Genomic DNA, 134126 nt, shown 5'->3' with positions numbered 1-134126 from the left:
TGAGACAACTTGGGTGAATTGGCTTGGCAAAGCCTGCAAAATATAATGTCATTATCTCAAAGCATTAGCTCTTAGTCACAGCTGCATCTTAGCTCAGGACTCCAGTTGCAGTGGAGAGAAGGGGAGAGAAGAAAATGGAGAGGGGAACAAAGGAAATGTCTATTCTATGAGAAAGAATTCAGTGAAGAGTCCTTTTTCTCTATCTTCAGGTGGTCACCATTATGCCAGGATAGGTAGTGCATTTTCTGCTATACATGAAGGTCACTGCAGTCATTATTATAGTTCTCAACAGAGAGCAGAGTCAATTTCTCAGTGCTGCTGAAGCCCCACACAGCCCCCTTTACAGTGTGGGAACAGTAGGAATAAAGCAGAGGCCAGCACACAAAGCAGTCATATTAGAAGGAGAAAGTGAAAGATGATGCCTGAATGGTAAATGATGAATCTAATAGAAAACCTGCAGGAGGTGGAGGAGAGGCAGAGACTAAATCCAACAAAGTTGTTCAGCAGAGGACATCAACAAAAGGCCACTTAACTGTCACTGGCGATTCTCAGAAGCCCCCCCTCCCCATCCATGCTTTCCCAGAATGGCCAATTAACTGGCCATGTGTACAGAGAGGGGAGCTCTTTTATTGAGAGAATGCCCTGCTCCCACACCCCGCTGGAACTACTCCATTATCTCGTAGTTCAGCTGTTCAGACATGCCAAACTCTCCTAGAACCCTGGCTTTGGGAACTCTCAGACCGAACCATTAGCAAAGGGTTTAAGGACCTAGAAAAGAAAGCAATTAGGCTTTCTACCCAAGTAACATTCAGCTTCAGTTAGAAATAGGAATAAAAGAATGTATTAGTAAACAATAGCTCAGGAATTTAAAAGAAAGGAAAGTGAGATGGTGCTAGTCACCCAAAGTACCCAGCATCTTCTTGTTCAAAAGCACCATTATAAGTCACTAATAATAAGACAATCCCTGCACTTGGTTTAGGGGTGGGGAGAGAGAGAAAGAAAGACTGAGAGCAAGAGCAAAAGAGAGACAGAGGAGCAGTTAAGAATTCTTGAGAATTCTAAGGCAGCACTTCCAGTAGAACTTTCTGTGATAATGGAAATGTTCTATGTCTACAGTATCCAATAGGATAGCCACCAGTGGCTAGTGTGAGTGAGGAATTTTAAATTTTAATTAATTTTAATTAATTTTAATAATTTAAATGGCCACATGTGGCTAATGACTGCCGTATTAGACAGCACAGTTCTATGGGAATTCACCAGTCCTGTCTCCAAGGCTGGATCTGAAGCAGAGACACACAGCTGTGTTTGATCTAATACCTAATATTGGCTTCTCACTCAAAATTAATTACTCATTAATTAATTTTATTTTTAGACATTAAAATATCTAATTAAGACATTATTTACTCAATAAATGTTTACTGAATACCTACTATGGGCCAAGCACTTGCTAAGGTGTGGGAAAAAAACAGAGCGATACAGACCTAGCCCTTAGATTTCTAATGGGGTAAGTAGACAACTAAGTTAAAGAGCATACAAATAAGTGTGAAAATATAGCTGATGTATGTGCTACAAGGGGAAGGTACAACATGCCAGGAGGATGGGTAACATGGACTCCATGTAGACTGAAGAGGCAGGGAGAGTTAACCTAAATAAGTTGTTAGAAGGACTTTCATCTCCTGCAGGTGAGTGGGCAATCCTGCCCAAATGAAATAACTAAAATGCTAGATAAAATATTTTTAATAACAACTTTTCTTAACACCTCACTGGGCTGGCATGAAAGTAAGAATCTACAGATCCCAAAAAGAAGTAAAAGAAGTAAAAGCAAACTTACCTGAGAGGTAAGCAAACATGTCCCCTGAAGAGTAGATAGAGGTCTCTCAACCCTAGAGTTCTTGATCTTCCTCCTAAAAGAATATACCTTGTATCTAGGATCATTTTCCTCCTGCTTGAAGTATATATTTAAATTCTTTCTTTAGTGAAGCTCTCTGTTTTTATTGGTTTGAAAATTCTTTATTTGCTTCTTTTTTTAAAAAAAATTTATTTAGGGCTTCCCTGGTGGCGCAGTGGTTGAGAATCTGCCTGCTAATGCAGGGGACACGGGTTCGAGCCCTGGTCTGGGAAGGTCCCACGTGCCGCGGAGCAGCTAGGCCCGTGAGCCACAACTACTGAGCCTGCGCATCTGGAGCCTGTGCTCCGCAACAAGAGAGGCCGCGATAGTGAGAGGCCCGCGCATCGCGATGAAGAGTGGCCCCCGCTTGCCGCAACTGGAGAAAGCCCTCGTACAGAAACGAAGACCCAACACAGCCAAAAGTAAAATATAAAAATAAATAAATAAATTTAAAGAAATTGCCAAACTATTAAAAAAAAAATTTATTTATTTATTTGGCTGTGCCAGGTCTTAGTTGCAGCACGCAGGATCTTCCTTTTTTTTTTAGTTGCAGCATGCGGGATCTAGTTCCCTGACCAGGGATCGAACCTGGGCCCCCTGCATTGGGAGCACGGAGTCTTAACCACTGGACCACCAGGGAAGTCCCTATTTGCTTTCATTCTTGAAAGAGTCTCACTGGTTATAAATTCTACGTTGATTATTGTTTTTCTCTCAGCACATCGAAAACATCACTTTTGCTGTTAAAAGGTAATCATTTAGACACATGTATAATGTGTCTAAGTATAAATTTCTTTTGGTTTATCCTGCTTGAGATTGGATTACTGTACCTGGGGATAGCTCTCTCTCCACTATTGTCACAAATTTCTCAGTCATTATACTTTTTTTTTGGCTGCGTTGGGTCTTTGTTGCTGTGCGCGGGCTTTCTCTAGTTGTGGCGAGCGGCAGCTACTTTTCATTGCCGTGCACGGGCTTCTCCTTGCGGTGGCTTCTCTTGTTGCAGAGCATGGGCTCTAGGTGCGCAGGCTTCAGTAGTTGTGGCACGTGGGCTCAGTAGTTGTGACTCATGGGCTCTAGAGTGCAGGCTCAGTAGTTGTGGCACAAGGGCTTAGTTGCTCCGTGGCATGTGGGATCTTCCCAGACCAGGGCTTGAACCCATGTCTCCTGCATTGGCAGGTGGATTCTTAACCACTGTGCCACCAGGGAAGCCCCCATTATACTTTTTAACGTTGGCTTTTTTCCAATCTCTTTATTATCTTCTGGAATTTTGATGTGGTGTATGTTAGGTGCTCTCATTCTATCCTCCAAGACTCTTAGTCATTCTGTTATATTTCTATTTCATTGTATCTCTGGGCTACAATCTGGATAACTTACTTGTATTGAATATTGTTTCTTTAGCCCAGTTAACTGATTCTCTCATCAGCTGAGTTTAATCTGTAATTTAATCAATCTCCTAAATTTTAACTTTCAACTTACACAGTTCATCGATTCTAAAACAACTTTTTTCCAGATTTTAACACCTCTGAAATCCAGGAGCATCTTATAATCGGTGGCATCTTGAATGATAATTGTCAGTGTTTTTGACAACACATAAAATTATGGCTCATCTTATGATTAATCTTATTTTATAGTCAACACAGTATGGTATTCCTTTTTCATTTTTTGGAAGTTCTATTTTATTATTTTCGAGCCCAAATGACTTGAATTTCTTACCTATTTTAGAACTTCTTGTTTGTTTTTTTTAAAACGTATAAAACTTGGACTTCCCTGGGGGCACAGCGGATAAGAATCCGCCTGCCAATGCAGGGGACACATGTTTGATCCCTGGTCCAGGAAGATCCCACACGCCGCGGAGCAACTAAGCCTGTGAGCCACAACTACTGAGCCCGTGAGCTACAACTACTAAAAGCCCACGCACCTAGAGCCCGTGCTCCGCAACAAGAGAAGCCACCACAAGGAGAAGCCTGCGCACGTCAATGAAAAGTGGCCCCCGCTCGCCACAACTAGAGAAAGCCCGCGCACAGCAACGAAGACCCAACACAGCCAAAAATAAATAAATTTAAAAAAAATTAAATCTTTAAACTTATAAAACTTAATAATCTTATATTCTGTGTCAGATAACTGCAATATCTGAAGACTTTGCAAGTCTATTTCTACTGCATATTATTTCTGCTGGTTTTCATTCATGGTGCATTTTTTTCCTGTGCTATTTCTCTGTGAGCCAGTCATTTTCTTTGGACCTTTATCTGTGGAATTGCTTTGAGGCCTAGATTGAAGTTGAGTTCCTCCAGAGAGGATTTGCATTTACTTCTATGAGTTGCCTGGGGGGCACGTCCAACCTGAGACCACTCTAAATTAAATTAATTTGCTTGAGTTATTTTGGACTACATAGTTAGCTTAAATTTAGACCACAGACTCATGTAGGGGCTTACTTATTATGGTTATATATTCTCAGGAGATATTTTTCTCTGGATCACTTAACATCAGGATTTTAAATCCTGCACAATAACAGCAGATTATTTGCAAGCGGGTAATCAGAGTTAGTGTTTTAAGGTCCTCTGCTGGAACAAAGGTTAGACAGTGATACTTTTCTAGACTTAGGTTAAGTATGCATGTTCAGATTGCTAAAGTAATAACTTCCAAACAGGTAGAAAGGGTAAAGATGAAATGAAAAACAGGGGGAAAAATAAATCAAAAGAAGATAGAAAGGAAGGTGGGAAAAAAAGGGGGTGTTAAAAGTAAGACAAATGGAAAGAACACAAAAAGAAGAAACTTACCTAAATATATTTCAGTCATACTAAAAGTAGTTTTAACTCTCCAGTACAAGACAAAAATTATCAGAATAGATTCTTTTTTAACCTAGCTATATGTATTCACAAGAGCTATGCTTAAAGCATTAAGAACAAAGAGAAACTAAAAGTCAAAGGTGGAAAAAAGATATGCTAGGTAAATGTTAACCAAAAGAAAATATCTGTAGCTTTATTAATATAAGATAAAATAAACTTCAAGGCAAAAGGCATTATGAGAAATAAGAGGGTCACTACATAATAATACTACTTTCAATTTCCCAAGAATTTTTAACATATAAAAATATTCAAGAATAATTCTAACAAATAATGTGCAAGCCTTCCTGGAGACAATTATAAAACTTTATTGAAAAATGCTAAAATTCTAAATAAACCTGAAGATATACCTTATTCTAGGACAAGAAAATTCAATGTCATAAAATTACCCATTCTCCCCAAATAGATTTAGAGATTCAATATAATGCCAATCAAAAACCCAACAGCACACAACTTCATGTTTATATAAATGCATATGAAAAAATAAAGGTCCTAAGAAGAGTCAAGACAATCTTGAAGAACAAAGTAGGAGAACTTTCCGTATCAGACATTGAAACATATTATAAAACTATAGTAATTGAGATGGTACAGTATTGGCACAGATAAATAGAACATAACACAGAAATAAACCCACGCATATTTGGAAACTTAATTTTTTGCAGACTTGGCACAGCACATCGTTGTGGAACAGAAAGACTATTCAATAAACGTTGCTGAGACAACTGTAGATCTATATGGGGAAAATGGAATTAAATCTCAATCATACCATATACAAAAATCAATTCCAGGTAGACTAAAATACTTAAATGTAAAAGGCAAAACTATAACACCCTCAGAAGACAACATAGAGAATATTTTATGACATTGGGATAGGTAATAATTTTTCTAAATAAGATGTGAAAAGCAAAAAAAAAACTATAAATTTCCCATAAAGGGAAAAATGGATAAAATCAACTACATTATAATTAAGAACTTCTCAGCAGAGAGTAGAAAGTAAGCCTCAACCGGAGAGGACATATTTGTAACACATAAAACTGGAACAAAATATCCATGATATATAAAGAACATCTGTGAATCACTTTTTTAATGGGCAAAGAACACAAAAGTCCATTTCACAAAAGAGGACTCACAAATGATCTATAAACATGTGAAAATTATAATTAGTCAGGGAAAAGAAAATTAAACCACAGTGAAATTACCATATCATACTACCAATGTCAAGAGTTAAATGTCAGTCAATACCAAGAGTTGGCAAGGATGGGGGCAGCAGCACCTCTCATCCACTCCTGGTAGAGCTTTAAATTGGTGAAATCACTTCAGAAAACACTTGTTACCTAATGAAGTTGCACATCCTACACCCTAACAATTGCACTCCCAGCTATATGCCCTGAGGAAACTCATGTACATGTGCAGCAAGATATATGTCCAAGATTGGATTTCTAAAATGGAGATGTAGTTGTAATACAACAGAGCAGAGGAAATGAGCTGACTACAACTACATGCATCCAGCAGACGAACCTCAAAACCATGATGTTGAGTGAAAGAAGCCAAATTGGAACACGCACTGTATGTTTCCATTTATATACATTCACAAACAGGTAAGACTGAGCAATATATTGTCTAGGAATATGTGCACAGCTGATAATTACAAGGAAAAGGAAGGAACTTATTAGCGTGGATTTGTGGTTTCACCTGGGGAAGGGAAGGGAGTGCAATGAGGAGCACCTGCAGGCTTCTAAGGTGTGTTTGTTCTTGTTAAGCTGAATGGTGGGTAAAAGAGAGTTAATTATATTTTTAACAGGCTATGAAAGCTTTACACAGGCTCTTGTAGGTATGATATACTTCACAATAAAATGTATTTTAAAGGAAATATGGGAAAGCTAAATTCTTATTTTTCATAGTGAGAAATCAATAGAAAATGCCTAAAACTGAACAAAGCAAGAGGTAGCAATATAAACACCATATCTAGGTTTATGGATGTGAATGTCAAGACTAAAAGAATTCAGTTTGGTTGTTGCTGGAGAGCAAGACATGGGAAGAAGGAATGGGGAGCAGGACTCGGCTGCTTTTTATAACAAGTCTTGCAGACCTGTTGGACTCATTAAACAATGTGCCGTATAATTAATTTAACTGAAAGTGAAGTTTAAAAAGTGGCGTCTGATACCTAGGATAGTCAAATGCATGGAGACAGAAAGTAGAGTGGTGGTTTCTGGGGGCTGGTGAGGGAACAGGGTCATGGAGGGTTAGTGTTTAATGGGTACAGAGTTTCAGTTGGGGAAGACGAAAAGGTATGGAAATGGATGGTGCTGATGGGTGCACAGCAATGTGAATTTCCTCAATGCTACTAAACTGCACACTTAAAAATTATTAAAGTGGTAAATTTTATGTTATGTATATTTTACCACACACAAATAATTAAAGCTCAAAAAAAAGAGAGTGGAATTTGAGCTAAGTCAGGGAAAGTATGAAGGAGTTAACCATCCGAGGCAGGGTGAAGAGGTTCCAGGAAATCTGATTCTTGCCCTGAATCCTTTCTTCATTAAAGGTATTAATTCCCACTTCTGGTTGGAGACCTCCCTAACGGTCTCCAGAGATCACATGAGGTGCTCCAATATTTGCAAATAAAACTCCCAAACTAAATTATGTTTAATTTCCAGAAGTCCCCTTTGGGTGCTTAATGGAAATAAATATATCAAATGTAATCTTAAAAAACAGAAAAACAGGAGTATCATCATTCACACTGCAAAAGGATTCTTTGACTAACAAGAGGATTTACTACAGTTTCTTAACATTCCTCCCCCAGGACACTCAAAATGTGATTTAATTAACACAAAACAGGCTTATCCCACCTTCCAGAAATATGCCAAACAGGTGCTTTCAAAGGAAATTGAGAACTGAAAATCCAAGAAAACAATGACCCACCAAAAAGTGGGTTAATGCTGCTCTAGACTAGTTTCTAAATCAACTTTATCATTGAAAAGTCCCACACTGGGGTCATTCCAGCAAGGGAAGCTGTAGCTGACCGACCATATCTCCATCACATCTCATGCTTCCCCCTATCATCACACACCATATAAATTCTACTTCTTCACAAGCATCAGTCTAACACAAAACAAGCTCATCGTGGGCTGGGGCTGTGTCACATTCATCTGTGTGACCCAAGAAACCCTGCATACAGCCCAGGCACTGCCCAGGACCTACTTATTGATGATCTGTTGATCCACTCATCCTGCTAACTGCCCAAAGCCTAGGGGAACAAACCTTGCTTTCCAGGCCTTTGCCCTTGCCTGTTCCACCAGCTCTGCATCCACCAGCTCAGAGCTCCTAAATCTCTGCTCTGTCCTGCTTCCCACTTTTAGTTACTGGACCCCTTTCTCACCACCCACAGTCAGAGACCTCACATGGTATCATACTTAAATGCAACCCTCCAATACCAGGGTCTTGCCTTCCCCTCCCCCAGAACTGGCGTCCACCCCCAAACCTAGGCCCAGCAGTTGATGACAGACTCTTGGGCCACCCTCTGCCACATGGATGCCTTCGCTTGGACACCCAGCTGGCCTCCTCTCTATTGCAGCACACCCACCCTCTTCCTCACTGGTCCAGCCACCTACCCAGGAGACCCCAGCTCCAGCCCACCTCCACCCCATCCCTAAAGGGGAGAGGGTTTGCCCAGTGACATTCCCTGGCCCTCAGCCCACAGCTCTCACCCCACTGTGGCTGAGGGGCTGGCCATACCAGGACCACCCAGCCAATGATGATGAGGTGCCCCAGACCACAGGCCAAGAGCCTGCTCCCAGTGAGGCAGAGGGTTGGCAGCCACCACCCAAGAAGCCACTTTCCACTTTTTGGAGGAAGGGCACCTGCAGGCCAAGGGGTGCAGCTGCAGCCAGGGGCCAGCCCCTGGTGCTGGGGAGCCACGCATACAGCCCTATGAGGAGCTGGTGAAGTCTCCACTGTGTGGAGGAAACGCAAAGGTGACCAGACACTTTTCCTGTCTGTGGGCCAGCAAACTCTTTCTGGAAAGGACTAAACAGTAAATATTTTAGGCTTTGGGGGGCCCACGAGGCAATATACAGCAAGTATTCTCACTGTAAAGTCTTTCTTATATTTAAAAATATAAAGAGCTTTTGGGCTGTACAAAAATAAGTGGATCTGGATTTAGCCTGCAGGCTGTAGTTTGCCCACCCCAGTCTAGTTGAAGAGCCAGGCATTCATTTATGAGACTATTGGAAACTATTAGAAAGCTCAAGGGAAATCAGAGACCACAGTTAGAAGCATTCTTCAATCAAAGCCAATGATCTCCAAAGTGAGGCATTTGCTCTTACCGGGGGGAAAGGAAGAAATTAATAAGACTTCTGGTGTATATATTTTTTTAATTAATTAATTAATTAATCTATTTATTTTTGGCTGCGTTGGGTCTTCATTGCTGCGTGCGGGCTTTCTCTAGTTGCGGTGAGCGGGGGCTACTCTTCATTGCGGTGCGCGGGCTTCTCATTGCGGTGGCTTCTCTTGTTGCGGAGCACAGGCTCTAGGCACACGGGCTTCAGTAGTTGTGGTGCATCCGCGGCATGTGGGATCTTACCAGACCAGGGCTCGAACCCGTGTCCCCTGCACTGGCAGGCATATTCTTAACCACTGTGCCACCAGGGAAGTCCCTCTAGTGTATATTTTAATCTCATCCTTTTTTATTTCAATTTTTGTTTGTGTTTTATAAAATACATGATATAATTACAATGGTATTTATACAGAATTTATAAATACGTAATTACATATGTTGGGTGTGACATGCTAAAAACTTTTTAATTGTAGGAGGGCAGGATGAAAAAAATCTGAAGAAAGCTGGCCTAATGATCTGGCACCAATTTTGAAAAGTCTCATACTGTCATGACTTTATTTCTATAAGTACCTCTTCTCTTACATAGCGTTGGGTGGCAAAATCTGATTTTTTTAAATTAAAACTTATTTAAATCAACGTTGACAGATACTGGAGGATTTCCCTATCTTTGAAATCAATGTATTTTGGGGGGGGAACTATTTGAGCACTGCTATGAGCAAGGTTATGCCTTTAGAATCTGATGTCTGGTTGAGGTTTTGAATCTTTGCTGCTCCTTTTTGTCATGTGGCGTCAGAACAGTCTTCCCCCATAACAGGCCTTTGGTATCAAGAATTTTAAGACTACTGCTGGGTCCATGTTTACTTCAGGCTCTCCTTGACTTAATTACATAGTAACACTTCTTGTATGTGCTGAACTCAGCCTCTGTACAACAGCAGACTTTTGTGCAACAGAAGACAGCAATTGGGGGGATGGGGTGCTGCCTGCCAATTTAGCTCCTCACCTTACTTGATTTCACCTAAACAGAGCTGTTTGCACATTTTGCCCAGATTTTTAAAAAATTAATGGAAAATGGAAAACTGAAATTTTTAGTGCCAATTTTTAAACAGTTGAGATAAACTTGACGCAACTGAGATAAAGATGGAAAATAAATATTCTGGAAACAAATAGCCTCACTCGGACATTCATTGGAGTAACCTAGGTAACTAGGTATTGATTTGGACAGGAAAAGATTAAAACTATAAAAGATGTTGTCAAGAACTCTGAAAGGTCAAAATTTTTACCCTGACTTCAAGTTAATAAGTTGGCTTGCCACCATTTCCTGGATGCCAGCAGAAGACACAAAACCCTGGGTCACAGATAAAGAACTTTATTACTCATGGCAATATCAGCATTTGTGCCAGTTCCCTGAGTCCCATTTTCCACAAAGAGGGTCAGGTGACACCTGCCCAGGCAGTAGGTTGAATTATAGGAGAGGAATCTTGAGTGTAGGGAACCTTACATCTTCTATGATTTCTATTCTTTTAAATTTGTTAAGTTTTTTTTGTTTTTTGTTTTTGCCATGCCGCAGCTTGCGGGATCTTAGTTCTCCAACCAGGAATCGAACCCAGGCCCTTGGCAGTGAGAGTGCGGAGTCCTAACCACTGGACTGACAGGGAATTCACAAGATTTTTTTTTTATGGCCCAGAATGTGGTCTATCTTAGTGAAAGTCCGTGAGCGCTTGGGAAGAATGTGTATGCCACTGTTGTTGGATGGAGTGTTCCATAAATGTCAATTAGATCAAGTCAATTGATGGTGCTGTTCAGGTCAACTATATTCTTTCTGATTTTCTGCCTGGTTGACCTAAAAATTACTGAAAAAAGGGTGCTGAAATTTCCAACCAGATAGCAGATTTGTCTATTTCTCCTTGCAGTTCTATCAGTTTTTGCCTCATGAATTTTAACACTCTGTTGTTAAGTGCAAACATGCTAAGAACTCTTATATATTCTTGGAAAATTAAATCCTTTATTGTTATATAATGCCCCTCTTTATCCCTGATAAGTTTCCTTTTTCTGAAGTCTGCTTTGTCTGAAATTAAGACAGCTACTACAACTTTCTTTTGATTAGTGTTAGCATGGAATAGCTTTCTCCATCACTTCACTTTTAACATATCTGAACCTTTATATTTAAAGTGGGTTTCTTGTAGATGACTTAATAGTTGGGTCTTCTTTATCCAGTCTGACAATCTCGGTCTTTTAATTGGTGTATTAGACCATTCACATTTAAATTTATTACTGATATAGTTGGAGTAATATCTACCATGTTTGTAACTGTTTTCTATTTATTATACTTGTTTTTGTTTCTTTTGTTCCCCTCTTTACCTGCCTCCTCTGGTTTTAACTGAACATTTCAAAGAATTCCACTTTGTCTTCTCCCTTGGCATATCAAGTATGCTTCTTTTAAAAATTATTTTAGTAGTTGCCCTAGAATTTGCAGTGTACACTTTTAACTAATCTATGTCTGCCTTCAAACAACACTACTTCACATGTGGTGTGGGTACTTTAGAACAGGTGTCCCCAACCCCCGGGCCATGGACCAGTACTGGTCTGTGGCCTGTTAGGAACTGGGCCGCACATCAGGAGGTGAGCGGCAGGCGAGCGAGCGAAGCTTCATCTGTATTTACAGCCTCTCCCCATCGCTTGCATTACCACCTGAGCTCTGCCTCCTGTCAGCATTATGGTGAGTTGTATAATTATTTCGTTATATATTACAACGTAATAATAATAGAAATAAAGTGCATAATAAATGTAATGCACTTGAATCATCCCCAAACCATCCCCCCACCACCCCGGTCCATGGAAAAATTGTCTTCCATGAAACTGGTCCCTGGTGCCAAAAAGGTTGGGGACCGTTGCTTTAGAACATTCCCAGTTTCTTCCTCTTACCCCTTATAACATTGCTGAAATACAGTATATTTCACTTATCCATAAACTGTAATCTCATTGTTACCATTTTTAAACAGTTATCTTCTAGATCAATTAATAAGAAAAATAAAATATTTTATTTTACCTTCATTTATTCCTTCCCCTTTCCTTTCTTTATGTAGATACAAATTTTTGACCTATGTCATTTTCCTACTCCCTGAAAAACTTTTTTTAATATTTCTTGCAGAATTCAAAATCCGAATTCCCTCAGATTTTGTTTGTCTGGGAAAGTATTTCTTCTTCACTCTTTTTTAATGTTGATATTTATTTATTATTATATTTTATTATATAAGTTTCAGGTGTACAGCATCATAATTCAACATCTGTATACACTACAAAATGATTATCACAAGTCTAGCTACCATTCGTCACCATACAGTTGACCCCCTACCCTCTATTTCACCCACCTCTCAACCCCCTTCCCCTCCGGTAACCACTAATTTGACCTCTGTATCTATGAGTTTGTTTTTGGTTTTTTTTGTTTGTTCATTTGTTTTGTTTTTTTAGATTCAATATGAGTGAAATCATATGGTATTTATCTTTCTCTGACTGAGTTAATTCACTTAGTTCATAATACCTTCATGATCCATCTATGTTGTTGCAAATGGTAGGATTTCATTCTTTTTTATGCCTGAGTGTATTCCATTTGGTATATACACCACATCTTCTTTATCCATTCATCCATCAGTGGACACTTAGGTTGTTTCCATATCTCGGCTCTTGTAAATAATGTTGTAATGAACATAGGGGTGTGTATATCTTTTTGAATTGTTTTCATGTTCTTTGGATAAATACCCAGAAGTGAAATAGCTGGGTCAAATGGTAGTCCTAGCCTTAATTTTTTGAGAACCCTCCATATTGTTTTCCATGGTGGCTGCACCAATTTACAGTCCCACCAACTGTGTATGAGGAATCCCTTTTCTCCACATCTTCTGCAACATTATTTCTTGTCTTTTCAGTAATAGTCATTCTAACAGGTGGGAGGTGATCTCTCATTGTGGTTTTGATTTGCATTTCCCTAATAATTAGTAATGTTGAACATGTATTCATGTGCCTGTTGGCCATCTGTATGTCTTCTTTGGAAAAATGTGTATTCAGGTCCTCTGCCAATTTTTTAATCAAAGTTGTTTGTTTTTTGTCCAATCATATGAGTTCTTTACATATTTTGGATATTAGCCCCTTATCAGATATATGATTTGCAAATATCTTCTCCCATTCAATAGATTGCCTTTTCATTTTGATGACGGTTTCCTTCACTATACAGAAGCTTTTTAGTTTGATATAGTCCCATTTGTTTATTTTTGCTTTTGTTTCCCTTGCCTTTGGAGTCAGATCCACAAAACGTCACTAAGACGTCACTAGATGTCAATGAGGTTACCACCTATGTTTTCTTCTAGAAATTTTGTGGTTTTCGGTCTTACATTCAAGGCTCTAATCCATTTTGAGTCAATTTTTGTGTATGGTGTAAGATAGTGGTCTAGTTTCATTTTGCTGCATGTGGCTATCCAGTTTTCCCAACACTATTTATTGAAGAGACTATCCTTTTTCCATTGTATGTTCTTTGCTCCTTTGTCATAAATTGTCCTTATACATATAGGTTTATTTCTGAACTCTCAATTCTGGTCCATTGATCTGCGTATCTGTTTTTGCCAGTACCATATTGTTTTGATTACTATATCTCTGTAGTACAGTTTGGTATCAGGGAGCATGATACCTCCAGCTATGTTCTTCTCTCTCAAGACTGTTTTGCCTATTTGAGTCTCCCTCAGTCTCAAGGGATAATCTCACTGGGTAGGAATTCTAGGTTTGTGGTTTTTTTCTTCAAAACTTTAAATATTTCATTCCACTCTCTTCTTGCTTTCACAGTTTCTGACAAGAAGTCCACTGTAATTCTTATGCTTGTTTCTCTATAAGTAGTAATTTCTGCCCCCCCTTGCTTTCAAGATTTTCTCTTTGTCTTTATTTTTCTGCAGTTTGAATACAATGATTATTTTATTCTACTGAACAGTAAACAAATCTTTCCTTCACAGGGAACATTATCTCTGTCTTCCAAAGCTATTTATTGTTCTAACAGCCTTGAAAAGATAATCTGGATGTGCAGAAACATAGAGATCCATGGAGAATTTATCCATGTATAAAACACTGTGAAAATGGCACTGGAAATTGGGTTCAAAACAGTGTCCTCAGGGGGAATTCCCTGGCGGTCCAGTGGTTGGGACTCGGTGCTTTCACTGCTGTGGGCCTGGGTTCAACCCCTTGTCAGGGAACTAAGATCCTGCAAGTCGCCTGGCACAGACAAAAAAAAAGTATCCTCAGCCTTGGTTGTCCATTAGTATCACCTGAGCAGATCTTTACAAACCAATGTGCACAGATTCTGTTTTAATTGGTCTGGGATGGAACCTAAGCATCACTAGTTTGCAAAAGCCCCCAGGTGATTCTAACGTATAGCCAGGGTGGAGAACACTTGTCTAAAAGATGATGAGGTGAGGTGTAATTAGTAAATATATTTTTAGCTCAGTGCTTCCCAAAGTTTGCTGGGCATGTGAATTACTTGAGAGTCATGTTCAATGCAGATTCTGATTCAGTAGGTCTGGAGTGGAGCCAGAGATTCTGTTTCGGACAAGCTCCCTGGTATTGCCTGATGCTGTCATTCGACTTTGAGTAGAAAGGTTTTGGCTCACTGGGAATACACTAATTATAATCTGTGTCTACTGCTAAAATTTCATATACATACATGTTCAGGAATTTATCATATATGAAGGGAGAAGGCAGCCTGACTCTGGAAGATGGTTTTGCAATAGAGTGAGGCCTTTCGGTTCCCGGGACCACAGAAATACCTTGGGTGTTGAGATCTTGAGAAATTTGACAGACACTTCAGGGTGTTAAAAAAACAGATTTAGAACACAGGGCCATTAAATCCTAAGCAACAACTTTACTCTGAACCTTACATTGCTCAAATATTGATGATGGTAATAGTTGAGGACGGGTCCACAAATTTGGATCCAAGTGTCAGAGAAATAAAAAGTAAAATCCTGATATTACTAGAGCAAACATTCCATCAAGTTTGGGCAACTCAGGGAAAAATTGATCAATGTGTTATTATTTCTCCTTCTATTGGGAGTAAGGAAAATCATCTCTGGACTGCCTCTTCTCAATCTTTTGGTTTAATTTCTAAAGGTTATGATACCATTGGCCTCTGAGACCACAGAGCTGGCACCTATATCCCTCCACCACCCTGCAGCCCTGGCAAAGAGTAGGAGGGAAACACCCTCTTCCAGGGCCAGTGCTATTCATCATCAGGCCTTCTCCAGCCTAGCAATTTGTCCACTTTCCAGCTTGAACAAATATCTTTCTGGCTACATGAGTCCCTCATTTGTTTTCCTGAGTAAACGGAAGGCTCCTAGACCTGCTGCCAGGCACTAGGGAGCCTGGAGGACATAAAGAAACATGCCTGTAAGATATTTATCCTATTGATGGCCCTGGGGCAGGAGGGAGAGAGGGAGATCTGGGGCCTTCTTCTTTGACATGCCTCCTTAACAAGTTAATACCTGTTCAACCACCAGCTGCCTCTAGAAGCATTTAGAAATACCACTTCACAATGATGAGATAGGTCATCCTTCCTCTCCCACTGGGCCTGACATCTCTGAGTTTTCTAATACAGATTTGCTGAAATGAGAGCAGGTCTTTGCTTTCCCTGACCTCTGTGCTTCTTACATCCATCAGAAAAGAACAATACCATAGCAAGGTACTCAGAGCTGAGGAAGGGAGACTGCCTCAGCCAGTTAGCTAAGTAGATCAGCTGACTCTGCTGCAGGTGTCACCAATTTGTGCTTAGGTACTGCGGACCCAAAATAAATAAAACCTTGGCTCTGCCCTTGAGGGAATTATAAGCCCAAAATCTGGGTTAATGATTTTCTAAGGTTAGGCCAAGTTGTTTAAATACTCAAACAGAATATATCTACCTCCTTGTTGAGAGCAGTGGGCATTTTGTCATCAAGGTTTCAAGAGGCTAAAGTTAAAGATGGGAGTAGGTGGTTCTATAGGTTATCTAATCTCTAAGGGCATGAAGTCCCTAATGGATGGATATAGTGTCTTTGGTCCATTTCAGATGTTTCTTAGTATTAAAATATTGTCCCTTGATGACAATGTTGGGTGCAGGCACAGGGGGCAGACCCATGGGAACCACACAATGTCCCTCAACTGTGGTCATCATCAGCCAGCAATGGCAGCCAGAGAGGGAGACCTGGCTCCTGTTTCTTCCCTAAATTCCCTCTCATCACCGCAAACCTGGAAACTCAAAGGTTTCAGGGGCCAGGCAGATAATACAGGGCTGTGAGACCAAAGGAACTGGAGGAACTCTGCATTTTAAAAGCATTCAAATTGCTTTCTCAGCAACAATCTCTAGAGCTGGCCTTGAGAATCTGCTTCACCATTTCCATCTGTCTATGTTTGGACATGTTACTTCACCTCTTTAATTCTTTGACTCCTCATCAGTAAATAGGGATAATAATACCCATCATGCATATATCCCCAGGTGGTTGTGATAATTTAATTATCCAATATCTATAAAAGCATTTTAAAACTATAAATCACTACAAAAATGCAAGCAACTTAAACAATATCAAGTCTTCCTTATCTCTGAAGGTTTAATTTATGCTCTGTTTCTCTTAGAACTTAGGGACATACATTCCTATCTATTTTCCAGAATTCCACTGATAATATTTGTTGGAAAAAGTACTCTTTTTCTGCTGCCCTAACTTGTTGAGAGTATGGTTTATGCGATTGTTAACTTGCTGCCCTACAGCAAATCAAATCGACAAATATTTACTAGCTGCTGAGCTCAGCTTTGTAGGAAATACAAAAACTATGACATTCTCTTTCTGCATTAAAGGAGCAAATTGCCCAGCTACACCATGGTACCCATATATTCTAAGGAGGAAAAAACTGCCTATGCTCTCTGGATGCCCCCAGTACACCTGGAGCTTTACTTCAAATACAAGAAACAGCTGGTGTTCATGATTTAAGGCTCAATACAAATAGTAGGGAGAATTTATTTTACAAGCTGTCTAGTTTGGCAAAATTCCAGAATTCATCAAATAGAAAGATAAAGATGATTGTAATAATGATAAAAATGATTCTTCAAATAGCCATCATCAAAAAATCTACAAAAAAAAATGCTGGAGGGGGTGTGGAGAAAAGGGAACCCTCCCGCACTGTTGGTGGGCATGTAAATTGATATAGCCACTAGGGAGAACAGTATGCAGGTTCCTTAAAAAACTAAAAATAGAACTACCATATGACCCAGCAATCCCACTACTGGGCACATACCCTGAGAAAACCATAATTCAAAAAGATACATGTACCACAATGTTCATTGCAGCACTCCTTACAATAGCCAGGACATGGAAGCAACCTAAATGTCCATCAACAGATGAATGGATAAAGAAGATGTGGCACATATATACAATGGAATATTACTCAGCCATAAAAAGGAATGAAATTGAGTTATTTGTGATGAGGTAGATGGACTTAGAGTCTGTCATACAGAGTGAAGTAAGTCAGAAAGAGAAAAACAAATACCATATGCTAACACACATACATGGAATCTAAAAATGGTACCAATGAACCTAGTGGCAGGGTAGGAATAAAGATGCAGACGTAGAAAACGGACTTGAGGACTTGGGGTGGGGGGAAGGGGAAGCTGGGACAAAGTGAGAGAGTAGTAGCATTGACATATATACACTACCAAATGTAAAATAGATAGCTAGTGGGAAGCTGCTGCATAGCACAAGGAGATCAGCTTGATGCTTTGTGACAACCTAGAGGGGCGGGATAGGGAGGGTGGGAGGGAGGCTCAAGAGGGAGGGGATATGGCGATATATATATACTTATAGCTGATTCACTTTGTTGTACAGCACAAACTAACACAACATTGTAAAGTGATTACACTCCAATAAAGATATAAAAAAATTTTTTTTCAAGATTCTTCATAGCTGTTCTTAAGATAGTGACATAAAAGAAGTGCAATCTACATAGGACCTTCCAAAACTGGAACATACCCTCAATTTCACCCAAAATAGACTTATAGCAGGCAGGACCTTCCCAGCACCTGTAGAAATCAATGGTGACCCTATACACTTGACACAGTTGTGCTTGGAAGCTGGACCTGTGAAGGTTTCAGGCCAGGTTCCTTTGATTAATCCAGTAAAAGGGCATCAATATTTGTTTAACATAGGAAAGCTCCCAAAGAACCCCAGTATTTCAAAACCCAAATGATACTCAAAATGACAACATCCAACTAGTGCTTTTCTGTGAACTGTTGAGATCTTTAAGTCTCAAGGTAAGTCTAAAGAAAACAAGGCTTCTATGGGACTTCCCTGGTGGGCCAGTGGCTAAGACTCTGTGCTTGCAATGCAGGGGGCGCGGGTTTGATCCCTGGTTAGGGAACTAAGATCCCACATGCTACGCAGCACCGCCAAAATAAAATAAAATAAGGCTTCTAATAAGGGAAAATGCCAATGTCCTGATTCATAAATGAATTTTCACCACTTGGTGAGAATAATAATTCAAGCTAACACATACTGAGTACTTCTACTTCCAGGTAAGGTGCTGAGGACTTTAATACATTAGCTTACTGAATTCTCTTGATAAGCTATTGTAAGTATAGTCACTATTCTCATCTTAAAGATAAGGAAACTAGGGCTCCCAGAGGTTACATTATGGCCCAAGGTCACATGGCTGAGTTGGGCTATTCGGCTGCCCCTCACCACGTGTAACTCAGACAGAAGTGATGTGGTCTGCCTTTCAGTCCCCAGGTGGCTGCAGTTCAATGAGTGGCTCTGGTTTCAAGTAGGCAGCACATGGATGACAGCTAACCCCATCCACAGCCATGGACAGTATCCCTCACCCTACCAGTTACTTCACAGAAGGTCTTCTTTCTGTCCCCAACAGGACTGGAAATGGCTCAGCAAGCCCCCTCCCCAGTACTTCGAAAAAGAGAATCTAAAATACTTTTTTCCATTATCAATGGATTATCCCTTTTCCATCCTATTTAGTGTCCTTAATAGTGGAAAATTCCATGGAGACTGGTTTGATGAGGTACAAGAGCCTTTCGAACTGAAATGTGTTTCAGAAATTTGTGTCCATGAATGTTTATGACTTAGATCTTCTCTTTTTCAGTGGGGTCTTCACTTAGAGGACAGAAGATATTATTTGTCTTGGGCAAGAAACCTATTGCTCTTGAGATTTTCCACCTGTAAAATGTGGATAATAACATTTAGCCCACATTTTCCACATGGTTTTGGGGAGTATAAAAAGAATGCAAAAAAGAGAGGTAAGAAGACTTTTATAATACAAGCCAGATGCCATCTTCTCTAACATTTCCAATCTAGAGGTCCCACCACCACCCATCACTCTCCTGACAGCAGCCAGTTTTCTTTTATTTATAGCAGCTCTCATTACCCAAATTAAAATTTTTATTTAATTGTTTACTTGAGAACTTCCTGTGTCTCCAAATACAATGAAATTCCATGCAAGAAAGGATTTTGTCTCCTTGTTTGTCATTGCATTGCCAGCATCTAAAACTGTCCCTGGCAGATATTAGACTCTCAATAAATGCATGTTGAATAGTAAAACCTTTTTTTAAAAAAATCTATATCTTTGTTAACATTTTTAAAAATTGGATTTCAGGTCCATAGAAATAGATTAAGTATAATCCTTGGTTAATGGCACGACTTCTTTGGTTATTTATTTAGCTGTTGAATTAGGTTTTTTCCCGGAAAAAAAAAAAGAAACATAACCTAAAACAAAAGCTAAGGTCCTTCATTTCACCATAGGGCCTTGACCCTTATCTCATCTCTGAGCCTCTCCCCATCTAAGGTAATCATCATTCAGAATCCCAGGTTCTTCATTTCCCTAGAAGTAGAGCCTGAGATGGGATTCTTGCTTAGGTGATTTATTGAGGGAGTTCTCAGGACAAGGGGAGTTTGGGAAGCAGGGAGGGACAGGGGGAAAAAAAGCTAAGCAAGGATACGGAATCTGCTGGAGGCTGGATTCAGAGCTGTCAAGCATACACTGAACCACAGCATTGAATCTACCTTGAAGTAAAAGACTAGCTGTTTGTACCCCGAGTCAGGCAGTCATTGGCTGACATGTGGGGAGGTGATAAAGAGAAAGCAGGTGCATGGCTTCCTAGGTAAGGCAGGCCCCATTTGGCTAAGGACAATTCTCCAGAGAAGGATGGGGCCTTGAGCTGTGGATAGCCAACACTCCTAGCAGCTGCAGATGAGTGCACTTGACTGGGAAAAGGGGTCTGAGCATGCCTACTATACCTTGCTTCCCTTCCCCCAACCCTTTTTACTGAGTTATAGCTGATTTACAATATTATATGTTTTAGGTGTACAACAAAGTGATTCATAATTTTTAAAGATTATACTCCATTTATATTTATTATAAAATATTGGCTATATTCCCTGTGCTGCACAATATATCCTCGTAGCTCATTTATTTTATACATAGTAGTTTGTACCTCTTAATCCCCTACCCCTGTCTTGTCTCTTCCCTCTTCCCTCTCCCCACTGTTAACCACTGGTTTGTTTTCTATATCTGTGAGTCTGTTCTTTTTTGTTATATTCACTAGTTTGTTTTATTTTTCAGATTCCACATATAAGTGATAACATACAGTATTTGTCTTTCTCTGTCTGACTTATTTCACTATTGCTTCCCTTTTTACACAGTTTTATCAAATTTTATGCCTTCCTTCTAAGTGTATGTGTATATATAAATTATATATATATATATATTTTTTTTTTTTTTCCCAGTTATTTGGAACTTTCTAGAAAGGAAATCACACTAAATTTTGTTTTGACTGTAGCATAATATTTCAGTATGTGAAAATACCATACTTATTCACCCATTCTCCCACTGGTGGACTTTTAAGTTGTTTTTAGGTTTTTGCTATTATGAACAGTGTTGCTGTGAACGTTATCATTTATGTCTCCTGTTGTATACTACAAGAATTTCTTGGGTTTATGCCTGGGGTGGAATAGGTGGATCATAAAGTATGAACTTTAGAAGATAATGCCCAACTATTTTCCAAAGTGATTTTACTAAGTCACACACCGACCAATAATGTATAAAAGATCCTATTATCTACCTCCTCTCCAACTTTTTTTTTTAATAGATCTTTATTGGAGTATAATTACTTCACAATACTGTGTTAGTTTCTGTTGCACAACAAAGTGAATCAGCCATATACATACACATGTCCCCATATCCCCTCCCTCTTGAGCCTCCCTCCCACCCTCCCTATCCCACCCCTCTAGGTCATTGCAAAGCACCTAGCCGATCTCCCCGTGCTTTGCTGCTGCTTCCCACCAGCCAACTATTTTACATTCAGTAGTGTATGTATGTCGATGCTACTCTCACTTCGCCCCAGCTTCACCCTCTCCAACTTTTTGACTTATGTAAATTGAATGAGTATAAAATAGCATTTCATTTTGGTCTTGATTTGTACATCTTCCATCAGTAATCATCTCTTCCTGTTTTTATCAAAATACTTGTTACCTCTTAAGTGAAATGCTTGCTCATATCTTTTGTCCATTTTTCTATCAGATTATTTGTTCTTTTCTTACTGATCTGTAGGAGTTCTTTGCATCTCCTTCGTCTGTTGAGTGTATTATGAATGTTGTGACTATCTTCTCCTAGTTTGCAACTTCTCTCTCTTCATGGTGTCTTTTAATTAACAGCTCTTAATTTTATTATAGTCACAGATATTCTTTTATGGTTTTTTAATGCCTTGCTAATAAATCTTTCTCTTAAGGAATCTAAAGGACAATCTCAATCTTGGGGGTGGGCAGGGGGGTTCCACAAATAGAGCCAGGTTACAGGCGAGTCACAGAGGCAAGCATTGTCAGGTCTACTGAGGCATTGTCTGGTCTGAGGCAGCCCTGACTAGCCAGCACAAGCGACCAGCTGGCTGGCAGGTGTGTTTTGGTTATAGAATTGGATGTATCATGCTATTAGAGCTGGATACCATTAAAAATTCTAATCATAGACTGTAATTAACTTTCCTTGCTCTGATGCCCCGCTCACTAAACAACCTTCTGATTATAATTTGGCTTCCCATGTATCTTTGCCTACAGGGAGAGAATGTACTGTTCAGGCTGACGTGAGGATCCAATCCACTAAACAGTTACATGCCATGATGTAAATTAATAAATTCGTATTCTGATTTTATCATCTGCCTCATCTGAGCTCTGTAGGCGTGAGTCAGCATCCCCAAGTCTAATCAATATGGATACAGAGAATATCAAGCCTCTGAGCTGAAAAACTAAGAACTAGACCCAGGACCAGAGCGAAATCACCAAGGTAACATTGCCCTGGAGGCCCCTCGGCCTGATGGAGAAGGCCTTCCTACATGTCATGTGATGTGGACAGGGATTAAAACTGACTTTTGACATTATAAAGAGCTGCATATTCAAAACCATGGCTTGGTTCCATTCAGGTGAAGGCGAAGAATAGAGGATGATCAGGAGAGTCATATTGAATATTTATTGGCTTATGAGCACACACCAGATGCTGCACAAATCCTAGGCAGAAGGATAAGATTTACAGACATGTTTGAAAAAGGCAAATTAAAAAAAAAAAGAATAAAGAAAAAAGGCAGATGGTACATGCTAAGGAGGAATGTAGCAAGAGAAGCCTGACTGATGAATCCTTGCTCCACCTTGGTACTCATGGTCCAGGATGCAAAATAGAAAAAGGCAACTTTAAAGACCAAAAACAAAAACCAGGAGAAGAAAACACAAGGTACACCAGAGAACAAATTGTAATGTGCCAGGGCAGGGAGATTACCCAGGCCAGAGGAGTGATTTAGGACCAGTAGGGTGAGAGAAAGATCTTTGAAGTAAGTTCAAAAGGCAAAGTAGAGGGGAGCCCATTAGGACAGATAGGGAGAATTTAGCAATCCTGCTATTAGATCACCACTTCATCCAGGGTTTCTGAGTGAGCAATACTTATAAAGACACAGATCCCCTTCTGGGATCCCAGTTACACTGAATAATAAAGAGAAGAATGTGATCAGAACTGTAGTATCTGGGAATTTTTGGCCCAGTGATGAGAAGTGATCCTCTACTTTGTATTCAGACTAAGAATAAATAAACAAAAACAGAAAAGGGGGATGACCTATACTGATGACCCTTCGGGATTTATTTTTCAAAGAAAAATGTGTTCAAGAAAGGTGAGATATATTGAAGGAAATTATGCGTCATCTTCGAGACTAATCTAAAAGACAAACATTATCTCCCACAGCACTTCCCTTGGGGCCCCCACCAGAGCAAGGTCATGGGCGTGGCTAGATTGGATGAGGCTACAGAACCATTTCACATGTCCTTTTATTCTAAAAATGAGGTAGAGGCAGGCCACCCAGGAAGGGTTGGTCCCAAGTGTGGCCTGCCCACCCAGCTATGTGGAAGGAAAGGCATACAAAGGGCTCAGTGAAACAGCAGGACCAAAATACAGCAGGGTGGCAGAAGTGCTTCTCTAAGCACACCACCAGAATGCACAAACTTCAAGGAAGGGGGCTGGAGAGGGGCTGACCTGTGTTCTCTACAAAGCCAGAGGGCTCTGACTCACATGTGAAGGAATAAGCTCCCTTTAATACTGGCCTCAGTGTGTGTGTGTACATGTGGATAAATAAATGTAGACAGAGCGGGCTCTCTTCTAGGAGAGGTTGTCCCGCACATGCTCCATGATGGTCTTCAGCCCCAGCCAGGTCTCCTCTGTAGTGGGGATGATCTGGTTGGCTGGCAGGAAGAAGCCATAGTGCCCAATATCTCTCAACTCAAAAGTGAATGCATACTTGATGCCATTATCATATGCCCAGTCAACACTGCTGCCACTAGCTGGATCTGTTAAGTCAAAAGAGAAAACACCTTTGAAGTCTAGTTCCTTTCAGGATTAGATGGGAAGGGGCCTGGAGCTCTGCCCACCTGTGGTTCCTTAGGGATCTACAGTTATTTCTAAAAGTCATCAGGCCTACAGCACATAAACACTGGCCTGATCCCTATGTCTCAGACTGTCCTGCACCATGAGGGTCTTCACTAGTCTCAATCCAAGAGATTTTAAATCCTCATTTCCATCTTGTCACCAACTCACTGTGTAGACTCCTTCAGGTCACTGGAAGCAAATCTTTACAGAGTGTGGCAGGCAGCCTCCAAGATAGCCATGATGATCCTTGTCTCCTGGTACTCACATCCTTGTGTTGTGCCCTCCTACACTGGACAGGGCCAACTTGACCTGTTTTTCAGGAGACTGCAGAAATGAAAGTGTGTGCCCTTCAAAGCTAGGTGATAAATATCATGGCTTCTGCCTTGCTCTCTCTTGGATCACTGGCTCTGGGGAGCCAGCTGTCATGTTGTAAGAACACTCAAGCAGCCCTATAAAGAGGTCCATGTGGTGAAGAACTCACTGCCAGTAATTAGCCCTCACTTGCCAGGCATCTGAGTGAGCCATCTGAGAAGAAGATCCTCCAGCCCCATCAAGCCTCTAGATGACTGTAGCCCTGGAAGACACCTTAACTGCAACATCCTGAGAGTCCCTGAGCCAGAGCCACCCAGATAAGAAGCTCCTGAGTTCCTGACCCACAGAAACTGTGTAAGAAAATTAATGTTTATTGTTTTAAGCTGTTAAATTTTAGGATAGTTTTTTACATCTCAAGAGATAACTGATACACAGAAAGAAGCACAGCCCTTGGGACTTCCCTTTGCCGAAAGGCAAGAGGCCTGTTTTCCTGCTTCTTCCAGTCAAACTCTACTAGAGAAGAAACTGGTTAAAAGTGCAAAGTGTAGATGATACTGAATAATAAAATAACAATGTAATAGCAGCTATCATTTGTTGAACATCTACCATGAGCCAGTTATCATACTGTAAAGTTTACATTTATGATCTCATTTAATCTTTAAGAAGCCAGTGAGATAGGTAATACTGTCCTTGTTTTTCAGATGAGAAAATCCAGGTTCAGAATGAATAATTTATCTAAGAAAATATAGATGGAAAATGGCAAGGCTGGAATTTAAACCCAATCCATCTGATGACAAAGCCCATGCTTTCTTCAACCGACTTGGGGTCCATTTATTATATAATATATATGTCTGTTAAATGAAAATATGGGTCCCTTTGTTTTTCCACTGTTCCTAAGGGTTGTTTCTCATGATACTATTTGTGATTTTCTAGAGATGCTGCTTCTGCTGCAATTACATGCTCCCAGAGGTTGTGGAACAGGCTCTCCTATACTCTCTGAAATTCTTACGTAATTCCCACAGCCTTTCTCTATACTGAGAAAAATGCTGAATAAAAAAACAGGCAATGGCACCAGAAGTTTCTAGAAGTTATTTACATGGCAAGCTCAAGTATTTCAGAACAGATTTTAAATTCAGGAAGGGGCCAAGAAGACCTCTGCTGAGCAAAGTGATCAGGTTCATGAACTTCACTTTACTTGGGTCCCTGCTAAGTCTACCTACTCTTTTTTTAAAAAAAAACACATATGGGGGACTTCCCTGGTGGCACAGTGGTTAAGAATCCACCTGCCAATGCAGGGGACATGGGTTCGAGCCCTGGTCCGGGAAGATCCTACATGCCATGGAGCAACTAAGTCCCTGCGCCACAACTACTAAGCCCGCGTGCATAGAGCCCGTGCTCTGCAACAAGAGAAGCCACCGCAATGAGAAGCCCATGCACTGCAACAAAGAGTAGCCCCCTCTCGCCGCAACTAGAGAAAGCCCATGCACAGCAACGAAGACCCAAATGCAGCCATAAATAAATAAGTAAATAAATAAATTTATAAAAAAATAAAAAACACATATGGGAACATACTAATAACACTGTTCTGTACACTGTATTTTTCAATTAACATTTGAAGATTATTCCCTATTAGCACATACAGATCCACCTCACTCATTTAAGGGCTGCATAGTGTTTCATTGTAGTAATGCACCAAATGTGTTTTTATCCAGCACTCTACTGATGAACATTTAGTTGCTTACCAGTCTTTTGTGACTATAAACAATGCTGTCATGAACATCCTTAATACTCACAATCTATCCATGAGCTAAACGAGCCCAATGAACTTGTTTCCAAGCCCTTAGTAGATCAGAATCAGTGAAGAGGAGGGGAAAGGGTTGCTAGAGGAAGGTGGCCTGAGGAAGGAGACATGAAAACTCTAAAAAGCAGACACAAGAGTTAAAGAAGCAAAACAGGCTGTGCTGTTTAGCAAAAGGATTGAACAGTCCAGTACAGCACAGAAGGCCTTCAAGATACAACAACTGACATTCAGAAGGCCACTCAGTCATGAAGAAAGGAGCTTAAGTCTCTTCTACATACTCTGTTTAAGAAGGCAGGATGGGCTTCCCTGGTGGTGCAGTGGTTGAGAGTCTGCCTGCTAATGCAGGGGACACGGGTTCGAGCCCTGGTCTGGGAAGATCCCACATGCCGCGGAGCAACTAGGCCCGTGGGCCACAACTACTGAGCCTGCGCGTCTGGAGCCTGTGCTCTGCAACAAGAGAGGCCGCGATAGTGAGAGGCCCACGCACCGCGATGAAGAGTGGCCCCCGCTTGCCACAACTGGAGAAAGCCCTCGCACAAAAACGGAGACCCAACACAGCCAAAAATAAATAAATAAATAAATAAATTTTTAAAAAAAGTTTAAAAAAAAAAATGGCAGGAAAGTGTGAAAACCCATTTTAGAATTATTTTCATCTAAAATGATTAATCTAAGGAAAAGTTCAGCACTTGAAGGGACAAATGTCAACTACTTATATAACACATACCATAACCCAGGGAGCTAGAGTGTTTTTATATAAAAATTGATTTCATTTTGGGGAAGAAAGGAGGGCACACAAAGCCTATAAAAAATACAGAAGATGGGCTCTTGAAAGAGGTAGGAAATATTATGTATCCTGGACAATGCTCAGGAGAGCCTTTCTCCTCTTCTGCTGGAGGAATCTGATGAGTATCTCTTAATTTTGGCACAGCTTATGCTGGGGAGAAGAATGTTTTTGACATGGGAGGAAAAGGCCATTCTTTAAACTGGCATCTGACCCAAAAGCCAGGACCCTGGTGACCCGCAAAGATCTTTTGAGAGGACCTCCTCAGAAGGCTCCTGCCAAGTTCCTTTAGCTCTCTTTGGTGTAGGACTCAGTTCTGACTAATTAGAGGGTGGAGAACCTCTCCTGATGTGTTTGTTCTCTGAGGAGCTCCCATTCAACAACACTAGTAATAATAAATCATGAGTAATTACTGGATTGTTGCTGCAATTAGCAACACAACCACCAGCATCATGCTGAGTGCTTTATGCAGCTTGGTGGCATGTGAAACACAGACAAGAGTGCTGAGATCAGAGTACAGAGGAGGACCCAAGAGGTGGGTTGGAGAATCTTCGCAGAAGAGGAAGACTGAGGGGAACAGCTAGTTGAGGGCTAAGTAGGTAGGACGGGAGAGCAAGTTAACAGTATGGAAAAGGAAAGAATTATCAACAGGTTTGCAGGGGCTTTGAGGGTGGACCAACTGTTGGAAAACTATTTACAGAAGAGGCACAGGAGGGGAAAAGAAGCCCACTTGCTTAAAAGGAGCTTTGCTCCCCACATTTTTTGTTTCTGTTTCCCATTTATAGCTAGGGCCTTGGAGAATAATCATATCCTTCAATATGATCTAAAAATTTAAAGATCAGACTCACAGAATAAGGGAACTGGAAGGATCTCAGCAGGAATAGAGTGAAATGCTCAGATGAAACACTTCAGTGAGAAACCAAAACAAGGGTATTTCCTCAAATTGGAGTTGAGTTGTAGGTGATGGGCCTCAAGACCATCTTCAGGTCTGAAGTCTTGGTAGAGTTTTTGTTTTTGTTTTTGTTTTTTCAGCTCAATGCTAATGATTGTCGGGGGGAACCCCTAACCTAAGCCTGTTATGCTCAACACGTGTTCATTTTGGACAGGAAGGTGAGGGGGTCGCCTCTACCCGCCATACCACCACCTCAGTTTGATGAAGATGGCCGCACGCGACAGCTACCATCACACAGGCTTGACATAAATTCAGCCTATCATTAACAACAAAAAAAGACTACAACGTAGGAAGGCTGACTTGCAGCTCTTCTCCCGCTCCATTTCAAGTGTCCTCTCAAAGCATTTCCTTATAACCAATAAACTCAGTGAGTACTTACAGACAGTGGTGCAGGTAGGACACACTTGGTACTCAGTGCCTGACAGGAAAGCCAGAGCTTTGGCTACACACCTTGCCACCTCATCCTAGGAGTGGGGAAATCAGCAGAGTGAGAAAGAACGGATCCCGAAGTCAGACATTCCTCAGCTGTTCTGTACTGCAGTGGTTTGAAAAATTCCCGACCCCACCCCCAATGTTCCCTCCTGGTCTCCTTCTTTCCCATCCAACCAGAGCAAAGGCCTGACTATGAAGTGAGGGAAATGGTATGGTTCCTCCAACTCCTTCTCTTATCCTCAGTTCTTTACTTCCAGTTTGGGGCAGGGGGTAAGGAGAGAGGTGGAAGAAGACCAGATAAGCATTCTGAAGCATGTATATTATAAACTCAAATTGGAGGAGCTGTATTCAAGCTCTTCACAGATCTGGAAGGCTGCTCACCAGCACATTAAAAATCTAATAAAGGCACCACCATCTTCACCTATCCTGAGGGAAGGGAATGTCATGTTCATGAACATGAGGGAAGGGCAAGTATGTTCAAGAGAAAACCTTCTAAGAGTTGGGTGTTCCCAGAGTGGAGGTGGAGACAGGGACGCCATATATGGATGTGCCCTACACAGAGCACCTCCTTGAGAGCAGAATCTAGTCCACACCTGGCCAGCCCTGGGTGGGGCTGCATCTGCTGGGAGGCGTGTGAGCTAGCTGTGGCCCCGGGCAGAGGGGCACACTCAAGCAGACCAGCGTGGAGAGAGAGGCCTGCAGTCACTCTGCGGGTGCCAGCCCTACTCCAGTCAGTTCACCCTAAGTGCCTGCTCACATCCTGGGGTGAGTCATTGCATGTGACACAGAGCACCCCTAGGCTGTGGCCTACACCTTACTTAAACTCTACCTTACACCAAGTGAGGAGCACCTCCCCCTTGCCCACCACAATGCTACCCACAGTTCTTGGCAAGCAGTGGGTCTGCAATACATTTTGGTCAGAAAAACAAGTGAGAAGGAAAGACAGGGTTGGGTGTGGTTCTTGGAACTCACAGCAAACACAGAAATAAGAGGCATCACCTTCTTCCTATTCCCAGTAGGCCTGATGGCACACTGCAAAGAACAGAGAGAGAACACTGGGGCTTCTTGAAATAAGCCCTGCTCCTGGACTTTGCAGCACCCAGGGGAAAAGCATGCCCAGGGCTGGATGCAGCCCCGCTTACCAGCTCATCAGCATCCGGGGCCTTTTTGACCATGTACCCACATGGATACGTCAGCAGCTGTGAGTAGCTGTGCAGGTCGATGAAGCATTTGAAATTCCCACGTTCTTGAATGAAATCTACCACCAGTTTCACCTCCACTTCTGAACTGGCGTGGGCTCCATGGTATACTTCGGAGCAAGGGTTGTCACTGGCTCCCTCTCCTGTGGGGTGTGGCCCAAGCAGAAACATTAACCCGTAGGCTAAGGAAACAGAAATGCAGGATACTCTACCCAGAGGAGGGGGAGAAGGCATGGGCAGGCCATTGCTAGCTTCTCCCTGAGAATCTGGTCCATAGTGTGTGTAAATTGCGGGGAGGGTGTGGCAGTGGGGTGCTGGCTCTGCCACACCTGAGCAGGAAAACTGGTAGGACTCCTCTAAATGGAGAGAGCTGACCTTGTATTGTATCACCAACAGTTGTCATAAATAATTAATATCATACTTGACAGTAAGTTGTCAATTAATAAGTATTCTAGATAATTAATATGAATACCAATTAATAATGAAAATGACTCCATTTATTCTGGTGTCAACTCATTCTCTTGGTTCAGATCTTAATGGCCAAGTGCTGCCAAAAATAATCTATTGTTGTGGCTAAAATCTCTTGATTATTTGACAGGTATTTAGAATTACTGCCTTCTGTATTACCTCACAATATAGGCCTCTAAGGTATCTGGTGTATGTGTGAAACCATCCCTGTTGTGACTTAACTTTGATGCCCTCAATTCCCACATTTGTATCAGCTCCTTTCCCACAGTCACATTATTTTTCCCCCAATGGTTTTTGTGGTATTTCTATGCAAGTAAGAGAATTAAAACCATTACATTAAAATATTACATTAAAACATTACATTAAAAACAAAACATCAGTACAGCTGAATAGTGAAAGAGAACTCTCGGGCTTTGAAATTCAAAAGTGAGTTTAGATCCTAATTCTTATCAACCATATGCTCTTGAGATGGTCTCTGAGCTTCAATTGTTTCATTTCAGATAAGAAAACTCACTCTCTAGGTCAGAAGAATAAATAAGATAATACATGGGAAGGTACCTGGCACATAGTTGGCACTATTGTGGGGATGATTTTTAAATAACTGGAACTCAGAACCCAGGACTCCTAATTCTCATTCTCTCTCCATGACATCAAAGGGCTGAGGTTCATATTTACACATCTAAGGGTAAACTGCTGTAGTTTAATCCTCACAATGTGATCTTGCCTGTTGGGGTAATGGTGCTAATTGCTCTCTTCTGAGTTGCCACCAACAGCCCTTCCACCCATCCGGTATTGCCCAGAAGCCGGGATGGCCAGGCTACAAAGCAGGCCCATGAATTTATATATCTAAGATAGAATAGTTTTTAAAATATTAGCATTCTCTCAGGAGGACAGGAATTGTTCAGCCATTCCCTTTCAAAATTACAAATAATAATAATAATAATAGTAAAATGATACATAGAGAGAATAAGGGACTTACCCAAGTTTCTCAATGAACCAGCAATGGAGCTAGCCTGGAAACCAGCTCCCTCACTGCCAGCTCAGAGGCCTGTGGACCAGGCTACCCAGGGGTAGCAGGATTTAAAAACTGTCTCCCCCACCTACCTGCAAAACTAACATTCCAATTTCTATTTGGAGCGGTACCAACGCAGGAGCTTCCAGGATTTAGAGACCGTGTCTTCCTCCATAACCGGTTCGGAAAAATTCACCAAGGAAGGAACAACCTTCAGAGATGGGTCAGGGCACAGGAGAGGTGAAGGTTTTCTTTGGGGGCCTATGACGGAGATGGCACCGTAGATGGGACAAGCTGCCTGCAGCTCTGGAGGCAACTCCAGAGATCTGGAGGATCATCGGGGCTTCAGCCCTCACTAACTGCGGAGTCTCCTCTCATGCCCCAGAGAGAGGAGGCTTAGCCCTTCTGGCCCGGAGAAAAGGACCTCGCCAAAATGCCCTAATGGGACCCAGGCTGACACCATCTGAGTCCACTGAATCACTTCGGGCTTCGGTAAAAGTGGGACAAATGGACATTATGGGCCTCAGTGATCACTGATGTGAAAGGAAGTGCACGGCAACTATTTTATCCTTGCCTAAAAAATTAACCTGACTCCAATCAAGCATCTAGATCTGACCACAAGTGAATAGGAAATACAGGAGATGAGGGAATAAATTAAATGGCATAGAACAAAGAAGCCATCAAGCAAATTCAGAATGTGACACATTCTACAGGACAATTTACTTGGTTTCTCCAACAATGAATGACATTTTAAAAGATATGTTGGGGGGCGGGGGTGGGTACCACTGTAGAATAAAAAAGCCTGCAGAGCCGTAACAACCAAATGCAGGTACAGACCTTATTTGGATTCTGATTTCAACAAACTGTCTCAAAAGACAGTTTAAAGATAAGTAGGGATATCAGATGATATTAAAGAACTTCCATTAATTTTTTACAGTTGATGGTGGTATATTGTTTGTTGTTTTAATTATCATCAGCTAGAGATGAATACTAAAGAAGTTTTGAATGAAGTAACCTTATGTCTGGGATTTGCTTTAAAATACATCAGGAAAAATGTGTGGGAGGGAAAGAAATGAAAAGAAGATTGGTAAAGTGTTGATAATTGTTCAAGATCCATAATAGGGAGTTCATTAGACTATCCTCTCTAAGAAAAAAATATTCCCTGGTGACTCTCAGCTCAGAGAATGACTGGAAAATGAGACCCCAAGGAAGCTCCTAATGTGCACATTTTGTGGAAGTTTTCTCTAAGGTCATACAACTATTTAGTTGCAAAGCAAGGAATTCAACAAAAAAGTCTTAACTCCAAACCCAGCCTATTCTGTCAGTATTACTCACTTGAGTTTGTGTGTATACATATCCATCAGGATTGGCCACAGTCAACAAGAAAATATCCAATTTCTCCAAGATGGAGGTGATGGCTGGATCCTTCCCATAGTCAGATACAGTCTAAGCAGAGACAACGAGCTTCTCAGCTGTGCCCTTCAGGCTGGGTTGCTAGGTCTAAGTCCGTGTATCTTCCCCAGATGCCCAACTCCTAGAACAGCATCCACCCTCTGCAGTCTCCCTGCCACCCTCATAGGTGCAGCGCTCTGCAAAGCCCACAGAGCACTTCAAAACCTGGGGAAACATGGTTGCCTGATGACATCAACCTCACTGAGTCCTGGGCTGCCTTGTTTATTCATTCCTTCCAGGGGGCGGGAACAGGGGAGGGGAGAGCCGCCCATCATAATAGTTATTAGGAATCTGAGCAGCCCCCCTCCCCGTGCTAGGGGTAGGGAAGATGGATCCTCCACTTGCACCACCCCTCCTCCACCGGCGCTGGCTTAAAGTAGACTTTCCAGAGGGACATGGAGATAGCATGAGGTCCCTGAGGGTCTGGGGGGCCTGAAAGGGACTAAAGGTAAAGCTTACCTGAGCTTTGCTACTGAGAAGGCCCTGCTCCCTTCCTGCGGGACTGACTATGGGTCAGTGTTTTAGGGCCACCTCTGCAGCTCATTAGCTTGCTTGCTGCTATGAATGCACTTTGTCATTTAGCCACAGTGGCCTGACTATAGGGCTCTGATCTTTTGCTTCTCCAATCAGAAAAGGTACCCCCCAGCCTATCATGTCTGTGCATAGTGCCTTCCTATCTCATCTCCAGGGTCTAGCTGTGTGGGACGCTGCAGGGCAACCCGGGCCCACCAGAATTCTGGGCTAATACAAGGCAACATGTCTTTCTTTATGGTCCAGATCACTGTGGCCTGTGAGATCCACTCCCGGGAATGGATACCTGAATTCAGCCAAATGGTCAGCTGCCGCCTGCCTTCTCCAGTGCTGAACTGTGGAAGGAAAAAGAGGCCAGAAAATGACCCTCCTGCCCGCCTGCGTCTCTGCTCACCTCTCCTCTCCTCTTCCCAGCTCGCCCCTATTCATTTAATCCATTTAAGATCATTCAGAGACCAAATGTCTGAGGGCACCATCCCTTTATCAGGGTTCTTCGTGACCAGGGAGCTTAATTTGTTGGCTGGCAGGGCCCAGTTGCAGCACCGCAGCTCCAGGCAGCTTGAGCCACTCCAAGGTTGGAAGCAAATAGGAAGGGGAAACAATTGCTATTGTGAATTATAATGCCCGTGTGATTAGAGATACTATTATGCCTCTTGAAAGACCTCAAATGATAGCCCAACAGAGAGAGACACAAAAGTGCATGAACCAGCCTGTTCTACTTGAGGCAATAAATGAAATCAGTTTTAAAATGAGGAATGGAGGGTTCACTATAGCTCTTTGTAAACAGCATGAAATGAATTCTGGCTGCTGCTTTTTAGTGTGGGGCCCCCTTGGGTCAGAGCTTGGTGCTAATGAAGCAAGGGTCTCCATCAGTTGGCAAATAATCTAAATTTATGTAGATTATTTTACAGCAACAAGCTCAATGGCAGGTCTTCTCCCACTGGTAATTTCACCATTGCTATAAACCTGGGCTCCTCAGGGCCCGTATGGATTCAAGGGTTTGACAAATTCTAGGCACCATCACTTGTTCCATGGTTTGTATCTCCAAATTCCTTTTTATTCATTTGGCTGGATTATTTATGTAATTTATGTCACTGCCATAAATTCTCTACTTCTTTTGCCAATATAGACCTGAAATCTGTTAGAAATATCTGGAAATTAGGCTTTATGCAGCCAAGGATCATAGACTGGGCTTAAAACTACATCAACCCTAAAATCAGCTTCCTAGATTGTTTTTCCAATAAGGACCCCTAAAAAGCAAAACAGAATTTTTAGGACCATCCCAATTTGTCTTCATATTTACAGAAGATGGGAATGGAGGGAAAAGACTGTGGCCAATCTGAGAGCTTTCTGGAACACTAACCACCTCCCACCTCTTCCTGATTCTGCCTTTCAGCCAAAACTTGGAATGGGATGTGCTCCTACTAACTCCTCCCACATTAGGCAGAAGCAGGGGACCCTCTGTCAGACCAAATTCGAACCCGGGTAGATGTCTCCTCACCTCACTCTCCTCCCTAAAGTCAAGGAGGTCCTAAAAAGCTGCCTCTTTCAGAGGTGTGAGGGCTGAATCCTGGACACAAGGAACCAGGAGCGTGAGTCCAGTCGGGCCCTTCAAAGTGCATGGGGCCTCACCTTCAGTACATACATTGACCGGTTTTCAAATAAATGCCCAATCTTCACCCTGCTCGCCAAGTCAGGAAAATCTCTGGCAATGCTGTCTATCTCATGGTAAATCTGAACTGTGAAAAAGTAAACACAGGGGCATTTTAAAAATTTGTTCAGCTCTGGGTGGGTATATGTGAATGTTATCTTGTTGATCTTAATGATTTTTTACAGTCCCCTAACCTGGGGGTTGTCAATATTATCGGCATGGAATGCTTATTCTTAAGCAACTGCCTAAGAATCCGTTTCTACAGTTTTCTAGAGAAAAACACATTTTATTTGTCCACAAAATTATAGTCCATTAAACTAGAGTAGAGAAACTTGTGCAGGTACTGCTCCAACAGTGTGGCCCTTTGCACTATACTAGGCTCAATAATCAGCAAGGGTCCCATTTAGCCAAGGTTCTTAAAAGCACTGCTCTCCAAACTTTTTTATCATTTTTTTCATCAGTTAAAAAAAAAAATTCAGCATGCACCATGAATATATATAATACCACACAAGTATATTATGTACATTATAAAACAAAAAATAGAAACAAAAATTGTTGCATTGCTCAATATCAAAAAAACAAACAACCCAATCCAAAAATGGGCAGAAGACCTAAATAGACATTTCTCCAAAGAAGATATACAGATTGCCAACAAACACATGAAAGAATGCTCAACATCATTAATCATTAGAGAAATGCAAACCAAAACTACAATGAGATATCATCTCACACCAGTCAGAATCGCCATCATCAAAAAATCTACAAACAATAAATGCTGGAGAGGGTGTGGAGAAAAGGGAACCCTCTTGCACTGTTGGTGGGAATGTAAATTGATACAGCCACTGTGGAGAACAGTATGGAGGTTCCTTAAAAAACTAAAAATAGAACTACCATACGACCCAGCAATCCCACTGCTGGGCATATATCCTGAGAAAACCATAACTCAAAAAGAGTCATGTACCGCAAGTTCATTGCAGCTCTATTTACAATAGCCAGGACATGGAAGCAACCTAAGTGTCCATCAACAGATGAATGGATAAAGAAGATGTGGCACATATATACAATGGAATATTACTCAGCCATAAAAAGAAATGAAATTGAGTTATTTGTAGTGAGGTGGATGGACCTAAAGTCTGTCATACAGAGTGAAGTAAGTCTGAAACAGAAAAACAAATACCGTATGCTAACACATATATATGGAATCTAAAAAAAAAAAAAAAAAAAAGGTCATGAAGAACCTAGGGGCAAGACAGGAATAAAGATGCAGACCTACTAGGGAATGGACTTGAGGATACGGGGAGGGGGAAGGGTAAGCTGGGACAAAGTGAGAGAGTGGCATGGACATATATACACTACCAAATGTAAAATAGATAGCTAGTGGGAAGCAGCCGCATAGCACAGGGAGATCAGCTCGGTGCTTTGTGACCACCTAGACGGGTGGGATAGGGAGGGTGGGAGGGAGGGAGACGCAAGAGGGAAGAGATATGGGGATATATGTATATGTATAACTGACTCACTTTGTTATAAAGCAGAAACTAATACACAATTGTAAAGCAATTATACTCCAATAAAGATGTTAAAAAAAAAATTGTTGCATTAACAATAAATACAGGACTTCCATGGTGGTGCAGTGGTTAAGAATCCGCCTGCCAATGCAGGGGACACGGGTTCGAGCCCTGGTCCGGGAAGATCCCACATGCCACGGAGCAACTAAGCCCGTGTGCCACAACTACTGAGCCTGAGCTCTAGAGCCCACAAGCTACAACTGCTGAGCCCACGTGCTGCAACTACTGAAGCCCACGCGCCTAGAGCCCGTGCTCCACAGCAAGAGAAGCCACTGCAATGAGAAGCCCACGCACCGCAACAAAGAGTAGCCCCCTCTTGCCGCAACTAGAGAAAGCCCACGCGCAGCAACAAAGTCCCAATGCAGCCAAAAATAAAAAAATAAATTTATTTTAAAAATAATAATAAATACAAATATATGTAGAAATATAAATAGAAGTTGCAATAGTTTATTTCTCCATCCCAGTGGGCCATCTTGCTTACACCCTGCCATACAAGCACCCCACTTTGGAAATGATTCTTCAAAGGCTTTGAGAGGGCACGTGAAGAGCTGTATAAATCATGGCTACAAATGCTTCCACTTGCTTTCAGTAAAAAAAAAAAAAAAGTTTGATTTAAATGGAATTCATCCATCTTAGTTGTTCAAACCTTTTGAGGGTTGAAATAAGGAAATAAACAAATTTCTGTTTAGACCTTAAAATTGAAAGAAGGAGCTTTACCAAGAACGAAAATGTGCAATCAATATAGAATAAAATCAAGCTTAAAGGATTTATCAGACTTGCAGCCATTACGGCAGATTGAGCAGAAGCAAGAAACTACCTCCCAAATATAGAGGCAATCCAGATAAAATACAATGAAAATGAGTCACAGCCAAATTTAAAGGCCAAAAAAAGGAAAAATTGTGGGTGCCAGAAATGAAGAGGGAACAAGCTAACACAGTAAAGGGCAGAATATGAAGCCCCAGGACCAGATATCTACCTTAGGCACCGAGAGTTTACAGCAACCAGGAATAGGAGCAGAGGGCAATGGACCCTGCCTGGGGCAAGGAGCTGGAACTTGAGAGCTGGGAATTGGTAATTCTGGCCATTCAAAGGGCCTGGAAACTCTACCCACTGACCCTAGAACGTCAGATGCCTGCCCTGCGTCATGAGAGGAAAGAGAGTCACCCAGGAAAAGTTAAAACACCAAGCTGTGTCCAGATGAGGGGTGCAAATTCACACTGCCAACATCAGGGGAAAACTTACCCACAAAACTAACAACAATAACAGCAACCACAACAATACACACAAAGGATCTGAAACTAGAAACCCTGGCAGAGACAAACATGAAATTCCCTTTAGAGACCTAAGAAGGCCCAAGTGATTGTGGAATATGAGCTCTTAAAAGCTGTTTTTAAAAAGAACTGAATATGAACAAGTCAGAAGGGAGATGGTACACCAACCCACAGCAAAAGGCCTTGCAGGGAATGATAGATGGCTGTAAGCCAGATGACAATGATACCTAAAGCCAGAGAACAAAAGTGAGTGGATGGGAAAGTGAGGCTCCTGCAGCAGGCAGGTGAGGGGATGGAGTTTCCAGAATCTGGGGTGACATTTGCCACTGGTTAGCTCAGCTAGGGAGTGCCCCATGTTAATGAGGCTAATGTCATGGGTTTGATCCCTGTGTGGGCCCTTAGCTCTGCTTTCGTCCATGGCCCTGGACTGAACTCATATAACTTTATCCAGGTGTTTTGCAGCTGTATGTCATTGGTCACAAGAGGGATCAAGGGGCAGTGCGGCTGGAAGTGTACACATTAAACAAAGCTACTGACAATCCTGGGAAAGAAGGAGAAATATTTGGTCAAGCTTTGAAAAAAACCTCATCTAGAAGAAAAATAATTCAAAGTATATGCCTCATGAAAAGCATGCCAAGAACTCTATCTTTGGATATAAAGAACAACATATATTCAGCTATAGGAAGGAGAATACCAATTTAGATTTGGGGTGTGTTCCTGAGTTAGTAGAGAGTTTCCAGACTAAGGAAGAAGACATTGAGGGACCTAAGAAAACCGTATGCTATGTGATCCAGTTCCATTCCAGTCCTTCTTGGTTCCTCAAATTCCAATATCATATTAAATTATTCTGCTCTAAATTTCTCATTTGAAGGGTTGGCTTACCTTGAAAGTCAGTCATCTATATAAGTGATTTCTAACTAAACACAGCACCAAAACGCATTATGGAATAAATATACATTATAAGTAGTCATGATAAATGAGTGGAAATATTTGGTTAACCTTGGAAATAATCACTTGTCTATTTGCCTGGGATAAGAAACACTTTAATCTGAGTGAATAAAATACAGGGATTCTGGTGGGGTATAAGAAGGTTGAATTACAAGGACTGGAAATGATTGCAATTATTTCATGGTTTTCTTTGAGGGGTTGCTTAAGAAAAGAACGATGCACGTGGGAGAAAATGTTCAGTTTGTGTTTCACTATGCTCTTAGGTGTTGGTGGGAGATAAACAAAGAATTAGAAAAGAATTGTAAAATGGATAACTAATAAGAACCTGCTGTATAAAAAGATAAATAAAATTCTAAAATTAAAAAAAAAAAGAAAGAAAAGAATTGAAGTGTACACATTTTAACCCCTCAGTGTAGGGGTATTGTGTTAGGGACTAATACCTCCTGGAAGTAAGGAAAGGGGTTACAAAACCCAAAAGGCCAATGACCTTGATCTTAACCTGCTCTGAAATACTTACAGCTTCCAGGGAATGATAGGCTCCATATTTGAAGTTATTACTGCTCCGTTCTTGACCTTCATTGTATTGCATTTCCTCATCATCATTATCTAAAAGGGCCTAAAACAGACATGGCAACATTACAAAGTGATCCTTTGGGGATGGAGCTTCATGCTGGTTCCACCATATCTTGGGACATGTGCTGGCCAAGATGGCAGCACCCTTGGCACACATATCAAGAAGCACAAATGTCAAAGTGTAAAAGGGGGTCTGATTTCTTCCACATATCTATATAATCTTACTTCTTGGAGCCCAATGTACATCACCTCATTCAAAACCTACTTACTTCCTGGAAGCAACATATGTGCTATTTGGTTATTCTATACCACAAATTCTCTAGACATCAGTCTGCATCTGGTATCCAGTGCCTCTGAAATACCCAGCTTGGGAAACCATTCAGAAACAAAGAAATTCTTACAACCACTCATACTTTGAAGGTTCCTGGCAGATGTCTGTGACATGTGAGGATGATTAATAAGCTCACAGCTGCTCACACCATCAGGAAACTCCTGGGCCAAATCACCAATTAGTCCACAACCCACCTCAGTGAAGGAGAGAACATGAGCCAGACACTGCCCTGCTGTTCAAATACAGCTCATGAGGCTGGTGTCTGGCTTAGGCAGTGATGTTCCCTCTGCTGGGGGCTGCTGGTGACATTCTCCCTTTCTCAAAGGATGCTTTTTTTTGGCCGCACCGCATAGCACACGGGATCTTAGTTCCCTGACCAGGGATCGAACCCATGTCCCCTGCAGTGGAAGTGTGGGGTCCTAACCACTGGACCGCCGGGGAATTCCCAGAGGATGCTTTTTATGACTGGTCTTCAGCACCTCCCCACCGGCACCCCACCTTCTACCCACCATACACTCTGTTCTTCCCTCCTGACTTCAAATAGGAAAAGGGAGAGGGACTTAATACTTGTGGGGCATCTATGACATACCCGGCACTGTTAGACATTTTATGTACATTTAGCCACTTAATCTTCTCAATAAATCGTATGAAGTAGGTATAACTATTACCGTTTTACTGATGAAGAAACAGAGTCTCAAGAGGTTAACAGCTTGTCCAAAGTCACACAGCTAGCAGTTAGCAAAATCAGGATTTGGATCCAGATCTGGCTGGTTTCCTAACCCATGTATGCCCTTTCTAGTACAACATGTTCCTCTAACAAGTCACTGCACTTTACTTCCATATACCTCAATGTCTTCATCTTTTAAATGGAGAAGAATAAGACCAGAACTTGAAAATGTCTCAAGTCCACTCTGGCTGCTTGGTCCTATGCAAGACCAGTGAGGGACGTTGGCCTATCCACTTGCAGGTCTTCAACAGTCACCAAGTACTCTAAGCCCTGGGACTTCAGGAAGGATTTGACTGGCTGCAGACTGACAGAAGGGAACAGGACATCCACAGGACGACCAAAGGTAGAGGGAGATTTCCAGAAGTTGAGCTGAAGAGAAAAGAAGTAAAACCAGGTTAAAGGATAGTTCAGGTAAAAGGCACAACGAGCTCATTCTTCTAGAACAACCGCCAAAAGCCTTGGTGATCCCTGAGGGGTTGGATTCTGCACAAGGGCAAACTTTGCCATTTTGTAATTTTATCTGGTCAGGCCTGCCCAGCAGGCAATACCTCGCAAAGCCCAAGAAGTAATAAGTCAATGCAGATAGAAAGATGGAGCCCACTGCTGAGGCCTCTCACCTCCCTGGACAGCACTGCTGCGATCTACAGCACTTCTCCCCCACCAACCCTCTCAATTGTATAAAGGCGTGTTGACTAATACAGGATTATATACAGAAACTCTTCAGGAATAACAATGCCAGTGCTGCAAGAGTCTTCTCCCACTAAAGTTAATTGATACCCAAGAGAAGGAGAACTAGGTACCTTAAAGTTGTCTGAATTCACTAGCTGACTTAGTTTGCTGATCTCATCTCCATTTCTGACATTAATCCTGAAAACTTGGTCCCTGGAGAAAGGAAAAAAAAAGCAAAAGATAATGGTGAGCTTTCAGCTGGCAAATAAACCCCAGGCCTACTATCCCAGACATAACTGGGCCAAATGAGAGGAAATGGTCTAGTCTTTGGTTATAATGTATAGCCATTAAAAATAAGACTACGTGGCAAATATGAAAAAGTGCTTATGGTATAACTTTAAGGGAAATATTAAGTGAAAGAGCAGGACACAAAATTGTATGTATGCCATGATTGCAAGTATGGAAAAAGCAGATGCATTGGAAGAAAAACAGACAACGGAAATATAGCAAATGCTGACAGTGCTTATGTTCGGGTCATGGGATTATGGATGACTTACTTTTTTCCCCTCGTATCTGTTTTCTGTAATGTGGTCATATTACTTTATAATGAAAAACATATATATTTTGCAGAAAGGAATGTTCCTGAGTTACACGCAAAGCTAACTCAAGACATAAAGAAGCACTTCTTCACTGTCAGGGTCTAGGACTGAAACTCTGGCTGAATGTCCATGCTGGAAAGAGCTAGAAAAGAGAATAGACCTTCCATCCTTGGAGGGTTAGTTATTTTTCCTCTTAGCAAAGAGGGGAGAGGCTGGGTGCTCTCCCAGGCCCTTCCAGCTCCAGAACCCTATAGAAATGCATGGTGCTGGGGCTGAACTCGGGATTCATCCTCCCTATGGGGCCCTGATAGGGACCAGAAGGGAGCCGGCCAGTCCCGAGTCCCCCTTTGTTGTTTGTCCCGCACTTGTTTCCTATACACCATTTAGCTCCCGCAGCAGCAGCAGCAGGGGTAGAGGCCCCTGAAGTCCTGTGTGTGGGTGGGAGAAGGCCGAGCCTGAAAAGCTGCCTTTGTGCTCTGGGCCGGCTCAGAAAGCCAGGGGAGCCATTAGGCCGTTGCTAGGTGACGGCCGGAATGAATCCACACTCAACGCTGTCACATGCGTCATCCCTTTGACACAAATGAATGCGGGAAAAGCTGCTGGAGAGGGCTGTGGGCTGAAGGACCTGTTGACAGAGAAAATGGTTCTGTCACAGGGAGCTAAACGTGCAGCCACATGTGGCAGATCAGCATCTCCTCATCAGAAAACTGGCTCAATCCGGATGGACTCTCAGAGTTTAACTTTGTTCTGGGAGCTTCTGGGGGATCTCCGTGGGGTCTAGGCTAGCATCAAGGAGGCAACGTCCACTGCAGAGTTGCTTCTGTTGCAGGTGGCAGGTCTGGAGGAAACGCCATTGATGAAGCCTCACTTTCTCCCAGCTCATCCGGTCTCCACAGGGTTCTGGGAGGTGGGCAGCCAACTGCATCCCATGGGAGCTGCTGAGGCCATGGTGGAGAAGCCACTGGCTGGCGGGTCTCAGCCTGAACCCAACAGCCTTGCTAGATGTTGGACTGCAGCCCTGCAAAGATGGGGAATCAAACCACCATTTCCCTGACACAGGCAAGCAGCCTTGCAAAAGAAACAGGTTGAAAACAGAAGAGAAATCCTTCCTCCTGGCTGAGTACCAGGACCCATCTGCAGAACTCATGCTCTGTCACAACTCATCCTCAATACCCCAGAAAAAGGGGCGTCTTAAAAATGGGTGTTCTGGAAAAGTGCCTGTGCATTGGCATCTCTGTTAGCAAAATGAGGCATCGGTAAAATACAGCACTGACTTGAGTAATCACAAAGAGAAAGAGGAGAGAGAAGGAACAGGAAGAGGAAAAAAAAGAGAAACATAAGAATAAGGAGCTCTTAAGAGTATGAAAATCATGTTACACATTCATCCACAGCATGTGTTTTAATTCTCCCAAAGTGATAACTTCACAACAGAACTTTCATACTCTTGGGCACTGTTCATGATAAGGGAACACAGTGAATCTAACTGGCCCGGATGATGATTAAAACCACAGTGCATTTCATCATGTCCTAATTAGCCCAGCTCCAAAGGATAAAGACACATCTGCAGCATGCAGAGAGACAGGGCGGAAAGGCTGGTGCAGAATGGAGTCTTTCCCCATCTGTCTCTCCTCCACCTCTCCCTCCTACACATTCTTGGCTCCAGCCTCACTGAAATTCCAAATTCACCATATACTTTGCCCTTCTATGCCTTTGCACATGCTGTTCCCTCTGCCTGGATGTCCAGCCCTTTTCTTTACCTGCCTAGCCAATCTGCCACCCAGGCTTTAGGACCAATTCCCATCACCCACGAGGTTTTCCCCAACCAGAGAAGACAACATTAGCAACAGTCTTCAGATGGTGCTAAAAGCTGGCAGGGCATGGGGAGAATCTTATATTATTCTCATGAACATAAGCCCATCAATATCTAGAAACAGAGAGAACATAAGTGGGTGCCAGGTGAAGGGCAGACTTTCTCTTGCCCTCACTGTCCTTGTCTCTATTTGGAAAATGCCTTCCTGAGAGCATGGGTGGCAGAACACAACCTATCTCCACCATCTGGAAATCTTTTCACAGACCTTAAGCTCTTTCTGAAGATGGAAGATTGGCCTGGGAAGGGGGACATGTTGAGGTTTGCAGGTTGCCATGTTCACCCCTCCTACTCGACACAGGTAGGTGCTCCTACAGCTCTTCTTAACTCTGGTACTCTCCAATACCCAGGGCTGGCCAGCTGCTACCGCGCAATGGCTAGGGATCCACTCTCAGTCACCCTCACATGTGTCCCATGTTCTGGACAGTCAATAGTCACCTTGGTGCTGAGCTTCTATCTCTCCCCCTTTTACCATGTGGGCAGCCAAGTGGCCTGTTCATTGTGCCTTTCTCACCTGCATCCCCAGCCAGGCTTAGAAGCCACCACAAGAGATGATTTCACAGAACTCTTAAATGCCGACCAGTTACTGCTGATGTTACAAGTTCTGCAACTACTTCCTGTTCTATGCTTGCTGTGCACCTTTAGGCATCCTGGTCACCATCCTATCCTTAAGATGAGTGAAGCCCAGGACAGAAGACACCAGCAGAGTGAGAGAGACTGGGGAGGTAGGTGAGTTAGATGGAATGAACAGAGACTGGGGGGTGTGGTGGGGGGAGAAACCATTATCTTCATCTCCATCAGTACTGTTCCCCCTCCAAGCCAACCTGCATCCTGGCTTCCCAACCACTTGAATGCTCAGAGGCCAGCTTCCCCTTGCTCTAAATGTTCACCAAGCTGGCTGCCTAGGCCATGTCTGTGGACCTCAGGAAGAATTCCTCCACCTTTGCTGGGTTCCCTACTATGAGGCAAGAACAGATTTGGGGGTAAGGATGACACTATTGGTTAAAACCATCTGCAATTTGCTCAGGCACACAGCCCTTTCTGTGCAAGCGCCTATGGTGAGCACTCCAGAGCTCAGCCAAGAAGCCTCAACCCAGGTGTCCACTGCATTATAAGAGAAGTCTGAATCCTGAGAAAGAAAGATTTTTCAGCCACGTGAATAGGAGCAACGAGAGCATAAGCGCTCTATGCATCAGCCCACATGGCAGCAAGGGTAGTTATTACACACTTACTGCTGAGCTGCCTGTGGAAAAATCTCCTTCCCTGACCACCTGCTATGCCTAAACCCTCTGAGCTATTTGGCAGTAGAGACCAGGTGTGAACGGAAGTCATCGCCATAAAAATTACTCAATCACATATAAGTAATTACCTCAATAAACAATCCCAAAGTCCCTTTAGCCAGATAGTATAATGGAGAGTAAACTAACAGATATAGACAGATCAGTGAGATACAGGATTCTATCTGGAGATTAACTTGTGTTATAACAAAAGCATATGGGTTTTGCTCCAACTCCCCTGCTTACCAGCCAAGTGGCCTTGGCCAGGATTCTTAACCTTTTTTTTTTTTAATAGATTTTTATTGGAGTATAATTGCTCCACAATACTGTGTTAGTTTCTGTTGTACAACAGAGTGAATCAGCCATATGCATACATATATCTCCATATCCCCTCCCTCTTGCCTCTCCCTCGCACCCTCCCTATCCCACCCCTCTAGGTCGTCGCAAAGCACCGAGCTGATCTCCCTGTGCTATGCAGCAGCTTCCCACTAGCTAGCTATTTTACATTTGGTAGTGTATATATGTCGCTGCTACTCTCACTTTGCCCCAGCTTCGCCCTCCCCCTCTGTGTCCTCAAGTCAATTCTCTACGTCTACATCTTTACTCCTGCCCTGCCCATAGGTTCATCAGTACCATTTTTCTTTTTTTTAGATTCCATATATATATGTGTTAGCATATGGTATTTGTTTTTCTCTTTCTGACTTACTTCACTCTGTATGACAGACTCCAGGTCCATCAACCTCACTACAAATAACTCAATTTCATTTCTGTTTATGGCTGAGTAATATTCCATTGTATATATGTGCCACATCTTCTTTATCCATTCATCTGTCGATGGACATTTAGGTTGCTTCCATGTCCTGGCTATTGTAAATAGTGCTGCAATGAACATTGTGGTACATGTCTCTTTTTGAATTATGGTTTTCTCAGGGTAGATGCCCAGTAGTGGGATTGCTGGATCATATGGTAGTTCTATTTTTAGTTTTTTAAGGAACCTCCATACTGTTCTCCATAGTGGTTGTATCAATTTACATTCCCACCAACAGTGCAGGAGGGTTCCTTTTTCACCACACCCTTTCCAGCATTAATTGTTTCTAGATTTTTTGATAATGGCCATTTTGACTGGTGGGAGGTGATACCTCATTGTAGTTTTGATTTGTATTTCTCTAATAATTAGTGATGTTGAGCATCTTTTCGTGTGCCTCTTGGCCATCTGTATGTCTTCTTTGGTGAAATGTCTACTTAGTTCTTCTGCCCATTTTTTTATTGGATTATTTTTTTTTTGATATTGAGCACCATGAGCTGTTTGTATATTTTGGAGATTAATCCTTTGTCCGTTGTTTCACTTGCAGATATTTTCTCCCATTCTGAGGGATGTCTTTTCATCTTGTTTATGGTTTCCTTTGTTGTGAAAAAGCTTTTAAGTTTCATTAGGTCCCATTTGTTTATTTTTGTTTTTATTTTCATTACTCTAGGAGGAGGGTCAAAAAAGATCTTGCCGTGGTTTATGTCAAAGAGTGTTTTTCCTATGTTTTCCTCTAAGAGTTTTATAGTGTCTGGTCCTACATTTAGGTCTTTAATCCATTTGGAGTTTATTTTCGTGTATGGTGTTAGGTAGTGTTCTGATTTCATTCTTTTACATGTAGCTGTCCAGTTTTGCCAGCACCATTTATTGAAGAGGCTGTCTTTTCTCCATTGCATGTTCTCGTCTCCTTTGTTGTAAATTAGGTGACCATATGTGCGTGAGTCTATCTCTGGGCTTTCTATCCTGTACCATTGATCTATATTTCTGTTTTTGTGCCAGTACCATACTGTCTCGATTACTGTAGCTTTGTAGTATAGTTTGAAGTCGGGGAACCTGATTCCTCCAGCTCCGTTTTTCTTTCTCAAGATTGCTTTGGCTATTTGGGGTCTTTTGTGTTTCCACGAGTTGTAAAATTTTTTCTTTTAATTCTGTGAAGAATGCCATTGGTAGCTTGATAGGGATTGCATTGAATCTGTAGATTGCTTTGGGTAGTAAAATCATTTTCACAATATTGATTCTTCCAATCCAAGAACATGGTATACCCTCCATCTGTTTATGTCATCTTTGATTTCTTTCACCAGTGTTTTATAGTTTTCTGAGTACAAGTCTTTCACCTCCTTAGGTAGGTTTATTCCTAGGTATTTTATTTTTTTTGTTGTGATGGTAAATGGGATTGTTTCCTCAATTTCTCTTTCTGATTTTTTGTTGTAAGTGTATAGGAATGCCAGAGATTTCTGTGTATTAATTTTGTATCCTGCAAGCTTACCAAATTCATTGATTAGTTCTAGTAGTTTTCTGGTGGCATCTTTAGGATTCTCTATGTATAGTATCATGTCATCTGGAAACAGTGACAGTTTTACTTCTTCTTTTCCAATTTGTATTCCTTTTATTTCTTTTTCTTCTCCAATTGCCATGGCTAGGACCTCCAAAACTATGTTGAATAATAGTGGCGAGAGTGGACATCCTTGTCTTGTTCCTGATCTTAGTGGAAATGCTTTCAGTTTTTCACCACTGAGTATGATGTTTGCTGTGGGTTTGTCATATATGGCCTTTATCATGTTGAGGTAAGTTCCCTCTATGCCCATTTTCTGGAGAGTTTTTATCATAAATGGGTGTTGAATTTTGTCAAAAGCTTTTTCTGCATCTATTGAGAGGATCGTATGGTTTTTATTCCTTAATTTGTTAATATGGTGTATCACATTGATTGATTTGCATATACTGAAGAATCCTTGCATCCTTGGGATAAATCCCACTTGATCATAGTGTATGATCCTTTTAATATGTTGTTGGATTCTGTTTGCTAGTATTTTGTTCAGGATTTTTGCATCTATGTTCATCAGTGATATCGATCTATAATTTTCTTTTTTTGTGATATCTTTTTCTGGCTTTGGTATCAGGGTGATGGTGGCTTCATAGAATGAATTTGGGAGTGCTCCTCCCTCTGCAATTTTTTGGAAGAGTTTGAGAAGGATCAGTGTTAGCTCTTCTCTAAATGTTTGGTAGAATTCGCCTGTGAAGCCATCTGGTCCTGGACTTTTGCTTGTTGGAAGATTTTTAATTACAATTTCAATTTCATTACTTGTGATAGGTCTGTTTATATTTTCTAATTCTTCCTGGTTCAGTCTTGGAAAATTGTACCTTTCCAAGAATTTGTCCATTTCTTCGTGGTTGTCCATTTTATTGGCATACAAAAATATATGGCATATAGTTGTTTGTAGTAGTCTCTTATAATCCTTTGTATTTCTGTGGTGTCAGCTGTGATTTCTCCTTTTTCATTTCTAATTTTATTGATTTGCGTCCTCTCCCTTTTTTTCCTGATGAGTCTGGCTAAGGGTTTATCAATTTTGTTTATCTTCTCAAAGAACCAGCTTTTAGTTTTATTGATCTTTGTTATTGTTTTCTTCGTTTCTTTTTCATTTATTTCTGCTCTGATCTTTATTTCCTTCCTTCTACTGACTTTGGGTTTTCTTTGTTCTTCTTTCTCTACTTGCTTTAGGTGTAGGGTTGGATTGTTTATTTGAGATTTTTCTTGTTTCCTGAGGTGAGATTGAATTGCTATAAACTTCCCTCTTAGAACTGCTTTTGCTGTGTCCCATAGGTTTTGGGTCATCGTGTTTTCATTGTCATTTGTTTCTATGTATTTTTTTATTTCTTCTTTGATTTCTTCAGTGATCTCTTGGTTATTTAGTAGTGCACTGTTTAGCCTCCATGTATCTGTGTTTTTTTCAGTTTTCTTCCTGTAATTGATTTCCAATCTCATAGCATTGTTGTCAGAAAAGATGCTTGACACGATTTCAATTTTCTTAAATTTTCCGAGGCTTGATTTGTGACCCAAGATGTGATCTATCCTGGAGAATGTTCCATGTGCACTTGAGAAGAAAGTGTATTCTGCCACTTTCAGGTGGAATGTTCTATAAATATCAATTAAATCTATCTGGTCTATTGTGTCATTTACTTATTTATTTTCTGTTTGGATGATCTGTCCATTGGTGTAAGTGGGGTGTTAAAGTCCCCTACTATTATTGTGTTACTGTCGATTTCCCCTTTCATGGTTGTTAGCATTTGCCTTATGTATTGAGGTACTCCTACGTTGGGTGCATAAACATTTATAATTGTTACATCTTCTTCTTGGATTGATCCCTTGATCATTTTATAGTGTCCTTCCTTACCTCTTGTAAGGTCTTTATTTTAAGGTCTATTTTATCTGATACAAGTATTGCTACTCCAGCTTTCTTTTGATTTCCATTTGTATGGAATATCTTTTTCCATCCCTTCACTTTCAGTCTGTATGTATCCCTAGGTCTGAAGTGGTTCTCTTGTAGACAGCATATATATGGGTCTTGTTTTTGTATCCATTCAGCCAGTCTGTGTCTTTTGGTTGTGGCATTTAATGCATTTACATTCAAGGTTATTATCGATATGTATGTTCCTATTACCGTTTTCTTAATTGTTTTGGGATTGTTTTTGTGGGTCTTTTTCTTCTCTTGTGTTTCCCGCCTAGAGAAGTTTCTTTAGCATTTGTTGTAAAGCTGGTTTGGTCGTGCTGAATTCTCTTAGGTTTTGCTTGTCTGAAAAGCTTTTGATTTATCCATCAAATCTGAATGAGATCCTTGCTGGGTAGAGTAATCTTGGTTGTAGGTTTTTCTCTTTCATCACTTTAAGTATATCTTGTCAATCCATTCTGGCCTGCAGAGTTTCTGCTGAAAAATCAGCTGATAACCTTATGGGGATTCCTTTGTATGTTAGTTTTCATTTTTCCCTTGTTGCTTTTAATATTTTTTCTTTGAATTTAATTTTTGTTAGTTTGATTAATATGTGTCTTGGTGTGTTTCTCCTGTGTGGGACTCTCTTTGTTTCCTGGACTTGGGTGACTATTTCCCTTCCCATGTTAGGGAAGTTTTTCACTATAATCTCTTCAAATATTTTCTCAGACCCTTTTTTCTTCTTCTTCTTCTGGGACCCCTATAATTTGAATGTTGGTGCGTTTAGTGATGTCCCAGAGGTCTCTGAGATTGTCTTCAATTCTTTTCATTCTTTTTTCTTTATTCTGCTCCTCAGCAGTTATTTCCACCATTATGTCTTCAAGCTCACTTATTTGTTCTTCTGCCTCAGTTATTCTGTTATTGATTCCTTCTAGTGTATTTTTCATTTCAGTTATTGTGTTGTTCGTCTCTGTTTGTTTGTTCTTAGTTCTTCCAGGTCTTTGTTAAACATTTCTTGTATTTTCTCAATCCGTGCCTCCATTCTATTTCCGAGATTCTGGATCATCTTTACTATCATTACTCTGAATTCTTTTTCAGGTAGAGTGCCAATTTCCTCTTCATTTATTTGGTCTTGTAGGATTTTACCTTGCTCCTTCATCTGTGACTTATTCTTTTGCTGTCTCTTTTGTTGTTGTTGTTGTTGTTGTTGTTGAGTGGGATTGTGTTCCTGTCTTACTGGCTGTTTGGCCTGAGGCTTCCAACATTGGAATTTGTAGGCTGTTGGGTAGAGCTGGGTCTTGGTGCCAACATGAGGACCTCTGGGAGACCTCACTCCAATGAATATTCCCTGGGAACTGAGGTTCTCTGTCAGTCCAGTGGTTCAGACTCAGAGCTCTCACTGCAGGAGCTTCGGCCTGACCCCCAGCCATTCGCTTGGGGGTTCCTCCCGTCTTCTTGGGCGTCACGGTCCCCCACTGGTGTCTGGCAGGTGCCCTAGTTGTGGGGAGAAATGTACTCCATGTCTTCCCACACTGCCATCTTGACTCCATCCCCCCCAATCTTCTAGTAGGGTACCATGCCATCCTTTCATCTCTCCTACCTCCCAAATATCCTCTCCTTTGCAAACCTCAAGGCATTCTGTGTGGAGCACGTGTGCATGTGTGTGCACACACATGCACACACACACACAGAATGTACAGGTGTATCCTTGCATGTCACTTTTCATAGTTAAGGCTAGGCAAGACCTATCAAATCTCCATATGCCAAATGCTGACGAGAAAGCTCCACCAAACCTTAACCATTAATAGAGAGGTGAAGCCAAAAAGCCTATGACCCAGGCTTTCCCTTAAGCATGGCAGAAATTGAAACAATTTCTGGTAATTCTTAGTAATTCATAATATAGGAGTAAGAAAGTAGGAATGCCTGAAACTGACCTTACAAATAAGAACTAGGAAGGAAAAGAATTGGCAGGAATTAGGGAGCTGGGGAGGGACTGTGGAGACCACCTAGTCCTGATATCACAGATGAAGCTGAGCCTGAGCGAGAAGTAATTGACCCAGGATGACACAAGGGCAGAGCTGGGACAGGAGTCCAGGTCTTCCTTCCCAACACCATACCATTTGAGGTATAATCAGCCATTCATTTCCAAATCCATTTGGTTCCCATATCTCTGAACTAACCAAGTAATAATAAGTCCAAAAGGAACTTACCCAAAAAACTTTTCTTGGCCACAGATGCTGGACCCAATAAGGTCCCCAAAGAACAGTATCCACTTCATGTCCCAAGGGTGTCAGTCATAGAGTGGCTGAGTCAAGCTGTATTTATAAGGAGTCTGAGGCAGTCTCATGTCCTCAAAAATGCTAATGTGATTCCCAAGCACCCTTGAAACTCTGACAGTACGTCAGATGCCTCTTCCATTCCTTTTGAGTGATAAAAGCCAAGCCTCTTGATTTACAAGGTCAGGAACTTGCTCCTCAGGCTGGAAAAGTCTGTGCTAAGGGTGCTATAATGCTCATCACTTGGTATTTAAATAGTGTCTTCTGAGTAAATACGCAAGTCCCATAGTGCTGGATAGAATTTATACTGATAGAGGAGGACAGATTATAAACCCGAGATGAAGTTACCTCTAGAATAAAAATAAATAAATAAAGACTATCAAAGAAACCCCAAGCCAACTCCAAGACCACACACTTCACACACTTGACAAGCCCTTCTCTGGTGACAGCAGGTCATGATGAAAGTTTGTGGCTTCTGTTATGAATCTGACACCTAATTCTTATGACTCCACTAAAAAGGCAGAAATATATGAGGTAAATGGTATAGGAGGAATGTGTTTGTCTGAATAAATTATCAGTTTTCCTTGAAATCTGAGCTAAAGGTAAGGTTTAATGGTATTATTAATAATAAGACTTTCTTGCATTTACTAGATTCTGAGTCTGGTGTCCTTTCCACCAAGTCACAGCAGAACAAATGGAAGACACTCATGATCTCCATGACTTCTTCAAGGACTCTGGGGCCTTTCAGTCTGTCCTAGGTGCCCCAAATCCCACAAGCCTCTCCCACCCTACTGTCCCCACCAACTATAGACTTTCTGCACTTTCTCAAGGGGAGTAGATTCAACCAAGGGTCATGGTTGAGAGTGTTAAAGAGATGTTATTCTGACACTTGTTACAACTGTAAGGAAGACTTTATTCAAGATACAATAGGAGAGAGTAATTGTATTCAACTTCAAATACAGTAAAGATAGCAGAGCAAGGGGATCAGTGGATGGAAAACTTTTAAGAGGAGACATCAGGGTAGGGGGGATTCTTGCTTAACTGGCCTAACAGATTCTTGCTAAAGGCAGGCCAAGGACTTAGACGTCAATGGTGGAGGATGAGGAACTCGATCAGATGTCAAGGATTGGGGGATTACTTAGCAGGATTCTTTGCTAAGACTGACTTAGGACCCAAGGACAAGGCTAGTAGAAAAGAGGGCTCAGGGAAGCCTGTCCAAGGTTTGGTCAAGAAGAGTCTTTGTCAGGAGTTGTGGAGCCGGGGGCCACTATCAAGGCTCTTTTGTCCTTCCAACACTGGAACTGAACTCCTAGGCCCACCTTGGTCTATCACAAAGGCTGGGCTGTACTTCACCATGATAGATTTCAGCTTTGAAATTAGTAAAAAGAGAAGCTGAGACCTGAATCTGTAAGAAATGTGAACTAAAGAATCAAGTACCCAGAATTCTAGGCAAGCTGAAATTCACTTCCCACCCTTTTCTCCCAGGGAAAGCCATCAACATGAAGAAAATGTAAATCTCTAATGGAAGCCAATGTCTAAAGAGAAATTGTATGGAATCTGAGACCCAGACTTGATGGGGCAGCCTGGAGGAAGGAGCATCATTGGTTTGCGTCTCCACTAGTTTTTATGATGCAGCATACCAGAAACGGAAAAGCAGAAGGCAACATGGAACCAGAGGATACAGCACCTAGCATGATACTTAGCACAATGCAGTTGCTTAATTAGTATTTACTGAATAAATAAACTCGAAAGTCCCTTTCTAGCTCTAAGATGCTACTCTATTAAGATGAAGGAACTGACACATGCCACAACATGGGTGAATCTCGAAAACATTATGCTAAGTGAAATAAGCCAGTCACAAAAGGACAAATACTATATGATTCCATTTATATATGGTACCTAGAATAGGCAAATTCATAGAGACAGAAAGAGCATAGAATTACCATGGGCTAGAGAGAGGGAGAACAGGGACTTATTGCTTAAGGGGTACAGAGTTTCAGTTTGGGACGGTGGAAAATTTCTGGAGATGGATGGTGATGATTGCACAACATTGTGAATGTACTTAATGCCACTGAATTGTACACTCAAAATGGTTAAAATCATTTTATGGTATGTATATTTCACCACAATTTTTTTTTAATTTTTAAAGGATGTTGGTAGCATTTTGCTTAAAATGGGATTAAAAAGATAAAGGGGTACAGCTCAGTGTTGCCGTGTTTAAGGGCAACATAAATCAAAGATATAATGCTCCTATATCAGGATTAGAAAAAGGAATAATCAGGGGCTTCCCTGGTGGCTCAGTAGTTAAGATGCCACCTGCCAATGCAGGGGACACGGGTTCGAGCCCTGGTCCGGGAAGATCTCACATGCCGCGAAGCAATTAAGTCTGTGCGTCACAACTATTGATGCTGTGCTCTAGAGCCCGTGAGCCACAACTACTGAAGCCTGCGCGCCTAGAGCCAGTGCTCTGTGACAAGAGAAGCCACCTCAATGAGAAGCCCACGCACCTCAATGAAGAGTAGCCCCCGCTCGCCGCAACTCGAGAAAGCCCACGCGCAGCAACGAAAATCCAATGTAGCCAAAAATAAATAAATTAATTAAATAAGTTTAAGGAAAAAAAATTACAAATTTTTTTTTAAAAAAAAGAAAAGAAAAAGGAATAATCACAACGCAGGGGCTTCCCTGGTGGTGCAGTGGTTACGAAGCCGCCTGCCAATGCAGGGGACACAGGTTTGAGCCCTAGTCTGGGAAGATCCCACATGCCGCGGAGCAACTAAGCCCATGTGACACAACTACTGAGCCTGTGCTCTAGAGCCTGCGAGCCACAACTACTGAGCCCGCGTGCCACAACTACTGAAGCCCGTGAGCCTAGAGCCCGTGCTCCGCAACAAGAGAAGCCACTGCAATGAGAAGCCCGCGCACCACAACAAAGAGCAGCCCCCACTCACTGCAGCTAGAGAAAGCCTGCGCACAGCACCGAAGACCCAATGCAGCCAAAATAAATAAATAAATAATAAATAAATAAATTTATTTTAAAAAAAATAATAAATAATCACAACACAACTTTGCTTCAAACCAAAGAGCTTTTAATGGTGTTTATTCCCAAGAGCCTTAATAGGGGTGGTCTCGCACATGCTCCATGACTGTCTTCAAGCCAAACCAGGTCTCTTTCACTGTGGGTAAGATCTGATTGGCCAGCAGGAGGAAGTCATATCAATCTGTGTCTCCCAGTTCAAATTCAAATGAGTATTTGATTCCAGAGTCATAGGACCAGTCATTGCTTGCTCCACTGGCTTGGTCTGAAGGGCAAATGAGAATAAAGTCTGGTTACGCTATTCCCACTGGCCTCTCACAGCTATGTAACCTCTATATTAAGTTCCACCACTATCAAAAATAAGTCAGGCCCCTATGTGCATGGACCTTGAGAACAGGGATAGCTTAGTAGAGGGCCATGCTTATGAAAAAATACAAGATTAATTTGAAAAGCAAAAGGTGTTACTCAAATGGACACTATACTTAGCCTTCCTTTGGTGTTCTTAGGAGCCTCTGGCTTCACCCACCCATTTGGAATCCTGCCTGCTCTCCTACTGGCATCTTCTACAGCTTAGGGCGGCTACACCACTTCCTTCTTCAGTTGGGTGCTAGGTGTAAACATTGTTTCCTCTGGTGGGAGAGAAGGGATTACAAATAGAGGAAGAGATTTGGTCCCTGCCCTCAGGGGACTTTCAGCATAAGGATGGAACAGGCTTTGTTCTGATAACAAATAACATGCCCAGCACCTATATGTGTGAGTAAAACCAACAATGTGCACCTGTGTAATATGTGGCCACTGATGTGACAAATGATAAAGGAAGGTAGCATTAGCCTACAAAGACTTCTGGCAACCATGACTCAGAAGAGCTAAGCAATAGGTCGGGTCTGAGGCCCGTCCGAGGGAGGGCAGGTAGAGGTCAAATGGAGTCACCTAATCCCTAAGACCGGGGCCAAGCAAAGGGGAAGACCAGGGAGGTTATACCAGGGAAAAGTAGGACTAGTGGTTAATATTGGGAATTAACACTATGAACTCTTGTGTCTTGTGTCTTTGCCTTCACCCACAGCAGCCGTGGTAGCACCTGGTAAATAACAAACACCAAATGGCTGCTGACTTGAACTGAATTTTCCTGGGTACCAAAATTACTAACTTATACCTTTGGTGTGGTCACATGACACAGATGATCCCACTAAGAGGTCCACAGTGGACTGGCTTCAGATTGAATCCTGATTCTGCAAATCATTAGCTGGGTGACCTAAGACAGTCACTTATCTGAGTCCCAAATGCTTCTTCTGTCAAATAAGGATAATACTACTACTTACTTCACAGGGCAGTGAGAATTAAATGGGATAATATAATGTTTATGATTCGATCAATCGTTGAGTGTTTATTAAATGTGTTAGACATTATGCTAAATTGGTTTATTTAATCCTCACCTGTGTCACAAGTAGATATTAGTATTAGTCCCATTTTACAGATGAGGAAATCTCAGAGAGATTAAGTGAAGGAGATGGGATAATGTATGTAGAATAGGCATTCAGTAAATGTCAGTTGTGATTATAATCATCATTATCCATAAATGACTAAGATCCCATCAGAAAAGTTGGACCACATTAAGGATCAGAGGTATCTGGAGGAGAGTAGTTCACCAGGAAACGAACAAGCAACATTTATATAGTGCCTTCAAGTTAGTGAACTCTTTTATTCTACATTCTATCTTTAGAGCTTCTCGACAACCCATTTCATAGATGAAAAAACCAAGGGAACCTGGTTTGAGTGACCAGGCTTGAGTGACCTACCCAAGGTTACTCGGTTCCAAAGTGATGGAACTATAACTCAAACCCAGACCTCTCTCCCCAAGTTCTGTGTTTTATTTCCCCCTGAGAAAGACTCAAGTAACAACTTCTGGACCAAACACCTGTTGTGATGCAGCTCCTTATAGCCCTTTCCAGATGAGAAACTGCCCAGAAAATGTCTCACCCACCACAGACGTCCAGCCATGTCTTGGGTGGAGCGAAGCAGGTATTCAGCCCAGAGCTGCATACCAATCGGGGGCAAGAGGCAAAAAGTACTTAATTGGGACTAGTTCTTAGAGGCAGTGCTTGTCCAAGCTGGAATGAGGCCAGAATCAAGGATAACAGAGTCAGCTCTGGACAGAGATGCAGCAAGAACTTGATTAACCATTAATGGTCACATTACAAAAGATCAGACAGCAAACCCTATACTTGTCTGACATTTGCTTATTGGAAGTATCTTCAACATCTGTGACTTTACCAAAAAAAACATACTAAATGTAGGCCTTTCAAGGTCTACAGTACTTGTAAATACCTCAGAAAAGGAAGGCGGAAAACTAGATTCCTTGTAATAAAATGGCTGAGACCCCATGTATGTGTCTCAGGGGCAAATGATGCCATTCTGCTGACATTCTGAACTCCAGCCTCCACTCAGAGGTGGCCAACCAGAGAAAATATGCATTCCTCAGCCTCAAGTGGCCATAATGGCCTTCTACCCCACTGCCACCACTCAGGGGGCCCTGCTCCCTGGAGGTTCCCCCACCAAAGGGTAGGACAATCCCACATGGAACACAGTTAAAAAGGTCTGGGCAACTGTAAGAAGATCAGTCTTCCTAGAGAATAGCCTAAAAAATATGTAGATAGAGCTCCAAAGCTGTTCATTACATTTGACTTGGGAATCGCCTAAAAGAAAAAGAAGTTTGTGCCAATATGTTCATAGTAGCACTATTTAGCAAAAAGTTGAAACAATCCAAAGGCCCAATAACTGGGATATGGCAGCATAATTGAACAACAAATACCTAGAGTGGAAATAACATAAAACTATGTAGGAAATGTACAGTGGAATACTACTCAGCCATAAAAAAGAATGAAATAATGCAATTTGCAGCAACATGGATGGACCTAGAGATTATCATACCAAATGAAGTCAGAAAGAGAAAGATATACCATATGATAGCATTTATATGTGGAATCTAAAATATGACACAAATGAACTTATCTATGAAACAGAAACACACTCACAGACATAGAGAACAGACTTGTGGTTGCCAAGGGGGATGGGAGAGGGATGGATTGGGAGTTTGGGATCAGCAGATGCAAACTATTATATAGAGAATGGATAAACAACAAGGTACTACTGTATAGCACAGGGAACTATATTCAATATCCTGTGATAAACCATAATGGAAAAGAATATGAAAAAGAATATATATATGTATAACTGAATCACTTTGTTATACAGTAGAAGTTAATACAACATCGTAAATCAATTATACTTCAATAAAATAAATTTTTTAAAGAACTATATGGGAAATGATGTTAAATGAAAAAAAGCTGAACACAGACATTGATTACAACTAGATAAATATATTTGTGTTCAATGACAAAACATTAATGAAATTGAAACTGATAATAAAGTATGATCATTATTAGACTCTTTTTTCTATGAAGTTTTAAAAATACATCATAATAGCAAAAAAGAAAGAGAGAGAGAAAGAAAGAAAACCATAATCTGGAAAAAAAAAGAAAAAGAAACTTTCATGATCTGAAATATTACCAAATCAGTAGTCTTGGGATTTCCATTAAGTGTTCTAGATATGGTGAGTAAACTATTACTCCTCTGCTCTACAAGACCCCCATTAAGAAAACCATGACTGGGACTTCCCTGGTGGCACAGTGGTTAGGAATCCGCCTGCCAACGCAGGGGACGCAGGTTTTATCCCTGGTCCGGGAAGATCCCACATGCCGTGGAGCAACTAAGCCCATGCACCACAACTACTGAGCCCACGTGCCACAACTACTGAAGCCTGCACACCCTAGAGCCTGTGCTCCACAACAAGAGAAGCCTCCGCAATGAGAAGCCCGCGCACTGCAAGGAAGAGTAGCCCCCGCTCACTGCAACTAGAGAAAGCCCACGTGCAGCAACGAAGACCCAACGCAGCCAAAAATAAAATAAATTTTTTTAAAAAATCAAGTATGCTTTAAAAAAAAGAAAAGAAAAGAAAACCATGACCAACAAGTGTGCTCTCCCTCAGATTCCCACCATCACCCTCTTACAGATAGAGCTATGTCAGTGTCCCCAGCATGTCGGCACACTCTCCTCTTGTTCAAGCCTGATCTGCCCACCTCTGCTTATCCCTTTCTGGCCCCTCTTCTCCCCCTCTTTGGAACAGCACTGCCTTGGTCATTTCTTCTCTCTCCTATATCTTCCACCTCTCCCTCTCTATTGTTCCTTTTCCCACAATCAACAAACAAATCTCTTATCTCAAAAACAAAACCCTCCATTCCTCTCTCTCCTTCCCTTCTCATCCATGCTCCTCTGAAGAGTAGTCCACTCACTCGGCCTCCCCTTCTCCCATCCCATGTACTCCTCCAGTTACCCTCACTCTTCTGAAACTGCTCTGGTTACGGTCACCATAAGCTAGTAATGAAAACCCAATGGTAAATGTTCTGTCCTTTTCACATTTGACCTTTTTGTGACCTTTTTGTCATTGTTAACCACTGCCTCCTTCCCAACAATTGCTCCTTCCCTGGTTTCTGAAACGCAAGGTTTTCGGCCTCTCTGCCCAGCCCTGCTGCCATGCCCTCCATCATTGCTAACCACTTCTGCTGCCTAACATCTTGCTCCCCTCCTCTGCCCAGGGCTTTTCCCACTTCAAATGACCTCCTTGCTCTCCTGTTCCAACCACCTTCCCTGTGTCAACTACCCTTAAATCTCTCTCTCTGCAGAATCCCAGGGACATACAGCCCAAAGCCTACAGGACATCTCCACTTGAAAACACAATTATCTCAACCTCAGTATGTCCAGAGCTGAACTCATCTTTCCAACCCCACCCCTCCTTCACCTTCCTGGATGTCTCCCTCAGTTAATGGCACCATTCAATGACCATCAGTGAGAAACTCTCCACTTCTGATAAATGACAAAAAACTTTTGATTTTACCTTGTAAATGTCTCCCCTCCATCCTCACTGGCACTGCTGTAGTGTGAGCCATCATCTCTCCTCTGAACTCTTCCTGCTCTTCTTGTGGGATGTTCCTACTTCTAGTCCATCATCACCACATCCTCCATGTTGCTGCTAATGTGTTTTATCTAAAACAAAATGCCTCAGTGCGCTCGCTGCCCTGCTGATAACTCTCCAATGGCTTCCAGAATCCTTTGGGTTAAAACCTAAATTCTTTAATATGGCACACAAAAACCTGAACAAGTGGAACTCTTGTTACCACTTTCATTCCTTCTTGTAGTTCACAGAGCCCATCATGCAGTTTCACATGTCTGTGCCTTTGCATGTGCTAATGAGCCAGAATGTCCCATTCCTCTTCCCCTTCTCTAGCCTTCAAAATCCTGCCCTCTTCCTAGATGAAATCAAATCCCTCCAACTTTCTAATACTTTTGTACCATGTATAGCCTACTATTGCACATATCATACTAAAGTTTGTCTTCCCATTCATCTCCCATATTAAACAGTGAGTTCTCTGTGGGTTCATTATGTCTCCAGTACTTGGAGACAGGTATATAATCATATACAATGATTAGCACATAGTATATGCTCAATAAAAGTGTGTTTTTAGGCACAGTGGGTGCCTACAAAAGTCATTTGTTTCCAAAGGATCCATGGGCATGGGAGCACTAGGGAGCTCCTGGGCATTCAACTGTGGGGTCCTGAGTTTCTGGCTTTGTCCATAACAAAGTGAGGGGATTCCTTTGGAGGACTAATAATCTGCATGTGGGTGCATTAGGATCTCCAACAGTGCTGCAGTCATTTCTTGTTCTTATCTCGATTTACTATGGGAGAGAGGAGCATCGGGAAGTCTGACAGCAGGCTCCCAAGCTTTATACCTGCCATTGCTGTTACTCCTGACTTGTCTTCCTCTTTGTTTCCCCAAACTCTGCATGGACAAATGGCTGCAACAGAGTCTATCCACTGAAACCTCTGGGTCCTCTTAAGAGTTGCACCCATTCTGTCCCCGCATACAGTCCATGGGTTTACTTAGGGTGTGAGCCTCTCTTAGCCAAGAAATGGGTAATTAATAAAAGTGATAACTTAGGTCAGAGTCTTGATAAATGCCCATTTTCAGGCAAAGAAATTCCACATAATGAGAGTGAGCCGTTAAGGATCAGGACAAGCAGAGCAGAGAACACACAACTCAAATATTTAGGAAGTTCTTTGCTCTAAATACCACATAGTAAGTATCTCATGGAGGAGATCTAGCCTCGCCGAAGAAAACTGTGTAAGTTTGGGTTCCCTGCATTTTTAAGGCCTACCCATTTCATGTCAGAGCATTTAAAGGCTTTGACCCCAAATCACATGGTGCCTGCTACCTTAGTGGGTCATTTGTAAAAACACGTTAGATACTTACAGATGACTGAGCAGATAGGTCCCACTTTGTACTTGGTGCCGTGCAGGCTTGTCAGAGATTGGGCAGCCTTTTGGGCCACTTCATTCTGGAGTGAGAGAACCAAGGAAAGGTGGATAGATAGTGCTTGTCTCTTGGAAGAACAGATGCCCAGTTGCAGAATGTAGAATGGGACAGTCTGATGAACTGGACTCTGGTTAATTAAGCACAACACCCTTTTTGTTTCAACCATTTTCACTGGGAAGTAAGCACAAGTTCGCTTCTGTTGGCTCTGAAAATACAGCAGACCCTTGTTGTTTATTTGATCTTTCAGGTTTTTGCAATAAGTACACCAGGGTCATTATTTTGCCACCAGCTCTCCTTGTTCAGGAGTGTGGATGGAAATAGGGTGGGAGTAAGGGGCTAAAGAGAATGTGTACTGACTCAAGGATGTATCCAGGAAGTTGGTTTTTTTTTTAAACTAGATCCCTACATTGGCTTATTTCCCTATGATTGTCTCTTTTTCCAAGAAGTAGAGCTCAGCAAAGTATTTTCCATTATTTGAGGGTTCCAATTTTGACTGATTGAGGCTTTACTGTCCTTGCTAGGGATAAATGTAAGGTCTTGAACTTGGGTCCAGGAAAACGACTGTACAATTACCAGATGGGGGAAACCTGGCTCAGCAGAATACTCAGAGAGCCTGGGGGTTTCGGCTGTCAATGAGCCCAGCATGAGTCAACGGCACGACGCCACTGCCAAAAAACTAATGTGACCCTCAACTGCATAAGCTGGATGAGGGCAGTTATGGTCATGCTCTACGCTATGCTTGTTAACCCCACAACGCGAGTTTTACATTCACTTCTGGGAGCTGCCCTTGAAGAACACAGACAAATCAAAGCATATTCGTAAAATAGCAACCAGAAGGGTGAGGGAAGTTGGGAACATATTCTGAGTGCTTGAAGGGACGGGGGTACTTAGCAAGGAAAAACCTAGGAGAAGCAGGTTACTAATCTTCAAGTAATTAATGAATTTGTCTCTCAAAGGGAAATAAACTTGCTCTCTGGAGCAAGACGATAAACCAGGGCTGGTATGTGAAAACCATAAGCAGAAGGCTTGAGCGCAAACAATCAAATCTGCCCCAACATGGAAAAGGCTCCCTTGGAGGCAGGGAGCTATCCAATCATAGGCTGGATGACTATATGGTAGAGATTTAAGCACCAGGTTTAGGTAATGTAAGGTTATCTTACATTAGATAAGAGCTACTAAAAGTACCTTTGACATTCAACCCTGACATTCTTTCTCCCTTGATTCAACCTTTAGTGATAATATTCACCATCAAAACCCTGAAAACTGCCTTACAGGGGCTAAAATGCAACTGATGAGATGAAAGATACACCTGAATTTGAATAATCTATTCCATTTCTGCTAGCTGCTGACAACAATCTACTTGAAAGTAAACTGACCAAAAGGTCCCATCTCAGGACTTATCTCTAATATATGGGTTTCAAAAACCAAGCCTAAAAGCCATATTGGAAATATTTGCACATTCTCTTCAGCTGGGGTAGCACCTGCTCAATTATAAGCAGCCCCCTGAGATGTCACCATCTGACTTAAGGCTGCCACCAGTTTGCTCATTCCTGAAACAGGAAAGACGATGGAGGGTATCAAGTGATACCTTAGGGAAGTGTTTTATGCCCAGCATACACCAGTGCAGCATGATGACGGATCACAGTGCCAAAGACACCAGGAAGGTATAAGGCAAAGAGCTGGAGGCAGCACTGCTTAGCATAGAGCAACTGACTACAAATCCAAGAGCTTCAGGTCCAAATCCAAGTGATTATTTCCTAAGCAACAGAAAACACATCCTGGGAATTTATAGTCAAATCAGGCTCCTGCTCATCTAGATTAAGGCAACAATAATTTCATGAATTCTATTTCCCAAGGAAATTTAATTTAGGCAAGTCTTTCAAACCTTTGCCTGTGTCACAATCTTCTCAGTGGTTGGACATATTATGTCTCATTCATCTTTGTAACCTGTCACTAGTATACCCCCATCTCAATACCTATCTTTATGACTGAAACTTATTTGTCCACACCATGGATGTTTGTGTCCAAGCTGAAATGAAGTTTCAGAGACTTACCAGCTCATCAAATTTATGTGACTCGGCACATGTATACCCATAGGGGAACATCAGCAGCTGGGAATAGCTGTGGAAGGTAATGAAGGCCGTGACTTTGCCAGGACTCTTGATAAAGTCCACTGTGGATTTCACTTCAACTTCAGAGTTGGCACTGGGTCCATGGTATGAGTCAGAGCAAGGGTTGTTGCTGGTTCCAGGTTGTGATGGGATGCAGAAGAAGCCAAGTGAGAACAGTGAGCTTTAAGGAGACAGTGTATGGAGGCAGTTACCATGCATCACTTCAGTTCCTCCTCTGGAAATCAGAGCAAGATTGTCATTGTATTAGATTGAATTACTACCTAAAGACCCAGTCAGGAGACCTAACTCAAGAGATTCTGGACACATCTCTCTTCTTTAAAAACATGGCTCCTCTATATGGCAGAAAGAACTATCAAATTAAATCATCTCCTCTCTGTGGGAGTTGTTGGAAGAAAAGCTAGATTTAATATTATAGATGGAATTCCTGCATTGGGTGGGAGTTGAGCAAGCTCATTTTCTGGGATTTCTTCCAATTCTTAGAGCCCAAGAGTAGAAGATTCTATGCGTCTGTACTTCTAAGTCACAAAGCCACAAATGCAAGGAACCTCTGATACCCTTTCTGTGGTGAGGAAGTCACAATTACTTTTGACAAAAAGGCTACCTTTGGCCTCATTTTATCAGCTACTGGAGTTACTCATGACCACTGAAGTGAGCCCACTGTGGCCTGGCCAGGGCTCTGAATGCTAGAGAAACTCTGAGGGGACAGGTAGAGGCTGGGACACCCCAGAGTCTCTAAATGATATGGACAAAGTATATATACAACCTATCACCTCATTTGGAGATTATTTAATAAGAACAACATCCCAGGAAAACTTTTGACTTTGAATTGCTGGACATTGTTCAGTATTTTGGATCTGATGCTTTGATTTTTTTCTTTCCTACACACACACACAAAAGAATTTGTAAAAGCAATGAATGAAGTTGCCACTCATCCATATCCTGTCAGTGTATCCTTTCTTGGTTCAATGATTCTCATTAATTCATCTGTCTTTCAAGTCTTTAGTGATTGCCTTCTATGTGCCAGACACTATGCTAGGTGTTAGGAACACTACAGTGGAAAAGACAGTTTCTAACGTTACTGCTATCATACCTAATGAGGAAAAACCAAACACATTTTAACTCTGTGATTAGAGAAACATAAGGGGTTTTAACTGGTGCCTGAAAGCAAAAAGGAGCCCCCCAACCAGCCTGGCACTGGACCCCGAAAAATTAGAGCTGTAAGTCAACAAAGGCAGAAAAGGAAGCAAGTATTTTCTCTTTGAATCTATTTTGAAAATCAATTTCTTAATCTTATTCGTACTTCATTTTGGTTTTTTTTCTCGAAGCATCCATAGATGATGTAATGCTTCTCCTGTGACTAGATCCCAACCCCCTCTAGTGGTTGGTTCAGGGCTTCCTGAGGCTTCCCGCCACCACACAAAGTCTTGCTCTGGAAGCTCAGAAGCTGAGCCAGGATACAGCTTATGGGAAAACCAAGATGTGAGACCAAATATATTAAATGCTCCTCAGAGCTCAGTGACAGCACTGTGTGCCTGTGAAGGGAATTTAGTGAAGTGTTTTTCAAATAGGTTTTTAAATAGCTTCAATCCTGAATGGGCTTAGCAGGCTGACAGCACTGCAGAGCCATGCAAATAGCTATCTGGCCAGACAACATCTGACTATCCCTGGGGGAAAGTCCCCGTGCTCACCTCCAAAACCCACATCCCAGTTCCGGTTAGGATCAACACCAACACTGAGGCTTCCAGATACCTTGAACCAGGTCTTCTGCCACATACGATTCTTTAAAATCCAACGGAAAGAAAATACAGAAAAAAAAAAGACGGTCATTCAGTCCAATGAGAAGTTTCCTTTAGAATTCTGTTAATTTCTCTCAATCCCTCACGGGAAGGCCCTTTTGGAATTGCACTCATTTTCCTTGCCCACAGACTTGACCAGTAGTCCTCACACAGGGTTCTGCTTGGAGCTTCTCGGCCGTCTCACCGAGGCGAGAAGTAAATAAGCCCCCATCTCCTCCAATGAATACCTGCCAAACCATGTTCCGTAGAACCACAGTCCCCTCAAACGTCAACAATACAATAACAACAAAAAACAAAAATTAAAAAACAAAAAAATAGTAGGGAGAGCCCGAGGGTTCTGTGATAGAACATTTTGGGAAAATACAAGGTTAAATTGGCTAATTTACTTCAGAACTTCTAAAGGTTTTTTTTTAATGCTTTAATGTTCTTTATGAAGCTCCAAGAGAGGGATACAGTGGGCGGTATTTCCCAAACTTGACTGTGGAACCCTTTATTCATAGGGTATCTCATGAGACGAGTACTACTATTTCTACAAGTTCCTTCTGAACACACGTTGAAAAATGCTATCGTAGTCTGCTCTCTCCAAAAATAAACTTGAAGCTCTGATTCATTTTGAATATATGTGGGGTCACAGTTGCCATAATGGTGTTCTGTAATGAGATTTTTAAAGAAAAAAAAAACTGCATAACTCGTTTTTGTGATATAACAGAGGATTTCTTCTACAGATTGTAAGTAAAATGGCAGATGCATTGTACTGCCTACCTAAATCCTACAGCAATCTAATTGTCAGCAGGTAACATCCGCCTCCTCTTTTCTATCAATCCTACCATCAAAACGCAGGGATAATTGGAACAAATCTCCTAGGTGACTCACGGTGAACACTGAACTCTAATAGCCCAGCCTAACAGCTGAAATGAGCTCTGACCAAGGCAATATGGAAAGATATCGTGTGTTGGAAAATGAAATGATTGTAAACATCACTATATGCCTCAATTCAGGGCCACTACTGAGAGATGAGGCATTCCGTTTAGGGTAAATCAAGAACAGAAAAATCACTTTTGTTTTGTTTTGAAGTTCCTACACATCTCCTTAAATTCTTGTTAAAGAGAAAAAGTCCAGGCTTCCTTTGGTTTGAGAGAACACATAGCCATCAGAGCAGCAGGAAGATATCCATCGTATCCAATCAAAGTGATGGATGGGTCATTTCCATAATCAGAGGCAATCTGAGCAGAGACAACAACATATATGTCAATCGCATACTCCCCTTTCACCAGGGAACAGAGGAGAGAATATTAAGGCAATGTGTTTTTTCCAAACATGAACTATCACTGCTGGTCAGTGAGAGTCTTCCAGGACTACAGCCCAATCTCCTATTAACGTGTTTAATACGCCAGTGTCGATACTTTTATTTCCAATCAGAATAATTTACTTATATTAAATAAAAATCAGGTATCACTTATCCATTCTCTCTCAAAAGCAGAATTCTTCCAATTAATTTTTTTTTTTTTTTTTTTTTTAGTGAGGCATTTTGCAATGGTGGGCAACTGTGTTTGTGGCTCAGAGGGACCTATGAACCAAAGAAATCTTTTCAGTTTCCTTAATCACCACGCAGGCTATACCTTCTCAGAAGTACTCACGACCAACATCAGATTACTTAATTATGCAGAGACTTCTCTAAAGACCCAGAGAACCAGTTAAATTCCATTTGGGGAATTACATTTCTACTTGTGATCAATTGCAGTAGAGTTGAAGTTTCTGCTGGATTAAAATTTATTCATTTCCTGTGCTCAGCCATCCTAAGGCATTATTATTCAACTGTTAAATATCCATTTCATAATACCCTAAAGGTAACTGCATTTTAATTGAAGGGAAAAATGTATCAGCCGGTATGCACGTGGTTGCACATGCTTGAATGATCTGATGTGGATTGGTTTCCTTTGCTCATGAATTAACATTCTGATTTATAGCATATCATTTTTGAATTACTTAAGAAATACCAGACTAGGTCACAGCCAGCACGGTGTCCTGACTCTAATTCCAATGAACATGTGGAAGAGAGATATCGCTACACCCTAACTTTAAGTCAGATTTGGAAATTTTTCAGAACAACCCAAAAACCCTCAACGAGTTCCACTTTGTATCTGTAGGTCAAAGTAAACTCTTCTAGCACCTGTTTATATTCTCTATCTGAGGTCCTTTTGTGATTTTATAGATCTCTAGTACATCGTACCACAGCCCTAGGAGCTCCAGGCAGCAAAGCAATGTTCTCTAGTCTGTTCTTATGCTGAAATCTGACTCTTGGTGTCCTTACTTGCCACCCTCCTAATCTCTTTTAGCTCTCACTATCTTTTTTTTTTTTTAATTTATTTCATTTATTATTTTTGCCTGCATTAAGTCTTTGTTGCTGCGCATGGGCTTTCTCTAGTTGCGGCAAGCAGGGGCTACTCTTCGTTGCGGTGCACGGGCTTCTTATTGCAGTGGCTTCTCTTGTTGCAGAGCACGGGCTCTAGACACGTGGGCTTCAGCAGTTGTGGCACGCAGGCTCAGTAGTTGTGCCTCGCAGGCTCTAGAGCACACGCTCAGTAGTTGTGGCGCACGGGCTTAGTTGCTCCACGGCATGTGGGATCTTCCCAGACCAGGGATTGAACCCGTGTCCCTGAACTAGCAGGTGGATTCTTAACCACTGCGCCACCAAGGAAGCCCGTAGCTCTCACTATCTTTTAACAGAGCACGCAGTGGCCAGCAGGTTGGGGGAGTACGGAGGTACATGCCAGGGTGCTGGGTGGGGCAATACCAAATTAGGTTTGAATGGGTCTGTTTCCTGACTGTGTGACAAGAGAAGGGATTGGGATGAGAGCGTCAGCCATAGGACCACAGGGATTGCTGTGAGGTTAGGTGGGGCCTGACCCCAGAAAGACAAAATAAATGGGGAATTTTGGGCAAAATGACCTTATTTGCAGTTCACAGCGCAGTAGCTTGTGTAACTCACTCACTGGCATGGATCCCAGCCTCTAGCCAGATAGCCAGCTTGTCTCCTCCCGTGCTGAACTGCAAAACAAGCATGGAAGTGTGAATGGCTCCACCACCACAGACCCCTTGTCTGTTCCTCTTTCTGTACTTGATGTGGTTGAGAAGGAGGAGGTGTAGACAGTGATGCTGTCAATTAACTTTTCATTTAACGTGGGGTTTTTTTTGTCCCTTTCCTTTAATGTAAACTTAAATACAGGCTAACAAGAGGGGCATCATTTGATGTTTGTAAAAAATCATTGCAGATAATTTGATGACATGAAAATATGTTCATCATATGCCATAAATTTTAAAAAATAGATTGCCAAATAGTATACCATTTTTATTTCTTAAAAGGCTAGCTCATGTGTATGTATATATATGTACCTACACAAACATAGGAGAAAAAGGGAGGAGGTAAAGAAAAGAGAAGAAAACATAGAAAGATGTACAACAAAATGTTAATAGCTATCAATCCCATAGTTGTGGAATTAGCGAAATAGGGATGTTTTTCATTTTTTGTTTGCTTCTCTGTTCTCCATTTTTTGCAATGATTGTGTTATTTTTGTAATAAAAATGCTGGTGATAACCTTTTGAGTCCTTCCTAAAAACAGGATGGTAGGCTCTGGAAGTCCTTTCCAGAGTTTAAATTTTATGATCTAAAGGACTCAGTTTTATTTGGAACAGTGGCTTTGCCAATTGAATCAGTAAATGGGGAGGAAAAGATTATTTTTGCACCATCAATTCCTATCTTCCTGCAGCATTCTAAACATCACAGATAAGGTAAATGAGAAATGTAAATCCCTGCTAAAAATTACTTTTCAAGCGTTTTGAGAGTTTTACTTTAAAGTGTTTCATGCTTTTTCCTCCAAAGAGCTCAAATAGGGAACTTTGGAAAACAAATAACATTCTCAACCACGAACCACCGAAACACCCGGGAGAAGGAAAGGCCAGGAAAATCCAAGGGGGAAGAGAATCTGGGGTTTCCTGACCCAACTGTAGGAGAAACAGGGAAAAGGAAATCAAAAGAAAAGAAGGTAGTAAATATGAGCAAATGTGCCACGGTGTCATAAAGTAGGCAAACCACTCCTCCCAGGCCTGCTTTGGGAGAACCGCTCTGGGGAAATCGATCTGTCCCAGTGAGTCCGTTGGTTCTCAGCCATAACGTTTCCAAATTTAGCAGGGAGTTGTGACATTATCTTTTTTTTTCCCCCTTAACAAACTCTTTCTAGGAAATCTGGGGAAATACTTTTCACTCTTTTGCAAGGCAAGGTGAAAAAGCTTGAAATTATCAGCACTAACTGTTGTCAGCGCGTACAGGTTGAAGTAAAACCACAACCTTTTTTCGGCTAGCAACTAAAAAATGCCTGCGTTTCTGGGCATTTGCCTTTGCCGTTTGGTTGCCAATCATTCTGCACAAGGCAAGAACTCTTTTGGTTTTAAATGCGGCTTCAGCAAGTACCTGGAACTTTTATTTCTTTTTCTTTTTTTTAAAACTCTCGGTTTAAAAAGAAAAAAACAAAAACGAAAGAAACGAGTAAAAGAAAAACAAGGCACAGCACGGCTACCTTGATTAATTACAGAATACTTCCCCCTTCCCCGCTCACCCAGGGGCCCGCACCACCTCCCCCTTCCTCTGTTGCTATTGGTGCATACGCCTGTTTCCCTGAGAGCAAATCTGTCAAGAGGAGAACATTAATTCACTCCTGCAGACCTGCGTCAGCTCGCGCAATAAAAAGAAAAAGAAAGGGGGGTGGGGGAAGCAGGGAGGTGGATAGTCAAAACCAGCAAGGACTGGTTAGGAGGAGAGGGGAAAAAAAGGAACAGCTCTGCAGGCAGAGCCTGGACTGACGGCCCGCCTGGGAAGAGCGGGATTCTAGAAGCATCGAGAGGAAAAATCACCACTGCACCTGTGTACCTTGAGCACGTTCATGGGCCGGTTTTTGAAAGAATAGCCAATGTTCACTTTGCTCACTAGACCAGGGTGCTCAGCAACGAGGTTATCCATTTCTCAGGAAATCTGAAATGTTTAAGATGAAGAAATAGACATTTGCAAATGAATAATCTGGTGCATCCATCAGTGACTTTTCTCTCTCTTCCATTTCCATTCCCTCAGGGAATGGAGAGGACCACGCGGCAGATGCTGTGGGACTGGGGACGCTGGAATCAAAGCTAAGAGATGATGAGTCACTGGGCATCCGCAGGGGCTGGGAAAAGGGAAGCCATTTTGTGGTAGCGGAGCCGGCTCTTTCCAGTTTTGTGCTTCAAACAAAATGGCACTGCTCTGGTTTGCCTGTGGCTTGCCTCAAGCCAGCTGTGAGGTGGAACTTCCCCAGCCAGAAAGCATCTTCCCCTCACTAGCAGAGGAAAACAAATGGTAGTGGCACCAAAAAAAAAAAAAAAAGGTGGATTTAGAAGCAGGCGCTGCAAAACGCAGCCGGGCTGGTTCAGACCAGGGCATCGGGGTGCCTGCCTCAGAGGCACTTCTGCCACAAGCCACTTCGGCTCCTATTTGCAGGGCTGATTGCAATCCTGTACAGCTGGGGCACCCAAACTGTGTCCATGACTGGGATTGAGACATGTCTGGGCGTGTCTGAGAGTGATCGGCATGAAAACGGCTCCTCCAGCTGTTGCCAGCATTTGGTCTCCGTAGGACAGCAATTTGTGAGGCCAGGCAAAGGAGGGAGCGCATCCTGTTTCGGCCACTCCCTTTTCTCACTCACTCTCTGAACTGGTCCACAGTCCCTACTCTGAAACCCTTTAGGGGCCATACATATTTCAAATTAAGATTTGTGTGTGTCTGTGTGTGCAATTTAAAAAAGTTAGAAAGATACATTTTACACATGTGGCAGTGCTCCATACTCAAGCACATTAATATTTCTGGCAGTAAAATAAGTGAATAGCAAGTCAGTTCAGGTCAGATTTTGCCCCTAAATGAGTTTAGGTCGGGTCAGGGTTTGCCACCAAATAAATGCAGGGGGGAAATTGTTTTCTAAGTTCTCTGCATTTTAGAATTGCTGATTTAGGGAATCAGCACCTACCAGATAATCTCCTCTCTGGCTCTTTCCTGCTCCTCCACCTCTCCCCTTAACCCCCAAACCCCATCTCCTCATCCCCTCCCCCACCCTCCCAAATCAGTTAGTGCAAGCAGACACCTGTGCCCCCCAAGAAAAGCTATGTGTCACAAAGAGGCAGATGTAGCACTGTCCAGGCGATCCAGGTGAAGGAAGGGGGCATTCTTCACACCAACAAAACTCAGGAAAGATAGCAGAGAGATTGCACAAGACTTTGCTGCCATGAGGTCTAGGAGAATTTGGCAGGTTGGGAGACTCCACCGTTGGCTGGAAGTCAGTGGTATCAAGTGTCCCCTGATTCCATCATCAGTGGCAGCCATGAAGCTCAGCTCTCAGATGGCTTGTGGGTGGCACAGGTCAGAAATCAGCCAGGGGACCTTGAGGGGAGAGTATGAGCATTAGCGGCTGTCTTGTGCTCACTTAAGCCACTCCTGGACACTTCTAAATAATGCAGTGGCTGCTGGGATGGGCAGGTGGGCTTCAGGTCCTAACTTAAGGCAGTGACACTGATACTGGCTGTGAAATCCTAGGGAAATTTGGAGAAGTTAGGAAATAATATGAGAATAATTTCCATTAAATCACCAAGTGGAAGTATAGGCCTTGTTATCAGAGGAAAGCATGGCCCATTTCTCTGATGTTCATTTTGAAACACCTACCTCTTCCAAGGTATAGATAAGCCTCAAAGTTGAAGTTACCATTCTGTTCTCTTCCCTAAGTAACATTTCTTCATTCTCCTTGTCCAAGAGAACCTAAATCAGTCACACCTATGATTAGTTTATAGCAATGCATTTGAATCTACAGTTGTGAGGGAAGTGGTGACATTCAGGTCCCCAGTCCCAAGCATTCTTCTTTCTGTCCTACAGGCTTTGGTGTCATGCCTTTCCCTTATTCTGGCAGCACCCTGAAAGGGGATGGGGCATTAATGGGACTTCGGGCCAGACAGATGCTGCAAATATAGGATGACAGTCAGTCCTGTGGTTGTGTTATGGCTCATTCTCCCTTTCTGGGAACCCAGGGTCAGAGGTAACCTCCAATTAAAAACTAAATGAGTAACAACTTACATTTGCCTACTTTGACTCACACTCTTCAGTTTGCCCTTTGTATTTCATGCCAGAGACTCTTTTTTGCCCTTTCCATTACATTTTTTATTACCATATCCCACTTGTACCAAATGCAAAAAAAAGAGGGATAGAACCTTCCTACCCACTGCAGGGGTAGTCCAGACCTCAGGAAGGCCCTAGTGGTACCCACAGGTCCCTTCCCTGGCAGAGGGTACCCAAAGATAAAAGAGGGTGGACCTTCATTTCATATGGACCAGCAAGCCTCTGGAAGAGTGGGCTGTGGGATAATTACTTGAACATCTTCAATCACAATGGAATAAGCAATTACCTCGGACTTTAAGGAAACTTCGACTGCCTGGATGCTGACAAAGGGAACTCGGGCATGGATTGTCTCTCCTGGGATGGTGGGTGATTTCCAGAAATCAAGCTGAAAGGGATAAAAGGCCAAAGCAATGACTGGGTCATTCCAGGGAAATGGACAGCTCAGCGTGAATAGATTTCAAGAAATCAATTCGTTATCTATTTTACCTCAAGCCTCCAAGACTAGAATCGTTGTGGAATCACTATGATGTTGCAAGAAGTGTTTTTAAATGTCCAAGCATCAGCATATGTGTTATATGGTTTTCCCCCCATATGGTTAAATATTAAAACTGGAAGAAGGTAAAGATTATTTAAAACTATGGCAGTTTTTCTTAACAGTTGACATTCAAGTGACCCAATTCATTTCATAACAGAATATTAATACTATAAATTATTTAGGAGGGAAATAATGCATTAAAGGTGCTCAATTTTTCAAAATAACTTTCACATTTGATTTCTCTTTTCATTCTTACAAAACATCTGTGAGATAGAAGAATGGTATATTTATCCTCATTATACTGAATGGGAGAGAAGTCAGTATGACATTGGGCAAGTCACCTACCTTCTCTGAGATGCAGAAGGTAGATGACTTGCCCAATGTCACACAGTTGGGACTAGAGCCCAGGTGTTCTGGATCCCAGCTCCATGAGTTAGCATTCCATACTTCTCATCAGAGAAGACAAGATACAACCCAAAGTAAGAGATCTTAGTCATCGTGTCTAACTGTGGAGTATTCACTCTGGGAAACAGAAGCCCCCTCCAGGACAGATACCTGAAGATGTTCTTCAGCCTCCAATTCCACCAGAGTTTTTATTTGTTCTTCATTCCTTGGTCTGATCTCAAGAACTTGGTCTCTAAAAAATATTAACCACAGACATGACCTTAAAAACAAAACCTAGACACTGTTTCCTGTTGCTTTCTGCTCCTGTTAGTCTCTGCATATAAGAGGTTAATGCAGCAGTCAGTAATCTCTTTGACAATCAAGAAATTAATAAATAGTATACTGACCCACATCCCCAGAATGAGGAGTTGATAGAATGGCTTTACTTCCCCCAAGGAAATGTTATCTAAATAATAATTAAGAGCTGTACCTAATCCTAGCAGGAACTTTGCCAATAAAGTTACCTTTCCTTTAGCTAATGATTATTTATCAAGTAACACCTGCTGCTCATAAAGCATCAGCTTTTAAAACTTGTCTGTTCCTGTTTTTCAGAAATAAGTTTTAAAAAGGTAGAATAATTAATTTGGTGCTTATAAGTGCTCAAAAGAGGAATCAAATTTACATCTTGGTAGACCTAGGGTGTTTCTGTTGTTAACTGAAATGTATCAGAGTTCCATCTCCAAACCCCATTCATGTGGCCCAAACTTGGGGTATTGTTAGGGACAATTGAAACCCAGACAAATCATGGTGTGTGTGTGTGTGTGTGTGTCTCTCTCTACACACACACACACACACACACACACAATGAGTAATGAAGGATATCAAGGACTCCTTGGCAGCAAAGAGAAGTTGCAAAACAAGCAAACAAATATCCTTAAAAAAAGTTCAGTAGTAGAGCTGGATTTCTTATAGCCCTTCCTTGGTGACAGAGGATTTTCCTCTCTCCCTTTCTCTGAGTAGGCTGACTTCCTGAGTCACCGCCCTGCCCATTTATGCAGTGGGGAAGGGATTGGTACAAAGAGCCATAATAAGGGACCAGAACCCAGACCCTCTGAAATCAAGTATCATCCAATTTCCAGCGAACTCCAGTGGAATACATAAGTGATAGAATGTGAGCTCTTCAAGCCTCTTCTGCCTCCAAGTATCCACTGGCCATAGATGGTCTGAAAAATCTTCCATTTGAGTCTCATTCCTTTTGGTTAACGTATAGACTCCCAGGAATCCTCCTTTAAAATGGAAAGGCACTGGGAAAAGTAATACATTGGGCTAACATTTCCTGGTGTGTGTTCTAAGGAATAATAGCCCTTTGAGTTGTTCAGCATAAATAAATAAATAAATAAATAAATAAAGGTGGGGAGGAGTTTGAGGATCAAAAAAAAAAAAAGGATAGCTGCAGCAACCTAGATCCCCTCTTATAGATTTACAATACACACTAATTTAGTAAAAGTTCCTAGAAATTCTATAGTTTGTTTAACCCTCTGATTCCCAAATTTATTTGATCACTCACTTTTTTGGGCCAAATTTATTTGGCCACTTCATTAGTTCCCTGGAACACTCTTCAAGAAATGCTGTCTAAAGCTCTTTATAGAATCTTGAAACCAAAGTACTTTGGAGCAAAGATGGATCCTACAAAGCCATGAGAGTTGGATTTGGGCGGAAGTCTGCAGCTCTGGTCCTCCCACTTCATGAGGTCCCACTGCCTAGACACTAGATCTGAAGATGGGAGGACTTAAGGTGACATGGAGGATGCAGTCCAGAAAGGTAGGGAGGAGGATGGGAGAGTAACCCAGCACTTACTGAGACGACACAGAGACAAATGACCAAACAGCTTTATTTTCACTGATGTCTGTCATCCCCACATTCTGATCATCAGAGGGGAAAAAGATTAAGGACAGAGAGAAATAGGGTGCATGTGTTCTGTTTTCACTTTTGGTTTTTTTTTCCCTTTAAATTCATTCATCTCTTTTTTTATCACTCATTCCTATTATTTCCACTACCCCCTCTCTCCAAATCTAAAAGAACTCTGAAAATGCTGAACGCTTACACTCATTGTTCTGCAACAATCCAGTGAGATACTCTGTGAATCAGGTAAGCAAAATTCAAATAGGCATCAGAAAGCATAACTTACCCCACAAATGTTTCTTGACAGTAGATATGCCCCCCAAAGGGCACCAGAAAACAGGATCAATCGCATAGTCAAGGATCTTCCAAGAGTCCAGAATTCGGTGTCACTCCTGAACTTTATTTATAGGGACCACGGCTGAGGCTGACCTGTTGGCAGTCTAAGAACTCAAGTAAATTCCCACATGGTAAAATTCCCACCTGCATGTCACATTCTCAAGACTGTAGACACCCACCTGTGTGGTATCACCAATCCATACATTTTACATTCTTTCAATGAGATAACTTTGATGGAAAGAAAACAAAATTGCTAGAGCATACCAAGGGCAAATCATGCCTTTATGATTTAGAACATAAAGTGCCACTAACTCTGACCAGTGATAGAAGCCAGATTAATAGACCTAGAGGTTAAAGTCTTTTCTGGGTCTCTGACAGAAAAGGGGCACAGCATTTATAGTAATTACTCAGGCATCCTGTCTATCACATTCCATTAGTTGGCTCATTTGTTTATTTTTATAATGTTTACCCTGAAACACTGCAATCACTTAGTCCATATCTGCTGAATCTCCCTGTAGATATGGCCTGTTCCAGTCCTCACACTATACTAAAACAAAACAGAAGGCCTTTTAATATTCAATTTTGAACTGTTTCTAAAGTGATCCATCTGCATTTGTAGCAAATTGATGTCCCTGTTTCTGTGCTTTTTCCCAAAATGAAAATGTCTTTCTAATTATGACAATGAAATTGCTTGTTACAGAAAGTTTGGATTAAAAGGAAGTGTTTTATTTAATCACCAATAATTCCTCCACCCAAAGAAAACCATTTGGAGTATATCTTTCCAAACTTCTTTCCATGTTTTAGAGCTTTTTCTTAAACAAAGATTAGACCATAACATATATTCTGATTTTTAAACAAAGGATTTTTTAAACAAAGGGAACCTTTCCTTGTCTATAAACATACATCTACATTGATCTGACTTTGTTCTTCATTGCAAAAGGAGAAGATACACCATTTTATTTTTAGGATTCATATTTTATTATATTTTAGTCTTCACACACATTATATTCAGCCTAGCAAGTATCAACCAACAGACACAAGGAAATTTTCATCTGTCCTCTTGTAACCGAAAGTGGGGTCCAGCTGCTCGCTGCTCAAAAGCCAATAAAGAGGCCAGGTTTGTGGAAAGGAAAGTTTGCTTTATTTTGGATGCCTACAACTGTTGGGGGAGTGGGGGAAGGGCAGACATCTGTCCAAAGGCCTACTCCAACAATCAGGGGGCAAGAGCTTTTATAGGCGGAGGGAGGGGGCTGCATGCAGAAACAGCACAGTCAGCTCTGACCGTCATCTTGAAATTGGTCATGAGGTGGTCTGACCAGCATCATCTTGATTGTTTCAAGTACAGTTAGTCTTCAGTTCCAGGGTCTGTTTGTTCCCATTTCCTTGAGGCCAATTCTTGGAATCGTGGCAGCTTATGTCATGGCTACAGTCTGGTCATCATGTAGTTAACTTCTTCCACCTGGCGGGGGTTTCAGTATCTATAAGACAGCTCACAGGATACGGCTCAGAATATAACCTATAGCCCTTGAGGAAGAACTAAAGGTCCTTGACTATGCTTAGTGACTAAACTATTATTATTTGGTCTCCTTTGACTATTTTCCTTTGTTTCTGCATGTTCTCACTTCTCTGATTAAACTTATTTTTTGGCTAAAGTTTTTCCACAGACAAAAGGCAGGCAGAGGACCTGGCGGACAAAGACCAAAGAGTCCTGCTCTGTTTCACTCGGTGTGTCAAATTCTTTATCTGCACACACTCTAAATCCCTGGGTTAGAAATTTCAAGTACCTGCTTTAAGGGTGTTTCTGGTTTTTTCATTCTCTTGGGTGTTGGGGAGAAGAAAGAAACCAAGAGGCAGAGACCATAATTCATCCTCAGGTCCCCAGCACCTATCAAGTAGACAGTAGTCATATGAATTGAAATTAACGTACTTCTGGAGAGGGCCTGCGCACAGCGATGAAGACCCAATGCAGCCAAAAATAAATAAATAAAATAAATTAATTTAAAAAAAAAGAAAGAAAGAAATTAATGTACTTGCAGAATCAGTAAAAGCTTCTTGGAAAAGATGGGCAGATAGGATTTGCTGAGGAGAGTATGGATTCCTGGTGGTTTGGAAACATGAGAAAGGTAGAAAACTAGGGGAAAATGGTACACGATAGAGTTGGGAGGAAATTTGCCCCACTTGGGCAGACCTGACCCTGGGCATGGTGGAGAAGGTAGAATATGAAAAGAAGATACGAGAAGGTGACAGAGGGCCTCACAGTCCAAGTAGAAGACTTTACACCTGATGAAAGGGGCAAATGTGGAGCCTCGGAAGGTTTCTGAGCTGGTAAGTGACCGCAGTCTTGAGAATGGTGAATCATGCACGATGGTTGCAGGGCAGAGATGCTTTAAGCAGGAAGCCAAGCAAGGAGCTTCCTGGAGAAATCCAGATTTTTAAACGATGCATCTGGGCTGGGTGGTGGCTGAGGGAATACATGAGAAGGGCTCAAAGAGGCATTTCAGTGGAAGGATCAGAGTCCCTTGTGAGTGACTGGTGCCTGACTGGGTATAGGAGAAGTCAGGAAAAGGGTATATACCAGTGGGTGGGAAAGGAGGGGCAGATAGCCACCTCCATAGCAGCCTCTGAGCATTTCCTCACCCAATTGTCACAGTGTGTGAAGTTCCACTGTAAGAATTTGTTTTATCTCCCTTAAAATATGCTTTCAAAGAGGAATTTTTGCTGAGAGTTACTACCCAATGAGTTGAGTTCACTGTAAGTGTTAGGGACATGACAGCTCTCTTCTCTTCCTGAAAAAGATAGTGGGGATGAGCCTAGAGCCACATTGGGGATCCAGCTGAAGCTTAGACCCCTTGCTCCTGAACCTCGGGCATTCAAAAAAGGAGTGAGGACTCAAGGATAATGCCTGAGATGAACAAAATCAACATTTCCTGGAATGGATGAAATCAGTAATTTTTTTTAATGAATAGAAGAAGTTGGAGGAGGAGAAAGCACAAGCCTTAGTAGGAAGCTGTAGGGAAAACTCCAGAAATCACTGTTGTTTCTCTCTGCTACTGACAACATAAACAGATGCTTATCAGAATAGAGTAGCATCCTTTCTACCGCCTCATCATTCTGAAAGCTGGATAAAATAAGTTTTTTTAGAAAGCTATATCGAGATATACATGACATACAATAAACTGCACATATTTAAAATATGCCATTTGAAAAGCTTTGACATATGTATACACCCATGAAACCATCACCACAATCCACATCATGAACCTATCCATCAATCGCAATAAAATCTGTTTTTTAGACTCACTGAGAAATCTCCAGATGGAAAGAAACCATTGAAGACCCCTTGCTTTGCAGATGAGGAAATGAGGCCCCAAAAGGGGAAGTGACTTACACAAATCGTCAGGAGTGATCAGGGGTAGAGCAGGCATCCTCAGACCCTGGGTCACTGCTCCAACACTCTGGGCTGTCCAGTCATCCAAGGTATTTCCACTCAGTTCTAGGAAAAGACCATTTTAGACCAAACACCTCTTTATCAACCTATCCCTGGGGAATCTGTAATTCAGAAAGAGAAAGATGATAGCTGTCTTTAGAAAAGTACTCTTGGGACTTCCCTGGTGGCGCAGTGGTTAAGAATCCGCCTGCCAATGCAGGGGACACAGGTTCAAGCCCTGGTCCGGGAAGATCCCATATGCTGAGTAGCAACTAAGCCTGTGCACCACAGCTACTGAGCCTGTGCTCTAGAGCCCACGAGCCACAACTACTAAGCCCACGTGCCACAACTACTGAAGCCCACGCGCCTAGAGCCCACGGTCCATGACAAGAGAAGCCACTGCAATGAGAAGCCCACGCACGGCAACAAAGAGTAGCCCCTGCTCGCTGCAACTAAAGAAAGCCTGCCCACAGCAATGTAGACCCAACACAGCCATAAATAAATAAATAAATAATTTTTTTAAATGATGTATAAGAATACTAAGAATATGTAAAGACATGGAAAGATGTTTACAGAATATTAAGGTGGTTTTTTTTTTTAGAATCCACTTACAAAACAAAACATGCATTCAAAATAATGACTATATAGGAAGGAAATACACCAAAAATTTAAACAAGTGATTTGGCTATACACTTCTGTGTGGTTAACAGTAACTTTAATTTTCTTCAATTTGCTTATAATTCACATAAAAAGAAAGAAAGAAAAGACCAAACCTCCCTCTAAGTGGGATGGGAAACCACAGGTCCTGGCATCTTTCCTTATACCTTGGTCCCAACTGGGTTTCGCATCCTTCCTGATGCTGTGCTTTGTAGCCTTGGCTTTCCTTTTGGTCTGTGAGTTCCTGATTTGGGTTCACCTTAATACTTCATTTTCCCACCTACCCATACTTTGGGGCTCCTCAAAGCTCACCACCCTGGTGGTTCTCTGCTGCCCTCACCTGCCACCAGCAGACAATCACCGTGTTAATCCAGTGGGACCCAGTTTACACTGGGCCCTGGCCTTCTTCCAAAGACAACCTTTGTGCTTGCTTAGGTCTAAAAGTCCATTACACAAATTCTTGTTTCTATTAAGTCAGTTGGGAAGAACAAATAGAATTCATAGATCATTTGCTGTTTGCAACACCAAGCTCAAAAAACCTCCAGTACAATAACTATTTGTCCTTCCTCAGCTGGAAGATAACCACCCAACACCAAATTGTGAAGATCTGTCTTCTCATCCTTCTCTGTCTGCATCAGGTTCCCATTTATGATCACCCCAGCTCAGGTTCCATGAATGGATCCCTCATTTATGGAATACCTACTATGTGACAGGCACTGTTAAGTTGTAGGACTCCAAAGATGAATAAGATTTTATCAGTCAAGAGCTCAATGTCTAGACTAGCACTGTCCAACAGAACTTTCTGCAGTGATGGAAATGTTCTATATCTGCACTGTTTCAAGAATGTAGCCACCAGCCACATGTGGCTATTGACCACTTGAAATATGACTAGTGTGACTGGGGAATTGAATTTTTTAAATTTTTAATTAATCTTAACTCAAATTTAAAAACTGAAGCAGTGTAAAATATTCTTCCTTTAAAAACAATGTAATGTTTTGGTAGGACATTTTAACTGTTGAAAATTTAGCATCCAAATTGAGATATACTGCAAGTATAAAAATACACACCAGATTTCAAAGACTTAGTATGAAAATTAGAATGTAAAACATGTCATTAATAATTTTTATATTCATTACACGTCAAAATGATAGTATTTTAGATATATTGGGTTAATAAATTATATTATTAAAACTAATTGTACCTGTTTCCTTTTACTTTTTTAAATGTAGTTATTAGATAATTTAAAATGACATATGTGACTTGCATTAAATTTCTATTGGATAGCACTGATCTAGAGAAAAAAAAAGTGATATCTAAACAAAGTCTTCAACTAAAATACATTATACATTCCTGGAAATGTATACAAAAGTCTAATGCATAAAAGTTAAACAACAGATTTACCTGATATAACAGGGTGGGGTAGTTAATTCTTAAGAGCTAAAATATATTATAAAATTCCTAATTTCAATATGCATTAAACAATAGTCCTTTATTCCAATTGCAGAAATAATTCATGTTGCTCATTAGGAATTGAAACATTACAGAAACAACTCAGAAGGTTAAGGTATCCCTAGAGATAATTAACAATTTGAGCTATATAAAAACATACTGCTATTATTGGTTACTTTTATAAGTGTGAGATGATACTATATTTGGGGGAGAGCTAAATTATATTCCATGATATGGATATATTATAATTTATTTAACCAATCCCTTGTATATAACATCCAATTTTTCACTATTTCAAAGCATATTATAAGGAACACTCCTATATTACCTTTGTATACTTTTTACATATTTTTCTGCTTCTAAAATAATATTCTCATAGTAAAAACATTCAAATATTGCTGAAAATTATAGCAAAAATGTGACTACCTCTCATGTTGCCCCCTGCCCTGTGCCAATCTGTATCTCTGATGATTATTACCAGTTGGGTATATACATCTTATCAGAAATTTTTTTTCTGTGTATATATTAATCAGCTTATTTTTTTCTTTTACAAAATTTTAGACTATACATACTGTCCAACTTACTTTTTAACTTAAAAATATATTTAGTAAGCAACAAGGATATACTGTATAGCACAGGCAATTATACCCATTACGTTGTAATAACTTATAATGGAGTATAATCTGCAAAAATACTGAATCACTATGCTGTACATATGAAACAAACACAATATTGTAAATCAACTATACTTCAATTAAAAAATGAGAAAAAAAACCACATAAATTTGCACACACACAAAGGCAAAATCATTATTTTTCTCAACTCATAGGGAATATCAAGGGTTGAAACCTCAGAGCACAGGCTTGGCCTTTATAAATCCCTGGGCTTAGTGTCCAATCTAGCCTCAGACATAGGTTCTAAAGGTTTCACTAAAACAAATACTTGCTACATTTACTTTTCCACACTTATTCCTATCATATGTGGAGAAGACCAGGCTCAGGGGAGATGCCATATATGCTCAAACAGAAGATGCAGTGTTGTGGGCTATTTCCCCTGAGGAAATCCAAATCCAAAAAGATGTGTTTTTAATTTTTGGCTAAGCTCTCATCTATACTCTCTCGATGAAATTGTCAAACGATGGTAATAGGTATGTAATTTTTAAAGCTGTGGAATTTAGCGGTTGCTTCATTTGTATATAAAGTTTACAGAATCAAAAAATTTAAAAAGATGACAGTGACATTACTTGCAATTAGAAATTTCCTTTCAAGATCTTCATCAAGATTTTTTTTTAAATGTCAAGAAACTTTTTTTCGAAGAATAAAAAACCTCCTGATTTGCTAAAAAAAATTATTACTTGGGCAAAGGGGGTCAAAAGGTAAAAAGAAAAAAACTATAGTTGATGTAAAAGAGACACAGAAATTTTGAATCATATTCAAAATTTAAACCTAATGAATTAAGTAAGTAAAAGAGCGGATTGCTGGGGCAGAGGGTAACTCTTATGTTTAACTTTTTTAGGATCTGCCAAATTGTTTTCCAAAGTGAGTGCCAAACATTTTTATAGGCATTTTGGAAAACACAGAAGTGAAGATAATCCCTCATTCCAAAGAGCTTACAATTTACAGTAGATGGAGAGATGCAATTAACATGTATACATTAAAAGTATAATTATAATATAGCTTATAATTAAGAGCCAAACCATGCAACTCTAAATTAAAAGTGGATCTACACACAGTCATACATTTTTAGAGCTGGAAAGGAAAAGAAATATATATACATTCTATATATATATCATTTGGACACCTTTCCGTGTCAGTACATATACTTAGGTTACCAATAAATGCTCATCGACAAGAAACTTATTCAACAAATTATGATAGAGCTATACAATGGAATACTATGCAACCATTAAAAAGATATGATATAGGTCTTTATGAACTTACATGGAATGATGTCAAAAGTATATTTATAAGCAAAAAAGGCAAGTTGTTGAATAGTGTATATTAATTTTTTTTTTTTTTTTGGCCGCACCGCATGGCATGTGGGATCTTAGTTCCCCGACCAGGGATCAAACCCTCACCCCCTGCATTGGGAACGTAGAGTCTTAACCACTGGACCACCAGGGAAGTCCCAATGTTCCCCTTATCTTTGGTTGGTGTGGATTTGTTCTGTTTGATTTAACCAGTTGACAATTAGAAGACACTAGGATTTTTCTAATTTTTCATCATTTGAAACAATATAAATACTAGGTAAATCTTTGTGTATATCCATGATGATCTCCTTAGAATAAATTCCTAAAAGTAGAATAGTAGGTGAGAGGTTCATATCTGTAAGTTTTTGGATTTGAATTGCTAAATCCTTCTCTTGAAGGCTGTAACAGTGTACACCCTTCCACTAGTGCCCAGGCTTCTGGATTTTATTTGTACTGTGCTTGGAAAAGTCTTCCCTACTTGAGATTAGGATACTTTTTACTAGTGCGTTTTTCTAGTACTTTTATGGTTTCCTTGTTTTATCTTTCAATTTTGTTCCATCTGGAATTAATTTTTATATAAGGAATTAGTTCACATCACCTTTCAGATATATTCTTCAGGAATATATTTTCCAGCATTTTATATGTGTTCTTTAATTTTGATCTTTTTTTCCTACAAATGAGCAGAGTCAACAGGCTTAAGTCCAAATATGTAATTGATGCTAAAATGCACCCCTTCCAGCATGTCTAATGATTTCCAGCTTTGTCTCAAATGAACTAAATCTATAAAATCTATTCTTCTTATCACTAACATCGACACAGTCATTTTTCCACGTATAAATGTCAAGGACTAACTATTCAAATAGATGTACAAACACCAGTGAACAAAAATATTGATGCCATTGAAACTAAACAATGCAGTCATTTGAAATGTTCATTCATGAGCTCAAGTACAAAAATCCAAGTTCTGGGGTTTAGGAGTGTCAATGAATAATGTCCAAAAATCCAATTTTTGAACATCAAACCTATGAGAGGAAAGATTGCGGGTTCATGATAGCAAGATATGATGGGGTACAACAGGGGTCTCAACTGTGGGAACCCAACTTTCCTGGGAGATCCACAGAAAATGTTAGAGGGGTGATCTTTGAGATTGGTCTTAAAATTGAGGAGTGGTTCAACATTTGAAGAGCCCAACATTTGAAGATTTGGTGACTGGTGTTTCAGGCAGAGGAATCAAGTGTGGGAAGGTGGCTAGGCTTGGAAGGGGCTTCTTAAAGTCCTGATACCATCTTTCTCCACCCCTCCCAACTTCCCCTCTTCAAAAGGAGGGAAGGATATGATGCCAGACTTACTGATTGATTATTTGACCTCATTCACAATAAATGTATTACTCCAACCCTGCATATACATTTTATACCTTCTTATCTTAATTGTGTAATAAAAGGCTTTTCCCTCTTTAAAGGAACTTCACACAAAAGCAAAGCAGGTCAGGAGATTTTACAGGTGATAGCCAAATGACCTAATTTAGTCCTTTGTTGGTGTGGTGGCCTGGGGTACCAGGTAGCCATGGCTTCTCACCCCTAGAATGCCTGTCTTCACCTGCAGAAGGTGATATTCTCCTTTTTGTCAAGGCCTGGACCCTGCCCTCACACAGGCCACCTTCTTCCCCATCTTTCCAGCTACACTCCCAGCCTCTTTCCCTTCCTCAGTCCAAGCTCCCTACCTCCCACCTCGTCCCAATACACCCAAATCACTAGAATACTTTTAAAAGTTTTTTTTTCAATACTTAAGAACTTAATCCTACTTCCTCTATTCCCTGAGTCCCAAGACTCTGCACATTTAAAATTAATTAAAAGATTTTAATACCGGAATTCCCAGCTTAGCAGCCATCAGTGTATATCCCTGAACCTCCCGTTTAACACGGATTTTCTGAAAAGCATGCTGTGTGTTGTATTCTTTAGGCAGTGCTGGAGCTGTCACAGACCAGCTCACCAGAGCCACTGTGCTCATTTCTTCCCAACTCCACGTTCAGTGATGTCACTTTGTTAACGTGAAATAAGCAACAGTGGGAGTATTTATATCACAGAAATCAGCAAGTGCTACAAAATCAGGGCTTTTAACAATCAGAGCCGATTGTTAAACATTTACCAGCACACCACTGTTTTAAGGATTCTTTTGGTTTCCAGTAATAGAAATTCACTTGAGTTAGCATAAGCAAAAAGGGGAACTTATTATAAGAGCCAGCGAGTAAAGTGTCATGATGCCTATGAGAGGGTAAACAGATTGGCCTTAGGAATTACCTGGAACCAGGGACTTGAAAACCATCAGAACTTCCCATTGCATCTCTCTGTCCTTCTCTGCTTCATTCTTTTGTTCTTGTTACAACCTTCTTTCCCTGGTTTCCAATCTATATGAAGGGAAACGTGAAAACCTGCTCTAAGTCCAGTCACCTAAGGAGACTGATCTCTTTACTGGTCCCAATTCCAAATTCTCAGGAGGGAACTTTGATTGGAAGAAAGTCCTATTGAAATCAATGCCTGGACAGGGTGAAGGGATGGAAACAGGCAGGATCACACTGTAACAACATGCATGAGAATCAGGGAAAAAAAGAGGCTCCTAGAAAAGAAAAGGGTTGAGGCAGTCAACCCAAAAAGTCCACGACATTTATAAAGACCTTTTCTCAGCTATTAACAGCTCTCACCATCACTACCACAGGCTCCATCAAAGGAGTACATGTACTTACTTAGTATTTATTTAACGTCTGAGCACCTTATAATAGGCAAAAGGAGCTGCTCTAGAAATTATAGAGGATAAAAGATGATTAAGACTCCGTAATGGCTGCGAGTAAAAGAAAAGCCAACTTAAAATGCTTAATAAGGGAAATTTTCTTGCCTAACAAAAAGTCCAAAAGTAGGATGATTCCAGAATTTCTTAATTCAGCAGCTCAGGACCTAGACTTTTCCATATTTTCACTTTGATATGTTTAGACTAATGTCCTTATGGACACAGGTACCTGTCACAGTTGAAGTCATCAACATCACCCGTCAAACGAAAAGGGACAATTTCGCCCCAGTGCAGGTCTTTTTTAAGACTGAAAAAACTTTTCTCAGAATGCCCCCACCAGCAAACTTCCCTTTCCAGAATTAGATCACATGCCCATGCATGAACCACTCACTGACAAGGGGAATGGCACCACCCTGGTTGACTTAGACCAACTGGGACCTAAGTCCTATAAGGGAAGGAGAACAGTGGAACAAAATGGGGAGCTGCTGGAACAGAAGGAAAACAATTGATGGAGACTACCACAGACCCTTGCTGCATCTGAAGGGGTGCAATCAAAGAAAAGAGACAAAAAGACTCTCGCCCTAAGTTGCATTTCTCCAAGCGCTTTTGTCTCATTCAACTCTCTGACCTGCCACATCACTTTTACTAACCCTGGCTGCAGACCCTTCCACTGGGACCTGGTTTTTATCTCCCTGCTTCCCTCTTTTGGTTTACACTAATTAGTAGCAGAGTTGGCTCCCTGCCTGATTTTCTCACTGCTAAATCAAGATTTTGAACACATGAAACTTCATAGTGACAGAGGGCCCTAATAAACAAAGACAATTATAGACAACAGGCCCCTGTAATCAGGCAGCTTGAGGGTCTGCCTGTGAAAGAGGCCAAGCTCAGAAGATAAAAGATAAGAACTAGAAAACAGTATTGTCTGGGATTATAACATTTTTGTTTTTGTTTTTAAGTATTTCATGCACTTCCTTTTGTTCACTGAGTGGAAATCTGCAGTGAGAAATGTTATGCAAAAAAGGACAAGTATAATTTTTTTTTTTGGAATACGTCTTTTTTGCCAGCTTCTCTGGGCCTAATAACTTCCAGTCTCATACAAAAAAGTTCGGTTTTCTACTTCCATCTGTAGCTTTGTTAAATTTAAAGTGCAACTCTTCTTTACAGTAAAAAGTGTCTATAAATGTACACTTTAGTTGGTATTAGATACTAAAAAAAAGAGGAGGGACATTTTCTCCCTTTTGTCTCCTTCACTACCCCTGCATGTTTGTGCCTGATTTGTATTTCCTCTTACCCTCCAATGCACCTCTGTGACCATATGTTCCTGACAGATAGAGAATATCCAGGTGGCCTGGTACTTGGAAACTTGTCAGATGTTATTCAAAGCAATAAAGAACACATCATACAAGTCTTTGGTATATTGTTACAGGGAAACCCTGTTTAGAATTCACTAATTGGGAATTTGTGATAATTTGAGGAAGGGCTGGCTGAAGTTAACCTTTGTACTATCTATGGAAAAAAAAAAAAGAATTCACTGCAGTTCTGAATAGTGTAAACAAGATTGGAAAGGGAATAATTATCTACTTAAAAGAACCAGTTGTTTTGAAAAGCTTTAGAAGTATCCTTTTACATACAAACAGGGTAATTATGATTTAAACAAAGGCTGGCCTGTTTCTAAGGCTTCTTTGAAATGTCAATTACAAATTACTCTTGTTTATTCACCAAGGCAAAACCCACCCCTGTGTACCAGGCAACAGTTGGTTAGCTTGCTTTCACTTACTCTATTTGAAAATAATAAATCTAAAGTTCTTTTAAAGTTGTATAATTTAATTCAAGCTTTTCACTAATCTAGACAGTTGGTCCATCCTTTAGTGTTTGAGTGATGATTTACTAATTACTAGCATACAACAATCACGAATGCATAGACTGACACCTGCCTTCGTAAAGTAGTGGAATAGCTGGCGAATACAGAAAATCGACAAAGAAAACTCCTCCAGAGCGGTGGCTCCTATTTTCTACCCTACCGTAGTAAGAAACACATTTTGCATTGATTGCAACTCAGTACACACACACTAAAACAAAAACAATACTTACCTTTATTATGTGCGACACTGTTATTTTTTATTCATTTGTTAATAAATGCTAGGCACTACCCACTAAGTTGACTGCACAGTCTATTAATGGGTCGCTGTTTTGAAAACACTACCCTGGAATCTGTTGGGAGATAGTATTCTTTTGTGAGACAAAGGGATGGCGGTGGTGTCACCAGCAAAGCCCATTAAAAATTCCCAGGAAATAAAAATAGAATCTGGGTAATGAAGTCTAACCTTTTTTTTTCTTTTCCTTTGTGCTTCGCCTAGTTTCAGTTGCTCATGGAGTACCGCGTGCAGAAGCCTCGCACCCGGCACTGCAGCCCAGAGTTGCTAGTGCAAAATGGCCGCTCGGACACCTCAGCTCGGTGGGCCGTGTGCAGAAGCTCTGCACACGACACTGCAATTCAAGATGGCGGCGGCAGCAGGCCGTGTGCAGAGACGCTGCGCCCAGCACTGCAATCTGGAGCCTTGAGCAGAGCAGCTGTGCCTGCCCCGCAAGACCTCTGCCTCCCTCCCTGCTGACAAGATCCCTATACAGCAGCCCTGCCCAGAGCCTGTTGGGAAGAGTGTGGACTGTAGAGCGAGAGGTCACACCTCCCCATTCTTTGATCAAAGAATAAAGCTTTCCTTTCCTTTTGAACCAAACTCAGTCTCATTCTGCTGGCTCCAATGACACCAGGCAGGAGTTAATTAAGTTAATGAGCCAAGGCGGGACAGTCAGTAACAGTGGAAGGAGCTGTAGCTATGTGGTTTTCTTGATGGTGTCCTCCCCCAATTCTCCTCTCAAATCTTTGGCCATCAACCTCACTGCTCTAGTCACTACTGCCTCCTATTCCTCAACATTCAGTACAAAGCTCATTCTTACCTTCACCAACCCTTTCAGCTAAGTTTCCATTTCCCTTCTTTTTTTCAAAAGCCCACCCTGAGTTTCTGCCTGATCTACTGATAGTTGTCCAGCCTTACTCACTGCAAATGAGGCAAGATGATGCTATAAGGCCTCTCCACTGAACAGCGTCAGCCCTCCCCTGCTTTACCTAACTGCTCCCATCTCTGCTCAGCTTCTGACCCTTGGCTCCATTTTCCATGAATAGTCCTTCTCTAGTCTCTGGACTCGGTTTGGTATTTGGTGTCTGGTCTCTCAAGTTCTTATCTAATCACTGTTCATTAAGAACATGGATAATGTGTTATCATCATGGTAAAAACAAAATCTTTGTGATCAGACAAAACCCAAGACCCAACTCCCCAACACTCACCAGCTCTATGATCTTGGGTATATCATTTAATTTCCCTGAGCCTCGGTTTCATCATCCATAAAATTGGATGCAAGCTTGTGAAGGGTAAATTAATCCTTATAAAATGCTTACTTTGGTGCCTGGCATATAGCAAGCACTCTCTAAATGTCATCTGTTATCAGTATTATTATTGTTGCTGTTATTGCTACTGGCTTGCCTCTCCTCCCACCAAAACCACACCACCCAATCTTGGAGGGCAGAGGTTCAGAGTTTGAGACTATCTACCGTGTAGCTATAGTTTCTAGTTCCCCTATTCCCCAACCCCTCTCCAAACACCTCCCATGTGTATACTCTCATTTCTCATTTCACATCCATCTCTTAAAACCTTCCCTGGGCTTCCCTGGTGGTGCAGTGGTTAAGAATCCACCTGCCAACGCAGGGGACACAGGTTCGAGCCCTGGTCCAGGAAGATCCCACATGCTGCAGAGCAACTAAGCCCGTGTGCCACAACTACTGAGCCTGTGCTCTAGAGCCCGTGAGCCACAACTACTGAGCCCATACGCCACAACTACTGAAGCCCACGCGCCTACAGCCTGTGCTCTGCAACAAGAGAAGCCACCGCAATGAGACACCCGCGCACCGCAACAGAGTAGCCCCCACTCGCCGCAACTAGACAAAGTCCGCGCAGCAATGAAGACCCAACACAGCCAAAAATAAATAAATTAAATTTTAAAAAGAAAAGAATATATTGTTTAAAAAAAAAAAAAACTTCCCTGCATCCCATAGTTCCCTCCCTCACAGTTCCTGACAAGAGTTGTGATGCTTGATGTAGGTGGACATTGCTACACAGGTCAGTTCTGACCATTTAGTTGCATGGATGGACCACAGACAGGAAGCAAGCCCAAGAGTTCCATGCCTCCCCACAAGCAAGCTACCCAAACAGGTTACAACCTTCTACCATAAAAACCACAGGTGGCCAAGTTTATCCCATTCAGCAAGGACAGACTGAAGAAGGGACTGTTATGAAGCCCAGGGGCCCCACCCTGACAGCTCACACAGGCTCTGAATACAATGAACACCAAGCCACAACTAATGTTTGCAGCCCTAGTTTCAGGAACTATCTCCCACTTCACGTGTTCCGTAACTCGCTCATCAATTCAGTTCCAATGAGTCTGGCCATGCTTTTGCTCCCCATCCTACAATGCCCTTGCCTTATTCCTCTGATTCAGTGTATTTCTCTCCTTGGCTTTGGCTGTCCTCCCAGCTGTGTTTGGTCTCTGTTTTTCGATTAACGTACTTACAAATTACCCTAATTAATCCCTTCATATTTATAGCCCCTGGTTTAACTCATCCATGATTCCTTCTTCCAGTGGACACCTATCTCCCACCCCCCAACTCAGACCTGTGCTAGCCCCACAGATGAGACCATGAAAAGTAGTAGTCTTTGACATACGTGACTTTTCAGATAATAGTTCATTGCTTATATTTTAGATCCACAAGCAATACATTTGGGGCCTGGACCCATCGTACTCTGTTATCTAGAATACAGTCATTGTCCTCCTCTTCCTGATGAGATTATATCAGCTTGGATATCACTTATGGCTGTGTGGGAGGTGGTAACTGACCTACCTTGAAATCAGGATTTTTCCATCTTCAGAGAATAATGGCTAAGATCACAGTAATTAAGAGCCCAAACTCTGAAGTCAGATGACTTGGGTCTAAATTCTGTCCCTGCAACTTACTACTATATTTTGAGTTTGTTTTTATTGTCTTTTGGTATTTGGGTTTTGTTTTGGTGCTATTTAAATAAACAAGATAACAAGCATCTTGATCATATCAAGTTAGAAATACCAGAATCATTCACTAAATTTTAGATATTGGCCCCTGCCCTGCTTTCTCTGCCTCTGCTTTCCTCAGCTCCTCCCTTTTGCATTCATGAATCCCTCTGCATATTGATTCAACTGCATTATTTATCTGCCATGTTGTCTGGCACTGTGCTGGGTCACAGAGATACAGATAAGTCATGGACTCTATCTTTAAGGGTGGAGAGAGAGATATATATATATATATATATACAAACAAATACATGCATTAAAATGTTAAGGGTACCGAGATAGAGAACTTTTCAAGGTACCTTGGAGCATACGGGGGGGCACAGTGAGTTCTGCCTGAGGGGACAAAGTGGAGGAGGGTAAAATCAAGAAGTAAAGGAAGTCTTTGTGGAAAAGGTTGATGCTTGAGTTGAAACTTGAAGTTGTCCTCTTTTCACTTGCAGCCTCAGACCTGTTCCAATCCTGAGGAAATCTGAATAAGACAGTCTCCACAAATAAGCTCAGAAATGTCACCCCATGTCCTGGATTCTAGTGGCCTAGTTCCAATGGCTGGGGCTTCCACATTGCCTCCCGGGTCTCTTTGTTGCCGTTAGTTAAGGAACTTGAAATTATCAGGAGTAACTCCCAAGCCCACAGTAATAGCTCTGTTGTATCTCTCCCAATACCCCATAAAAGGCTCAGTTCTTAGTATTAAGCTGTAGTATCCAAATCCGTCCCTAACACTTAAACCCTTCTTTGAACTCCAGCACAGAGCCCCTGCTGCTTATCTTGTCCTTGTCAGCCCTCTTCTCTGGGATCTGGGCCTTGTTTTATATCCCACTTGGGGTTCTGCCATCTTCCAGAATAGCCACCCATCTACTAGGCCTGCTTGCATTCCCCACCACTGGGGTCCCCGCCTAACTGGAAAACTCAGCCCCAACTATGTCTGGATTGCAGCTAACTTTCAATAAAGACTCTTTCTTTGACAAATTTGAGTTAGGCTCCTCCGAGCCCTCTTCTCATCCAGATCTCAACCTTGGCGCCCATCCTGTCTCTGGCTGCCCAGTCCAGTTTTAGCAAGAATTCTGCTAAGTAAGTTTAGTGACAGTCCTCCACCCTTGATATCTGAGCACCCTTGACATCTGATCAAGTTCCTCATCCTCTACCTTTGCTGTATAAGTCCTTGGTCTGCCTTTAGCAAGAATCAGGCCAGGTCAATTTAGCAGAAATCCCCCTACCCTTGATGGCTCCTCTTAGTAATTTTCCATCCACTGACACCCTTACCCTGTTCCTTGGTTATAAATCCCCACTTGAACTTGCTGTATTTGGAGTTGAGCTTGATTTCTCTCCCCAGTTGCAATAGACTGGACCCCTATTACAAATAGTCTTGAATAAAGTCTTCCTTATCATTTTAACACATGTCAGAATAATTTTTTCTTTAATACTTGTCATGCCCTTTGGACAATAACCACGGACAGCCCATGGCCCAGCTGTCCTTCTGGTCTACTCTAGGAATCCGGTCTCATTCCAGCCCCAAGCTGACACATGTGCATCAATACAGCTCAGGTAGGGAATTCCCTGGCAGTCCAGTGGTTAGGACTCCACGCTCTCACTGCCGAGGGCCTGGGTTCAATCCCTGATGGGGGAACTAAGATCCCACAAGCCTCCCGGCCAAAAAATAAAATACAGCTCAGGTAGAGCCACCTGTAAATATGGATCTGGAGAATATGAGCCAATTCTATTCCAACCAACATTACCTAACTCATTCAGTCAATCAGATAACCAAAACATATGAATAAATTTAAATAGTTTCTAAACATAAATATATTTTCAAAGAGGTTCCTTATTTGTATTACAGATATAAACAAAATACATACACTCAAGGCATAAAGTATCTGTCTTGTGCTCTTTTGAATTAAAAAATCACAGTGGATGTAGACCTTCGATGCTCCAATGGTGCCATAAACAAATTCACTGGCCTGTTTTTGGACAAAGAATTATCTGAAATTTTCTCTCTTGCATTCCAAGAAAGTTTTTGTTGTTAGTAGAGAGACTTTATTGTAAAAGCCTCCTCACCTAGAGCTCTGGTGATTTTTTGTGTTTTATTCATCTCTTTCATTTGGCTTCAAGTAAGGTAAGGACTGGATAAAATTCAAAATTTACTGAATTTTATGTTAATACCAGGCCCAGAATTTCCTTCTTGAATATCTCCCTTCTTTGGGGTTGTTACTGAAGCGTTTTGAAGGAAATGGCGGGTCAGCCATTCATTGGTTCTCATGGCTTTGCAGTGGAGGCAGGGCCTTTCCCTGATTTGGCAACCTCTCATATTCCTTTGCCTCTGAGCTATTTTTCTCTTCTTAATACTGGCTGGTGATTGGTGGTGTTCACTTTCACTCTCCTTCCAAGAGGAGGCTCCCGAGTTAGATACTTCACTCTCACACTCAGTAGTATCACTGTCAGGTTGGGTCTGATTCACCCGGCTGAATTCAGAATGGTGCCTCGCTCGTCTTTGTTCAAGATATGCATTGACCAAAGCCATTTCTGAGTCAGTTACAAGAGTAAGTTGGTTCTGCTTTGGTTTTGTCATCATTTGCAAAGAATCCCAGGCACCATCTTTGTTTTGCCGCTTATAGGAAGTATCTTTGCTTGCTAACAACAATGAAACAAATCAACAAGTTAGGCACATTGCTGGTTACTATAATCTCATCTTACCTAAAAAGGAAGCCTATGGTGTGGGCTCACTCTTTGCTGCCATTTGCCAAGCCACCACTTTTCCCCACTCATTTGCAAGTGTTGGCAGCTGACTTCATTTTCCAGTACCATACCAAAACTCCTAAAAACCAAAAGGGCCAGATAGATGCTTGACATATTACTTTTGAAGTTTCATGGACCCTTGATATAATATCAAGGGAAAGGTCTCCAAACTTTTCCAGAGAAGGACCTTTTTACCTTTGCCTTGACGGCTTAAAGATGCAAGCGTGTATATGAACGTGATTTGGGTAGCAGAAAACTAAAAAGGATCTTCTCTTTATGCACTGGTGTGCTGGAGTTGGCTCATACCAGCCAGTTCACAAGAACTGATAAACTTTCAGGAATTTTGCAAGATGGCTGTTAAACACAGCTATTAGTAAAAATTAAATTGTATAAACTTACCACTAAATCAATTTGTTACAAATAAATGTAATAAATACTCAAAACTCATCACTTCCTAAATTATTTTACTAGATTTTATTGTGAGGTTTGCTCTTGAAGCTACTATTTATGTCTGTTGTCTCTGGATATCGGAAATACTATGCAATGATGTGCTACTGTGCATCTCTTCCTAACTCCTATGTTCAGTGACATCATGTTGGTAACCTGAAATTAGTTTTGGTGGGATAAAAATCAACAAGCACTAAGAATCGGGTCTTCATTTATGGTTTTGTTGATTGTCTAGACTTAAAGTAATGGAGAACATGTTACTGACATAGATTACATTTAAAGGTATCATGCCTATAGCCGCTATATTGTGAATAGCACCCAAAAATGAGGAAATATTCTTCCAGAGTATTCTAAAACTATTATCCAGCTCAGCAAAGATGTCATACACATCATTAACAACCAAGTTAAGTTCCAACATACATCTTTCTGTTCCTTTCATCTTACTCCTTAACTTAAAGGAAAGTATCAATAACATTCATATTAGAACTACACTCATTCATCTATTGCAGCTATAGGTTGGCTAAGGCTATAATCAAAGAAAGTATTTTGTGAGAATCAGTGGTCTATATGGAATTTACCATAAAGTGTATTATATGTTTTATTATTGGTAAATTGTCTGATATACATCCTTTATATTAGTAAAAATTTTTAAATGATATATACACACATTTTTGGAGAGCCCGTTGTTAGACATTTATCAGCATACCACTATTTATAGGTTATTGAAAAAGATGTCATATAGAGCTCATAGTCCTGTGGTAACATTAACAGTAAATGTGTGTGAAAGGCAAGCTGTGTGACGGGAGAATGCTGAGGAATGAAAAGACAGCTTGAGCTCTACCTACCAGTAATTTATAGCCTCTAGCAGCTTTGATGAAGTAGCTAAGCAGTCCTTCTGCACCAAAGCAAGGTGCTCATCCAGTGGGCCACCACAGGTCTGGGGAGGCTCTATAACACTCTTGGCTATTTACCTCTGTTGTTTGCTTTCCACACACAACACATATTTCTCTCATCATAGTCCAATATCAAATACGCACTGGCTCTCACCTTTACTTAGTGAAGTGCTTGTTCCATTGTCTCCATTCTTTTTCTTCTCAGACATCTGTTTCAGAAATATAGATTAGTAATAGTGATCTCAGTTGGTTGTTTTTCCCTCATATTTACTTGTTAAGAAACACTATTGACTTGGGCCCTTTGACAATGTCTAATTTTAAACAGCGCAGTTCAATAAATACTTACTGAGTTCCTACTATTGTGATCCTACTTCTGCTGCCCATTAAGAAGACCATGCTTTGACAGCAGGATCTACCAGAATGTTTTGAACCCAGCAAAATGGAACAAAGATTGAGAGAAAATAATACTGATCAGAAGCTATTAGTTACAAAGTTTTCTTGTACTCACTGATTTTATAGAGAAATATCGTTTAAATGTCATTTAGAAACAGATATGATAGTACTAGGATTAGTTTTAAATTACTTTTTAAAATTTTTTGGCCATGATGTGCAGCTTGTGGGATCTTAGTTCCCCGACCAGGGATCAAACCCATGCCCCCTGCAGTGGAAGCGTGGAGTCTTAACCACTGGACCGCCAGGGAAGTCCCAGTTTAAAATTACTTTTTAAAGGACATTTTATCAGGTTATGTTATGATAATTCTTTAAGATCTTTATATGAATTCATAGACTTATATCTCCTAAATCCTTCAGAAACTTTCCTCCAGAATGCAACCATAATATATTACCTGTGAATATGGCAACTAGAAGAAATTGATTTCTTTGAATAGTTCCAATTTCAAATATTCTGCCCCAATACTCCATAAATATATTTGCCCCATTTTTCACATGTCCCACTTATTGATGCTGAAAATGGTTTTGCTAAAAGATACACATACAAAGCAATTCCTTCAAAATATATCAAGTACTTTAGAAATACTCATAACACTTTTGGCACATAATAATTCTGGGAATCTATCACTGGGAAATAAACTCCAAAAGAGAGAAAGTTTTATGTACAGAAATATTTATCCCAATGTAATGAGGGTAATATAAATACAAAATTCAAAAGTAGGCTCAGACTTCCCTGGTGGCACAGTGGTTAAGAATCTGCCTGCCAGTGCAGGGGACAAGGGTTCGATCCCTGGTCTGGGAAGATCCCACATGCTGTGGAGCAACAAAGCCTGCGTGCCACAACTACTGAGCCTGCGCCCTAGAGCCCCCCGAGCCACAACTACTGAGCCCGTGCGCCACAACTACTGAAGCTCTCATGCCTAGAGCCTGTGCTCCACAACAAGAGAAGCCACTGCAATGAGAAGCCTGCTCACCGCAACGAAGAGTAGCCCCCGCTCACTGCAACTAGAGAAAGCCTGCGTGCAGCAACGAAGACCCAATGCAGCCAAAAATAGATTAATTTTTAAAAAAGGAGGCAATAGTTAAATGAATTATGATGTAATCATACAATCATACAATATATAGTTGTAAAAATTATAATAAAAGTATGTTCTAACATGAGGAAATAAATGTTATAATATTAAGTTAAAAATCAAGATGCAAATTTATATATGCCATATGATCATAAGTTAGCTAAAAATATGAAAAGAAAAAAGACTAAGGGATGTACGCAAGTGTTAGCAATAGTGGCTTTGAGTGTTGAAACTGATTTTTTTTTCCTTCTAATTATTCAAATTGTCTACAATTAGGGAAATAATGAATTTATGTAGAAAGTCATACTGCCTCTGGGTTGAAAAGTACCACACTTGGCTATTCATAACTGCAATCTAAGATCTTTGGTCCATTCCTTTCTTAATACCTGATCTCCACAATGGTAGGCAAGTTTCTCTAACGAGGTACCTCTTTGCTTTTTGGGTTACTGAAATCATTCTCTGAAAGCTTTCAGTGAAATCCTCTTTTAAGATACCTCTTTTTTAAAAATGTTTTTGGGTGGCCTTATTTTAAATTTAAAATGTATAGAGATGATTATTAAAAGATTAGAAGTTTATGAACCTTAAAAAGTTAATAGTAGTTGATTATTTCTATATAATCTGGAGTGGTTTTTATTTCATTTTTTCTACTTTCCTATAATGTCCACATTTTCTATAATGGGTACTTTTGTAATTCAGGGGGAAAGTGTTTTAAAACACTTATTAGGTTTATATCTTTTTCATGGAAAGCTTCCATATTTGACTTATGTCAAATCAAAATATAATCACAAAATCAAAAGAAAGATCTTACATCAAGCTAAGTGGAATCATATGAACTGTGGTTACCAAAAGCATTTTATTAAGTGTCTTTGTGTGTGACTCAGTTGAGTGAAAACAGCAGAAGTGCCTGCCCTGAAGTGTAGGGTAGGACAGTGGTGAGATCTGGGCTATGGCTCTGCCTTTCTTCCACTGTGATTTTACCAAGCCACTTAACACCTCCTAAGCTCAGTTTCCACATATGCAAAAAGAGGAGCCTGGACTGGTTTTGTTTGGAAAAATTCCAGCACTAGCTGTCTGAATAAACACTAAAAATATATATAAACTAAATATAGTATATATAATCTCTGAGAGCAAAAGGGTACATGCATCTTAGATAGTGGCAAATCCAGAGGAAATCAGTGTGCTTCATGTTTGAGGATAATTACCACCACATTTCCATCACGCTTTTACCATTACTTCAAGGTTTGTAAATAAACGTTCATAATTTAGCAGAGAAAATGAAGTTCAAAGTGAAAGAAAAATTCCATCCTTTTTGACCAGCTCTCATGTGGTTCTCAGATTTCAAATCTGGGACCCTTTAGAAGAAGCAGTTGAGTGGATTATAGCTGCCATAAGGGTACAAAGTGAAAGACAAAACCTCTAAGATAATTAAGGTTTTAATCAGCACTGAATAGATATAATTCAACATTTCAACTATGCTATGAAACAAACAAATGATATGGCAGGAAACCTGGGTCTATTCGCCTCTCTGTCATAACCACTCACGTGACATTGGACAAGTCACTTAATTTCTTTGGGCTTTATCAATAAAAAATCAAAGGATGGATACTGATAACTTACTTGCCTACAAGCAGAAGGCTGGGCCATAAGCTCTCTTGAGGTCCTTAAAGCTCAGGGCTCTATGACTCCAAAAGCTGATGCAAGCAAGGGAGCAGAGAAAGAACTTAGACCTCTCAAGGGGTCTTCATGATGAAATTGCCAAGAACCAATTTCAATTTTTTGTTAATTTTCTAAAGTAGCTTTTCTTGCCAGGCTAGACAACTTCAATGTACTTAGCTAGGGAGTCTAAGACATGTATAAACTATCACTATTCTAAATATTCTTTTGGCAAAGTATCTATCTTAAGCATTTAGACTTTAGATGAAACTTCTTTTTAGGGGGAGGAGGTGATGAGGGGAAGAGTCTTTTATTATTACAATAGAATCCAGCTGGCATACACATAACAAGCCTCCTCCTCTCCATCTAGAGCTGATACAGCATTCAGCCTAGCTGACCATTGCCAGCCTAGTGCTCTGGCTGTAATGCTAAATGGTCGTGGTTTTATTAATCATCAGCCTGGTAATTATGGTCAGCAAGGATTCCACATCAGCGATTTATAAGAGCTCAGTTACTCATAATACGTGAGAGCATCACAGCCCTGATTAAGTGGGCTATCTCACTCCTTAGGATGGCATTTTTTCTGCTAGTAGGTGGTCTAGAGTGGTGACTTTAGCTCTGTTTAGTTTAGTTCTGTGTCTTATTCTATGTGGAGAATGTAATGCCTCATTCTAAAAACCCAAAATCCTACAACATGTATACTATAAATATGACAACTTCTGTATCTTTGATTAGAATCACACAGCTACAAAAGGAATTTGGAGGTCATTAACCAGTAGGGAAGTTTATCCCAGTATTACTTAGCATTTGGACAAACTGAGAACAACCTAAATATCTCAAAATTGCAGATTTGTTATGGTGCAACCATAAGACAAAATTATGCAGTCGTTAAGAGTGCTGCTGTGTAAATATAATTTGAGGAATGATTACAATATAATATTAAGTTTAAAAAAGCAGGTTATAAAAATATATAAAACATAATGCCAACCATCTAAGATCAAAGATAGACAGATGAAGAGAGATATACTGTGATACAGAAAAAGAAAAAAACTAGAAGAACATACTCCAAAATGTTAACAGTGGTTACCTCTAGGAAATAGGATTACAGTAGTTTAAATTTTCTTCTTCATCCTTTTCTATATTCTTGGGTTCTCTAGAATAATACTTCATTATTTTTAAAACTAGAAGACAAACTTTTAAAAAGTAGTTTCACCAACGTAAAATAAATTTATTTTATGGAAAATCCCCTAGTATACAGTAAATATATTATTTAAAATGAAAAAGGATATCCTACCCAGACAGAAGCCCGAGAGAAGAACATCAGGACCAATACAATGACAAAATACCAAAGCAGGACGTTCCCTATTGTCCCACAAGAGTCATCCTTCCGGCATTCATAATCTTGATTTGGAATGGTAAAACTTATAGGTATGGGGGGAGGATCCACCTCCCAAAATAAAGAAAAAAGGTCTCCCATGATGGCTTCTTGCTTTGAAAATAAAACATGCTCAAAGGGATGAAGAAGACTGGGAAGTACTTCACTCCATGTGTATGACAACTTCCTTGGCAACCTATTATGACATATTCTTCAGTAACTATGACAGGAACTGACAAACATTTCTTGGATTACTAAGTTTTTGGAAGATCTGTCCAAATCACTTCTATGAAAGTTTAAGGCATATGCCCCATATCTCAATATGGTGCATTCTGCCATAATCTTTTTTTTTTTTGTCCTGAAACTTTTAACACGGTATTTTCTTTAAATACAGTATTTTAATGTCTTTTTTTTTTTTTTTTTTTGGCTGTACCACATGGCGTGCAGAACTTGCCCGACCAGGGATTGAACCCATGCCCCCTGCATTGGAAGTGCAGACCACCAGGGAAGTACTTTAATGTCTTTAAAATCTAAGTCTCTGAGGTATCCATTTTTTCAGTCTCTTTCATATATATCATAGCATTGTAAATTAACATACACAGTTCTAACGTATTATTGACTGAATTGTGTTCCCCAAAATGCCTATGTTGAAGCCCCAAGCCCCAATTTGGCTATGATTGGAGATAGGAACTTTAAGGAGGTAATTAAGGTTAAATGAAGTCATAAGGATGGGGCCCTAATCCAAAATGACTGGTGTTCTTACAAGAAAAGGAAGAGACATAAGGGATGTGCAAGCACAGGAAAAAAAGGCCATGTGAGGACACAGAGAGAAAGGGGCCATCTGCAAGCCAAAGGACACAAGGCTCAGGAGAAACCAATCCTGCTGGCACCTTGATCTCAGATTTCCAACCTCTACAACTGTGAAAAAATTTATTTCTGTTGTTTAAGCCACCCAGTCTGTGGTATTTTGCTATGGCAACCCTAGCAAACTAATACATAATGCCAACAATACATCTAATTTAGGTAGTAGTCGTGTTCCTTTTTAAGCCTTGAATAAATGCACAGTAATTCATAGATTACATTAAGAGGGAAAACATACATGTACCTGTTGTGAATTACAACAAACATGTACAATTTCTTCTTATGAAAGAGTCAGACATGGGTTGGGGAGGAAACTTGTATTCTAATTTTGACTGTACATTTGCACAATTTTCAAGTTAGTTCATCTCTATATCTAAAACTAGAGCAAAACACCATTGCTGCTAAGGCAATCTAAAAAGTATAAAAACTTCACTTCAAAAAAATTGGTTAGAACTTTAAGAGCATAGCATACCTGCAGATTTTCATTAACATGCAATACCACGAGGAAACTTCATTTTCTTCTATTGGAACTCAGGAGCATTTTAGGAAAAAATTTTGGTCACTGGGACGTACAAGATGTAACAATCCGTTAGCTTATTATGACACAGCGTGATGTTTTTATTATAGGCACACTTTGCCTCCCCACAAGCAAGTCTCCAGACCCTGCGCACGCATCCTGGACCATGCCTGTCTGCTTTAGGCTCTCGTCCCCTCCTCCAGGAAGCTCGCGGGGATCCAGGGCTGGGCCCGCCGCGACTCCTCGGGGCTCACTGCGACCCACCTCACCTGCCTTTCTAGTGAACCTGCCGGCCTCCCCCGGGCTGAGCTCCTCCAGGCGGTAACCAGGGAAGATTTTATTTTCACATCCCCGCGCGGCTCAGCGGCACATTGTGGGCGTTTGTATTTGTTAAATAAAAGCAAACTGAACTCCCTGATGAACCTTTTCCTCAGGATTAGAAATTCTTCCAAAGAATATGCAGGACAAGTAAAGGGTGTTTTTTTAAAAAAAAACCCTCAAAACCACTAACAACTTTAACAAAACAATTTGGTTTTTCTTGTTACTGCTGTACCCTCGTTACACGGATATTTTAGAATTTACATCGGGTCAGAACACTTAATTTTTTTTTTTTTTTTTACACAGAAGTATGAGAAATGCTTTGTCATTACTGATGGTGTCTGGACCCATCACCAAGTACTCTGTATCCTACACTTGGCCACCCTACTTAATAAAATCTGCTTAAAAATGTGTCCATAAGCGCCCTAAGGAAGCTAAAGTTATATTAATATATAGAAATTAATTTTCTTATAGTTATTACTTTTTACTGCGGGTTCAGAACCTGGTCTGAATTTTTGCTGCTCAGCTTTCTCCCCTCACCTGAGCGGGCGCCACAAATCCAACGGCTGTTTCCCTGGTAACGCTCCTAGCCCCTGTCCCTCCCCCACTCCCCTCTTCTCGCGAGAAGAGACAGTCTCGTTCTTCCTGTAACTGTAGCCCCACAAGCCGGTCGCTTTCGCCTTAGCGCTTGGCTTCGCGCATGTGCAGTGGAGAGTGGCGTGAGCCAGCCGCTTCCGGGCGAAGAACACGGTGCGTTTTCGGGGTCGTCTTTGTGGTGTCTGGACTCTTGAGTCCACTCGGGCCGTGGGAGTTACGCGCCTGCGGAGCTGGCGAGAGTTCAGCCGAAGGGGAGTGTGGCCAGACCTCCCACTACCCGTGGTGGAAGGGAGGAAAGAAGCCATAAAGTTTGTCCTGCGAGAGCCAGGGAGGGAAGCTCTCCGCACTGTGTAGTGTTGACTCGGGGGCAGGGTGGCGGGAAGGGTACTGCTCTTACTCTGTGGGCTACGACTCCATATATCTGGAGCAAGTCTTAACACTTGTCTGCAAGAGATGAGGCCTAGGAAAACAGAGGAACTAATAAATCCTAATGTGGACCAAAACTGCTCACTCTCCCCAACTCACCCGTATCCCCTTCACACCATGAGTACTCGCCCTTCTAAAATTAAATCCTTATATTTTATCAGCAACACGAATCAGAGATCTTTGGCGTGTCGGTCGTGTGCAGAGTTGTTAAAGATCATAGGCAGTTAATGACTTATGCACGAGCATGTGGGAGGAGAGTAATGACATATCTTATTTGGAATACTTTCTCCCAGAACTTGGTATTTTGAATTTCTTATAGCCCTTGGCCTAGTCCTTGTGACATAGTCCAAAAACACAACAGGGCGTAATTGCAAACATAACCACTAACCCTTAAATTACAAAATAAGATATTTTTCTTTATTGGAAGTGTTAAATTATTCTCTGAAGGAAACAGCCAGTTCTCTGTTGATTACAATGTGGTGCCAATGAAGCTGTAATTTAGGGTTCCCTTTTCATATACTAATATTAAAATTAGAAAAAGTTAGGAAAGACATTTGAAGATGAGGAAAAGTAGATGCAATTTTTAGTTACCTTATAACAAGTTTGATTTCTTAAATGGAGAAGTTGTTTCTTTTAATTAATTCTCATGCTTTTTGATTTTGAACAGATGCAAGGGGAGCCAAACCCTAGTGCTTCCCTTATTGACAGAACCATCAAGATGAGAAAAGAAACAGAAGCTAGGAAAGTGGTTTTAGCCTGGGGACTCCTAAATGTATCTATGGCTGGAATGATATATACTGAAATGTAAGTTAATTAGCCAAAAAGGGGGAAAAAAGTGAAAATTTAAGAGGCCAATGGTTGGTTCCACAGGTTTTGTGTTTGTTTTGATTTTTGGTGTGGTTTTGTTTTGTTTTGTTACTATTAAAAAGCCTTTTTAATTTTTTCAGGACTGGAAAATTGATTAGTTCATATTATAATGTGACACACTGGCCCCTCTGGTATATAGGTAAGTAATTAATTTTCACTGCAGTGTAGTTACTCCCAGTGAAAAACTGCGTTCAAGTTTAATTCAGCTTAATATTCATTCCTTTATTTGACAAATATTTGAGTGCCTGCTATGTTCCCAAAACTGGGAATACACCAGGAGGGGAACAAGGTCCCTGCCCTCATGGAAGGAATATTCTAGTAGAAGAGACAATCAAATTAATAATACGATTCCAGATAATCATGAGTTCTGTGAAGAAAAATAAAGTTTGGAGCTGGTGAGATTTGTGTTTGTATTTGTCTCCCTGAATTGCCTTCCCTACTTCTCTACCTTTTCACCTTTCAAGATCAACCCGATTTCTGCTGCATTGATGGCTTCCTCAGTTTCCTCATCCTTCCTCTCTGTCTGCTCTTCAGTAGTCCTTGGGTATAAAGGGTCCTTATGGCCATTGAAGTAAATTCCAAAGTCTAATACATACATTAAGCTAAAGTCTGCGATAGGGAAGTGGTGTGGCAAGTGGAAGAGCAAGAGTTTTGGAATCTGCATACCTGAGTTAGAATCATGGCTTCAATAACTAGCTGTGAGCTACTGCAAAAGTCACTTGACTTCTTTACAACTGGTGGTTGATCTTTAAAATGAAGGTGAAAATGTTTACTGTAAAAGGTTGTAAGGATTAGTGATAATATTTTGCAACTCACTGGTAAATGCCCTACACATAATAGACATTCATTAAGTGAAGTGGTAACTCTTACGAGGAATAAGAAGACAGTTTTCAATTTTGTTGTTGTTAATTTGCTAAAGTATGCATGGTTTTGTTTCCCCCCCTTTAAATGTTCCACCCCCCCCTTTTAAAAAATAAATAAATTGTTCTCTTCCAGAGCTTGCCCTTGCATCTCTCTTCAGCCTAAATGCTTTATTTGATTTTTGGAGATATTTCAAGTACACTGTGGCACCAACAAGTCTGGTTGTTAGCCCTGGACAGCAAACACTTTTAGGGTTAAAAACAGCTGGTAAGTGTTTCATATCTTTTGCAAACGTGGGTGAAAGGTTGGCAATAAATCTTTCTCAATTTAATTTTCTCTTCTCATAGACTCAGCTAGAAGGGACTTCTAAGGCCATCTGGTTCAACTATATTAAACAGTTCTACAGTAAATGGTCTTAAGATCAATGATTATCATTCCGATTTATATAAATTGAGTAACATTCACCGCCTCATGGAAGTTTGTTCCATTGTTTAATTACTGTTAAAATTAAATGACTAACTTTTGCTACATTAAAGCCAATTTCTTATTTTGAACTCTATGGAAATGGTAAACAACCATTTGTGTCCTTTGGTAGTAATACTTTATGTAACTTAACAACCAGCTCACTCTATTACTTGCCCTTTTCCTGAAGGAAAAGATTCAGTTCATTAAATCTGTTTTCATAGAAATTTTATTTATACTTACACACAATTATTTGTTTGTTCCTTCTAGTTGTACAGACTACTCCTCCACGTGATCTGGCAGCACCCCAAATCCCTCCCTCTCCACCTTCTCCTTCAATTCAGGGTCAGAGTGTATTAAGTTATAGCCCATCTCGCTCACCCAGTACCAGCCCCAAGTTCACCACCAGCTGTATAACTGGATACAGCCCTCAGCTACAAGGTCTGTCATCAGGTGGCAGTGGTTCTTATAGCCCTGGAGTGACCTACTCCCCCATCAGTGGTTATAACAAGGTAATGACTCTTTTCTCTTGGCCAATCACATTACTATTTTAGAATTGGGAGGTTTGAATTGAAAATCATCTAGTGAGTCGAAACTCCTTGTTTTATCAATAAAGAAACCCAGGACCAGTGGGTAATTGACTTGCCCAAATTGCCCATTTAAGAGCTAAGAATAGAAGCCAGATTTCCTGACACCAGTTAGAAGTTCTTTATATCGCATCTTAAAACAAAAGAAAAGATTTAGCTTTTGAAAAGATAACGAACTGAGGTTCACCATCTGGGATCTTTCTGCTGTCTTTAAAAGTTGAAATTATGATGATTGTTTACTTTAGTTTCCTTTACTCATGTTTTCCCTCTTTCTTTGCTTCTTTGTGTGAAACTTTTGTATATCCTTATAGAATATTAATGCTTTTCATCATATTGGAGTATCTTCTAAGCTAGAAACTGGGATTGTCGTGTAACTTGACTCTTGAGTATGAATACTCTCCATAGGATGATGAGAAACCTTCATTCCATCTCCCACGGTAGAGTGGACTTTTGTTTTAATTTTTAGGCTTGATAGAAACAAAATTGACAAATTTGAAATTGTGACTCCTGCCTGATGCATAAGGCTATAAAAGAAGCATTAAAAGAGGGATGGTCACATTTTCAAGTACTTTTGTTTGGCCACACCACGTGGCTTGCAGGATCTTACTTCCCTGACCAGGGATTGAACCCGTGTTCCCTGCAGTGGAAGCACGGAGTCCTAACCACTGGACCGCCAGGGAATTCCTGGGATGGTCACATATTCAGATACTGTTACTAGTTAGACTAATATCTCTATAGTTATGAGAGATGTCTGGAAATGAAATCAACAGACTGTCTGCCCTTACGCTTTTACATAATATTTCTTTGTAATGAAATTCCATACTACTGGTTACCTAATAATAATTTTGGCAAGTAATGGAATTTAGAAAATTTTGTATAAGTTAAATATTATGAGGGTAATTCATAACCCATAGGTAAATATGACTTTTTAAAATATGTTTTACTTTGTTTTCATGGGAAAAGTACCATATGATCATTACAGAAAGTTAGGAAATTAGTAGAAAAAATCACTCATCGTCCTACCACCCAAACATAATTTCTGTTTAATGGCTACTTAATACTCATCTAGTGGATATACCCTAGTTTACTCTTGAATATTTAAGTTATTTTTATTTCTTAAAAACTATTATTAGTATCTACTAATTAGCTCTGTACATAAAGCTCATAACATTGCTTAATTATCTTGTTTTCTACTATATTATAACCTTGAGCACAAGATTATGTGTTTTTTTTTTTTCTTTTCTTTTTTTATTTTTTAATTTATTTATTTTTGGCTGTGTTGGATCTTCGTTTCTGTGCGAGGGCTTTCTCTAGTTGTGGCAAGCGGGGGCCACTCTTCATCGCGGTGCGCGGGCCTCTCACTATCGCGGCCTCTCTTGTTGCGGGGCACAGGCTCCAGACACGCAGGCTCAGTAATTGTGGCTCATGGGCCCAGTTGCTCCGCGGCATGTGGGATCTTCCCAGACCAGGGCTCGAACCCGTGTCCCCTGCATTGGCAGGCAGATTCTCAACCACTGCGCCACCAGGGAAGCCCTGATTATGTGTTTCTATTCATCTTTGTTTCCTTAGCACAGTGTATGGAATATAGATGCTATATGTGTCTGTTGAACCAAAGTAATACTTTTGAAAAATTAATGAAATGAATAATTATTTTTCTGGGGAAAAAAAGTGTTAAAATTGATACAGCCACTATGGAGAACAGTATGGAGGTTCCTTAAAAAACTAAAAATAGAACTACCATACAACCCAGCAATCCCACTACTGGGCATATACCCTGAGAAAACCATAATTCAAAAAGAGTCATGTACCAAAATGTTCATTGCAGCTCTATTTACAATAGCCAGGACATGGAAGCAACCTAAGTGTCCATCAACAGATGAATGGATAAAGAAGATGTGGCACATATATACAATGGAATATTACTCAGCCATAAAAAGGAACGAAACTGAGTTATTTGTAGTGAGGTGGATGGACCTAGAGACTGTCATACAGAGTGAAGTAAGAAAGAGAAAAACAAATACCATATGCTAACACATATATGGAATCTAAAAAAAAAAAAGAAAAAGAAAAAAATGGTCAGAAGAACCTAGGGGCAAGATGGGAATAAAGATGCAGACCTACTAGAGAATGGACTTGAGGATATGGGGAGGGGGAAGGGGAAGCTGGGACAAAGTGAGAGAGTGGCATGGACATATATACACTACCAAACGTGAAACAGATAGCTAGTGGGAAGCAGCCGCATAGCACAGGGAGATCAGCTCGGTTCTTTGTGACCACCTAGAGGGGTGGGATAGGGAGGGTGGGAGGGAGGGAGATGCAAGAGGGAAGAGATATGGGGACATATGTATATGTATAACTGATTCACTTTGTTATAAAGCAGAAACTAACACACCATTGTAAAGCTATTATACTCCAATAAAGATGTTAAAAAAAAAAATGCTAAAATTGACAGAGTAGTAGAAAACCTAAATAAATCAAGGAAGAAAATTTAAAAACTATTAATCAAATACATCCACAGAACACATTAGGGCCCAGAAGTTTTACCATTGAGTTCTTTTAAATTTTCAAGAAACAATTACTTTTTAAACTTTTGATTATGGAAATTTTCAAACATACACAAAAATGAAGGGACCAGTATAGTGAACTCCTGCGTATCTATTACCCATCTTCAACAGTTGTCAGCATTTTGCTATTGTATGAACAGATCATTCTGATCCAATAAAACATGTTAGAAGTGTAAGCTCCAGAGTTAGAAAACTGGAGGAGATAGGTTCAAGATGGCAGAGTAGAAAGACATGTGCTCATCTCTTCTTGTGAGAGCGCTGAAATCACAACTAACTGCTGAACAATCATCGACCAGAAGACGCTGGAACCCACCAAAAGATACCCCACAACCAAAGACAAAGGAGAAGCTGCACTGAGACAGTAGGAGGGGCACAATCACGATAAAATCAAATCCCATACCCACCAGGTGAGCATCCCACAAACTGGAGAACAATTATACCACAGAACTTCTCCTACTGGAGTGAAAGTTCTGAGCCCCATGTCAGGGGGTCTGGCAATGTGAGTAGGAATCCCCAGAGAATCTGACTTTGAAGGCCAGCAGGATTTGGTTGCAGGACTTCCACAGGACTGGGGGAAACAGAGACTCCACTCTTGGAGGGCACACACAAAGTCTTGTGCGCACCAGGACCCAGGGGAAGGAGCAGTGACCCCATAGGAGACTGAACCAACCTACCCACTAGTGTTGGAGGGTCTCCTGCAGAGGTGGGGGGTGGCTGAGGCTTACTGTGGGGACAAGGGCACTGGCAGCAGCAGTTCTGGGAAGTACTCATTGGCGTGAGCCCTCCTGGAGGCTGCCCCACCATATATCCTGTAGGCTCCAGTGCTGGGTCGCCTCAGGCCAAACAACTAACAGGGAGGGAACACAGCCCCACCCATCAGCAGACAAGTTTTACTGAGCATGGCCCTGCCCACCAGAGCAAGACCCAGTCCCTCTTAGATAGCCTCATCCACCAGAGGGCAGACAGCAGAAGCAAGAGCTACAATCTTGCAGCCTGCAGAACGAAAACCACAATCACAGAAAGTTAGACAAAATGAAAAAGCAGAGGATTATGTCCCAGATAAAACCCCAGAAAAACAACTAAATGAAGTGGAAACAGGCAACCCTCCAGAAAAAGAATCAGAATAATGATAGTGAAGATGATCCAGGATCTCGGAAAAAGAATGGAGGCAAAGATTGAGAAGATGCAAGAAATGTTTAACAAAGACCTAGAAGAACTAAAGAACAAACAGAGATGAACAATACAATAACTGAAATGAAAAATACACTAGAAGGAATAATAGAATAACTGAGGCAGAAGAATGGATAAGTGACCTGGAAGACAGAATGGTGGAAATTACTGCCTTGGAACAGAATAGAGTCAGAAAACTGGAATGGTGTCCTGGTATGATCTTGAACAAGTTACCTAACCTCTTATACCTAAAATTAATACAGTAATAATATTTACCACTTATTGAGAGAATGAAATAAGATAATGTAAATGAAGCATAAAATATTACGCCCCTTGAGCAAGATAAAACCAGTTAATGAAACAGTAGCCCAGACCCAGTCATAATATATATAAGGATTTAACATGTTAATTGAAATAAAAGAAAAATCAGTGTGGAAGAGGATTAACATTTTTATTTGTAAACAGCATTAAATATTACAAAATTTGTTAATCCTTAATTTATTACAAACTAATATAAGTTGATCATGAAACCCCAGTAGAAAAAAATTGTCAATGTACTGGAGTAAGTAGTTAATAAAATAGGTAATACTACTGACAAGTAATTGTATTTTTAAGGTGTTTAACTTAATAAGTATAAGGAAAATGCAAATTAAATATACATTTTTTAAAAATTCCTATATATCATAAATATTTTTAAATAGTAATGCTGATGGACACATACCAAAATAGGTATTCTTATCCTCTTCTGATAGGAGGATAACTTAGTACATTTTCATTTAATAGAATGGAAATGTGTATTTAAAATGTTCATATGGGGCTTCCCTGGTGGCGCAGTGGTTGGGAGTCTGCCTGCCAGTGCAGGGGACACGGGTTCGAGCCCTGGTCTGGGAAGATCCCACATGCCGTGGAGCAGCTGGGCCCGTGAGCCACAGCTACTGAGACTGCGCATCTGGAGCCTGTGCTCCACAACAAGAGAGGCCGCGATAGTGAGAGGCCCGCGCACCGCAATGAGGAGTGGCCCCCGCTTGCCGCAACTAGAGAGAGCCCTCGCACAGAGACGAAGACCCAGCACAGCCATAAATAAATAAATTAAAAAAAAAAAAAGACTTACTGCCTGTTAAGAAATAAAATAAAATAAATTTAAAAAAAAATGTTCATATGCTTTGATCAAGTCATTTCAGTTCTAGGGATCTCCTAAAGGAAGTCATCAGAAATTAAGCAAAGATTTATGCACAAAGATGCTAATCATAACATTATTTACAGTAACCAAAAATTTTAGACAATCCAAATGTCTAGAATATAAGAATGTAAAAATAAATTATGATAGATTTGTATTATGAAGTATTATATAGCTAGTAAGAATATTTACAAAGGATTTTTATAGAAAAATTCTTGTTAACTTTAAAAAAACAATATAATGCTAAAGGGTATTACCTCAATTATATGAAAACAAAAATATATTAACATATATGTACATTTAAAGAGTTGAAAATACATGAAATGTGAAAAAGGTTTGTAGTATCTCTAGGTGGTAGAGTTACAAGTATGGCTTATTTTCTGCATGCGTTTCATTTTTTAAAATATACATATATTACTTTTTCGGAAAATAGACTATTTTTAGAACAGTTTCAGGTTCACAGCAGAATTGAGAGGAATAGAAAAGAGATTTTCTGTGTACCCCTGCCCCCCGCACAGGCACAGCCTCCCCCGCTATCAACATCTTGCTGCAGAGTGGTACGAATAGAAGAGCCTGCACTAACACAGCATTATCACCCAGAGTCCATAGTTTACATTAGCATTCACTCTTGGTGGTGTACAGTCTATGTGTCTGGACAAACATATGACATGTATCCACCATTATGGTTTCATACAGAGTAATTTCATTGCCCTAAAAATCCTTTGTGCTCCGCTTATACATCCTCCCCCTACCCCAGCCTTTTCCACAATCATACAATATGTAGCCTTTTCAGATTGGCTTCTTTCACTTAGTAATATGCATTTAAGTTTCCTCCACGTCTTTTCATGGCTTGCTAGCTCATTTCCTTTAGTGCTGAATAATATTCCATCATCTGGATGTACCACAGTTTATCCATTGACCTACTGAAGGGCATCTTGGTTGCTTCCAAGTTTTGACAGTTAAGAATAAAGTTTCTTATAAACGTCTGTGTGCAGGTCTTTGTATGGACATAAATTTTCATAAATTTTCAGCTTTTGGGGGTAAATGCCAAGGAGGAGGATGTTTGTTATGGTAATTGTATGTTTAGTTTTGTAAGAAACTGCCAAACTGTCTTCCAAAGTGACTGTTTTGCATTCTCACCAGCAATGAATCCAAGTTCCTGTTACTCTACATCCTCGCCAGCATTTGGTATTGTCAGTGCTCTGGATTTTGGCCATTCTAATTGGTGTGTACTTTTTGAAAGTCAAAAACCAAAAGAAAGAAATTTCAGTTAAAGAAAAATAAAATAAATTTCTTTTATTTTGTATAGTTGGCCAGCTATAGTCCCTCTCCATCTTCTCCATACCCTACCACTGTTGGACCAGTGGAGAACAGTGGATTGAGATCTCGCTACCGTTCTTCACCCACCGTCTACAACTCCCCTACTGACAAAGAAGACTACATGACAGACCTACGAACCTTGGATACTTTTCTTAGAAGTGAAGAAGAGAAACAGCATAGAGTTAAGCTGGGTACATATATATTTTATTTAGATCTAATGTACGTATTTTTGTGTCATTTTACGTTATCTTCAACCTATTATTTTTGTTACTTTGATCCCATACATAAATGTTTAAGTCCTTTAATAATACACCTTGTGTAGCTTAGGAGAGAAATATATTTTGTTTTTGTATTTTGTTCAGTTAGAAGAATTAAGTTCACCAAAATTTAAGATGTAAAATATAGCTGAGCTAACAGAAATCTTGAACCTTTTGTCTACATTACGATTGAAAGCTTTTTCATATAATGTAAGTTATAATTTGTTTAAAAGTTGAGGTCATAAAACTGTTTTTGATGCGGTCCGCAGCAGAGCTTCGTGAAGTGATAGTTGTCTCCTTTCAGGTAGTCCTTGGGAAGGTTGGTGTGGCAGGGAGGCTGGAGAGAGCATGGATTTACTCCAGAAGTGCTGTTGTTTTCAGAACATTTTTTAACTTGTCTCTAGTTTGCCTTGGGAAACAATGTTAGCAAATCTTAATCTATTTGGGGTGGATTTGATTATTACAAAGTCTATTATTGAAACCAAGTTAGGCTATTGAGCCTAGTAATGATTTTTCCCCCTCAGGAACTTTCACAGAAAGCACATTAGGTGCTAAAGCATGGCCACAGTGAGGAAGCCAGTTATTGGACCATGGCTCTTTGTGTCACTTGAAGTCTCTCTATTGATTTTTAATTTAATTTTGCCTGAAAGTGCCACAATGTCAAAGAAACAAATCAATATTGTTATTTGTTGATACATGCTTTTTCTTCTTTTTAAATTTTGAAATATTTCAAGGATACCGAAAATTATAGAGTGGAATACAAAGAACCCTATGTACCCTCTACATATTTTTGTCATATCCAGGTATTTTCTGACTTCCATTTTTATTTCTTCATTGACATATAGGAGTTATTTAGAAATATTGTTTGGAAGTATTATTGGTGATTGGTGTTGATTTTAATTTCCAAATATGTGAAATGAAAGGCTTTGTTATCTGTTTTTCCTAAGTTAATTGTACTCTGGCTAGAGATTTTGATCTGTACCCTATTAATTTTTTTATTTTTTTGAGACTTGTATTTAGGCCTGCTATTTACAACCACTTTTTATGAGTGGTTCTTGGTATATTGAAAAGAATGCACAGTCTCTAAATATTGGGCTTCATGTTTGCTCATTGAGTCAAGCTTCATGATGGTGTTATTTTTTTAATTTATTTATTTATGGCTGTGTTGGGTCTTCGTTGCTGTGTGCGGGCTTTCTCTAGTTGCGGTGAGTGGGGGCTATTCTTCGTTGCGGTGTGCGGGATTCTCATTGCGGTGGCTTCTCTTGTTGCGGAGCACAGGCTCTAGGCACGTGGGCTCAGTAGTTGTGGCGCGCAGGCTCAGTAGTTGTGGCGCACGGGCTTAGTTGCTCCGCGGCATGTGGGATCTTCCCAGACCAGGGGTTGAACCCGTGTCCCCTGCATTGGCAGGCGGATTCTTAACCACTGCGCCACCAGGGGAGTCTTATTAATTTTTATCTGCTTGATTTATTGGTTACTAAGAAAGTGTGTTAAATGCTCCCACTGATTGTTTCCCATTAAATGTCTCCTCATAACTCTGTCAGATTTGCTAAATATACATGAGATTGTTATTATAAGTGCGTGTAAATTCAGAATATCCTTCTAGTCAATTACTCCTTTTATCTTTATCTCTTAGGCTTTTTGCCTTCAAGTCTATTTTGTCTGACATTAACACAGCTATACTAGTTTTTTTTTGGTTAGTATTTGCCTTGTATATCTATATCTGTCTGTATACTTTTAACCCTTCTGTGCCCATAGGTTTTAGGTAATTAAGTATTTTTATTTAAGTATTTGTAAATAATTAATAGTTATTTTGTTGGGAACTACTTTGAGACTATAAATATTCTGTTCCTCATCAAATTTTCACTTAATAGTTTTAACACCCTTTTAATAATCTTTGCAAATTTAATTATTACTATGTTGGTTGTCATAGTGCCTTTCTAATTCCATCATTCCTTCATTATTTATCCCTTTTATGTTTTTTAAACTTCTTCTGTGTGGGTGGTAAAATATACATAAGATTTACCATTTTAAACATTTTTAAGTGTATCATTTAGTGGTATTAAGTACATTCACTTCGTTGTGCAACCACCTTTTACATTTATTTGTTGGCATTCTACTGTAAGATAGAGCGTTTTCTTCTCTCCAATTAGGTCATTTATTTTGATGGTTAGATGTCTCAGATTTCACTAGTCTGTGTTCTTTTGACATGACGGTGTTATTCTTTGAACACTGTCCCCACCCCATGCCACCCCCTGCCTCCCTCAAGATAATCCAGGCTCCTCTTATACTTTCCCTAGTAACTAACTCTGGAGTTAGTCTGTTTCTCATGCAATCATGGCCATGATTGCTGAGTGGAGAAAGATATTTAGAAAGTAATGTCTGGGCACTGGATATGCCATGGTTAATCTAGGTCCACTGAGCAGACAGCTAGGAAATATATGTGGAAACACACACACACACACACACACACCCCCATCCATTTGTATATTTCTCCGTCTATCCATCTATATATATTAAAAACCATGAGTTCCTATGACACCTCCAATCCCAGTCCAACTATACAGGGTTTGTTCTGGCCTCCTCCCTTTACATATTTATAGCTCCTTTCTCCAGCAGCGAGAAACCGGGCACTCACATATCCTCTCTCACACACACACTCTTTTGCTGAATGGCCACTTCATCACTAAGTATTTCACATGCATCTCCTAAGAGCAAGGACATTTTCCTTTCTAACTACAGTATGATTCTCATATTTAAGTTACTACTATTCTTCATACTTACATTTCCTCCAGTTGACCCAATAATGACCTTTGTAGCTATTTTTTCTGTTACTGATGGTGGATCCTGTCAAGGATCATGTATTGCATTTAATTGTCAGGCTTCTTTTGTCTTCTTTAATCTAGAACATTTGTGAGTTTTTGTTTTCTTTTTTGTCTTTTATGACATTTACATTTTGAAGATATAAGGCAAATTTTGCAAATTTCTATTTGTGTGATCATTTTCTCATTATTAGATTCAGTTTAAATATATTTTTGGCAAGAATACAACTTAGGTGGTGGTGTGTTCCCTTCAGTGTATCATATCAGGGGACACATGATATCATTTTGTCCCTTTATTGGTAAAGTTAAATTGGATCACTTGGTCATAGTGATGGCCTGATTTCTTTGTAAGAGTTTTTCCCTTCCGTAATTAATAAACAATCTATAGTGTGATGCTTCTGAGACTTGTGACTATCCTGTTCCCCCAGCAGGCTTTCATCCAGTGGTTTTAGCATCCATTGATGATCCTGTCCCGAGTGAGCTAATACAGTAGTGGTTGCAAAATGGAGACTTCTAATACTTTCATTTCTTCTACATTTAGTGGTTTGGCATTCTATAAAGAAGAGCTTTCTGTTTTACTCCTCACCCCACAGTTTGTTTGTTTTAGCCAGTTTGGACTGATGGTTCTTTCTTCAGCAGTGTCTGAACTGCTGTTTAACTAACTCATTGAGCGCTTTGTCTTTTTTTTTTTTTTTTTTTCAGTTTTCAAAGTTTCATTTGGTTCTCTTTCAGATATGCCTGATTTAGAGTATCTTGTTTTGTTCTTATGTTTTCAATTCTTTTTCCTATCTCAATCACTTTAAACATGCTTTTTAAAAGTCTCCGTCCAGTAGTTCAGTTATCTAAAGTTCTTGGAGATTACATGCTAACATTTTTTTCTTGTTGACTCATTTGCTTGGAGACATGTTTCCCTGTGATTTATGTAATTTTTGTTTGTTTTTGGTAAGCTCATCTTCAGCAGAGTTTTATCTGTGCTTTTTCTGTCCTGGGCAGGCTGGATGGAAGCCTTGTTTCCTGCTAGCAGTTTTGTATTTGCCTCTACCGGGTGCCTAAGGAACATCATTGACCTTGAACTAACTTAAGTAATTTTGGGGCTTGGCGGTTCCTGGACCTCACAGGGAGTGTAAACGGGCACTGTAAACCCATGTGAAGATAGATCTGTAATTTTTAAATCTCTGGGGGTTTCTTTTTAAACAACCTAAGAGAGACAAGCTTCCTTGTTATCTCCTGGTGTCGATGGACAGATGTTTTTTCCTTATCCACAGAATGTGGCCCTTTGAGGTTCCTGGCTCTATGCGGGGTGCAGGGAATAGAGACAGGAAGAAGGTCTCAATCCAGCTCTCTACCTCTCCTGGACCTGTATCCGCATTTCCAGTTCCCAGGCACTGAAATCCAAGCTGATAGGTTTCCCAAAGCCTACAGAATTCTCCAGAGCAGCCACGGCATCAGCTCACACACAGGCTGCTGGCCACTCTGATTTTCAATTGCCTCTTCATTTTTAGCCACTGACTTTTCCTCTTACATTTTTGCAAGCTCCATTATTCATTTAAATTATATATTTTATTTGATAAGCATATATATATCTGGAGATGTTTCAGGTTACCTGATTTGTTATGTTGCCAGAATTCCAAATCTCTGTGTGCTTTGATTCTTTGGTCTTGATGGTTCTCCAGCTACAGGTTTTGTGCTATTTTGGTGGTGGTGGTCATTACAGAGAGGCCCTATTGTGTCACTTGCTATATATATTTTCCTTGTACTTTGGCTAATGTACAACAGATATAAAAACATATTTCTGTCATCTGTGTAAAACTTCTTTTGTCATCTAAAGCCACTCTTTATTGAAATTTTTCTTAAGTTCAGGTTTTCTCTCAGAAAGCTGGATTATCATTTTCAAAGTTAATAGTCAAAATAATTAATCAAAATAGGATAAACTTTGTGCTCTATCATGACCATGTCTCTTACCTTCCTTTTTTATTCCCTATTTATTAAATCATTTGTGCTTGTTTAAAACTTCTTTTCTTGACATTAATTCATTCCTCTAAGTCAGTGTTACCAGAAGTCCTACTTGAAATTTTTTTACCCCAAGTGTGGTATTTCTTTATTATATGTAATTATTTATTTTCATGCCAGCATGAAACGTACTTTCACCAGTGCTACTAGCACAAGACTGGCTAACCTTCAAGGTTTTTATGCTGTGACTTGAAATGCTGCCACATATCCCTTTCATGATTTCTCGTCTTTTGTGCCTGTAAACATCACTAGAAAACCAGTTTTATTATTTTACAGTCATTCCTTTTAAAAGTTCTGCTAAGATTAAAAAAAAAAAACTAGTTTGTATTTGTGACTTTTGTGTGAGGGTATGAAATATTAATTGATATTTTTGATATCAGGTAAACGCTGTAAAAATAAACTCTTCATAAGTATCATATAGTTGTCATTGAAGATTAGCTGTTTATTCAGGTACTGTGCTAGATGCTCGGGAAAAAAATAACTCCCTGCCCTGAAAGAGCTCAAATTTTATTTGGAAAAAGAAACAGACCTTAAAGTGTGATAAGTACTGTGGTAGATTCCTCTGTAGTATTAAGTCCCTAAATGTGACTATTTACATTTCCTAAAAGTAAATTTATAAATTTAGAAGTGTAATCAGCAGATGGTCTCTTAATACAAGGCAGGAATTACTACAGACTATAAATAGAACACAGTGTAGTGCAGGGAAAAGTGAGTTTAGCTGCTAGCCAAAAGGCTAGTTTATTAATAAGAGGCTGTAATTATCCCATTCAGAAAGAGCTTCCAAAAATTCAAGCAAGAACTCCTTAGCCTATTTATTTCCTGAAGAAATTTGTCTTTGTTTCTCTCTGAATCCTTTGAAAGTCTTAGAGAATGAAACAAGCTTAATTTTACAACAAAAATAAACAGACACTTTCAGCCACTTAGAGAGCTTATGGCTCTTAAAGTGATACTGCTCAGAAAATGTTCTTTTTAATTTTTAGCACCAGCAGTCCATTTCTCTGAAGAAGAGAAAACGTTGGGAGCAGGGAGGAGAGGAGGCTTTGTCTTTGATTGCCATTGCCTAGGTTCCTGGATACCCAGAGTTCATATACCAACTCCAGATATCAAAATTACTACAACACACTGATACTCTTTTAATTAATCATTGTAGGAAGCCCAGATTCTACTTCACCTTCCACCAGTCCTACTTTCTGGAACTACAGTCGTTCTGTGGGGGATTATGCACAAACTTTAAAGAAGTTTCAGTATCAGCTTGCCTGTAGGTCTCAGGCCCCATGTGCTAACAAAGATGAAGCTGATCTCAGTTCTAAACAAGCTGCAGAGGAGGTAAATGGAAAATAAAAATGACTTGATATTTATGATTTACAGATTGTTAGAAAGTCGTCTCTTCTTCTGGAACTTTTTTTTCTGTAACCTCCACTTCTACTGGCTAGAAACATAAATCTGGCACACATTAAACGGTAGAAAGACTCCTTAAGTTTGTGTACCCAAAACTGAATTATATTGTACGTTTTACTCTTTATGACACATAGTTAACATTACTTTCCTGCCTAAAACATTTTTCTGCACTCATTTATATTAAAAAGGTATCTCAAGTATCTACTTGTACTTAACATATACAAGACTCTTGCTCTTGAAATACATTTAGATTAGAACATTTGATATTCTGTAACTTCATCAGCTTAAAAGCAAATAAAGGATTTGAATTTTGTTCTTAAAAGCAAGAAGAATGTTCTTTAAACATATCAATGTAAGGAATTTTAAATATATATGTGTGCATGAATAGCAACTACTGCATATTAATTAGATCAGTATTGATGTTCATGAAGTTTTTTCCAAAGTATTCCAAATATTTCTGAGGGTGGGGGAAGGAATGATTGATAACTGGCATTTTATTTGATTGTTCATTTTGAACATTTTTAATAGGTCTGGGCAAGAGTGACTATGAATAGACAACTTCTTGATCATATGGATTCATGGACAGCCAAGTTCAGAAATGTAAGTTCTGACATTACTCTTTGGACAATATTAGTGCCTCTTAATGTACAAAGTATGTTGTTAGAATATCAATTAGAGATGTTAATTATTAGAATATCAGAATTAAGTATTATTAAAAGTGCAGTATGTGTGGCACATATATAAGAATAAACATGATGTTTACCATATGGTGTCCGTATCTTGGGATTTTTTTTCCCTCCGTATTTAGCAAATCAGTGTATTTTGAGTAGATAAAGGAACCGTGTATTTAGTTGCTAAGATTTTCCCTTTCCCAACATCTCAATTTTACTTTTCAAAGAGCTTTCCTGTCAGAGCCTGTTATGTGTCTAGAAATGTGAGAGAAGCAAAAATGAGGTCCTTAACGTCAGAAAACTTCAGAGTTAGAGAACATAACATATGCTTGAAGCTACTTCAGAATATATCAATTTCTTCGATTTTTCCAAAGAAGAACCTTCTAATCTTTGGCCTAGAGGTTGGCAAGGCCAGCTCTTGCATATACAGAGTGAGTTAGTTCCCTGGTTTCAACCCTGCCTCTTTCTGTCGTTCTCTGTAGTACCTGTTTGTCCCGGTTCCGGGGGGCGAATTGGCCCCTCCTCCACTGCAGGAAGCTCCTCCACTTAGATTCTATAGAGGCTGCCGCTTCTTCCACTGTTTGATCCTTCAACACTCATCCACCCACTCTACAGCTTCTAGAAATATGTTGAAATCACTTGTTCTCCTTTTTTCTTCTTTTACTATAATTTAAATAGGGTATCAAGAGGGAGTGGTGAAAATAGTAGCCTACTTTCTTGAACCAGAAGCCTGATTGGCTTTTTTGAATAAGAATTCCAGAGCCAGCCCTAGAACTACTCAATCAGGTTTTCTGGGAATGAGGCCTAGATCTCTCTCCTGGACCTAGTAGATAATTTTGTTGCAGCCTAGGAGTGGCTGGCACGTAGGATACACTTAATAAATGTTAGAAGAATGAACAAGTGAAATGATGTCCTAGAACTGTACTTTCTTTTATTTCCACTCATAGGCTTCTCTAAAAATGTTAATATATTTATAAAGTCTTGGTCAGAAATATTAGCTTAGAAGAAATACAAACACAATCCTTTATCTGAATTCCTAGGCTACAGTGTTCTGAAATTTAGGGTTTTTTGTAGTTTTTTTAAAAAAGCAGTATATGCATATACCATATATTTTGTAATACACTAGCAGGGTCTTGTTAGTACTCAGTAATCAACCACATTAATGTTTCTGCAGCAAAGCATATGCACTGTCACACTAGGTAGGATAAAGTCTAAAAATAGCTTCACAGGAATTCAGTTCAGGTCTTGCCAGTATATCAAATTTTCTTGCTAAATAGATTATAAAAACACTTCATTTTCAGAGGCTTTTTAATTCAAAAATTTTATAATGAATTCTATAGACTTGTATTTGATCTGAAGCTTGTTTTCATCCTTCTACTTTATGGTTAAACAGAAGTGTGAAAACAGAAATGGTGGTTGAAGTTGCTGTGAACAAGCACAAAACACATAACACACAAACTAGATGGGGTATTTCCTTGGGCAGTCTTTTCACATTCCAGAATGAGTTTGATATCAGCCATGCAAAGTGGAATTTGAAATTCCTAGTCCTAAAGTGAATATTGTAATATTCACAAACTAGTTTCAAATACAGTAAAATCTGTTTTCCACATGGTTAGGGGATTGAGTGAGCCTGCTGATAGCTAATCAGTTATGTTAGTTTTAAAAACTATTCTACTAACCACAAACCAGTATAAATGCTACATGTGTAAATGTGTGAATAATTACCTAGAAATGTAAACTGAAGATGATCCTTTTAGCTAAGTATAATGATCCTAGAAAGAAGAATTTAAGAAAAACTTAACATGTAACTGAAAGTTTTATATCTTCAAAAAATAGGCATATGTGATTTAAGAATATAACTTAGTCAAGTTATACTCCATTAGCATAGTTACTTATCTCTCTCTAGACTTCAGGTAGCTGCTACTTCCATTCTCTTTCACTATATTAATATTCAAGTACAAGACAGCAAAAATAGTTTCATGAAAATAATTATTTGAGAAATGCTTTAAAATTGTGTGTGTAAAATCATTACCTCATTTCTTCCTAGTGGATCAATGAGACAATATTAGTGCCCCTTGTACAAGAGATTGAGTCTGTCAGCACACAAATGAGGCGAATGGGTTGTCCAGAGCTGCAAATAGGAGGTATGTGAAAATAGAGCCCAGCGTTTGAGTTCCTTCAGTGAAGCTGCCAAGTGGAAAATTTCTTCTTGTAATGGGCGATTTAACAACACCTTTTGTTATCTTGAGGTGAAGAAAAAAACTAAATGTCTATAATATCACTTTTTTAAAAATGTAACAGTTTTATTGAGATATATGCAGTTCACCCATTTAAAGTCTACAATTCAAAGGTTTGGGTTGTGCAAACCATCCCCACAGTCAAGTTTGAATAGTTCATCACCCAAAAAGGAAACCCCGTAGACCCGTTTCCCATCACCACCCATCCTCCAACCCTAGGCAACTACCAGCCTACTTTCTGTCTCTTTAGATAGGCCTGTTTTGGATATTTCATCTAAATGGGATCATACAATATGTTGTCCTTTGTGACTGGCTTCTCTCACTTAACAATATTTTCAGGGTTCATCCATGTTGTAGTGTTTATCAGTACTTCGTTTCTTTTTATTGCCAAATAATATCCCATTGTTTGGATCTACCACATTTTGTTTACCCGTTCATCATTTGATTGACATTTGGGTTGTTTTCACTTTTTTGGTTATTATGAATAATGCTGCTATGAACACATATGTACAAATGTTTGTGTGAATATATTTTAATTTCTCTTGGGTACTACCTAAAAGTGGAATTGCTAAGCCATATGGTAAATCCATGTTTAACCTTTTGAGGGATTGCCAGACTGTTTTCTAAAGCAGCTGCACCATTTTACATCCCCACCTACAGTGTATAAGGGCTCCAGTTTCTCACATCCTTGCCAATACTTTTTATTATGTGTCTTTTTCAGTTGTCCTAATGGATATGAAATGGTATCTCATTGTGTTTTTAGTTTGCATTTCCCTGATGGCTAATGATGTTGAGCATCTTTTCATGTGCTGGTCCATTCTTGTATCTTCATAAGCGAAATATCTTTTCAGATCCTTTACCCAGTTTTTTTTTCCCTTTGCCTATTTTTAAATTGGGTTATTTGTCTTTTTATTATTGAGTTGTAGGTGTTCTTTATATATTCAAGATACAAGTCTCTTATTAGATATTAATTACAAATTATACAAAGCATAAAAAATGTGTACAGTGCTAATTTAAAATCCCCTTTTTTCAACTTTCTTATCTGCTAAAAATAAAATTGTTAAGGTTTTGTGTAATATAATTTGCCTAAAGTATATATATACTGTAACTTATTTAGTGTTAAATAATTAGGTTTCAAAATAAATAAGGAATATTTTAGTCAATCAGCTTTCTAGAGAATAAATTTCTCTTTGAAATATGTAAGGGCTTTGGATTGCACATTAACACTTTCCATTTGCTTTTGGGTATCTTTTAATCAGTCTTTTATTCTCTGGAATAAGTATAGAGTTGTGCATCACTAAAGTACCCACGTGTTGAGTATCCAAATGTTTTATATATAATGTATACAACACTCACATTAACCTTGAAAGCTAGCTTTTAGTGCCACATTTTATGGATCAGGCTACTAAGACTCAGAGAGGTTAAGTAACTTGCCCAGTGTCACAGAGCAGTGATTTGAGGCCAGAGCTTTCTGACTCCAAAGTCAGAGGGTTACTTTCTTGGTAATGTTATTTGAACCTATGCTTATCCTTTTTGAGCTTTTTATAAGCTATAAAAATATGTATCTTTCACAACATTTTTACCAGTGTGATGTGCTTTTTAAAAAAGAATAACATTGTTTTATCACTATGAAAGCAACATGCATATGTTCATTGTAGAAAATTTGGAAAGTACAGAAATACACAAAGAATATTACCCATGATTGCGCTTCAGTAGATAACCACAATCAATCAGTTTTAAATCACAATCACTTATTCCTTTTGGAGAAAAATACTATGATACTATATATATCAATGGTAAGTTATACCATAATTTAAGAACATTAAACTGTGAAAAGTGTATATTTAGGAGTTGAGCAAATAGTACATATGTATGTATATATTTTTAATTAAATTGGGGTCATACTGTTTTGTTACCTGCTTTTTTCCCTCCACTTTTTCTATTTTGTTAAATATTCTCCAGTACTATTTTTATGGCTAGTTTGTATTTCTTTTATGTATGTAATATATTGTATTTAACTGATCTTTATTATTTAAAATTTAGAAGATTTTCCCTTTACTGTTATTAATAATGCCGTAAGTAAATGTCCTTTTACCTAAATGTTTGTATACATTTATAATTATTTCCTTAGGATAATTTCTTAGGAGTGAAGTTGTTAAGTTCAATAGGTATAAATATATTAAGGCTTTTAATGTACATAGCCCTTCAAAAAGCTTATACCAATTTATATTCTAGCAATAATGTCACATATAAGAAAGCCTTTTTCCCAACATTGGGTATTACTAGTATGGTTGGACATTTTGAAACTTTCTGTTGGTTTATTCATTTCTTTGGATAGTTGTCTTTCATGAAGCGATGAGAGAAATCACTGTCAATAAAAGTTTTCACTTGTCACTGGCATAATGGGCAACTTTTAATTCAACCTGATTTTGAAAGCTGTCATGTGTCTTTTTATATATACCCCACAAAAATTTTCTGTGTATTAGTTGTTTATAGATTTGACAAAATGGATTTGGCTGTTTTTGGAGTATGCATGTGTTTGTGTGTGTAAATCTGGCCACCTTGCCAGAAGTGATCAAATAAATTGTAGGTAAAGTAGATAATGCAGATTGTTAAGATAAACTATCATTGCTTTCCTTTATTCCTTCAACATCTATTGAAGGAAGAGCATTTGAAGTTTTTTCAAAGATCCACATGAGGAATAATCTGTGTTCTGTGTGTTTTAATTTTAACAGAGGCTAGTATTACTAGCTTGAAGCAGGCTGCTCTGGTCAAAGCTCCACTCATTCCAACTCTAAATACAATCGTGCAGTATCTAGACCTCACGCCAAATCAGGAATACTTGTTTGAAAGGATCAAAGGTAATTATTGATTTGAAGAGGGAAAAAATGAAAGCTTTTTCACTAGTTTGAAATTTTATACAGGTAACATGGAAAAAAAAATTTTTTTTTAATTATAAGTATCACTGAAGTATGATCTTATTTTATAAATATGTATTTAATTATGGCTTTATTAAGGCTTATACTTGAACAACTTTTGAGTTTTACATTCTATATGCTTAAAAATGGTCAAAATAATGTAGTTAGCCTTGAATACATTAATTACTAATTTTGTTCTAAATAGGGAAACTTAAATATGAGCTAAATGGGCTCACATGAATATTTCACTCATTTTCTATTCTTAAGCTACCAAGAATGGATGCCACAATGACATTCTTTATAATTTCAGCATGCTGATCCTATTTCTTTCGATTTTTATAAGTCATATGTAATATGCTGCTTCTTTATATTTCTGTTATATTCTGATTATTTGGGGGAAATATGATCTTCTGAGGAGACTGACTTGAGACTCAGGAAATTTAGCCTCCCTGATACTCCCACATACTCTCTTTATGCCTCCCTACATTTATTTGGATAAACTCTGTAAAATGTTCTCATCACTAAAACAAGTTTTAGAAATAGTATTTCACTCTTTAGATTTATCATAAATCTTAATTTGAAAATATAATGTTGCCCCTTCTCTATTCTAGGTTTGGACTGAGGTTTAGGAATAAACATTTATCATGACTTACTTAGGAATAAACATTTATCATGACTTACTTACTTATTTATATATGGCTGCATTGGGTCTTCTTTGCTGCGCGTGGGCTTTCTTTAGTTGTGGTGAGCGGGCTTTCTTTAGTTGTGGCGAGTGGGGGCTACTCTTCGTTGTGGTGCACGGGCTTCTCATTGCAGTGGCTTCTCTTGTTGCGGAGCACGGGCTCTAGGCACACGGGCTTCAGTAGTTGTGGCACGCAGGCTCAGTAGTTGTGGCTCGTGGACTCTAGAGCACAGGCTCAGTAGTTGTGGCGCACAGGCTTAGTTGCTCCAAAGCATGTGGGATCTTCCTGGACCAGGACTCAAACCTGTATCCCCTGCATTGGCAGGTGGATTCTTAACCACTGTACCACCAGGGAAGTCCCCATGGTTCTATTTAAATTAATCTTTTATATCTTGTATTTCTTTGTCTGCATGTTTTGATCAGGTGTTTATGATGTTATACTTTCCTTATTGTAACCCCTTAGCCTTTTTTTTCCTTCTTTCTTGTATATTCTTAGCTTATTTTATTTTACCTTTGTTGCTACAGAACTTTCTCAAGGAGGCTGTATGAGCTCATTTCGATGGAATAGAGGTGGAGACTTCAAAGGCCGCAAGTGGGATACAGACCTGCCCACTGATTCTGCTGTAAGTCCCCAGTTTTATTTTGTTTTTTCAGTTTGACATTTTTGTTACTGGGTTTATTTTTCCCTTATAAAAATGAGTATTAAAAAGAACTTAGAGGGAATTCCCTGGCAGTCCAGTGGTTGGGACTCAGTGTTGTCACTGCCGTGGGCCCGGGTTCAATCCCCGGTCAGGGAACTAAGATCCTGCAAGCCACACAGTGAGGCCAAAAAGAAAATAAATAAATAAATGAATAAATAAATAAAAATGAAAATGAAAACAAAATAAATAAAAAGAACTTAGAAACTAAGTAGAAATAAAAAATTTTTTGTACCAGCATCTTAACCCAACCACTGTTAATATTTTGGTATACTTTCTTTTTTTTTTTCTTTACTTAGATTGTGCTAATTTTAATGTTTTTATCGATACAGATATAATAACCCCATATGTAAAATTATGTCTCCTGCTTTTTTTCACTTTTCAGTGTTCTTATTCGCACTATTACACACTGTCATTTAACTGTTCTCCTATATTGGACCTAAAAGTTTGGGAAACGTAGTGGGGGAGGGATTTTTGTTTTTCTGTCTTAAATAATACTGCCAGGAGTAACATAATGCATGTTTCTTTCTTATTTAGGATTATGATTTTAAGAAAGATTCCTAGAATTAGATTTATGAAATCAAAGAGTATAAAGTTTTTGAGCATTTAAGAGTTTTTCAAAATTATGTTTGTTTTGTTTTTTATAGTGACTGTTATGTGTGAAAATGAAGTTTTAAATGCTGATACTCAAATTCAGAATTGAATGTATGTGTATTTTATTTTGACTTTGCTGTTAATTACCTATATGGGTGTGAATGATCCACTTAACAGAAAACTAGGAATGTCTTGCTCTAATCTTTTCATTTTATAGATTTCATCTTACAGATATAACCACTTGAAAGCATTTTTGCTAATTCTTTCTTTGGGGAAAAACTTAAAAATTGGAGTCATTATAAACATGTTTTAGAAGTACCACATACTTGATCGATTTTCATGCTGACTTTGAAAAATTGTTTCCTCGTCTTCAGATCATCATGCATGTGTTTTGTACCTACCTTGATTCCAGACTACCTCCACATCCTAAATACCCTGATGGAAAAACATTTACTTCTCAGCACTTTGTTCAGACACCAAATAAACCAGGTATAAACAACCACTCCTAAAAGGATGAGTTGAGCTTTTCACATGAAATACATCTAGTGGTTTTGTTTTTGTTTTTTTAATGTAGCATATTTCCTTTACAGACGTGACAAATGAGAATGTTTTTTGCATTTATCAGAGTGCTATCAACCCTCCCCATTATGAGCTAATCTACCAGCGTCATGTCTACAGTCTTCCAAAGGTACTTCTAAATGTAGCAGTTGCTATTACTAATGTCATGGATGACTTGCTTTGTTAATATTTTTAAAATTAGATTCTCTTGTTTATGGAATAGGTAAACTTTTTAAATTAGGGAAAAAGTGCTAGTTTTATATCCCTTTTTCTAAAACTCTAAAAGTAATATGTGCTTAATTTGGAGAAGTATGAAGAAAAGGAAGAAAAGTTCATTATTCCATTATGTACAGGAAGCTCTTGTTAACATTTGGTATAATTTTTTTGGTAAATTTCATTTTGGTCTTTCTCTGTACTTATTTATGGGTTGAAATCATATTATTTATGTAGTTTTATATCCTTTTTAAAATTAATGTTATAATTTTCCATGCCTTTAAGAATCTTCGTTAAAACACTTTTTAATGGCTATTTTAAAACTTCACAATAAAATTATAACATAATTTATTTAACCACTCCCCTACAGTTAGATATTTTGGATGTTTCTAAGTCTTCATTATCATAAATACCTTTATGCATATAGCTGTCTGCATTTTGGGTAGTTTTTTAGCCTGAAGTCCAAAAATGGAATTCTGGGTTATAGAATATTTTCAAGGCTGTTAAAATATATTATCAAATTACTTTATTAAAAAGGTGATTGTACCAGTTTACACTTCTATCCAGGTATTTTACTTTTGATTACAAACATCAGTTCTGTTGATGACCTTTGCAGTTATTTTTGTTACCAGCATCTATACTAAGAAATTTTACATAGACTATAATCATAAATTGTATCCTTCACTTCATCAGATACCCAGGAGAGAATTTTTTTTTTTTTAAGTTTAATATTTCAACTTTGTAAGTGTAAATATTTTGGGCCATTCAAGTTCCATGCAAATCCTTTTTTTTGTTTGTTTTTTAAAGAAACACTGTCTTTAAAAATCGTATATCCTAAGATTTTTTTAGTAAAAACACTAAATCAGAATAAGCAGGTATAAGTTAATCAGTAAATTGAAAATCTAAATCAGGAGCTATTTCACAGAGCAGAAATTATATATAATAGTTTGATTTTAGTGCTGGCAAAATGCTGCCTCATAGTCCCTTGTAGATAAAATAAATTTACATTTAATATGTTACTTACACTGTTAACATATATCATAATGTATTTTGAAGTGTGATTAAAGGTTTTTTAATCCCAACACTGTTGTTTATGCTGTTAATTTTGGGGATAGAGTATTTTTTGTGTGTAGGATACAGGGGTACCAGCTTCAGAATAGCTCCCATCCAGACCTTCATAAATGCTGCTCCCCATGTATGGGAACTTCCCAATGTGTTTATTTCTGCTCATCTTTCAGGTCTCAACTTAAAAATTTCTCTCTCAGGGAGGCATTGCTTGCCTCACCACTCTGGGTTTAATGCATATGTTCCCATGGCACCCTACACCTCCTTCTTTCTCATAACATTCATCATACTTTATTGTAATTCTGAGTTTCCTGTCTGCCTTTCCTACTAGACCTTAAGCTCCTCAATTACATGGATCCTCTCTGTTTTATTCACCACAGTATTCCCACTTCCTAGCACAAAAGTGGGCACTTTGTTTAATGAATGAATGAAAGGCTGAATTACATGGAATTCTGAGTTAGTAGAATATAAATTGATAGGATCTGCATTTACCTATCAGGCTGAATGGTTTGGTTTGGTTAGGTTTAAATCTTGCTGTATTTTTTGTCTTTGTTCCAGGGCCGAAATAATATGTTTCATACATTGTTAATGTTCCTCTACATCATAAAGACCAAAGAGTCAGGAATGCTTGGGTAAGTATTTATGCTTTAAACATACAAGTACTTAACTTATATACTGTTTTTCTTATGTTAAGATTCTGCAGAAGGCAGCATCATATACTGAAGATTTGTGGACTGAACAGTAAGAGATATGGTTTCTAGTACTAGCTCAGCCCTGTCACTAACCAGCTCTGCCATCTTGAGCAAGTCCATTACAGTAATTCCTTGGAACCTCCATTTCCCCATTGGTAAAAAGGCAATTTGACCACATCATTGGCTTTACAGCTGTGTCCCCCAGAGGAACAACCCTGATATATCAGGCTCTTGCCACTTTAAAATTAAAAAACCAAAACAAAAACAAAACTGGAGTCCTATTTATTCAGGCTATCCCATTTCAGACACAAAGCCTGCTGCAAAATGTTTACACTTTCAGAGAGACTAAGCCAGCACCGGTTCCATAATATTGTTAATTGGGATGGAAAAATGGTCAGTTGAAATTGTTTACTTTGTTTATTCTAAATACTTAGTAATGAAGCTCACATACTGTTACAATAAACTCAAAATTGCTGTCTTGTTATTTAGGTGATTTGAAATTTTAGTCCTTCAAATAATATTTGAAGTAAATGGACCTCAGCTAATGCTGGGTAAATCTGGTAATGCAAGGACTGGAAGTCTGAAAATCTGGGTTCTGGGTCCATCTCTGCCTGCACTAGGTAACCTGAGGTTAAAAAAATGTAAAGGGAAGGGCTGAATAGAAAATATCAGGGGTCGGTTCCTGTTTGGTATGCATGCTTCTTTTCAGTTTTATAGGTGTCCTGTTTATACAGGTTCTGGAACTCCACTGTCCAATACAGCAGCCGCCAGCCACATGTGGCATTGAGCATTTGAAACATGATTAGTCCAAATTGAGATGGGCTGTCAGTGTAAACTACATAGACTAGAATTTGAAGACCTAGTACCAAAAAAGAAGAAGTAAAATATCTCTAATAATTTTGTATATTGATGACATGTTGAAATAATGGATATACTGAGTTAAAGAATATTTATGCTACCATGCCTCTTTTTTATTTTTTTAATTACAAAAATAATGCATGATCAGTATAGAAATATTTAAACAATATAGCAGTGTATAAACTAGACATTGAAAACTCCCCTCTGATCAACTCTCTCTTCTGATCAACTCTGCCTCGAGGTATCCAGTGTGTGAACAGTTTCAGGTGTACATTTTCAGACTACTTTCTGGGGAAAGTTGATTTTGTTTTTAGTTTTCATTTTGTTTAAAAATATATTGTACCCAAACGTATTACTCTGTGACCTGCCTTTTAATCTTATGGTATATCTTGGATATTCTTCTATGTCAGTAAATACAGACTTTTTTCCTAAATTTTCTAGCAGTATTTAGTGATAGATATACATGTGTTAGAAAAATGGAATGTGCTATAAATATATTGTTTTGTAATTCTTAACAGTGTTTCTGGAAGACTATTTTGAAGTGAGGAATTAATTTAAAAGTATTTTAAATAAATAATGAATTTTTGGTTTTAATTGAAAATTTATCTTTTCTCTAAAAATCTAAATTGATACTTGATACATAAGTGATTTGTCATGATAGCATGAAGCTTGTGTTGAGTACCATATATAGTTTGTCATATACATAAAAATGTAAAATCTTTAAAAGTATTGGGTTGGCCTAAAAGTTCATTTGGGTTTTCTGTAACATCTTAGTGGGGCAGTAATTTACGCAGAGGCCCAAAAGAATTGGTATAATATTTAAAGTGCTTATCTTCTCTGAATGAGGAACTTACATGTGGAAAATGAAACATTTTAGACTAAAACTAATCTGTTTTATTTATTTGCGATTTTTTTTTTTTAACCAAGGGAAAAGTCTTTGAAATTAACTTTTAAAATATGATTAATCTTTTTAATACATTTTGGAACAATCAAATGTTAAAAACTGCTCTCCTATACCTTAAAGGAAGGAAGTTTCCTTTGCTTAAAGGAAATAAGCAAGTGGCTCAAATATAGACCATTTGGAATCATGCCCATAACACAGCAGTTTGATACAAATCCATTATTAGTTCAGTGCCACATATTTGTGCGGTAGTGGAATGAGATGAATGTTTTACATACAAAAGGGAAAAGAAATCTAGACAGAATTGACTGCACGGTAATTTAAGTGTCCTGTTTAGCAAAAGACACCATAAATAAAGTTTAAAACTAAATGACAAACTGAGACAAAGCATTATAATTTCAACATTTAGAGCAAAGCCAAGTTAATATCCATCATGTATAAGGAGCATATATGTTAATTAGAAAAGAAAAATATAGAAAATGGTCAAAGACACGAGAGACTTTCATAGAAGAGTGTCGTGCAAATGGTTAATGAACATGAAAAGATGCTTAGTCTCATATACAATCAAGCCAAAATTAAAACATTTTTTTCTATCAAATTGAAATTTATCATTTGCAGTGTTGGTGAGGGTATGGAGAAATGGGAAAACACAGTTGATGAAATGACCTTTTTTGAACAGGCAAAATTCTCTAAGAGGCCTAGCATTTCTAACTCCTCAATTTTTAAAAATTTAATTGACATTTTTACTTAAATCCTACTTGCTAAAATTGTCCTGTTTAACTCTATCTGTTGTAATAATTCTTGAGGTCCACTGAAAAATTAATTTTCCACGCTCCATAAGTCCATTTATTCTAAATTTGGGTTTTAAGCACAGTTAAGAAAGTAATTACTGTTTCTAGAATTCACCTGATAAACCATGTGTAACATAACTTATTTCAGAAAAGCACTAAATGTTAATTAAACATGTATCCCTTGTAAAGACTCCTATTTTAGTTATTTGAAAAAAGACCTTAAATGCTGGGCAATCAATTGCACTAAAACTTTTTTTTTTCTCTTTATAGGAGAGTTAATCTTGGTCTATCCGGTGTGAATATTTTGTGGATTTTTGGCGAGTAGTGGGTCATTTAATTCCAAACTTTTGGACTTTATTTGACTGAATCAGAAGTTGAATCTAAGTATCTCTGAGTCACTGCCTCTTCTGAAATAAGATACATATGTGTATGTTTCAGACTCTTTAGATTTAACAAAAAATTAGCTATTATGAAACTTCTTTGTAAAAGTATGCCCTATATCTTCTACACCAAGAAACATTACTTTATCATTTCAGAAAAAAACTGCAACCCTTCAGATTTTTGTTGGCCAAAACAGTGCAGTTCCCCCTTAATTGAGTCCTTCTTCACTGTAACCCCCCAAATGAGAATCATCCGCCTGATTCCTCCCCACAAAAATTGTTTTTTCAGTTGAGTTATTTAGTATAAATAATTTTTTTAAAAAAGCAAATTGCTGGGCTTCCCTGGTGGCGCAGTGGTTGAGAATCTGCCTGCTAATGCAGGGGACACGGGTTTGAGCCCTGGTCTGGGAAGATCCCACATGCCGCAGAGCAACTAGGCCCGTGAGCCACAACTACTGAGCCTGCGCGTCTGGAGCCTGTGCTCCGCAACGAGAGGCCACGATAGGCCCGCGCACCGCGATGAAGAGTGGCCCCCACTTGCCGCAGCTAGAGTAAGCCCTTGCACAGAAACGAAGACCCAACACAGCCAAAAATAAATAAATAAATAAATAAATAATAATTTTAAAAAAAGAGAACTTTGTAAGGTAGCAATTTCTGTCTTTCCAATGTATCCTTTAAAAAAAAAAAAAAAGCAAATTGCTTATTTTTTTTTAATGTTTATATTACCCCAGTGTTCAACAAATTAGCCCAAGGCCCATATTTTAAAAAATAAGATAAACTTTTAAATAATAGTTCATGTGCATTTAAAAAATATTATTGGAAGAGGTTTGACGGTATTAATGTTTAAAAAGTCAACTCTTGATGAAGTTCACAGTCTTGAACATGGTTTGAAAGATGCTGCCTGATCTTCCCTCTGCCCCCCTTGCCCCTGCCTCCACTCCAGTCTTGCCTTGCCCCTCTCCTTCCGTGCCCCAGCCACACTGGCGCTCTCTCAGCTCTCATCCCAGGGCCTCCGTGCACTCCCGCTGCCTGAGACACTCCGGCCCCACTCTTGGTCTAGCCAACCCTCCTCAGCACCCTTCTAGGCTCTGCCTAAATATTGCTTTCCCAGAGAAGCTCTCCCTCCCCCCACTCCTTCCATTCCCACCTCCCGCAGATCCCCTGACTGTTTTCTCTCTTGGTACCTTTCACCTTTGCTTCATATCACCGACCATGGTTTGAAATCACATAGGCACGTGCATTTCTTTATATGTCTCTCTAAACCTGTGCTGTTCAATACAGCAGCTACCTGAGGCTGTTAAGCACTTGAAACATGCCTAGTCCAAATTGTGATGCGCCATAAGTGTAAAATCACACCACTTTCAAAGACTTGATAGGAATAAAAGACTGTAAACTAAAAAATAAATAACTATAAAAATAAAAAGTCAACTCTTGGATTAAATTTAGCTGATAGAATTAAACTATTTAGGTCTTAGTTAAGAGGCTGAAGACATCAAGAAAACAATTGCCTTGGTTTTAATAACTCAGTTTCACTGTTCCATAATATTGTATTGAGTTCCCTTCTTTAAGATATGATATCTTATCTGTTTAAATTTTTTAGATATGTTCAAAATATCTGGAGAGTAAGAAATTACCAAGTTTGTAAGTTTTGCTTGACTCTCCATCTTTATTTTCTTACATGTATATGTAGTATATCTAAGGCTAGTCAGCAATTGCATGTATTTTCTGGGTTGACATGTTACTAGAGAGTGCTTTACCTGGAAACAACTAAAACTAGTATTTTCTCAATAACTCCGTGTCAGTATTACATATGCAGCTCATTTTGTATAATTTGTAAATCTTGTTCCTGTTTTTTAAAAGTCAGATGTCCAAAGGAAAGGAAGTTTCTATCTTTTAACTGCTTTTGATGTATGTTAAATTTGTTTGTTATGATAAAATACCAATTAAACATGTTAATATAAGAACATGTTAAAATCGAAGTCTACAGTTTCAAAAGTTGGTGTGCTACTTCACAATTACAAAGAGTAAAAAATGATGTGTCATTTCTTATATTAAAAAAAGTTTATGTGTCAGAAATGCAATATACGGTAAATATTTCACGTAAAAAGACTAGGGGTACACATTAAAAAGAAAAGATATTTTGTTTGCATACTAAGGGTGGTGTGGGTTACTATACTCTGGGTAGCTTTCATATATTAACTTGTCTTCACAAATGTTTGAGCCAGCATATACTTACTATAGCTTTTATTAAAAATACTTTGATGAATTAGTTTGAATTCATACTTAAGGAAGACAGTGCACTGCAAACATGGTAAATTTTTTGGTGCTTGTGTTAAAATGAGTAAATATTTCTCACAAGTTTTTATTTTCTTTGCTTGACTCATCCTTGTGGGATCAAATCCACTAATCTTCTAGATTATGTTCACTGTATCACTTATTCTTTTTTTCTCTATGAATATCAGCCTTTTCTTCCGCCAGATTTGTTTAGAGGCATGTTTATAATTTAGTTCCTACTATAACATAAAAATGCTGTGTTGCTTGACTTTCTCAAATAGATATACACTTTAAACTGATATTTTAGTGGTGAAGACATGCAGCATGTAGATGGCACTTCTAAACTCAGCTTTGTGATATAAATCCTTTGAAAGCGGGCATTCCTCAAAGGTCATGCTTTGGTCCTCTGTCTCACTGCTTATGCTTTTCCTTAGAGATCTCATTCATTCTGTGACTTCAGTTATCACCTCTGCATTTGATTCCCAAGTTCATCACCAACCATACTGTCTTTCCTGAGCTCTAGTGTTAAATTTCCTGTGACCTGTCAGACATTTCCACTTGGATATCGTGCACATTCTCCATGTGTGGAACTGAATTCACATCTGCTGAAACAGATGTTTCCCTCTTCTAACATCCCTTTTTCTGTTCATTGTACTACCAGTCGCCCACACTCAAAACTCTGCTGTCATCTTGACTCCTTGAGCTCCCTGGGTCCCCAATCCAATCAGGCAGCAGTATCTTCCATTCTTTCTTAACAATGTCTCTTGCAGCTGTCCCTTTCCATTTCTGCTGCCACTATGCTCATTTACACTCTTATCAACTCACACAGGACTACTACAACAGCCTAATTAATCTCACAGCTTCCTAATTGTTGCCATGCTTACAGATTTTCCAATTCATCCTGCACACTCTCTTCAAATTCATCTTCCTAAAACACTTGTTTGATCATTTCATTCTCCTGATAAATTCCTTGGCCTGACATTTAAAACCCTTCACAATCTGGCCCCAAGCTAGCCTTATCCACCTGGATCCTTGGCTTCAGCCATTGTAGGCTGCTCCTTGCTGGGCTGTCTGCATGTATCTCCTGCCCATCCTGATCACTCCCTGGGGATGTCCCCTCCCCCTCTACAGTCTACCCTTCCCTTGAGACTTTGCTCTAATTAAACCTGCTATTTTTTGGAGCTGATCCTGACCACTGCAGCTGGCAGTCATTTCTCCCCCAGGGTGATTAGATCTGTGCCCCTTTTCTGGCATTCAGCCGCCATATGAATGAATTCAGAAGTGACTTTTAGTCTCTAAGGATGGGTCCTCATAGCTTGTTTCATCCTCATGAAAGACCTGAGTTTTTTACTAGTCTGAGCTGTGCTACTGTTCAGGAAGACTTTGATGATGGCTAAAGCTACCTTTTGGGAAAGGCTTGAGTTCTCGTCAAAGGACACCTTTTGAGCAGCCAGGCTCACTGACTTTCCTTTTGTGTCTAGGCCTAAGGAGGAGGAAACATTCCCAGGCCTGAAGAGCTGCAGCAGGGACACTGCCTAAAACGTGTAGGCATCAGGAAAATGCACAACCAATTCCCGGTACTCTTGGGGGTCTTCCTTAGTGACCTGAGGTTAGGCCGTTAAACTTACCAGCAGCACATTGTCCCAGATGCTACA

At 39.9% G+C, this 134126-nt stretch overlaps 4 protein-coding genes across 10 annotated transcripts; 1 reads left to right on the top strand and 3 right to left on the bottom strand.

Annotated features, from left to right (window-relative positions):
- Positions 1–23746: 23746 nt before the first annotated feature.
- On the bottom strand, positions 23747–50936 carry CPA4 (carboxypeptidase A4). The gene is made up of 11 exons (XM_061198257.1): positions 50869–50936; positions 40820–40901; positions 40254–40388; positions 38906–39004; positions 34586–34687; positions 33186–33288; positions 32307–32418; positions 31063–31154; positions 29434–29633; positions 28239–28323; positions 23747–23934 (listed from the first exon to the last, which is right to left on the bottom strand). Exons 1-11 carry the CDS (start codon positions 50934–50936, stop codon positions 23747–23749), a joined length of 1266 nt encoding a protein of 421 aa, XP_061054240.1.
- Positions 50937–54045: 3109 nt separating this feature from the next.
- CPA2 (carboxypeptidase A2) lies at positions 54046–74683 on the bottom strand. The gene is given in 16 exon segments (XM_061198720.1): positions 54046–54233; positions 60337–60421; positions 62454–62652; positions 64219–64314; positions 65457–65483; positions 65485–65511; positions 65513–65550; positions 67277–67375; positions 69252–69353; positions 71064–71078; positions 71080–71117; positions 71120–71156; positions 71761–71895; positions 72601–72682; positions 74618–74649; positions 74651–74683. Coding segments are annotated over 16 exon segments (1233 nt in total).
- Positions 74684–75747: 1064 nt separating this feature from the next.
- Positions 75748–101001, bottom strand: SSMEM1 (serine rich single-pass membrane protein 1). 6 transcript variants are annotated; one of them, XR_009701867.1, is made up of 5 exons: positions 100965–101001; positions 100062–100151; positions 94332–94386; positions 78056–78216; positions 75748–76126 (listed from the first exon to the last, which is right to left on the bottom strand). XR_009701867.1 is itself a non-coding variant. In XM_061198721.1 (3 exons), the coding sequence occupies exons 1-3, from the start codon at positions 98828–98830 to the stop codon at positions 92236–92238; spliced, it is 735 nt and encodes a 244-aa protein (XP_061054704.1). The 6 variants fall into 6 exon arrangements, 1 of the variants encoding a protein (XP_061054704.1); XR_009701866.1 differs by having other exon boundaries at positions 78056–78160; XR_009701870.1 differs by lacking the exons at positions 75748–76126; positions 78056–78216 and adding an exon at positions 92846–92916.
- An 83-nt stretch (positions 101002–101084) lies between these two features.
- TMEM209 (transmembrane protein 209) lies at positions 101085–132133 on the top strand. 2 transcript variants are annotated; one of them, XM_061198052.1, is made up of 15 exons: positions 101085–101174; positions 102115–102251; positions 102395–102453; positions 103311–103442; positions 103908–104149; positions 110445–110646; positions 116692–116867; positions 117468–117539; positions 119658–119754; positions 122583–122708; positions 123973–124070; positions 125114–125228; positions 125330–125427; positions 127134–127207; positions 130088–132133. In XM_061198052.1, the coding sequence occupies exons 2-15, from the start codon at positions 102115–102117 to the stop codon at positions 130140–130142; spliced, it is 1683 nt and encodes a 560-aa protein (XP_061054035.1). In that variant the 5' UTR covers positions 101085–101174; the 3' UTR covers positions 130143–132133. The 2 variants fall into 2 exon arrangements, 1 of the variants encoding a protein (XP_061054035.1); XR_009701779.1 differs by lacking the exons at positions 127134–127207; positions 130088–132133 and having other exon boundaries at positions 125152–125228; positions 125330–125392.
- Positions 132134–134126: the final 1993 nt, after the last annotated feature.

This window comes from Eubalaena glacialis, chromosome 8 (genome assembly GCF_028564815.1).
Source record: "Eubalaena glacialis isolate mEubGla1 chromosome 8, mEubGla1.1.hap2.+ XY, whole genome shotgun sequence".
NCBI lineage: Eukaryota > Metazoa > Chordata > Mammalia > Artiodactyla > Balaenidae > Eubalaena > Eubalaena glacialis.
This window is presented reverse-complemented; position numbering and strand designations above follow the sequence as displayed.

Bases quoted from the DNA above. Each gene is read 5' to 3' on its own strand.
- CPA4 (XM_061198257.1), bottom strand. From the start codon at position 50,936: ATGAAGTGGATACTGTTCTTTGGGGACCTTATTGGGTCCAGCATCTGT. The intron at 39,005-40,253 runs GTGGATAGGCCA...TGTCTGTTTTAG, and splicing joins TGACTGTTGAAGACCTGCAA to GCCCTTTTAGATAATGATGA. The intron at 32,419-33,185 runs AAGACATGTTGC...TTGTCTCTGCTT, and splicing joins AGTGATCTGGACCATAAAGA to AGACTGTATCTGACTATGGG.
- SSMEM1 (XM_061198721.1), bottom strand. From the start codon at position 98,830: ATGGGAGACCTTTTTTCTTTATTTTGGGAGGTGGATCCTCCCCCCATA. The intron at 94,387-98,647 runs GTAGGATATCCT...TTTCTGAAACAG, and splicing joins TCTCTCGGGCTTCTGTCTGG to ATGTCTGAGAAGAAAAAGAA. The intron at 92,733-94,331 runs GTGAGAGCCAGT...CATTGTTGTTAG, and splicing joins AAGCACTTCACTAAGTAAAG to CAAGCAAAGATACTTCCTAT.
- TMEM209 (XM_061198052.1), top strand. From the start codon at position 102,115: ATGCAAGGGGAGCCAAACCCTAGTGCTTCCCTTATTGACAGAACCATC. The intron at 117,540-119,657 runs GTAAGTTCTGAC...ATTTCTTCCTAG, and splicing joins GGACAGCCAAGTTCAGAAAT to TGGATCAATGAGACAATATT. The intron at 127,208-130,087 runs GTAAGTATTTAT...TTCTCTTTATAG, and splicing joins AAAGAGTCAGGAATGCTTGG to GAGAGTTAATCTTGGTCTAT.